This window comes from Streptopelia decaocto (assembly GCF_964273445.1).
Source record: "Streptopelia decaocto genome assembly, chromosome: 1".
Taxonomy (NCBI): domain Eukaryota; kingdom Metazoa; phylum Chordata; class Aves; order Columbiformes; family Columbidae; genus Streptopelia; species Streptopelia decaocto.
Window position 1 is genome coordinate 43638749 of NC_138663.1, and position 117345 is coordinate 43756093.

General features: G+C 39.7%; 2 protein-coding genes across 4 annotated transcripts; both read right to left on the bottom strand.

The window, feature by feature from the left end:
- Positions 1–35328: 35328 nt before the first annotated feature.
- On the bottom strand, positions 35329–54086 carry GAS2L3 (growth arrest specific 2 like 3). Of its 2 annotated transcripts, none has more exons than XM_082064299.1 (11): positions 54055–54086; positions 51086–51140; positions 50219–50347; positions 49543–49590; positions 48431–48599; positions 47944–48062; positions 46387–46528; positions 42402–42465; positions 41613–41751; positions 40559–40666; positions 35329–39837 (listed from the first exon to the last, which is right to left on the bottom strand). In XM_082064299.1, the coding sequence occupies exons 4-11, from the start codon at positions 49570–49572 to the stop codon at positions 38455–38457; spliced, it is 2154 nt and encodes a 717-aa protein (XP_081920425.1). In that variant the 5' UTR covers positions 49573–49590; positions 50219–50347; positions 51086–51140; positions 54055–54086; the 3' UTR covers positions 35329–38454. The 2 variants fall into 2 exon arrangements, with proteins under 2 accessions (XP_081920425.1, XP_081920426.1); XM_082064300.1 differs by having other exon boundaries at positions 51079–51140.
- Positions 54087–56021: 1935 nt separating this feature from the next.
- On the bottom strand, positions 56022–91683 carry NR1H4 (nuclear receptor subfamily 1 group H member 4; the record flags this gene model as incomplete). Of its 2 annotated transcripts, none has more annotated exons than XM_082044980.1 (9): positions 56022–56260; positions 57585–57698; positions 66682–66828; positions 68318–68417; positions 69512–69610; positions 70134–70267; positions 73843–73983; positions 79832–80194; positions 91599–91683. In XM_082044980.1, 9 exons carry the CDS (start codon positions 91681–91683, stop codon positions 56022–56024), a joined length of 1422 nt encoding a protein of 473 aa, XP_081901106.1. The 2 variants fall into 2 exon arrangements, with proteins under 2 accessions (XP_081901106.1, XP_081901105.1); XM_082044979.1 differs by having other exon boundaries at positions 73831–73983.
- Positions 91684–117345: the final 25662 nt, after the last annotated feature.

Genomic DNA, 117345 nt, shown 5'->3' on the forward strand with positions numbered 1-117345 from the left:
AGTTTAAAGGAGTTTTTCTTCTGTAGCAATATTTTAAGTGCATCTTAGTAATAGGATTATTTTTAAGTGTTCTCCCGGAAAGGGAAGCTATTTATTAAGCTAACTTATTACCTATTTAACTGGTCCATTATTTCAGCTTGTTCAGAAGCAGACCATTTAAACTGGCTCCATGATTGGACTTTCAACCTTTGAAATGTTAGGAATGCAACAGACATTAACTAACTACAAAGACTCATGATTTACTTGAGTTTTCTGACTTTTAATGGATTTTTAATGTAAGAAAAATAAATGTTAGAAATGTCACTGTTAATAATCCTGTTGGATCTCTGTAATACCAAAACCAAGAGGAAATGAAAAGAGAAATCCTGAAGTAGTTTATATGGTTGGATCTATATTATAAATGCATCATTCCAGGCCTCATTCATAAATACTGCCAGCCACCAACAACAGTATTTCAAAACAACATTTTAATAGTAGCTCACACCCCCTTGTAAAAGATCTTTTGAAAAGAGCTCAAAAGAACTGGCTCCCCACCAAGAAATAAACGGTATAACAGGTCATTTAAGATCTAACGTAATTGACAAAATGTAACAATGTAACAAAATGAGTATCTGTTTGTGACAAACTCAGTACTGTGTGTGTATTTACTGATAATCACCTCTGTCTATACTACAGTGACACATAAAAATGTGTAAGCTAAAATACACAAGTTCATATTTTTAGACCATTGGTGATTCTCCAGTGTAGAAAGAAAGCAGCAGCAAAGCAAGAGCCTGAAGTTGTCAACACAACAGTTTCTTCAGCTCGGCAGGTAAACCGAAGAGTTGGGGGGGGAAGGAAAGAAAGGTTTTCTACAATATTTGTACAGGTTCTTCTAGCTTAGTAAGTCAATCACCTTTACAGGACAAAGCTATTTTGACTGAAGCAGACAGAAGTGCTTTAATTAGTTCTTGTTTTACGAAACGCTTTAATTTAGATGTTGCGGGGTTTTTTTATGTGAAAAAAACCACACATTCTGAATAAAAAAAAAAAAAAGGTGTTTGACAACTGGTTTTCAGAGTTTCAAAATATATTTTTGGAAGAGAGCCCTTGAAAAATAATGTTTGCAGTGTAAGACTGTGCTCTGCTTGTTCACCTTCAGCACATATCCTGGGAAATTAATAACATCAGGGCGCTGAGAAGCCAAATGTGCAGGGCAGCAGGTTCTGCACCTAATCATAGAGCTGCTGCTCAGACACACAGCACCAGTCAGGAAAGCCTGGGGAGATCTGTCACCTGCCTAAAATGTTAATCTAAGGAAAAAAAGCACCCCAAATATCAACATTTTAGAAAATATCAATATTTCCCAAGTGAAACACCCTCATCTGAAAACATCAAAAGCAAAAAGGCCCTGACATTGCTACAGTTCTGCTTGAATAAGATTATTTACTAAATTCCACCTGTATTCACTGTTTAGTTCCCATTTCCTGCCTCCTGCACATCCAAACCTCTTCTGGTGGTGAACCTATAGTTTATTATTTTCTTATTATTTTCATTGTAACTGCTTTTATATTTAATTTTTAAACATTTCACCCACTCTAGAGTGCCTTCTCATTTATAGCAAGGGAAAGGAAGCAGTTCAGGCTTGGACACTTGCTGGGAACATGGAAGACAGCTACACATTGATATCCCATACCTGGAAGATGGTAAAAATACCAAGTCCTACACAGTTCAACAAAAAGAGTCAGGAAGAAAATCCAGATGTAGCCCAACAGGCCCACTCCTGTAACTGACTAAAATTAATTGATGTTGATACCTGGAATTAATGTTGCTTTAGGTCTTAAGCCTGAGAAACCAATAAATCATATGCAAGGAAAGAAGATTCAAGGGGTATGAATACCCTTGGTGGAAAAAGCTGTTGTGTTTGAAAACTGCTGTTATTATGTGAAACTAAGACTGGGTGGAAAGACTGCTGACTTAAGTGCTGATTACTCTGCTGTTAAAGCATCATGCACGCAGCAGTGTCCAGCCGACACTAACAATACGCTGCAACACTCCATCTGTGGCTCCTCATGTGCACACTGTGGGGGGAATGTCCTGTGCAAGGTACAGGAGATAATTGGGCAACAGAAATAACAAACCAAACTTACACACTTTTTGCTTATCGTGATCCACCCTCAGCTTCCCCAACACCACTAAAGACTGATTAATGACCAGTGCACACTTGGAAGTATTAGCTGCCATTTGCACTTATATTTTTTCAGCTTTAATATTACTATAATCTGAAATAAAACACTACCTGAAGACAGTCCTGAAAGCAGGAAGTGGTTTTGTATCCAGACATGCTCTGGCTCTCTTTTCCTGAGAAAGGTTCTTTAAAACCCACAGATTCCCCCAACCAACTTTTTGACACACTCCACACTTCCTAAAGCCACAGACTCCGAACAATTTTGCTATTTTGCCTCATTTTTATACTGTTCAGTTCTGCATTTGAAGTGCTAGTGTGGCCGTGGAAGATGTAATTGCTTTGTTATTCAGATTAATGGCCATTTCCACACTAAACAAAGACCATCAGGAAGCAAGTGACGTAAGAAAAAATTATCACCATAAGTAGCTGTATAGAAAAAAAAAAATAATGATAAACCAGAATAAAGATAATTTTTCACCTATACATATGGAAAACCAAATGAGACTCTGATCAATTGGTTACAATCATCTATGACATGTAGAAAATAAATCAAACATGATTAATATCAACTCTTACGATGAAACTTTTTTTTTTAATTCCTTTCACCTTCCTCACATTTCATTGATATTGTTGCCTGGGGCTCAGAAAGGAAGATTCTATTGGATTACCATAAAGCAGTAGAACAGTTAGTCTCATAGTCATCAACCCAGAAAAACTCATTACTAATCTTAAAGGTAGTCAGACTCAGTATATAGTTAAAGTCAGAAAAGCAGCTTACATTCACACTTTCATGCGTCTCCAAGACGACGTGTGGTCATGCTGTCCTGATCCCTGCTGTTACAGAGCTGGCTGGAGGAGAGTGAGATGGGTTTTGCTCCCTGGTGTCTTCAAAATTTCCACTGGTTTCCATTTTGGAGTTGCTAGTTCAGGTGATAAATTCTGGACCAGAGAAACACCTCCATTTTCAAATCTCAGCCTGAATTTGACCCAAGCAATTACAAAACTTCCCTACATCAGTTAAGTTGGGTCGATGCTCCCAGCTACCCTGCTTCAGGTTATTTATTCAATAAATTCAGATATTAAGCACAAAAGGACATACAGAGCAGCAGAACCCTTACACACAGTCATCCCCCCAAGGACAGAGGCAGGCTGAACCCAACACTCACGTTCGCTCTTTTGGCTGAGCTGAGCTCTTCTGCCCCTTAAACACACTTGTGTTTAATGGTGCATTTTTGGTATCTCTGTCTAGGCAGACATGTCAGTTTGCTGAAGGAGGTTGCCATGGATCTACCCACAGGTTCAGCTCTGGCCAGGGCACAAGTCTCCTTGCAAAGTACTGCTGCTTCTCCTCCCGTGTGGCAGGTCCTGCTGTGCCTGCCCTGCAGGCACCCTGGCCCTGTTGAGGGAGAAAGGGGCTGGAAGCCACAAACCCCACTGAAGAGACTGCAACACCAGTTCCAGGACAGCACAGGTATCTCCTCGGCACAAAAATCTAAGCCTCTGAACAGCCCGGCATGGAAGCAAAGCCATTTCATCTTCTATAACACCTGTTCTCAAACATGGCATGAGGTGGCCAAAGCAGGACTGACCTGTTTTTTCCACCACCTCTGCTTGTGAGGACACACTCATCCGTGCCAGATGGGAAAGTTTCTCCCTGTACCTTGGCCTCTCATGACTCCAGTCCTTAAAATGCCCTTGCAGCTTGCCAGAAGGCATCCATCCCCTCCTCCTACACTTCCCAAGTGGCTGCCTGTACATACTCACTGTAATTGAAGGAGTAACATACATTAAGTTTGCCAGCTTCTTTGGGATTCCTTTTTAATAACAAGACTGAAAAGGTGAAAGCAGTACAAATTTATTCTGTCAGAGCCAAAGGCTTCTTCTTGATGATAAAGTTGCAGAGGAGAACAAAGAACCAAAACTGGTTTTATAAGATGACAGAGCCTTCCCTAAGCTGTCACTTGAAACTCCTGAAGCACCTTTTTTTTTGTTCTAGGGAAGGAAAAAAAATAGGGCTGCTGCATCCCTCCAGAGCTGAGCCCTAAAGGCTACCCTGGGGCCAGTGCACCAAACCACTTGCCTCCTGCCCAGGCAAAGCCTCTCAGTTCTCATACCTGCATTTATGCACAGCTTCCTGAGTTTCTGTTGTTGCTGGTCTCACCTGCATTCTTAACAAGCAGCAAAGCCACTCCTGACATCGCATCCTTCTTCAACAACCAGGGCTACCATTTTCCAAGCCTGAGATATAAAAGCATGGCGGTGAGACCTCTCCTGTTCCTAAGCCCCTCTGATCACACATTGCCATCATGTTCTCTGCTATGTTTCTCCAAGCTTAGGCAAATTTTCAGGTGGTTGCAGGGCCCTCAGGACCATCCCACTTTTTCACGAATAAAAAAACCATCCAGAATGTTTGTCATATGCTTACCATTTCCATTTTGCTTTCAGCACACCACAGTGACCAAACACACTGCAGAATGAAAATGTAGAGGATAGGTCTCGCATGCAAAAGGAGCCTTCCAGCTGTCCCACTGAATCAGAAATTGGTTTTCTTGCACAGGCTAACTTCCACAGTTTCTCAGCTGCAAGCTGTTATTGAATAAAATGAGGAAGGAAAAGCCTTCTGAAGTCTGAAAGTAGAAGTCAGTCCTCAGAAGACTTCAGGATTTTTAAATATCTGCAAGTGTTTCTGCAGGCACCCAACATTACAGAATGTCAAACTTCCTTAGGAATAAATACATTTTGAGACTATTAAGTCCAAGCTCTTGGCAAAAAGTTGTAGCACCAGTAAAGGACTTTGTTTCTATTTCAATGCAGACCAGATTCTTCCTTTACTCGAGCTACCAAAATAGTTCATGTAAGTAAAAGCTGCCAAAACAGTTTTTGTAAGTAAAACCTCCCAGAAGTCTCCTACTGACTAGTTTTCCTGCAACCAGCAAAGATGCAATTGGAGGTCATGTACTCTCATTGGAGAGGCATCAACCAAGATACTGAGCATTCCAGACCAAATCAATCAAAACATTTTAACATTAATCCTAAAGCACATGAGAGCACCACTGAAGTAAAAAGATTACTCACATGCAAAAAACCACACTTTAGCTAAAATATTTTGCTAGATCATCCATGATGGTCCCAACAGTATTTCTGATTAATTGGCTTGTTTATCTAAGAAAATTAAGGGCCTCTTCAGAGGAATGAACGTAAGGTCTAGATCTTAAATATGCATATGTTTTAATTTGGTTAGAAAAGAAAAAACAATTATCCTAATAACTTTAAATACTGTAAACATGAATAATCAGATATTAGTATTTTCAGACTGGTTTACTGACACATTTACACTGATTAAATATTTACTTTTCCAAAAGTGCTCTGCATAAAGACATGTATTAATATAGAAAATTAGCCTAGCTTATTAAATTAATACATTTGTCACCATCATAGAAAATTCTAAATTTGTTAAGCAAATGCACTGTGGAAAGCAAGAGTACCTTTGCTTTGTATAAGGAATGAACAGATCAAAGGAAGGTGAGGAATTTTACACAAAGGTAAGTGTCTTAAATGCCAGAAAACTCTTAAAGACGACTATTGCATACAGAGCTGGAGAGTTGGGGATTTTTTACTTAGTTTTTTAAAGACAGCCATGCACATGATCTTCGCAGTCAAATGAATACTGAAATGGGTGTAAACACATTTTTAAATGAAATATAAAAATCTACAAATAATCATGCATGCCATCTATTTCTAGACAACTGGCATGCTTGAAGTGTCATGTCTCTTTAAATTACTTCAGAATGAAACCTAAATTAGTGTAAAATAATTTAAGACTAAAATACATCTATTAAGTCTTGCAAGATTCTATGTCATGCGTCCTCAGTGGCCAATGAGAATTCTAAACTCTATTCCTGAAAACAAAAAATGAAGCTTTTTTCTCTGAGTCAAACCTTCCTCCATATATGCCTGAGACTCATATAGATATTTTAATGAATTATGATACAAGGTACTATAGTCTTTCACCAAAAAAAGGATTCTATCAATAAAAAATAAAAACATTTTTGATTACTCTTGAACTAGAGGTCACTGGGGGCAATTTATTCTACAGGATCTCAGCAGACCCTGCCAACTTCAAAAGAATAGTGTGGCAAAATACTACAGTACTTTCCACAGCTAAAGAAGGAAGACGTGACTCTAAATGCACACACGAAGTAGCGAAAGAAGACGGTGTCCTTGTCAGCAATATGTCTTGTGAGGAGTGGTTGAGGGAGCTGGGGCTGTTTAGCCTGGAGAAAAGGAGGCTGAGGGGAGACGTTATTGCTCTCTACAACTACCTGAAAGGAGGTTGTAGCATGGAGGGTGTTGGTCTCTTCTCCCAAGTAGCAAGTGAGAGGACAAGGGGAAATGGCCTCAAGTTGTGCCAGGGGAGGTTTAGATTGGATATTAGGAAAAATTTTCTTCACGGAACAGGTTGTCAGGCATTGGAACAGCGGTGGAGTCACCGTCCCTGGATATGTTTAAAAGGCATTTAGACAAGGTTCTTGGGGACGTGGCTTAGTGCTAGAAATAAGTTATGGTTGGACTCAATGATCCTGAGGGCCTTTTCCAACCAAAATGATTCTATGATTCAGTAATATTATCATCTAATCAGGAAACACTATACTACAAAGTATTGTCCTAAAATTATTCTAAGATATAGACGCAATAAACATTGATAAAGCATTTATTGATAACAATTCCTTATTTAAAGAAAAACATGTATATTGCCAGTCAAGTTTACTTGCATTAAAATTTTCATTTACATTTTTTCAGAGTTAGATTTACTATTACTTTAATATTCAGTTAGTAAGTTGCTCTAAATAAGAGTGAACGGTGTGTTCATGATCCAAAAGCAAAACCACTGCCTCATGAAACTGCCAGCAATGGAGAAACTGCATCCTAAAATATGCATTGAAACTACCTCAGCCCTATATCAGTTCTCCTATATGCATCAGCCCATTAAATAAGAGTTTCAGGGGCCCATTCCTGTGAAGATAACCTTATCTGACATTATTTGGAAGTGTCTCAGAAGCTGTTTCACTGAAGCTGACATCAGTCGATCCCCAGATTTTTTACATAGAGCCATCTTCATTCAGCCATTGATAGTTCTTCCAGTTCAGTTTTCAATTATTTACTGCCTGATTCATATACCTGAGCTCAGAAAAATATTGACTGACAGAGTTTCAATAATATGTTTAATAAAAACGTCTAACATACCATAAGATTCAGGGTTGGCAAGTTATACAAAGATAATGTTTCTGGACTAAGAGCCCATGTGCGGACACGCATGAATAACTTCACTAAGACCAGGAGATGCTGTGCTTGATGCCTGGCTGTTTACAAATGCAGAGGCATTTTTTCTGCAAATGGCCAGTTTCAGCCACTGTTTTATTGACAGAATTTTCCACATAATCTTTGAAGTAATTGGCCTTTAAACTTGATACATGTCCAAAGAGTTGTTAGGCACTGAATTCCTTTGCTATAACTTCCATTCATGCATTCTAACCTTACATAAAAAGCTTGTTTCAGCAAAATCCTTATTTTGCCAAAATAAGGATTTTACTGTACTTTAGAGACAAATCTCTATATTTTGCAGTTTCTTGCTTTCTATTACCCAAAATGTAAAATATAGAGCAGAAAAGGTAGTGGAAGAATTAGAAAAAATATCATGGCTCTTTATTGTAATCAGAACTCAGTATAAAGTATTACTAGATATATAACCTTTTCATCAAAAGCCTGATTTCCACAGTGACCAGCACATCCTCTGCTGTTGTTTTGTTTTTTAAAGACCTTGTTCTTCAGTGTCACCTGTCCCCACAATTAGGATCCAAAATAAGCTCAGAGAAATGTGTTGGTTTTTTTTTTCCTCCATAATCTAAATCAAGTGGTAGGCTTAGGTGCTAACACAACATCAGCATAATGCATGTTGTTTTTTAGCTAAAGCAGTGTGATCTGATTATCAAAACTCACCCACCCAACAGAATAACTGGTAGGTACTCTACTTTGGTGAACATGTTCATCAAAGAATTCTTTAAGTCATCTGGATGACAGTGACAAGACAGAAAACCACTGTTTGAGCTTATCATGCTCCAGCTTTAAATTATTTGTGAATATAACCTAAAATTTGATGTGTTGGGTTGCCACAGTACCAATTGTAACGGTACACAGAGTTCCCAGATTATTTCAGTTTTCAAGAAGTTTTTACAACAACTAAAATCACCAGTAACCCCTAATTACTGTGAGTTTATGTAGCATTCAAAATTTATATAGTATAGACATAGCCCACTTCTCGTAGCAAATTGCATCCTCTATTCAGCTGCCCAGCACATTCAACATCTAATTCAAATCCACATCCTATTTTTAACAATGACTCATTTAATTTCATCCTCTTGTGGTCTCAGTTCAAGGCTGTTATATAACTCAACCTGGCAAAACATATAGCTAAAATTTTTTACTGTTACAGGTTCATTGCTTGCTCATAATTTATGGAAAATGTTTACGAATATGGGTTCTAATCTATTAGCTCTACTAATAACAGAAGGAGTAATATTTTGTTTAGTCTGCTGTCCTGAGGATCACCTAGAGGGGTCTGATTTCTGCTCTTACTCCATCAAACACTGCCCTTGTGACCTTGCAGAATAGTTGGATAATGGCTCCACCTTTCTTCTTCTTTCTCCCTCTCCTACTATCCACAGAATGGCACAGTGTAATATCTGCCTAAGAAGGAGAAAAAAAAAACCAACACCTGTTTTGAACAAGATTTAGGTGCAGCATCTTCTTATCTTTATGATGCTCTCCCTTCCTCCATAAACTTCATGTCCAATAACTTATTTTCAATCTGCAGTATTTTCACCTTAAAGACTGAAGTTTTTCAAGGATGTGAATGACAGTATTTTTGGCAAGGGAGAAAGAAGCACCCAGGGGAAGTACTTAAAATAAATAAGAAAGAAGCATGTAGGTATTTGTGCATGAGGTGTGTTTGCAGTTTTTAGTCCTGATGTACAAAAGATGACTGGGCTTTGAGAACTTGTCATTTGCAAAGCAGCAATTGTTCTGTAATCCCAGAGTGGTATCTGGTATGTGCATATCTTTTCTTCCTATGCAGACAACAAGCAGTAAGAGTCCATTTCAGGGGATTTCTGCAGCTTTATTTCCAGGATAGAAGGGAAACAAGAGGGTAGGAAACAACAGACAAAAGGAAGCAGAGAGAGCATGCAGAAAGAGCAGTTATGTGACAGCAAAATAGGCTTGTTCTATGAACACAGTAATACCAAAGGCAAACACAGGAACTGACAGAAGGCAGCGGGGGGTGCTTCTAAAATATATGTAAACAAGTTATGCTATATTTGAGTATCAGTTTTGTTCATCCTAGGTTAGATTACCTTATACTGCAACACCCATGGGTCTTTCCATTGGTTCCAACAGAGTTTAAACAAAGTCCTGAATTTCAAACTAAAACGTAAGGGAGCTCCTGCACTCTGTTAATTAGGATTCAACTACAAGCACATCAGCAGACTTGGGAATTCTGTCCGAGGTTATTTGCCCCCCACAATAAATGCTTCTTGGTCTCATCCAAAAGACACTGCTTAGACATAAATGCCATGGAAATATTAAGACCTATCAGAGGCTAGCACAAAGCAGCAGATAAATCTACTGGACAGTAGGTCAGCAAGTGCCAAATAAGCCCCTTCTTACCCATTATAGAACCAGAGGCTCACAGCTGGTAGCCAGCCACAGACCAGCTCTCTGGAGCATGGTGATCTGCTCTCACCTCAGCCTTCGCTGGCCAGTTCAGCAGCCTGACACCTCCATGGGCCCATGGACATCCGTCCTGACCTAGGGAGAGCCACAGGCAACACTGTGGTTTGCTCTCCTTATTGGTGTCAGCTTTAACCTTTGAGTTTCCTGAAGCCACAAGTCAAGCAAAGCACCGTGCCCATGAGCCAGGGGGTGGGAAAACACTTCTCCTGCAGCAGCCAGCACGAGAGGAAAAGCTACATGGAGCTTCCTCCAGCTACCTCCTCCTCCTCAGAGCCAGGCAGAAGCAAGCTGAGGGCAGAGATACACAGCTGGAAGTGCTTCTTTCCTGGAAAAAAGTATAAATGAGGAAGGGAAAATAATAGGTAGGAAAGGGAGGACAGATGCATGGACACAGAAGAGCTGGGCAAAAAAGAGAAGGAAAACAGCACGAGATTTTCAGAGGTACGTGATGAATATTAGGGGAATGACTAAAGAATAAAAAATAAAAAAACACATGGAAAAATTAGCAAAGAGAAGGAAATACAGTCGGTGAAAAAGCAGACAGCATAGCGTTTTTCAAACTGGCATCTTTTCTCTGGAAACTGATTATCCTTCTTTTAATGGGGGCGTGATGGGAAACAAAATAAGTTAACTTAAAGTAAGCTTTAAAGACAGAGAAAGAAAATAAATGAGGGCTTATTGGAGCTACTGTGCATAGTTCATTCCATTTTAATGATATGGCTCTTGCTCTCTGTCTTAGTCTTGTACTGCAGTGCTACACATGAATGCTTCCTACTTGACATTTGAAACTCTGACACGTGTCCTCTCTCTTTCAAAGGACCAGGACTTCATTATCCATATCAAATTGAAAAAGCTTATTTAAAAAAAAAAAAAAAAAAAAAAAAAAAAAAAAAAAAAGGTGTTTTCTTATTAGCCTTTTTTTTTTTCTTTTCTTTTTTTCTGGTTCACTCCCTTTAACATAACTATCAAAATGAGATTTATTAGAAGGTTCTTTTTTTAAAACAGGTTTTTCCAGCACAACGATATATCAGTTACAGATACAATACATCAAGGTTTAACCATGCTATATTCTCTAATGAGCAACAAAATAAAAAGTACTCTATTTGCAGACATTCAGTTTCTCTGGAGATAAAGAGATGAAGTTGGGAAATGTCCCATTTTGATTCTGTAAAAGTTAACAAAAAGATATTCAATAATAATTTTATGCATGCCTTTTACTATACACTAGTATTTTGGTTATAAAATACGTAAGATAGGTACACCTTTCACAAAGAAAGGTATGTCATTGACAGACGAGTGAAACAGATGGCTGTTTTGCACAGAATCATTAAACCCCTATTAGATTTGAAGAGCTAATGAAACATTTCCTTCTTGCAGTAAGTCTTAAAGATTCTTGAGCATCAGAAGGCTGCGATTGGAAGAGTGGTACAGAGACACACCCTTACGTAAAAAAACTGTTCTTCTGTTACTGACCAGAACTCCATCCTAACCCTTTTCTGCATTAACTGACTAGCATACAAAACTAGAATATTGCCCAGAGAAAAAAAGTCTCCATGAAATCTGACATTGAAATCAATTCTTGTTGCAGCAGTAGTGATCGATGGATATTGCAGAAATGTATTCAAGACAGAACAAGGCAACCAAAACGCAGAAAAACTTATAAATCCAAGTCTGTGTTAGCTAAGTAGCAATTCAAGAAGACTGTGTATTACAGACCATCTGAGTTTACAAAGCACCAGCCATGAGCAAAAGGTGAGAGCATCAGATTCCAGTTTAAATTTATGCAACAATGCATCAACCTCAGATCAGCAAAAAAAGCCAAATAGCCACATTCTAGATAAAAAAAAAAACAGGAAAAAAAAAAAAAAAAAGCCAGGCCTTGTAGTTCATTTCAAAGAGATGTTAGCAGAAAGAGAAGGCTGGAGAGTAAATGCACTTCTAGCTCTCAAGATGCTCTCTAAGGACAAGCACACCGATATAGCATTACAGGAGGCGTGTATTAGCATTGCCGGTGTTAAATACCTGCAACTGACAGAGCATGTTCCGTGCTGGTTACCATTTCTAAACACATATTACAACAGGAAATAAGGGCTCATTGTGCTTGGACAAATTTTGGTTTCTCATTGGTATGAGGTAAGAACCATTAGAGAATTAGATAAATTGATTTAAGTGATTTCAGGTCCAAAATTAAGTATACAATTAATTGTTTTGTTGGATCAGAACCAGGCAGCTCAGCAGCTTCTGGCCTTGATCCTATAATATAGTCAGAAATTTCACAATGTTTATTTCCTTCCTTTTAAATGTGAGTTTTTTAGAATGATGTGTGCATTTAATGTAAGCCAGAAATTTAGCCAGAGCCTTGAAATTGGTTAAGTATCTGTTTTTAGATCTCTGGAAGGATAGACTCAATGACACTTTCTGTCCCAAGAGTCAGCAAGGACACTAATGTTACTAAAATACTCAATATTCTTTTTAAGATCGTAATTAATACATCATACTTATTGAATGCATTATGCTTTTTAGCCATTTCAGGTTTAGACTTAAACACATCTAGTCTCATTTAATTCAGGGGAAAAAATGCATACGCTGCATTTCAGGAGCAAAAGATGACACAGTGCTGCATGAAAGGCATTCCATAACAATGTGCACTCCCTCTAAATTTGATAAAAATAGTTAGTAGTTGTCATTCGTAACACTGAGAGAATCTGCTGGTGGCTGAGTGAAAGAATTGAGAGAAACCTCTCCTCTTCATGGCCACACTGATCAATGAACAGAGACACGATACCTGTGTTAGCAGACAGGACAGGAGCCAAGGCAGGCTCTAGGCACTCAGAGCACTGAGATGAACCCAGGCAGTTGCCAACTGGGCTGCATCGTTTCTTGGGTTCAGCTGACTTCAGAGGTCCCAAGTAACATTTCTGCAAATGATATTTTTACTTTCCATAAACATCACTAGGAGCTCTCTATTAGACAATCTCTATTCCACTCGCTTGTAAGACACTGTACGGAGAATACCAAACAAACCTCCCCAAACAGTCTCTGCCTCAATGTAAACATAGAAAGAATACAGGCAGAGAAGCACAGGCAGTCAGTAACACTGCAGGTACAGCAGAATTTGCCCTTGGCAGTTAATGAGCATGAAAATTCAAGTGAGGATTCTAATCAGAGATAACACATGTGTTTTCTTTTCACTTCTCAATTTCATAATTTCATCTATCCCTTCTTAGCTGAAAGCCAAGTAAAATGAGCATACAACCTCAGAAATAACCATCACCTTTCCAATTCCCTTCTTTCTGTCTTCACTTTCTCTCTAACATACAGACTGTGTAGTAGAACTCCTCAACAAAAATCAGTGCATTACTACAAACTGTAGAGCAAACTGAGCCACTGACTTTACTACTCGTTTACAGGTTAATACGCACTGAGCTCCGTGGAAATTCTGTCTCGTTGCGCCCAGGACACCGCATGTTGCTCTGCATCTTTGATAATGATTTCGACCGTGGTAAGGAGTGTCAGCACCACCTTGTGGCTTTTGTACGCAGGCCCCAAGAGTTACGCTCTTTATGAGCCCTTCAAATTAAGATTTGCAACTGGGACCTGTTAACTCTAAGTGCTAACACCAGTAGTTGTGTCTTCAGCGTTGCTTAGTAGTTTCTTCATACTCTGAAGATTGCTGGCTAGGAATGGATCAGATGCCTGTTCTTCAGAACCAGCTATTTCCCAACATTTATAAACATTCAATTATTAAATAAACAGAAACTGAAATCTACGATCTTGGTTTTTCTTTTTTTTCAAACTGCTTTTTACCAGTCTAAACATTTTTTACTCTCCTCTTATAAGATGAGCTCTGCTCTCCTACATTGTTCTGGCAGTTCTTCTTTGCTTAGGCTCCAGTATGTCTCTATACTTTTTGAAAATAAGTAGTCAATTCAGCTAAACAACTTTAATCTCTTGCTCTGTGGCCCATATCTCACCTGAGATATGCCAAGCTTCCATTTGCTTTTTCACAGCTGCAGCACAATTCTGATTAGTAGCTGGTTTTATCTTCCTCTACCATTTCCAGCTGAGGACTCATAGCTCACAGGAGAAAAAAAAAAAAATCCTGTTATACATAGCCTTGGAACCTGCACTATTATATTTGATCACTTTTCCTTTATTCTGTCACTAAAAGACATCCATTTCTTCCTACCTGACATTCAGATTCTCCTCTGTATTGATGATGTCTCCCAGCTTCCACTCAGCAGCATATCTCACCAATGCACTTCTCCTTCCCAGGCAGAAGCAATTCATAACAATATTAACCTTGTTTCCCAACCAATACTGAGAAAACTCCACTATCAATCTTCCTCTGATTCAGTACTTTCCCTCCCAAGACTGCTGTCATGTCCCCCTCAATCATCTGCTTGTTCATGTCTTCTTAGTCTCATTTTTCTCCAGGTGAACAAATAACTACCTACACAGCCCAACACTATTCTTTTTACAAAATTCAGATAACATTAGATCTATTGCACTCAATTCTTTTTCATCTAGCTTATCAAATAAATTTAACTGGAGTACTACACCATATTAAAAAGTAATCAGTGTCACAAATTATTTCTTTATATAGCTTTTTAATGTTATTGTGTGATATAAAACAAGCCTTGAAAGCTCTGTTGAAAAACATATGGAAGCTGCAGAATTAAAGAATTCATTTAAGTATGCATTTAAGTGTGCAGTTACATAAAAATCGAGAAACATATAATAAATTAATTTGACTTTTTCTACATTAAATATAGCATTCACAGCAGGTAACAATATTTTGCAATGTAGAAACAAAGGGAAAAGGTTTGAAGCTGTGATTACACCAACAAAACAAAATGAAGAGGTCACAGGAATTTATGTAAACAAAACAGGGCACTCAAGCTGTAGACAGATTTCCAACAGATTTGAGCAATCAAGCTGGAACACTCTTTCAGATTTTTGTATGTTTGCAGAAAGTTGTGTACCACAATTGTAAGAATACTATTATATTTTTTCCAGAAGTGTGTGGTTCTGACCAACTACAAGGCAGGCCCAGGTGCATCCCTGGATAGGGTCCAGCTGACTTGAGTCCTCTGCATTTTCCCTGTCTCCACTGGGAGTACAAGTTCTCCTGAAATAGCTCTGTTCCATACATTCACACGTCAGGGATCAGGCACAGACACGTAGATGCCTACTTCACATTTCTGTTGTCTCCCTGGAATTTAGGAACCTAAATACATTTTAAGGAAGACTCCATCCAAGTAAGGGTGGAGTAAGGTCCTGTAACAGTGGAGAAGGGCAAATAAAGTACTTCAGGTGATTACAGCCTAGTCAGCCTGACATCAATATCTGAAAAGAGCTGGTGACAAATTACTAAGCAAGCAATAAATCAAGTGGTCTTTAAGCACCCTGAAGAAAACAAGATGGTAACAAAGAACCATCAGCTTTGTCAGGAACAATTCATGGCAAGTAAATATAATTACTTTCAAAACAGCTGATCTAGCATACAAGGGGAGAGGTCACTGTGATGAACAAACAACAGAAATATAGTCTAGATGAAAGTGCACTAATTTCAGGTTAGAATTGGTTGAAAGAAAATATTCTGGTTATTTTTAGTAAAAATGGGATTCCATTTCAAGAAGACACAGAGGTCTTATTATACTTTCATGAATTATGATATTTTGAGTTTCTTTAAAATTTGCAGATGACACAAACTTGACAGGTATTTTTCATCTTCTGACTCATTTCTTTCTAGCACAAATCTATTCCTCTCAATCCAGCAAAGTGTTATGGATATTCTGAGATATATTGTTCAGTGTAATTAAGCATTGGATAATGATCATGAAAAGAGACAAAGTTAATCAACAGGAACACTTCAGGACTCAGTTAAAAAACTGATATGTAGTTATGAAATAGTTATCAAAATCTTGTTCCTCTCTGTTACTCCCTCACTAGATGTCCAGGTTAGGAAATCAGTACATAATAATTCCTTGTGTTTTGTACAATCCTCTCAAAAAAAAAACCCATTATTTCAAATAACTGATGTCAAAAGTTCAAGAATTCCCTTCCAGAGTACATGAAATTGATTGATTCTGATGTTCATTATACTCCTGTATCCAAGGATAAAATTTGACACTATTCTGTAAATTATCTAGCATTGCAGAATGCTGCGAAGAAACAAAAGCACTAAAGTGAGATTAATGTTTCAAGCAGGATGCAAACCACTCACTAAAACCTGCTCCCCAAATACTGTTAGCTGCAGTTCTATCACTTTTATACTGTGTGTTCTAATACAGAGTCTTATTGTGGCGATACCTTATTTTCCACATCACTATCTTGTTGCTTTGAACATTGAAATTCAGCTCAGACATCCCCCAAGCACAACTTATTACAAGGCCCTGAACGTGCCCTGCTTGTGAGAAAGGAGCCAGAATTTTCCCACTAAAAAGAGTTCTTTTGAAACTACAATGTATATATTGTAGGGTTTATATACTAGTGATTTAGTATAGTTCAGATTTTTTAAGAAGTTGTTATTAAAATGTTATAGAGAGCTTGGTGTAAATTCACGAGAGAAGTAGCACAGCAAGCTTGTAGCATGGTATTCTTTTACACATCAGGTTCCCATAAATGAGCTGATCAGGTAGTCCCAAACATAAATGAGCCTGGATATAATTTTGAGATATACCCTACCTCATTAATCAATCTGTAAGTCACCCTCTGTCTTTTTGAAAATTCCCCCATTTTAGCTGATGCAGCAGTCTTGCCTGGGCTCCCACAGACGTGCTGTACGCTGCTGAGCAGCTGTTCCCTTTGCTGCAAACAAGCTTTCCAATCATAGCTAGATAGTCTCTGAAAACTGATAAAGTTTAAAGAAAACTTGAGGAATCTTTGCATTAGAAGCATTATAATAAGGCCCAGTGATATGGATCATCACTGCTGTTGCAGACATCCCATCACTCAGAGAAGCTGCTGACATAACACCCTTCTACCGCTACGCAACAGGGTAAAGCACTTCTGATCAGTATAACATATATATGAAATATTTCACCCTGCTTACATGCAGTACCCTCTCCTCTGCTGAAGGAGACACTTAAGTATGAAATAATTGCATGGATCATCAATTGTTTCATTGGATATAGAAATTAGGACGTTAACTCTTCAGGATGAACATTGCATCTTCTTGTGTCATGAGTGCCTCCCCACCCTGTTGGAAATGGACATTACTGATATGCTGACCTGTCAACACACTGCTGTGCTGTTCTTCGGTGCCATACTTTCAAAAACATCTCACAGTGAACTCTACAGAGACCCTGTAGCTTCTTAAATGAAGATCAAAATTAGGGTATTTGTATTTGACTTGCTAATATATTATCATACTGGCATCTTTGGCTATATGCATACTACTTTAGGACTGAAAAGCTGTTGCTGCAGTGCTAGCAGTTCCTTATCAAGTTTTATTACAGTTTTGTTACACTACTACTGCTTCAACTGACATTTCTCACCTTCTCCACATCACCTCTAGGTGGCAGGTGCCTGTGAGCCTTACAGTGAGGCTCACTTGCCACCTTACTGTCCAAAAACAGCTTCACAAAGAAAACTGGAGTTGTCACTCGTCATATGGGCAAAAATTAAGTATCTCTCAGGAGATACAGTATTTCTATCACTAAAATAGGTGATTAAATAAACTATGATACAAATTAAGCTTCCAGGGTATAGTCGCAGAGTTCATACAAATAACACTGGATTGTGAGCAGGAGGTGTAGATTTACACTGCTTTTAATTGGAAGCAGAAAAACAGATAAATGAAAGTCATAACATTTAACCTTGCCTGCATTGTTTAGCATTTGCCCTAACACTCCTGCTGTGTAAATGTCCCCATCAGAGGAGGCATTAGGAATGGTACTTGAAGTGTTGGAGCTGGGATTTTCAGCTTCCATAAGCATCCAGCCAGCTGCAGAGGATAAGCCAAGAGATCAGAAGGTTCTGGGAAGGAGAAGTCAGTTTTGTTTGGATTTCAGAACCACTACAGAGCTTCAGGCCCATTACTTTTTGGCAACACGCAGTAATGACTACAATAGTCACACTGAATTACATTAACGTACTACAATACTTAGAGTGAAAAAAGTAGTCATACAAACAACAACAATATCCATATTTTATTACAATTTTTCCTGCAGATTACATTCAGCCACTGTTGTTAGCAATTATTACAGACATTTTAAGAATTAGGTCAGCACTAGGTATTTAGACCAGCCCTTTTCCAGCATTACCCCTTTCAACACTGGATCCACTAAGACTCCCCTCTCCATATATACCTTTCTGCTACCTGGCACCTAGGCAGAACCTTGCTAACTCCTCCCACCTAACAACACACAAAAGGCAGAATCAATTACAATCCTATTTATAGGAGTTCAGTTAAGAAGCATGTAGATCAGGGACTCATTCACCAGCCAGAAAAATTCACTGAATTCATGACCCACTTCCTATCATCATTGTGATAAAAACCTCTTAGATACAAATGGGAGCAAACTATGGGTCAAGTGATTTGTCGTAACAGCACAACCCTTTATCAGTCGTCATCTATCCTGCAGACCCTGAGAGACCTCCACACCCCGATCTGGAAGCACCTCATCACTGACCAGCATGTTGCTGTCTCTTATAGCTTCTGGTAGACATAAGCCTTTTAAGCCAGTGGGAGCACAAGTGCATTTCCATTAATGTAATCATATGCTCCTTGTACATCCTATTTTCTGATCAGCCAGGTGCTCATTGCATTTGGATATATGATGGACATTTCTTCATGTAAAGTTTTATGAAAGGCACAGAAGAAAGGATATTGTCCTCAAATGCCTCCATATGCTACCATGGATCCACCCTCAACAAAGAGTTGATCTACCAGTTTTAAAGTAAACATACTTTATTTGTATTATTGTGGCTGAGAACCTGATGCTCTTTGTTTCTGAAAGCAGTCTGGCAGCAGAAAAAGCTAATTAACAGCTAATTAACTCGATCACTACGATTGCTGATTTCACTAAGCTCTGACATGTAAAAAAGAAATAACCACTTACCTGTAGAGTCTTGACTCAAAGTTTCTTGACTGCTACTGGTGTAAGAAGGCACTGGAGTGATAGAAAGCGAAGCTGGGCAGGATAATGGATATGAGATGTCACTTTGTGTAGCAAAACAGGGAAATACAGGAACACAGGCATCTTCAGAGAAGGTGAGAGGGAGGTGAGGGTTCCCATACATGTATGGATTTTTCCATCGAAGCAGTCCTACTGCAAGAGGGCCAACAGCATCAGAACCTGACAACAAACATCAGGAGTCAAATGTGTGCCCTTGTATTGTAGCAGTTTATAAGTTTGGAGAAGGAAGATATAATCATAGAATCCAAGAATCATTTGGTTGGAAAAGACCCGCAAGTTCATCGAGTCCAACCATAACTCTAGCACTAAACCATATCCCTAAGAACCTCATCTCCACATCTGTTAAACCCCTCCAGGGATGGTGACTCCACCACTGCCCTGGGCAGCCTGTTCCAATGCCTGACAACCCTTTCTGCGAATAAATTGTTCTCAATATCCAACCTAAACATTTCCTGGTGCAACTTGAGGCCGTAACAAGGTAATATCAATTCTCGTTTTGATCATCAAATCAGCCTGCCCCTTGGAAAAGAATACCATATTTCATTCTAGCCTACTATACTGTAAAAAGGTGGTGTAACTCTGAAAGTTACCACAAGACTCTGAAGGAGAGCTGGCCTGTAGAGATCATTCAGCTGCTAATTGTATCACCTCCAAAGTGTCACTCCCCCGCAAAAAACCCGTAGAAAAAAAGCAGGTAACACCTCAACACCTTTCGAGTGTTGCTGTGTAAATTAATTAGAACTGCAAAATACGGGGACATCTGTAGGTCTCTCCTACAAGTATTATTTTATTTTTAATAGATTCTTTGTAAGGAAAACACATACAATCTTATTTTAACTCTGAGGTTCATGATATCTGCAAGACTGGGAGCATCTGAATACAAAATGTCCCATCCACAAAACTGGGCTCTCAAATGCAGACAAATGCTTCAAACCTGTGATGGTGTTATAGGCACCCTCAGGTAACTGTGGCAACACTCACTTGAGAGTGCAAGTGCTACTGCATCAAGCACCGAAATATGGTGCAACAACTCAGAATTTAGACATGATCATTTAATGACATGATCTATTTAACAGTAGAGCATGCCTGAATGGAACTGGTAAGCCATACTACTGGCTCATAACTTCTGCAAGAGCAATAAGGGAGTATCTAATGTAATATTGCATTTTAGTTGCTCCAAACACAATTCTGTCAGGTACTGTAACTAAGCATTAAACAAACGCATGAAATGTGGCAGTTGTCTAAATGTAGATCCCTTAAAAAGGAGGAACAGAACAGAAATTGTTGATCAGATCTTTCAGAAGAGGAGCCACTAGGAGTTAGAAAATAAACTTCTATAAATAAAAGTGTGTGTACCAAGAGTCATTTGAGCTACCCAGTAGACAGACAGATACATACCTCATGGACTCTGAAGTGTGTCCACTCCAGAGGAAGAGCTGGGTGGCACTGCAGAAAGTTCAGTGAACTATAGTAAAATGTTATTCAACACTAACCAATATTGCAGTAGTCATCATGTTTAACAACAAGCCCACATCCTCCCTGCTTTCATAATTTTATTTATAAATACTTCAGTTCATGCTTTTTTGGAAACATAAAATTGATGGGGGTTTTTATGGAGTTAGGTGACAATACATTATTATATTTCTGTTGCAAACATTCAACACATTTGAGCCTATTGATAGTACTGACCAGGGAACTAGCAACACGTGTCTTTGTCAGGCTTTACCTAAAAGGATGCAGCTTTTTCCTCGGCTTTCCTAGCTGTAATTTGGTTTTCTTTCTATATAAATACCCACGAAGTAGAGACTACAGTTATCCCATACTGCCTGACCACTTTATCCTGAATGCTCAGGAGAATGAGAGAATTAATATATACCTATGTATATAGGATATGAAATTTATGTCTGTTTTTAACTGTTGATATAGTCATGAAAAATCCACAAGCACTTCTAGCATCCTACTTTGTGTTCAGATTTTTAAATATGCTTGCAGTCACTCTTTTCTCCATTATCATTTGAGCAGACATTGATTTTCACTTATGAATAAAAAGCAATTCTATAAAGTCATCTGAAAGTATAAGGAACTGATAATTTCTGAATTAAAAACAAAAAAACCCCAAACAAACAACAAAAAAAACACACCACAGATACATCGTATCAAAGAGACTATTAGTTGTCTTATTTATCAGTTCACCAGTGCAAGGCTATTTTGCATGTACTAAAACCTCCAGCTTCACTTTCAGTTTTGTCTGCAAGGCACCATATGCTGCAGCTGTAAGCATGTAACGTACAGACTCTGAGACTGAAGAACTAAGCTAAACTATGAAAAGTTTATAAATAAAACTACTCAGAACTCTTGAGCGAAGGCAAGCTCTCCAAGTTTTTGACTGTGTTTAACCTCATTAGTCCCATCAGTTAATGGCAACTTTCACCATAACTACTTCTTGTAGCCACATGAAAGTGTCTTATGAAATTAATAAATACAGAAATGCATATATATTGATTATACATATAAGGGTACCTAGATATGAAAAAATATATATACATATGCACACATACCCATGAAAGCACAAGACTGTCTGTGTACGAGAAGCTGGGACACTCAAAGTGAATGTAATAGTTTTAAATTATTACATTGCAAAGTGATAACTAGTTTATATTGTGCTTGGTGAAGTTGCAGAAAGCTTTTTTTTTTAAGAAAAAAATGGCCCTGAAGATGTTTCACTTAAAAAAGCAAAAGCCACTTTAAAAAATGTCAGAGTTCAAAAACATATATTTCAAGGTATGCACGACACCATGGGTCATTGCAAAAGGCAAGGAATGGGCTAAACCTGCAGTAGTACAGAAGTACAGACAGACGCGCTTGACTGCACGATACAAGCACAGACTGTTTCTGCCTGCTTTGCTTCCCCAGCTGACAGCAAACCAACAGCTGAAACACAAGAAAGTATCCAAAGAAGGAACTTCTGCAGCAATAACATGTGTTTTAAGTTGTGCCAAGAGTTTCACAATTATAACAGCAAAGGAAATCAACGTCTAGCTCTCAATGCAGCTTTGCAAAAGCAAGGCAGGGAAAGCGTTGCTGAGGCTTGCTGAATAGAATTTGTGGTTGGAAACACAGGGACAGTTACGAATCTGCAGACAATGTTCCTGCTGCAAGCTTAATGCCATTACCAGGTGTTTAGATACAACCACACTTCACAAAAAAAAACAAGTACATGCAGCCTTTATTAGCAATATAGAAACTAAATTGCATATCCTGGAATTGTTTTTCCCAGTGAAGAGGACTAAAAGGGGATTGACAGTCCCTCAGAGCTCTGCAGATGTAATGTCCCTAGGAGTAAATCTTAAAGCTTGAAAATGGATAAAAACCTGGCAAACCCAATATCTCTGGTTCTTCTATCAGACAACCATTTTTTATGCACCCCCTTGACTGTTAGAGATGGTTCCCTTTCTCTCTGCAGCTTTCTGTGAAGTGGTTGATTTACAACCCTGAGTTTTCTCTGCTGTGCCTGGAGTGCTCCCAGGTTTATTCTCTCACAGATGCCACCATGTCCACAAATTGTCCCTGAAAACCTAACATTTTGTGTATCCTCCTGAAGCAGTAATCCTTAAGAACAATCTCTAATATTCCTTCCCCCCATGAATGCAGCAATGTCATTACTGCAACCACATAACTGAATAAACTCCTGCCTCTGCTCCATAACATGATGAGACAAAACTATCTAAGAGAGACCCAAAATTATGCGTACCCTGCACGGTCCATGCACCCACCCTACCTGGGCTCCAGGCTGAGTTTGCTGCAGAGTGACAACGGATCATGAGTTGTGCCCTGTGCACCTGCAGACCCCTCCTGTTTGCTGATGCCCAAGAATCTCCCATCCTGAAATGTCTCTTCTCTCCTCTGCTGCTGCCCAGCCAGAGCCTCTTGCCTGTGCTCCTCCTGCCTCCTGAAGCCTGTATGGCACACGCTGGCCACATGCTATGAGCTCAGTCTTGATATTTAAAGCTTTTTTTTTTTTTTTTCCTTTTTTTCTCTCCCCTCCCTCCTCTCACATCTCCAGCAAGTCCTGATCCGAGCAATCAGGCACACCGTTCTCCTACTGCAGCCAAGGTGGAGCATGAGCTGCTAGCTCTTCACATGGTGCATGTGGCTGCTGCTCCAACCAGGCTGCCCCACAGGGAACAAAACTCCCTCAGGAGTATGTGGTGGAGAAAAGCTTAGATGTGCTTATTAGGATTTGCAGGTAAACACATGTTTATTCAGCTAACACATTCTTAGTGCAAAACCCTCCCTGAGTAATGATGGTAAAGGATAACCAGACACAGCTGCCTTACATGGAGGCATGGGGCTTCTGCAGGATGGGCCAAATACATCCACATGAAAGACAGTACATTAAAAATAAGTGTCTATATGGAGAGCAAGGCCCCACAATGTACATTCTGCAACAAAATAAACCTGAGCCCAAGAGACTTGGGTGACAAGTTTCAGGGCTACATTACCAATTGATATGCTCTCCCACCTCACCTCCTGCTCAGGGTAGGATGCAGAAAGACCTGGGACTGATCATAAGTGCCCATGACAGTGGGCAGGGACAGGCTTAGGCCCCAGCCAGATTATCTCCTCTGCTGAGGCCACAGGAAGGAGACCATGGCCACCTGAGATGCATACCATGTTGCTTTTCTCCAGAGGCTGAGGCCCAGCTGTGGATGCCTGGCTTGAGGCTTGCTGGAAACTCCTTAAATCCTTTCCCAGACCATCCCACTGAAGCCCTCTAATGGAGTAGCCTTCTGAGACACCTCAACATACTGGGGGGGGACTGCCACTGCTGGTCACAAATGGACCACGCAAGGCAGGACACCCCTTGTTTTCTGAGGCAAAACTCCTCCAGTTGTAGTGACAGCTGTGCGTCTGTCCCAGGAGGCTAATTAAAAGCTCTGCAATGCAGGGAGTTGGGCAGCACAGGAGCAGGACCATGCTTGGGATCAGAGCTTGCCTTGCTGCGTGCTCAGCTTGCTCACAAACCTGACCTGAAGTACTTCCTAGGGGTATCTACTCCAGAAAATTTTCTCTATATTCTCTGATGCTTCTATGCAGTTAAAGGGGTTGAGACACCTAATTTCCAAATTTAGTTTCCTTCTTAGAAATAATTTGTTCTGAATAAACCTTTGCGTTTCTTTCCACTGGAGAGATACATTTTGGAAGCAGATAACATATAGGTAATATGACAACAAAAATCATAATAACAGACCAACAATACCAGCCTTTAAACAACAACAATGAAAACCTCATGAGGCTATATCAGCATTTTTAGTCTTGCATATTTCTGGAATGTACATAGATATATTTAGCCAAATGGGATGACAATAGTTACTTTCAAGAAATTCTGTTCCAGCTAAGCATATTTGACATTCACACACAGCATAAAACTTAAAGTGCGTACGTGGGATTTTTTCAGTTTGGATTAAGCAGATAAGCAGCTTTTAGCTTTATACTATCTATCTATCTCCCACTTCTAGCTTTTGAGCTTCACATCTCCTTGCCCAGCTTTTAAACGCTAGTGTTAGCTTATAGACTGGCTAACACCTAAACAGATACAAAGAGCAACTTGATATGACTGGTTCATTTTCCATCTTGACAATCACTCTATCCTTTCCTCTTCGTGGAAAGGGTTTTATCCTTTCACTGCCTCTCATTAGGATAGATACTCTCAAGGGAAATTCAGATTTCCCATGGTTGTTATTAATTGCTTCACACCTAGACTAGACAAGAACTGACATTCATGCAAACTTTTGGTAGAAAATAAACACAACAATTCACATTTCCTCTACTAAATATCTAAGTGTCATCTATGCACATATTTAAGAAAAAAAAAGTATAGTTGTATACCCTGGCCACATTTCACCTCTTGACATGTGAGTAATTTCCTGTGGTTCGTGTCAAGACAACCCATGCACATCGAAGAAGAGAGTTTTGGATTCAGCCACAGAAAGACACACAACAGACCGTATGGCATATAGCAGAAGGGCATATGCTCACTGCCTACTTCAGTTACCTGTGTTAGATGGCTGGTCTCCATAACTTTCTCTAGCAAATAGAAAGAGTGAGGATCAGCTCAAGATTAATTTGCAGCAAGATCATGATTGTGGTCTGTGAATCATTCTCAGTAAGAGCTTTTCTCTGTCTCCATTAAGTACAGATACAGCACAAAGGAACTAACTACTTCACTCAGCTGGCTATATTAGGTTCCTGCAGGTGGGCAGTGTAAACAGTCACCCCAAGTATCCATTTTGTGATTCAGTCTCCTTCCAATTTTTGCTAAATTTAATAAGCACTGAAGAGGTTATTGTGAAGAGGTGATTCCACAAGTGCATTTCCCAGTTCTGCTGGAGAGAGCAGCACCAGCCACCATCATCACAGACTGGTCTTCCTCTACACAGGGGATGCACCAAGATCAGACAGAGAGCAAATCATAAGCAGATGATGGAGATCATGCTGGCCATCTATACAGCTCAAGGCAAAACAGGAAATCAAGGGCAAGGTGGTGTTTCCCCAGGTCTCCTTGCAGAGCAGTTGGCAGAACACCTGGCAGAGTGAGAACAGCCAAAGGGTTCAAAAACTGGGGGAAAAAAAAAAAAAGTTCCTTGTCTTCTTACCTAAATATTTTCAGACTGCTTCCCATGGAAGGAAAGAGTTAAAGTGGCAGTTTTGGAAACACCTAAAAGAAAATAACAAGAAAAATTTTGCTCTGCTTACACACAGAAGGGTCTCTGTCAGTAACAAAAGCCTTGGTCTTCACCTGATCAACTCAGGCTTGTGTTTGTATGTCAGATGACTTCAACTTGATTGAGAGCCCTTGGTGAGTCTTTTCATGTTAGTGCAATAGAGTAAACTGTTATGAATGTCCACTGTATGAGTGGTGGGGTTCACAGGATGGATTTTTTTTATGGTCCTTTTAGCTACATACGACGTAGGAGTGCTGCAGATCCCTGTTATAGACATACCATAGTAGAGTGCTTGGGGAGAGTTCGAGCATACAGCATGGGAAAAAGATTTATTTTACAATAATAATTTATATCTGCATTAGGGACTTCATTAAAAATCCCCAATGCAGAAAAAGCCCAGGAGGACAACCATTACAAACATCCTCTCTGAAAATGCTTAATGCACAGCCTAATGGAGTTCTTCTTACTCATGTCCTTCACATCTCACTGAAATAGCTAACTCGTTGTCTAAGAGCCATTTACTCCTCTCCTATGCTGGAACTAAAATCCACTTAAGTCTCCAGCACTGCAGGCAGTCTAAAATAATCTCTGACTCCTGCTTCCTCCCAAGTACTTTTCCCCTTGCCGACCTAGAGTCCCAAGTACAAACCCAGGTATTTTGCTAGAGCCGGGCAGCAACAGAGCTTTTAATTCTTTGTCTGGTCATTACTCCACCTGTAGTTTAATGGCTTTTTCAAGCATTTAACAGTAAAAAGCATTCTGCTAATTTTATTATAATTTTCTCTTGTTCATGTTCTTACACGTGGCACATATTTGCCAGGTGCATTCAAGTAAGGCCAAAGCACTGAAGGACAAGTTCTAGCAGGAAGTATTCAGAGTCTGGAACTTTGATGACTCAAGAAGAGGAGTTATTAATCATCCTCTTTCCCAGTAGTGGCCTATAAATATTTAAGTAATTTGTATCAATTAAAAAAAATATTTTATTAGTAATACATATTAGCATTTTAATGAAAAGACTAGTAATTCAAAAAGACACCAGCTTGTTGCATTCTGTATCCAACAAAGGAAGAAACTTTTAAATGCTTTGACATCTAACAGTACCAAAATGCACAGGCTTTTCTTCCCATCAGTAACTCTGATATTCTAGCTGAATAAAAGTTAAATCCTAGAATATTTACTTTTTACTGTGGAAGTGGAGAATAAAAGACTAGATTTCACAGCAGCATGAAATTCACCCAGGTCCTCTCTTTAACTAAGTTTTCATATCTAGAAAAAGAAGAACTGTGTTCAGAAAACAGCCTTGTTGCAAGTGCTGACAGATGGATAACATGGCGCTTGCTATAGACCTTGACAAAAAAGAAATGAGGACATCAATCAAAATCTATTTGGGAAATCTCACTGTGGATTAGATGCAAGTAATGAATACACCTCCCTAATTCATCTAACCCTTCATTGCTGTTAGATGCAGAATGCCAGCTGCCTGTAATATATGACCTAACATCATCACATATTATTTAAATATGAGTTTAAAGTTAACTTTTTACTTAAAAATAAAAAATCTACCTTGGCATAAATTCTTGTTTACTTTGAGCAATTATCTTCAACTTTTTTCCCTCTGGCCCCTTTTCATTGCAATCTGCTCCCCCTTCATACTTTTAGCCCACTACTGATATCCCCAAGTGTTTATAAATAATACATAAATAAAGAGGAAAGGTTTAGAAAGTAATCAGACCTGTTTAAGCAATGCTAGATACAAATGTTAACTTTATCTGCCTGTACAAATGGCTGAGTGTCATCATATCCTGCTTGAAAGGAAGACTTCTCTTTTTCCTCCCTCAGCTCCTGAAATACAGTCAGCTGCTTGTGCATCATCCTCTTCCCTGTATCTTTGTCCCCTTTCACTTACTCCACACTTCAGAATCTTCCACATCCCTATGGTGTTTCAGAGTTTTCCCCACATGGGTCCTGGCCCCAGGAGCCTTGGCACCATAGATCTGACCTGGAAGTGAGCACATCCAGAGACACAGAGAGGCTTTGAATTGCACAGCAAGGTCTCCTTGTAGAAGACAGAAGACTGAAGGACAAGCCAACCCTTTAAAGAGACACCACTTTGGTCTGCCAGTGAGACAGACTAAAGTAAAGCCTTCCCATCATCTGATGTAGAACAGGTCCTCTCTTCAGCTGAGCAACTTTTACCAGTTTCCTGGATTGCAACAGACTCTGGGCAGATCTCTACGAGCTCCTAAGAAAAGTCTCTGTTGCCTCCAAAGGTTTGAGTAGGTCTGCTCCACACCACAGACCATGCCATTTGAACATAGGGTCATCTTCCTTGCTCCTCTGCAAGAGGAGCATCATCTGCATGCAGCAGGTTCCATAAGGTTTGTCAAGCTAAAATGAACAATTTCATAGGTGGCAAATGGAGCAGCTTTTCTTTGTAATTGGGTAACATAGTCTTAGTGGAAATTTCATCCAAATTTGAATGACTATTCTGTTTTTCTGAATCTTCTTCTGATCTCAGCACACACACAGCCTCCTGACATTTTTACTTCTATCCCAAAACACACACTTCCATCCTCTTATTCCGTATTTTTAGCCCTAAGTTACTGAGTCTTCATTGTTAAACAAAAAAAAAAAGGGGCGGGGGGATTGTTTTCTAGCTCTTATTTCAGCTTAAAACTCTCATTTGTTGTTACTGACTTGCACCTGTTGAATTTAATGGCAAGCCTACATTTTTACTACAATTTATTGCACAGGCATCACTCTTAGGCAAAAGATAAAAGGAGGGCTGACTCATTTGGCAGATTGCTCGCTAAGGTACATTCTTGCAACCTCTTGAGCATGATCTTAGCTTCATGCATGAAAGGATCCTGCTGGCCCAAACACAGTTTGAGAATTCCTCCTGCGTAGGAATGAAGCATGTAGACAAAGAGCCTGAACCTTGTTGACAAATAGCCTATCAAACCACCACCACATATTGAGCTCCACTTAAAACATTGGGTTTACCTAGCATCAGGAGACATCTTTACATCTCATGTTTGTCTTATACTTTATGAATTGCAGAAATCTGCAAGAACTCAGGGAGTGTACCACCACATGCCCTTGAACTTTCATTAGTCTGTCTGTGCAGAATCTGATTTTAGAGAGGGCAGTACTTGTTCAGCTAAAACCAAATGCTTTATTGTCACAATACTGCTTCATTTGCTTTTACAGACACTGCAGTATTTTCCAAAACCCAGATTTCTAATGTATTTTTAAACTTCCTTTGTGTTTATCTGTGTGTCAAGTGAAAGGCAAGCTAAGCCAAATGCTACCCTAATTCATTACCTACTAGAACATTTGTTGATGAACATTTCCAAAGAAGAGCCTTCCCAGCTGCATGAATGCTCTGATATTGGTGACTTTCAGCCTTGATTTTATTTCTCTTTAATGAGATAAGCTGTTTGACTTTACACCTCAAGAAACATTCAGGTGCTGGTGATGAGATCCTGAAAGGACTCATATGACAATGAATCATTGTCTTCAGCACAGAACATTAGGCAAGAGGCCACATGCTAAAGTACAGGGAAAATCCCCAATACTGAACAACTACTCACACAGTCAGAGCTACCTCTTCTACATGCTGTGTGAAACAGCATTCTGATAAACTCATAATTTAAAGCGAAAATGTATGCCAAAATGCATGCTTGCACGCGAGTGAAATGGTTGCACCAACTATCTGAATTATAACATTTTCTAAACTGTGAATGTTTGACTTCACAGTCCTAACACAGTTTTACATTCCAATGTAAATGTACTGTGACCTAAGGACCCAAGACCTGGGGGAAACTAGAGGGGTTTTAAGCAGGAAATTACAAAAAAGTTGCCAATATTTTTCTTTATACACTAAAACCAGGCATAATCTAGAAAGAAGTTCCTACGATGATTTTCATATAGATCACTGAATGCCAAAAATGCTTCTTCATGTATACGTTTGTAAGTAATTTGACATAGCTGAATATCCTGCTATAGCTGAGGATACAGACTGTACAACCATGTATTTGCGAAACCCTCTCAAATCTAATGTAATGTGCAGGAGCCTAATTCCAGGACTATAGACCCAAAGCATGTATATTTAGTTTGATTTTTAAATAAACTTATTCTGCTGTTCTTTTCCTTGAATGCAGCAATAAATAACGTCAAGATGCTGCAAGGGTCAATGCTGCAGTGTGTATACAATAAAAGTAATTTATTATGGGCTTGCTTCACAGGTGTCTAAAGAATCGTATACTCAGCAAGAAAAAAAAAAGCTATGAAGAAGCATACCGTTCATCAGAATGACACACCATGGTAATTATTTATGTTCTTTTGGGAATGTAGGTTCCAGTACAAGGAACTCTCTGTTACAGCAGTCTCGCTTCAGAAAAGTAAAAAATAATAATGCTTATATAAAAGATCAGCAGATTACAAGATTCTAAACCTGAATTTCAACAATTACTTTAATTTTTAAATGCAAGAGAGGTAAAGCATATACTTTCACACTGTAAATATACATGTAACTGATCTTAATACGGTTCTTATAAGATGCCATGTTTGAGTACTTTGACAAACACTAACACTTCTTTATTTTCCTGTGTGAATGTTAACATGGTCAGTTTTTTGAAGAAACTTGCAAGTTTGGTTATGTTTTGTAGGACCTCAGCTTTGCAAAGTACTTTCTGACTCAGCACTAAAAGCCAATTTGATATCTAAACTGTATGCTGCAATCTTACCACTTAAAAACTCTTAGCACAACTAATTTGTTGATATTTTTTGCCTAGCTACATTCCTTAGAGAAATGTCCAGCTGCTCTCATCCTGTAAGGTTTTTCTTCCATCTGGAATGCAATACATTGCACCAAGTGCAGGAACAGCATTGCTTCAGACAGCATCAGTTCCCTTCTCCAACTAGAAAGCCATCTGCTGCTGGCATTCCCACCAGTAACACACCTGAAAGTTCATTTCTGAGTTAATGGGGATTTCTGGCTGTCTAGATCTGTACTGTGAGCAGATTTCACCTCTCAAATATTTTAATGTTTTTCTTAAGATGTCTGAAATGTATAAAAGTGTCGAGCTTATTTACACTTCACACGATTTATTTTTCAAAACTTTTAGTGAGGAAGTGATCTTTAATCTTTGCTCTTCAAAAAAAGAAAATAATGTAAAGGAGGTTTTCAAAAAAAATGTATTTGCATGAAATGAAAGGGTCTTACAAAATTAAACGTCTTGTGCATTATTTATTGTATGCCATGTCTGGATTTTGCTAGCTAAAAGGTTTAATTTGAATGAAAGAGAAAGGCTTTTCCTGTGGATTTTAAGAGAAGTTAAAGGTCTTACACTGGTGGAGTAGCCTCTATTGAATTCAGAGACACCAGGTGGCCCCACAGCACTCAGCTAACAAACAGATTTCAGTTTCCCACTAGGGAAATAGAGAAAGAGCTTTATACTTTGATGTCCTGGGTTATGGCTGCTTGAAGTTTTTAAAAGGAAAACTGCCTTGAATTTTATCAGATTTATATATGCGTGTATGTGTGGGTGTATATATATATACACATATATATACATATATATATATATAAACAGTAACATAGTATATAGTGTGTATATATATGTATATATATATATATGAAATTACCAAACCATAACTGAAGTTCTTTGCACTGCATATCTATTTTACTGTGCATTCATACATGTGTATTTCACCAATCCAAACTCAGGAGTTTTCTAAATGTGAATAGGTATATGGTGCTCATGTTTTCAAGTTTCTTCTATGTCAGATACTGGTATAGAAAGGAGAATGAGGTTCTGAGGTGTTACAGAGAAGCTCAGTACTGCAAGGCCCTTGTATTAGCCACAACAAAATCTAAGGTGGCTACAGTTTACAGTGACTTGCCTACCGTTTCTTGAGCTTTTTGCTGTCAGTCCTAAGGTACATTTTAGCCATTTCAAGGCATCTTCTCCTAGGGCCCAAGATCTGTTTGGGTGACCTTCACCTTTTGTTGATTTCATTCTGAATGGAAATTGCCTACAGGATGCTCCAGTTGGCTTTGTCTAAGTGAAACAACCATTAGTAGTACAGCCAGATTTGACGATGTGAAATATGAAGGGCTTTGGGAAAAAAAACTAGAAAGATTGATGGGTATCTTCACAAGAACTTTTTTTGCACACTTAGATATGGCTCTGGAACATGCCCTCAGGCTACCTGATCCAGTTCATACATTTGTAATGGGTGATAGACCGTTGGCTACCAAAGGACTGTGATAGCAATGACATCAAATAAAGCAATTCTACTGATTCAGACAAGGGACATACACAAGCTGAAAAAACTAGGCTGAGGTGACTAGATGGGAACCTTCAGCATGAGTATGTGCAGACTCCCTCAAGTTTTAGTACAAAAAAAATCACTCCTAGGTACACTTTGATCAACATGAAAAAAAGGATTTAACCCAGCTTGTCATTCCAGAAGCAAATATTAACAGAGTATTGCAAGGATTTCTCCTCGTACCAAAGGGAATCTGGTCTATCTAAAGCATATCATAACCTTTATTTACCTAGCTCACACTTTATGAAGCAATGACAAGCAGGATCGCTCTATGCAGCACTCCTGCAGCTCAAACACTAGCAAGTAAAAGGAGTGCAGGTGCAACTTCAAGCATCCTTCTTTCTCTTCAGAACAGCAGATCCACAAAGAGATTTAAGGGCTGCAGTTAGATATACAAAACCCATAAGGTATAGAGGATCCAGACTCCAAAAAGCCAGAGAGGGATCATGAGAAAAAGAGGGAGAAAAGGAGTGTGTCCTGCTGACTGAAAAGCTGAACTTTCGTTGACTACATGCAGTGAATTGTCACTATACAAAAAATTGTGCTTTTCTGATAGCCAGATTTACAGTATCTTAATGAGGAGTAGATAATTTTGGTGACTACTGTAGAAAATCACTTAGGTACAAAAGAATATAGCAAACATGCAATTGCTAGAAAAGTATGTATAACTTTGTGAAGAGCAGGACAGTTACACTGAGCAATATACTTCGGGCAAATGAAATGGAAATGTGGTTTGCAGGTCATTTTGTTGGGAAGTTGCACATTGTCAGCACAAGGTAAAGTGCAGAAAAGCCTGGCTTCCCCAGGTTAGGAACTCCATGTGGGAGTAGTAGCCAAAGCCTTAAGTTAAGCACCTAGAATGCACTAGAGAGGCTGTTCTGACTTTGAAGCACACATAGTTTTAGTGGAGAATTGGCATTTCTCATTGACTAGTTGTGAGCAGGATGACAACCTGAAATTACTCTTCAATGTAGTTTGAGGAACAAGAGCTTAAGTCTTCATGAATACCTCTCCACTGAGTCAGAAGAATGGCTTCAGACTGTAAATACTAGAAGTAAGCCCTTTTTTTTTTTTTCAAAAAAAGCAAATAGTAGTCCTGTATACCTAGCTGTAAAAAGTGTGAGTGATCCCATCTTTTCCATTAATGCCTAAAGGCTAGAAAGCTAATGCATGAAAGAGGAGACATCACTCATTCAGAATAAAATATTCAATTTCATCAGAATGTGTAATACCTACCTGCAGTGGAGGCTGCTTTGCCCTGGGAGGAAAAACTATCTTCTGTATCTCCTTTTAAAGGTTTACTAGTGGATGGCATGTGATTTAAGATTCACTGTGATAAGGAGGCATGACGTAGTCTGATGGTTAAGATACTTACCTGAGAGAGTCTTGGGCTGTCATTGTATATTATTGGCCAGCTGTAATGCCACTATCTCTTAAAGAAAGCTGTAACTAACATCTCTGCAGAGCTTGGTCCTGTAGAAATGAGTATCGTAGATGTCGCAAGAATGCACTTACTCTAGTAAGACAAAGCTGAAGTGGAAGGATAAGTATATCTACATGATTAGGCAGCAGCAGCAGACTGGCAGGAACTTAAGCCACTTTGAAACAGGCAGAAAACTGCAGGTATTGGAACTATTTTTTTTAAAACCAAAAACGTTAATTAGGTGACTCCAGTGAGGAGACCTAATTGTTCTCTCAATAAAACCAATGAAGTTTCTGTTATTGATGGCAACAGAAGAGATGGGGCTAAAGTTTTTTGACAAGCTGTAAGCATGGAAAATACTGGCACACAAGTTCTTTGTATTTCAAATAGAGCTGCAAAAATAAAACTCTCAGAGGTATATGCGTTCTGAAACTACCCAGGTACATTGTCAACTAAGAAAGAATAGGAAGCCCCTTCTACTCAACTACTAGTACTGAAACCAGGATCACAGTACAGAGGTCTTGAACTCCAAACAAAACACTGGACTAGAAGATGAGGAACTAGCTCGATGCTCTCACCCAGAGAGCAGTGGTCAATGGCACAATGTCTGGATGGGCACCAAGTGACAAGTGGTGTCCCTCAGGGGCCCAGTATTGTTTAACATCCTCATAAATGAAACAGTGGAATCAAGTGCATCCTCAGCAAGTTCACAGATGACATCAAGCTGAGTGGTGCAGTTGACACGCCTGAGGGATGGGATGCCCTCCAAAGGGACCTGGACAAACTCAAGAAGAGGGCCCATGCAAACTTCATGAGGTTCAACAAGGTCAAGTGCAAGGTCCTGCACCTGGGTTGGGGCAACCCCAGGATCAATACAGGCTGAGGGATGAAGGATTGAGAGCAGTCCTGCAGAGAAGGACTTGGGGGTAGCGGTGGATGAAAGATTGTACATGACCCAGCAATGTGCACTTGCAGCCCAGAAAGCCAATCGTACTTTGGGCTGCATCAAAAGGAGAGTGGCCAGCAGGTCGAGGGAGGTGATTCTGCCCCTCTGCTCTGCTCTGGTGAGACCTCATCTGGAGTCCTGTGTCCAGCTCTGGAGCCCTCGGTACAGGAAAGACATGGACCTGTTGGACAGGGGCCAGAGGAGGCCACAGAAATGATCAGAGGGATGGAACAGCTCTGCTGTGAGGACAGGCTGAGAGAATTGGGGTTGTTTAGCCTGGAAAAAGCTCCATGGAGACCTTATTGCAACCTTTCAGTACTTAAAAGAGCCTATAAGAAAGATGAGAACAGACTTTTTAGTAAGGCATAATCACAACAGGACAAGGGGTAATGTTTTTAAACTAAAAGAGGGGAGATTCGGGCTGGACATGTGGAAGAAATTTTTTACAATGAGGGTGGTGAAACACTGGCACAGGTTGCCCAGAGAGGTGGTAGATGCCCCATCCCTGCAAACATTCCAGGCCAGGCTGGACGGGGCTCTGAGCAACCTGATCTAGTTGAAGATGTCCCCGCTCATTGCAGGGGGCTTGGACTAGATGACCATTGAAGGTCCCTTCCAACCCAAACTATTCTATGATTCTATGATTAGAAGCAGCAATTTATGTCTTTATAATAGCCTAAGATGGACGCTACTATTTATCTGGTGGCAGAGCAAAAACATAAGCATTCTGAAAAACATTCTCCTTCCCTCCCCACAAAAAGATGACAGTAGAAAAAAAAAAAATATGTGCAGTAATATTTATTTTAAATAAGTATTGATACAGAAGGACATTGATAACACAGGGAGAATTCAGTCAGATTCTTACTCCAAGTTATCTTTCCCTCAGTAATGCAAGCTGAAGATTAGACTTGCTATTTGGCAACGTAAACATAGCAAAAAGAATATGCATTTCCATTAGGAGGTACTTTGTTACATTTTAATTCTTGGCTCACCTCATGTTACATGACATCCATAGTTAGAATATGACTATCAAGTTGGAGCAATATTCACAAAAGTTGGACCATTCTCAAATATACTATTTTTTGTAATAAAACCAAACCAAGCCTACTCATGTGTGAGTGAACCATCTTTAGATTACCTGATTAAGGTTTCAACTGTGAAAGGAATTATTTTGCCCTTTCCAGTGCCAGTTTCCCAGCTTACGCTTTTTATTTCATTTTGAACCATAAAATTCAGTCTATTACATGAAATAATGGATCACAAAGATGGAGCCATCCACCTCATTTTCTCTGAACTTACAGTTCAAAAAGGTAGCTGCTGAGATACCATTATACCAAGATCCAAGAGTCTCGGTGTTTAAATTACTACTAAAAAACTTGTAAAAGGTTCAAAAAGTGTTGTGGGTTGGTCAGCAGCTAAACACACGCAGCTGCTCACTCACTCTCCCCTCCATCCCCAGCAGGACAGGTGAGAGAAGAAGGGCAAAAGCAGAAAAACTCACAGGTTGCGATACAGGCAGTTTAATAAGTGAAAGGAAGAGGGGAAAATAAACCAGCGAGTGATACCAAGGCAATCACTCACTACCTCCCACAGGCAGGCTGATGCCCAGACAGTCTGCAAACAACAGCCACCTTGGAAACCAAAGCCTCCCCACACCCTCCTCTTCTACCCCATTTTTATTAAAGAGCACAATGTCATCTGATCTGAAATAGCCCTTTGGCCAGTTTGGGTTGGCTGTCCCAGCTGTGTCCTTCCCAAACTCTTGCCCAGTCCCAGCCTACTTCCTGTGAGGGCAAAGCAGGAAAAAGATAAAAGCCTTGACTCTGTGCAAGCACTGCTCAGCCACAGCAGAAACACTGCTGTGCTATCATCACTGGCTTAGTCACAAATCCGAAACACAGCACCACACAGGATGCTGTGAAGAACGCTAACTCCATTTCTTCCAGACTCAATACAGCAAGAAACCCCCAGAATTCAGTTGTAATCTGCATGAGATATGTCACATCATAGCTCACTATATAAAAGCCCCAAATCAAAAGCAAGTAATATACTGGAAAATGCTTTCAGCATATGGAACAGTTCCAAATTTATCAAACCTGAAAGCAGTCCACTACAATTAATACTATTCTTAATACTTGCAGTCAAGGCTTTGACCAGTGTATTCATAAAACAAGTAAGCAGTAAGGCATTATCCAAACATACAACTTCATACATAAGCTTGTAGAGCTAGTGTCCATGTTATAAAAAATGACCTGTTTTCCTCCTACAGTTTAGATATTGTTATTTACTGCTTACTCCCAGCAGGTTGTAAGCAGTATTATACAGTAGATATGCATAAATAGAATAATAAATTAAAAAGCTAACAAGGTGCTCAGAAAGGCAGCTCAATGACTTTGCCACTGCTCAAGAAAATTTGTTATTAGTTTATGATGGTTGCTTACTCTAGTTCCAGAGGGAAAAAAAAAAATTAAATATACAACATCACAAGCTGCAGTTTCCATGCATCTCTTCTCCTGCCCATAAGTAAATGTCTTGAAAGCAGAAGTGATGGTCTGTGGAAGTCAGCTAAGTCTCTTCACAGAACCTGAGAGCTCCTCGGTGTTTGTAGAAATAACTGTTCATCATACCCAAAATATCTCAAGTAAGGCCCAAAGACCTCAAAAGTAGTGTTTATTCTTCTACCATGAAACTCACTTCTATTAAGGGTAAAGGTGTTGAGCACCACAGATTTTTAACCCACTGAAAGCCTTCAGGAGTTGAAAGCATAGACAGTGCATAGCTTTCTGGCACTTTCAGATGTTTAAAGGCAAATGTAGTCCTTCATTACCTCTTCAGGAAACTACTCCTTACCTCCAGAAAGTAACACAGGAGAGCCAGTAAGAATGTTTCCATAAATAAAACAAAAAAGGCCACTGCAGATTAAGATTGCCCACAAAAATGAACCTGTAGCACTAAAAAGTATTTAGCAGTAGAACAGTAGGCTCTTCTGGTGCTTACAGTTCTGTACTACTGGAGCAGGAGCCACTTTGGGGCTCCATCCCAGGGGCAAGTGTCCACCCACCAACTCAGGCGCTTGTCTTCATGCGGCAAGAGCTTTCTGAGGAAATTGGGCTCACTTATAATTAGATTTGAACATGAACTAAGCAAGGTTATCTGCCCAGGGTTTTAAAAGCAGCATTGCTCTCTAAAGAGATCTGTCATGAATTTGAGATGCTAAGGCACAACAAGAGCGAGCAATCAAGGCCATGATTTTCCACATCCAACTTAACATGAACCAAGACAGCTCCATTTCCAAGTGAACTGACATCACTTTAAGGCATATAGGGGGCACAGTGAACACTGATAACATCAGCTGTCAAATCTAAACATTACTAGAGATCTCTTTCTCCTAATACATGCAAAAGACCCAAATTTGGGTTCTGGGACACTGATGAACTAAAAAATATAGTTTTGTTTGAGGTATTAGAAATTTTACAGCTTGTGCACAGCTCTACTGCTTGCCACAGGCCTCAATGTAGATCTACCAGAACCATCAGTATCGCTCAGGCTCTGCCCCAGGTAGACATTTCTCATGCAGGCTTCGCTCCTTTGAAAACGAGCAGCAGCAAAAGCAGCAGCCCCAGCTCCCCTTTGCTCTCTCCCGCCTTCCCTGCAGCAGGTCAGGCCAGCAGCACACAGGGACATTCTCTGTTCCATGGTGACACACAGCATGCAAGCTCACTTCTAAATATATGCAAATAGAAGTTTCTAAACCACAAAATAAATGCAGTTTTTACTCTAAGTTATGCGGAAAAAATGTAGGTTATACCTAATATTTGTGGTAAATGTAGTATTATTTAACTTTTTTCCTTGTTCTCAGTGCAGCAGATACACAAGGCCCATTTGAACAAAATTTAGACTTCTACAGAAAATAACGAATTAGCTTACTTTCTGGGTTTTTTACTCCCTGTCATAACAAAATAGTTATCATCTTGCCTGCTCTTCGTAAGAGGACCTTTTGATACACCAGATGTTCCCCTGTTACCCGCTGTTGCTGATTTTCCCTTAGGGAGAGGCTTCTTGGCTGCTGGGGCCAAGCTTTCCTTTGCTTGCAAGTTTTTGGTGGAAGGCTGAGCTTTTGTGGAAGGCTGCGCTGGCTTTCTGGTCAATGCCGCTTTGGCTGAAGTTTGAGGAAGCCGTACAACAGATAAAGGAGTGCGTTCAGGAGGTTTGGATGAAGTGGGTCCAACCTGAGGGGGTTTACTGACATTTGGCTTCTTATTGACAGCTGATGATACATTTTTGCTTGTAGATACCAGTGTAGGTGGTGACTTTGACGCTTTGCCAACTGCAAGGGAAGGTGCAGAAGCTGAGTGTTTCAGGACTGAAGCACTTTTCAGGTTCCTTGCCAGGTCAGAAGCTGTCTGTTGAGCTTTCTGAGGATGCTGAGACCCAGTTCCTGAGGTCTGAATAGCATTTTCAGAAGGAGGTTTTGCAAGGAGCTGCTGAGAACATGCAAACTTGGCAACAGCATGCAGATTTGTAACAGGTGACTGAGCAGCCTTCGGAGCAACTGAATTCGCTTTGGTTTTAGTGACAGATACTGGTTTGCATTTAGCAGGGACACGCTTCTGTTCTGAAGCCAGTGTTTTGGCTGTCCCAGGCAAGGGAGATGGCTGGTTTTTGGGGGACAAGAGGGCAGGATGCTGTGCTGGCGCTGGGGAGCCCTCAGGAAGGGCAAACTTCACCTTGGGAGCATCGGGGGACCGAATACGTTTGCGCAGTGTTTCAGAGTGAACAAGAGCAGTTCTCATTCCTGCAGATGAAGAACTTTTGCTTACAGGCTGTAAAGGAGCAGAAGCTGGTGAGTTGTGTGCAGGAGACTCCAGTTTCTTTGAGGTGCCAGCTAATGGTTTGAAACGAGACTGCATTCCTGTCACTGAAGACCCATGTAACTTGGACCTGACTGTTAATGACTTGGCTGCAGAGGATGGGGGCACTCTTGGTGAGGCCAGAGCAGGGGACTGAGGACATTTTGGTAAAGCCTTCTTGGCACTAGCCCCAAGAGCTGAAACAGGAGTAGAGGGTTTTGATGGCTGCTTTTGAAACATATTGACAGCTGACATGGGATTCATAACAGGTGGCTCCTGTATTCTAGCTGATGAGCTGGGGACACTGTCACCGGTGACCCCTTTTTGAAATGCCAGGATTTTTTGTTCCAGAGTTGCAAACTGAAGCACTCGGCATGGGTCATACTTAAGCAGAAAACCCTGAAGAGTGTCCCAGCCTCCACCAACACGTACCATCACATGCTTGCCATGTAGCATCTGAGAATGAAGGAAGAAGAGGGGTGGGAGCAGAAGATCAAGATAAATTTCTGCCTTGTTTTATGCCACATTATGTTCTCATGTTATACTAACATCTATTGAAACTGACTAAAAATAGGAGCTCCTTTCTTACAGAGAAACATTTTTTTGAAAAGGGAGATTATGTGATAAATAAAGTGTATGCTTCACAATTCTTTATTGGATAGTTTCTCCTGCAGAGGCAGTCATTATATGTTGGGAAATAATGAAAGTATATATACAGAAGACATTTTAACCATTCTGTCATTATCTTTATTTTGTATACAGTTTTGGATACAGATTGAGTTTACATTATGGATGTCCTCATAACACAAACTCTTATGCCTGCTGAATAGAGTACTCAACTATCCTGCAAATTATAAACCCCAAGTGCCCAGATTTCAAACAAGCAATATTCTCAGGATGTTCCACAGCATTATTTTTATTTATATTGTAAGTTGTTACTGAAATTTTAGAAACACCACAGGAAAGTATTAACTTACTTAGTTTAGTGTGGTTGTAAAATCAATGGTTGTAAGATCTAAGTAGCTACATCTACTTTGAATAGGTGATTGGATGACCTAGTGTCCCAGACTAAATCATTCTCTAATTCTAAAACAATACTGTTAAAATGACCTAGTCCGCTTAAAAGCATTTCTCTCCCCATTATGAATATAAATTGGAATTCTGAGAAACTACTTACTCGTATGAAGAGTATTTTATCTCCCAGTCTATAACGTCCCTCTGATAAGTATTCAATTGAAAATCGATGGGAGCAACTGCAGGGAGGATCTTCTGCTATGTGCTTAACCTAGTTATTAACATTGAAAGTATTTGTTAGTATTTTGACAGAGGCGTGTGTTTAGCAGTTTACTGAGGTATTTAATACAATAAAATATACTGATATCTTTATCCCATAATCTAAGAAAACACTAGAATTCTATTGCCTCGCAAGAAAATCTCAGCTACGTAGAGCTTCAAAACCTAGAATAAAAGATTAAAAGAAAGAACAAACTGTATGTACAAATATTTCAAGTTGTTCCAATCCAGTTTACATGATTCCTTCAATTTTAAGTTATCTCTACTTTTGTTTTGAAGATTTGCCCATAACACTATGCATAGTAGCATCAATTCTAACCATGACCTTGTGAAGCAGAAGTTTTACATTACAACACAGAGGACCTTTAAAATAAATGAATTTCAAAGCCTCAACATGTGTTTTTAAACAAAATCGGAAAGTTGTTCATCATTCCTTTTGGACCAATTCACAAGATGTACAAACAATTTCCTTTTCTGCATACATATTCATTTCCAATTGGTACAGCCGCACAGGTTTTATTTCAAGACTTTCTCAAAAGAGTTTCATCAAAGTCTACTTAAACTTTTGATGAAGTTTTATGAAAACACCAAATTGAAGAGAAGCGTATGTTACAGTCATAGAATATTGACACACCAGATAAATTGAATGAGAGGATTTCTTTTACTCAAAGAAGCAATGAAAGGGGGGAAGAGGTGTGGAAATCAATGCAAATTATATGCACTGAGGCATTAACTCCAAACCACATAGGACAGCATTTTGCTTACAGTATTAAAAAAAAAAAAAAAAGTTGTTCAAAAACAGGTGCATACCCTGTTTTCTATTTAAGGAGGCTCAAAAATATAAGAATAAGAACAGACTATGCTTACTGAGACAGATCATACAAGTACTAAACTTAGAGTTTGATTTAAAGCCTATATCACAATAAATAAGTACTTACTGCCTCATGTAGCTCCCCATGTTGACAACATGACTTTGCTGTGCTAACAGGTGATGGTGGTCCAGAGGTCATCAGCAGCGTTTCTTCTAGCTCAATTTCTTCCTCTAGTTTTACCAGTACAGGAGGTTCAACTCCATACCTAAACACAAACGTAAAGAGTTTAATTGCTAAAGAAAACAAAAAGAAACTGATAACAAACATGCAAAATTCTGAGTAGCTTGACTGACAGGGAACAGCACTACATCAGTCAGAGGAATAACTGCCTTGATAATGCAAAGAGAAGGAGCAACCTGAATTTCTAGTAGATGTTCTTCCAAATGTAGTCTTGGAGCTACCAGAGAAGGCAGTAAAAATACTGTCAAAGCTACACAACTTAGGTCACACCCAATTTAGATAAACTATCTTAAAGCTTCCAGCTCTGCACCAGAAATAGATTAAAAATCTAAATTTAGAGAATGATAAGGAGATATCTTCCAAAAAGCTTAAAAATAAAGACCTTAAAACTGTATTTAACATTCAGTGAGTTCTTCCAAGATACCTATATGCTGAATGAAGTATTTAAATACACAGCTATAAAAAAAATATGGATTAGCACTTCTCCATGAAAAGAGTTGGATAAATATTTGAAGAACAACTCATATTGTACGGTGGTCCTAGAAAAATTCTGCACAGAATTAACATCTACAGCATTGCACATTATGATCACAGATTGTCTTAGCTTTGTCTTAGCTTTTACTTAATAGAATATGTTCTTCAGTTTCTTGTTAAGAGTGTGTATGGATCACATACCTGGATACAATGCGTCCAATTTCCAACAAACAAAGATACACTTGTCTTGGATCCTTGTGCAAAACTAAAAGGGAAGAGAATAAAAGGGACTTACAGTTCATTTTTACTGTGGGGAGGCCTTCCCATTAGGTACAGAGTAGGGAAGATAAGGAATAGATTACTATAACTTCGTCATCATTCTACCCAGAGGCAAACTACATTATCATGGCTAAAGCACTATATACTTTCCAACTCTAATTTTCTACTCCATAAAGTGTTTTAAGCCATCCTGGCACACCTGAAATCAAACTCTTCTCCACTTCCTAAGAGAAATACACTTTATTTGATTTTATGCTGTTCTTTCTTGATGTGAACTGGAAAGAAAGAGATCCGAGAGCTTTCCTTTCCCTATCCCCAAATATATTATAGCAGTCTTAAAGACGAAAAGCATTCAACAACTGCAAATAGGAAAATATACTCCATCTGTTCATGCTTGTGCATACAGACACAAAGAGGCACACACACTCTACAGGTGAACAACTGTAGGAGAAGACACTGCAAGGGATCCAGCTGATAAGTGGGTGGCTCTGCAGCCAGTCAGCCTAAGTGGTTTAAACCCTTGGATGTGAAATAATAACCCACAGAATCACAGAAAGGGTTGGGGTTGGAAGTGACCTCTGGAGATCATCTAGTCCAACCCACCTGCTAAAGCAGGTTCACCTAGAGTAGATTTCACAGGAATGTGTCCAGGCAGGTTTTGAATGTCTCCAGAGGAGACTCCACAACCTCTCTGGGCAGCCTGTTCCAGTGCTCTGACGCCCATAAAGTAAAGAAGTTTCTCCTCATATTCAGATGGAACCTTCTATGCTTCAGCCTGTGCCCGTTGCCCTTCATCCTATCATTGGGTGATTGTTACCATTTCAGTAAGCAACAGATTATTTTTCTTCCCACTTTAAAAGTTCTGGGTGCTGGGAGGATCCAACCACCTGGCCTGTTCACCCAGTTGCACTAGCAGATACCACTTTGCCAGCGGCAGCTCCCCTGCCCCACACTATACCCTCGTTTCACCCCTCCCCATCAGCCCCCACCTCCTGCCCCATCCACCCAAAGGTTTTCTTCAGAATTTGGTATATTCGTGAGGCGCTATCTGAGAAAGAGGGTCAAAACCCGACTGTAGAAAGGAGGTGAGAATGACATTGGTTTAAGAGGCAAACACTCAGATGCAAACACCAGACACTGGCTGTAATCACAGAAAAGATGCAACACTATTTTGGATATGTGAGAGGCACTGCTCAGTTCAGAGTAGCCCTGACAGCTGCCTTCACTCGGCTGCATAGACACACTAAATCATAATCAGGAGAGCTGAAGAATGAGATGAAAGAGTGGAATGATAGCCAAATGGTGTGTAGGTGACCATGGCAGTTCTTCTGGGTTTTCTTAACAACTTTGACATGAAAACATTCAATTACTTTTACTGCTGCACTGAAGAATAGAAGAGGCTAAAGAAAAGCAATGCCTGTTTTGGCTTCTTGCAACTTCCATCTTTAGTGCACAAGAAAAATGAAAAACAAACCAGGGCCATGAACAGAGTAGGAAAATAGTTAAAAAACTTCACACACAAGTAACTACTTCCTCCCTTGCCCCCATTTAAGCCTCAAAATCAAGATGCTTTCAACACATTCTAAGAACATAGTTGTATGAATGCTCTAGAAAACAAGCTATCTCTGTGCTTTCTTAGCCAGCTAGATATACTGCCTAATAACTCAGAAACCAAAGGCCAAGTGAAAGGTCACTCAGCTCTCCTCCACCCACACAGCACCATTCATTCCCCCACCACCAACTATAAGAAATGTGAAAAGCCGTAGATACAATTTTCATATGGTGTAACATTTATATGAACAAGTCGGACTTTCTTCACACTGCGCAGTAAAAATATTCAGTGGAAACTGGAATTTACTCTGAAGAGAAGTCTAATGAGGCAGCTCTGTATTTACAGATGAAATCTAACATCTTTCTGATGTTCAATTTGATATTTAAAATCACTTTGCTTTACATAAGATTGAAGTGTTTCCTAAAGTATGAACCGAGTATGAAGTCAGATGTCCTTGTTTACATCATCTGCTCCAGTTTGTAAGACTACTTTTAAAAAGGTCTGATTATGATGGGTAAATCTAGAAAATAAAGTTGGCACAGCCATAATCTAGAAGGTACTAGAGGTCATTTCATTGCGTTTTTTTGTTTGGTTGTTGTTGTTTTTCCATAAGTGTTTTTGTCAGCCATAATAGAAGCGGCATAATTTGACTGAATCCAGAAGAGAAAAATCCCCAGCAGAGATCAAGACATTTGGCTTGATGTCAGAGGGCATCCCATGGCGGCTACTCTCACTTTCTGCTGTCTAAGGACCACTCAGTTTATTTCCTTCACAGCCATCCACACTTTGCAGGAAGTGTCGCTATATGTATCTGATGGGAAAAGGACAATTGCCGAATTTCTTTCCCCAATTTCATTCATAAAGAATGACTTGAAAGTTTGATGGAGAACATCAGTGGAAAGAATGTTCCATCGAGGAGGCTGCAAGTCTCCTCATTTCAACTGCCAAAAAGGCTCACAAAATATATTTATGCCGCAAAGCAGGCTCGTGTCAAGAGTTATAATCAGACTTCAAAACACTTCTTGGCTATGAGTGAAAGCCACAGCATTGGGAAATACTGTCTGCTTATCTCAGGGAGGCTAAACAGGTTCTAGTTACCCATCCACTTACAGGTACTAAGATGTTTAAGCAATGCGATTCATACAAGTTGTACTGAAAAAAATATTAAAGCTGATTTTCTTACAGCTCATTTCTCCTACTCATCTGTATTTCATGGCACTGAAAAAAGATGCACTCCTTAGTTAAATCAGAACAAGACAGATGCAAATGAAGATATTTTCTCAGCTATTTAAAATGACTTATCCAGTAGAGAAGGCATGGGCAGCCCAGCTAGCAGGGAGGAGAGCTTAAAAGAAAAGCAGTTAATGAAGATAGTGCCTTGCATTTAAATGGCATTAAATGGCACAAAGACTTCAAGAAAATCTAGTAAATATTGTAACAAATTCATTTGATTATTGGAAACAAAGCTACTTTTCAATTTTTTGCTATTCAGCTTGACAGGCAGATATTTTGCCTTTTTGGAAAACAAACCAACAAGTAAACAAACAGTATTTGGCTTGCCACAGAAAGGTTTGTATTAATTAATTTTAACTGACATAATAGCTGGTAGAAGAGCATTTCATTATTTACCATGCGATGAAAGCACAGTTCCTCTTAATTAACAGTCAAAAAAATTGTATTCCATCTGGAAGTATTAGTCTAGAAGCTGTTTGTCATAAGGGACAGGCTGTGTACTGGGGCAGGCATACACACAGTTGGCAATACTTATTTTCATAACTATCTTATTAAATAGGAAAATACAAATGGTTTAGAGACATGTCAAGCAGGTCCTGAAGTAAATGTTAATTACCAACAGACTGTTGTCACTTCAGGCACAACGCTCTCATGGAGTTACCAAATTAAGCAGTCAGGAATGCATTATTCTGAGGGCTTTCTGCAACAAGAATGAGCTTTAATACCAAATAAATGATCTTATTGTGAGTTGACTGCATGGCCCTGTCATCTTCCCACACAGGGAAAGCGAAATCAGACTTTTCTCCTCAGTTTCTCAGTGGGCATTTTTACTGAAAGAAAACATGCAAGCTTGCTGCACAGCTGTTACTGCCCCCTTCATCCCACATGGTAACTTTTAGTAGTTTGGAAAAGCATCGTGCAAGTTAGAGCAGTCACAGAACGGATTTTTTTAAGGCTTTTACTTGAACACTGCCTTAAAATAAATAAAAGCATTAATAGCTTGCACAAGACAGGCACAGTCATGACAAAGGCTTCAGAAGACTATACACAAGACGACATCTCCCTGACCAGGCAGTTATCCACATACAGATCAAAGCAAATCTTACAAAAAGGTAGATTTACCTAAACCTTCAGATTCAAAGAGATAAGTCTCATCAACTCCAATGGCCCTACACCAGTTAAGAAAGTTGGCTGTATTATCTCTGGCAAAAAAAGATCCTGATGGAGCATCCTTCTTACATGGAACTTTTCTCATAGGAAAATTCTGGCAAAGGAAGAAAACAAAAAGTACATTGTGCACATCAACATTGCCAACAGATTTCAAAGCATATTTGCAAAGTAAAATAAGCCCTAAATTCAGAGTAACTATTTTGTGTTCAACCCACCACATATTCTATTAAAAAAGCTACACTAATGTAGAAGGCATTCCTCTTTATCGTTGTGAACAGTCACTGAGTGAAAGATGCTTTGCTCTGCAGCCTCTCCCAAAGCTGCCCATGCAGTTGCTTTCCCATTTCCCCACATGCTGGGGTAGAATCATACTGGTGGTTTCACAGATGTGAATAATTATTCCCCTTTCCCAAGCTCTGTTCACAGCAGCAAAATGAGCACAGCTAGAGAACATACTTAGGTACCAGATCTCAACATTTTAGAGCCTGTTCTAGAAAGTGAAGGGAACTGGAAGGAAGCAAGGGGCTTTTTGCTTCAAAGCAATTCAGTACTTGTTTTTAAATTGGTATCTTCAAAACTAAAAAAGCAGTTCAAAGATACACAAGTTGTGCATCTTGTCCTCCCTAAAAAACCCTCAGGATTTGTAGCATTCACATGGGTCTTGTATAAATACCGTTAGGCATCCTAAGACTGCTTTCTTGTCCCCCTCTATTAATAGCAATTCCAATATTAGTAATTATATTACTTACTAGTAAATATCCATTATTTAAAACTATAGTTTTACTACATAAAACAGTAAAAGTTGAACACACAAAAAATGGTCTGGATACGGTGAAAGAGTTCTTCCTACCCCCACGGCAAACACTGCCCATCAGAGCACATTAGCTGGTGTCCTACTGTTCGACAAATCCAAGCACTGCTGTGGCTATATGGGGTACCTGTACACTGAACATATGCTACCGTCACCAGTGTTACATGGTTTTATATTCCAAAGTGACAGAGCAGTATTTTTCACTGTATGAACACAGACTGGAAGTTACTTGAGATTCATCTTTCAACTCAGCTTTGGTTCCTAACAAAAACACTGAAGCCCATCTCCAGGTACATCTCAGTTTGGATATTTTTGTGGCTGATCAATATACTAGAGTTTAGCCACCAGTTTCTGGCATAAAACATGCCCCCAAGTGCCAATGAATATCTTGTTACCAACCCACACTGATGTCAGTGGAACAAACTCCAGACTTGGACTAGATCTTCCTCTGGCAAGACCTCTACTGAAATCAAACTAAAAAACTAGTAAGAACCTTAGGATTTGATTAACAAAGCAAATAAGTAATTTGCTGCACAAGGCCAGTTTATTCATCTCTAAAGCCACACTGTTGTTAATCAGTCTTTGGCTATGGAGCACCCAGAACACTACTTACAGAAGCCTCACTCACCTGCTTTCCTTTTACCACTACTTACAATTAAAGAGTTTTTATATGTTTTAAGAATCATAATATGACTCACCCTTAAATTACTCGAGCTACAACATTTTTTAATTGTGTTTTGAAGAACACCAACCAATTGGCAGAGTAGTACCCCATTATCAAGTTCTTCTAGCAGTTGTTCTGCTTTGACTTCCATTCCTAAAAGAAAACAAGGTCAATATTAGAGTTACTCCACAGAAGGTAAAGAAGTTTCATATGAACTTGGAGGCAATTCAAATAGCATTCCAGTGAAAAAGACTGAAAAGCAGTAGAAATATGTAAGTAAACTAAAATCAAATATCCACTTAATTAGATTTTAATTAGACTTACAAGGTCCAGAAATATAAATTAGAACAATTAATCATCCTACCTTCAAAAGGTAGGATGATTTTAACACAATTCTTCTAGCCATTCAGGCTCAAATACACTAGATCTCATTAGCACTATAGATATTAAGTGTCAACATTGACTGGAATACTGGAAAGCGCTTCGAAATTTATTAGGCAGTGATTTATTTATAGCCTCACCCAGCAAGCCAGACAGCCAGATCGACAGGTCTTCTTGCATAGGCACCAAAGTTGCTTCATGCCGCACAGATATCCATTGGTCATACAGGCACACATCTGCCAAACCTGGCCCGTGTCTGGGGGTCAGAGGACTTCGGGGACTCAAGGGAAGGTCATCGCCAAACCACACCTGCAGTAGATTTTAATAAGCTGAAGAGGGTGGGATCTCATATTTGCAATCAGATGATGAAAAATTACAGGTCTGAATTATGCTAAAGATCTATTATTGAAAGAATAATCGTTCATTCCCCTTCAGACAGATGCACAAAACCAACATGACAGTAATCACGAATGGTGCAGCTCTCATTAGTAACTCCTGTATCAAAAGTACTACTACATTCATTATCTTGAATTTAAAATTACATACTTTCCTGAATACTAAATAAAGAAAACATGCATTAAATTGGTGGCATTTTTTTTCCTCAGCATATTTTAATTATTAAAATCTGCAGTTTATCAAGTAATTTACTATAGATTTCCGATTTCTGTGATCAAACATTTCAGAGGCATTATGTGTTTAAATTATTAAAATGCTGTTATTAAAAGAAGAAACATATTCCCATGCAAGAACATAATACACTTATTCAACATGAATCCTTCCTTCTCTAAAGGATTGCATATTCTCAAGCTGAGAGGTACCTTCACATTTCAAGAAAAGTACCACACTGAAATTTCATGTACAGAATTCCCAAAGACAAAGAGTTCTTTTGGTATTCTTAACTTCATTTCAGTGTGTGTATAAAATATATTTATTTATATTTAAGTGATTAACTAGAATATAGGGGTTTTAAAAACACTTATTAATCATTAAGCAAGTTTTTAAACAATCTCAGCCTTTGGCTTCAAAACCTTCTTACATAACAGCATTTAGGAAGAGAAAGGATCACCCATCTGATAGAACACTGGGTTATCTATCTTGTCATATTGTGCCATTTGTAAAATGAGAAAATTACTACTTATTTTAAAGAAAATAGAGAAAACTCTGGTGATTCTAGCATTTCATGTGCTTCAGGGTAGAACTTAGAATTAAAGAAGGTATTATACAGAATTCAAACATTATAAAAGGCATTTACCTGAACTGCATTCTGCATGGTCGTCTGCATTTACATTAGTTTCTCCCCCTGGGGAAAGAGAAGAGAATTGTTAATATATTCCCTCCTGATTTCATGAAAATCCCAAGAAAAACCCATCAGTCAGTGCTGTTTTGGCAAAACACAAGCGAGTCTAATCAGGAATGGAGTGGGGGGGAGAGGAAGAAGGAAGTATCTCAGCAGCTAAAGTTTTGATCCAGTATTCAACTTCAGTTCTCTGCCTGTGAGTGAAGCACCAACTTCAAAATGTACCTGTTTGTGTCTTGGTACCAGTCAAAAGCAACTTTCTTGCCCTATTAATAGCTGCAATAAAACTTCATCTTACTGGTTAGGCTGGAAACCAGATTGCAGACAGTCAGACAATATTAACTCATCTGTTTTCCTTTAAAAATGAGTAACTCCCCTCTCCTGTCCCAGATGTTTAAGCTTTATACATAGACAGTATTCTTCTCTCCTCCTCCATCTGGTGCACAACCTCACCTTCCTGTGGCAAAAGGCTGAATACCCCATCATAGAAGACACAATTCTCTTAAGAATTCTCCCCCTTCCTCTTACCCAGAAAGCAGAACAGTGTTGTTTCCTCCTCATTTTTCCCTCCCACTGCCTTGAACTTCACACGCTACATAGGACCACACGTCAGGCATTTCAAACAACTTACCTCTACAAACAGCGAACAAGCAACCCGTTTGTTTTCAGACTGAAGCCACTTCCTTGCATCAGGACCGCCAGCACTTCTCAAACTTTATCAGAGATACTTCAGCTGATATCTTTCCCCCTCCTTTTATCTCTAGGCAAGAGGGGAAAAAAAAGAAAGACATCCTCTCCTTGATGTCATTTTTCCTTCTATGAATGAACAAGGGAAGGGCAGTGTATATACCAAGCATTACTAATGAGCATGTTATGCTTCCCACAGCTTTGTCCAGGGGAATACGTTTTTCTTTAGCATAAGAAAGCTATTGTCCCAAGAGAGTCGCAGTGAGAGGCTTCATTGATTGAAAAAAATAAATAAAACAACAGCGGAACAGCCAGTAGAGAAGTTGGTCTCATTAAAGTAAGGAGCTCCATATAGGCTAACAAGAGCTCCAGCATGCTAACTGCCAAGGGAAAACAAAAGGCAGCCTAATTCACAAGGAGCACTCAAAACATGAACAAAGCAAACACACAACAGCTATCAAAAGAATGCTCAGCATCTGCAGTTTCGTGGCACGCCTAACAAAAACTAGTCTAAAAAAAAAAAAGGAGATTGAGGAAAACTGTTGCACCTGAACTTCGAGGGCCTGCTCTTCTAAAACAAGCTATTTTGTAAGCCCATATGTCAAAGGGTGCTCTATAAAGTCAGAAGGCTTCACTTATTATCCAGGCATCTGAATAACACTTAAAAAAAAAATCCCTCTGATGATACAGTCTACCCTGCAAGAATTTTGAGTTGAAAAATTAATATAGTAACAATTACCCATTTTCAGATCCTAATCAGTCTAGCTCTGAGATTGCAGAGAATACAGATTAACGTAGTCTTACCACTTACAGGGAGAGGCATGTGATGAGAAGACCCAGAAGTCTGCCACCTTCAAGTAGTCAGCCTGCAAAGGTGCAGAAGGTGCTGTGGTGAGGCAAATATTGCAGTACCAGGTAGAGTCATAACCAAATCTGGCTTCTAAAACCAGTTGGGTTCCCTGGATCAAAAAGCTGTACATAATGAATGAAGCAAGTATTTGATATTGAATGCAGGTAGCTCCAGCTAGAATTGTATCAGTTTCTAGGCACGCCAGTTTTATCAACTTAACCTTCATTCAACAGGCATTTGGTGTTCAGGGATCACATTTGTGAAAGAAAAGACCCCAGAATGAAAATGTACTGTATCATGTCCAAAGCACAGATAGCTTCAGGCCATGCCATTCCCATCTCTAGACCAGCTGATATCCCCAATGTCCCTGGAAGGACCCTCTACCTGCTTCACTCCTTAAAACAACGGAAGTGCCAGAAACCTGAAAGAGCTTTCCAGCCAGCGGGGCAACCAGCCCAGCTCCAAGCTCAGCAAATGCAGGAGTCCCTCACCACCAGCAGCAGTCTCAGAAACACCTCATTCTTGATGGCGCTTCTGCTGCCAACAGGCTCTGTGGGATGGGAGGAGAGGACAAACGCCACGCAGTAGCACATTACAGCTGGATCAATACAGTGACACTGATTTATTGTGAGATGGGTGGTCAGCCCCAAATTATGCATTTGGGAAGGCAGGAACTGCCTTCTGCTGGCTGACTGCCAAACCTCCAATAAAGGATCAACATTAGGAAAGAGAGATGAGAAAAATGTACCTGTCTACTGACATGTGGCATAGGGACAGGCATTTGTCAGGAAAGTGGTTGCAGACACACCCCAGACATGACCCGCACAGGACAGCCTCGCAAGACCATAGCCTACTTTTCAAGGAGATGCCTGCCACTTTGCCCCTAGGCAATCTGACAAACAGCAAAGTCAGCAAATACTTCAGCACTTTACGCAAATACTTCAGGGTGCTAAATACATGCTCTTAGATGCTATACATGATAGCCTGCTTAGTATCAGTTGTATCAGGTTTTATAGATCATTCACTGGGGCCCAACTAGCAAGACATACTACACTAATTACAAGCTATTCTGTAGCGCAAGATGGATTGAGTCCAAGTCCCATTTTACCTGACTGCATAGCTTACAAAAAAACAACAAGAAAAATAAATCTGCAACTCCACAGATACCTAAAATACAGATGAAGCAGCCACTGCCCTAGCTTAAGTGGAACCTAAAGGGATTCACAGACTCATTAAAAAGCCTTATGTTCACAGACTCATTAAAAAACCTTTGGGTAAAAACACTTTTACATCCTCACCCTATATTTAAGATATATAACACGTCATCTTCCATTCCATCAACAGCCAAAGGCAGTCACAACAGCCTAACCCAGAGCAGCTGGAAACTGTAGATTAGTCTTGACAGTACCTACTGAAACCCACAGTTTAAAACACTCTGAAATGAAAGAAGCTGTCAAGTCGGTATCTGTTGAAACCTAACCAACATTTTTTTTGGTACACATATCCTAACATGCAGAAGAAAAGAGGTAGGTACAACAATAGACATCCATGGAGTGCTACTCTTTCCATCACTACAGCAATTACAGTTCCCTTTTGTTGCGTTACTGAGTCAGCAGGAGCTCTGCTTCCCTGGGGAAGCCTCAGAGGCACCAAAGAGAAAGAACCAGACTAGTAAGTCCAAGGTGAAGGGCTTTAAGGTGGCAAACAACTCCTTACATTAAGGCATGCTGACCGCCCTTCTCAGGGACCGCCTTTCTGCACCTTTTGGTGACAGCACATAGGCACATGGCAGCGAGGCTGCTCTTCCCTTCCAAAGGGCAGTGAAGCCCCTGGATTCACCTGTCAGGACAGAGAAACCCACTTGAAACCAGGGAGGACCACTTCGTCTAAACAGCTGGCATCTCCCCAGAAGACGTGCAGACAGCTTCTTTACCTCAAGAGCATCCAGCCTGGGGAGAGGCTGGGTGCCCCTGCCACTCGCTCAACTTCACAAACTCTTCTCCCTCCCATTTCCACCCCATACTTCTTCCAGCAAAGCAACACTGAGGGGAGCATCATTTGATGTCCACGCAGCAGGCTGCAGGCTGGCCATAGTCAGGAGGCATTTATTATGACTTAAATATAAAATCCTGTCTCACTATGAAAGATTCACCCAGTACATTTAGAATTACAAACACATAGGCCAGCTGTGCCTTATAGGTCCTAAAGGTATACATGTACTTTTGCCCATGTCTTGATCTGATAACTATGCCAAAGGTGACACACAGCATCCCTGCAATACAGCCAGCTTTTGGGCAAAGAAAGGAGCCAGACGTTTTTCAGCTTACTAAGCAATATGAATGAGTATTTTAGCCAAGAGCACCAGGGCAAATGTCCTACAAAAACAGCTCTGCATCCTCAAACGCTACGTGAGGCACAGGAGAGACTGGTTTGAAGGGTGTTACGCAAAACCCCTCCCCTCTCCCTTCCCCAGGGTAAGTTTCGCGGCACTTCAACTATGTCAGAGAAGCGAACTCGGCCGGACAGGAGCTGCTGCTCCTGGCAGGGTGACCGAGCCCATCCCTGTGACAGCCTTAGCCCAGTACCGGGGTCTGTCCCCGCCGCACTGGTCTCCCCGGGACCTGTGATGCTCAGCACGTTTTCAGCGCTGCCCCAACAGACAGGCGTAACCGACCAAATGTTACCGCTCCGGAGCTGCGCGCCGCAAGCGGGACCCCGCAGCAGCACCCCGGTACCCACGCGGCACTCAGACCGAACCCGCCACCGATAAGACCCTCCACACCTTATCCGCGGGCCGGGTCCGGGGTATCGCCACCCCCGGCCACGCCCCGGTGCGGAGGGAGCTGCCTACCGCCGCGCTGCTGTTGCCGCCGTCGTCCTCCGCACCCGTCCCGTTGCCACCGCCCCGCAACCCCCGCCGCGCCACTCACCGGCAGCTGCGGTCGCCCCGCCGCGCTGCGCTGCGCTGCGCTGCGCTCCCCCCGCGCCGAGCACCAGCGCACCCCCACCCGCCCCGCGCCGGCCGCTCCGTTCGAAAGGGCCAATCAGCGCCCGCGGGGCGGGGCCGTGTCCACAGCACCTGGCCCGAGCCCGCGGCACCGCCCAGCGCTCAGCCCCGGGACGGCTCCAGGCAGCCGCCGCGGCCCCGCGGCCGTGCTCGGCTCTCGGCTGTGCTCGGTTTACCAGGGGCAGCCTGGGCGGTTCCGGCTGTCCCCGGGGACGCGGCCTTTGAGGCGATGCAGGGCGCTGGGACCGGGCCCCCGCCAGGCCTCCCCGCAGGCCGGGTCAGGGCTCAGTGTGGCACCCGCTGCTCGCTCGGGCGCTGCGGCAGATGGTGCTCCCGCCCCCAGGCAGCTTGGGCTGTCATGAGAGCGGCGGCCTCAGCGTCCCCACCCCCGCAGTTCTGCTTCCCGGGACAGCGGGTGGCGGGTTTGGCCCTCGGCGGTGGGGGCCGGGTCCTGGCTGCACGGCGGGCGGGGAAGTGCCGGCCCGAGAAGGCACTTATACACACAGGCGCCTTTTTCACAGCATCACAGAATGGCTGGCGTTGGAAGGGACCTCTGGAGATCATCGAGCCCGGGGGTGTCAAACTCATTTTCACTGGGGGCCACGTCAGCCTCGCAGTTGCCTCCAAAAGGCCGAATGTAATTTTAGGACGGTATAAATGTAACTACTTCTATATGCAGTTCTTAAATAGTTCTGATCTAGTCCAACCCACCTGCTAAAGCAGGTTCACCTAGACCAGAGAGGACAGGAGTGTGTCCAGGTGGGTTTTTAATGTCTCCAGAGGAGACTCCACAGCCTCTCTGGGCAGCCTGTTCCAGAGTTCTGTCACCCTCAAAGTGAAGAAGTTTCTCCTCATATTCAGATGGAACCTCCTATGCTACAGTCTGTGCCTGTTGCTCCTCATCCTGCTGTTGGGCACCAATGAAAAGAGCCTGGTCCTATCCTCTTGACATATGGGCAGCCAGGCAAAGAGCCCTTTCTACACCCAGTTTCTTCCTCGCTGCCAGTGGTGCTGGGCCGCGGTTTGCAGGACAGCACGGTCAGCACATCGGTGTCCCAGGTGTCTGGCTTCACGTTGCTCAGAGCAGACCCAGGCACAAGGAAACCACCGACCCTGCCTGCAGCCCCTGGTAGCATCAGGGAGCCCGCACCGCCTCGCCACAGCGTTTGAACACACTTACCTGATGCAGAGATGTTGCTGATGGTGTGTTTTCAGAGCTGCTACGCCCCAGCAATCAAAAGTTTTAAAGTAAAACAACCTGTGATGCACTTCCACAAAGCATAGATACTGTATAATTTTTACTTTGAAATAATAATGCAAATGAAGTTACATGTTTATATCATGAGAAGTTGTGTGTGTGTGTGGCATCTCTCCATTACATAATTTTTCATCTTCTGAAGAAATAAGAGCTTGTACATCTTACATGAACACATTTCACAGCTGAACAGCAAATGACTACAGCACTGATCATTTCAGCTGCTTTATTACCATAAATATCTGGAATATATTCTTTAACGAAGGCCAAGCACAAAAACACTGCAATGAAAAAAATGTGAATGGAAACCTGCATTTCCCCATTTGTCAAGAGAAACTGTAACTGCAATCAGCTTAATTGCAGCAGGAATTAACAGGGTTCCTCTGGGGAGCTGGTGGACTCTTTCTGATCAGCAAATATAAATACAGAGACAATTATACTCACTTGTGAAAAATCTGATAGCTATACAATATTGTGTGTATAGTGAATAAAATTACTTTTATGAACCCATGGCATGTTTCTATAAAAATGCAGTAAAGAACATTTAATATACTGTGGGGTATTTTTCTATGAAAATAAATGCTATGAGGTCCTTTAAAAAGATATTTTTCCTAAAATAAAGTAAAAAGTATCCATCACTGCACATCCCAGATCTCACAGAGAAGAGGTGTGAATTTGTGATCATTCACTCTCCATGACATCAGCATCTCTGCGTGATGATGGTTAAATGTCCGTAATTCTGTAAGACGGCCCAGAAGACACGCAAAGTGTTGAGGGTTATCTGGGTGGTGAAGTTTGCAGAATTTTTGTAGAATATCCAGTAGTGGTTCTTGAAGCCTCTCCACAGACTCTCTGTCCTTTATATATTGTCGATCTGGTTATGGTTTTAAAAGAAAAGAGGTAATTAGTAAGTATATGCTCTGATACAATGTAAATATGCACACTCATAAAGGGACATAAAAATATTCAAATCTTTACACTGGGCACTGATGTTCACACATAGCAAGAATATTTCTTTACAAATTGAGGGGAAATAAAAGTGCTCTAATATTGTATTTTTGGTTTGGGGTTTTCATGTAAGCTTCCCGCTTCTAGCTAGGGAAAACTTTCAACTTTTTCAAAAATGGAAGAGTTTTAACTCAGAAATGTTTCTCTGGGGTTGAAGCATAGTCTCCCAATGCAGTTCTGCTCCTGAGTACATCCCGAGATACATTGTGCCAGCTGAGCCACACAGCATAAGGTCTTGCAGAGGTAGCACAACCAGGGAATTTGACCAGCAGAGAATAGTGTGCATGCAGGTCACCAGAGGGAAATCGAACATCTTCATCCTCAGATGAAATTTCTTTGTTAGAAAATACTAGTATTTTATTTTATTCATATGGAGAAAGTATGTGTTTGGAGAGGGAGGAAAAATGGAGGGTGGGGTTTTTTGTTACTGAAATTTTTGGTGCAAAAAAATTTTCTGAGCCACACTGACTCAAGGAGCTATGGAGCTGCTTCATCTTGCCATCTTCCTGATTTGGAAACCTCAGTGTCTGTCTTCTGTTCTGAAGCATCAGGCTTCTCTTCTGTCATTCCTATGATGGCACTTTGCAATGTCTGCATATGTTGTAGGTAGAGCTGGTTACTTTTGTGTTGTCAAAGAATTAGTTTTTACAGCAAAGCCTGTAATCAGGGTTGAGACACTATTATCCTGATACTTCTGAAAGGTCAGTTTCCAACACCTGCCCTCATAGTTGAGAGAGAAACTTACTGTCCTTCTGCTCTTGCCAGCTGGTGTTTGTTCATAAAGGCTGAAGACTCTCATTGCCATTCTCTGTTCTAAGTTATAGGGCTTCCCAATTTCCCTCTAAAAAATGTGACATTCCACAATGGCCTGTGGTGATATGCATGTAAGCACATCTGGGATTTTCTGAAAGGAAGAAGCCTGTTACATTAAGCAGTTTAGAGATACCAGTAATTTTTTAAAAAACAGGGTATTTAAGCACTTTTTTCTTTGTATGCAAAACCAGATGGTGTAGCAGGACATTTGGAGTCTGGATTTGTGTGCTTGTTTTCTTGTTTAACAGCTGAATATCCTGAATATGCATGCATACTCGTTTACTCTATGTAGAATGTAAGTTTTTACAAGTCTTAGGTCACGCTTCTCATACTTTCTTTCCAATACCACTAATATTTAATTCTGGATTAGCAGTTACCTGGAGACAGGATAACTATGGCTGTGAGCAGTGCATATTCTTCCTGTGTCATCTTCAGCTCTCCAATGCTTTTATAAAAATTAAACATGGGAGTTATGAATTCATCTGAGATACCTAGGAGGGAAAAAAAGTTATAATTTTTTAAATTATTGAAATAATCTGTTTTATTGCCACAGAGCAATTATTTAGAATTTGAAGCCTTGACTGTCTTGGTGGGAGAAATTTACTACACAGATCAGGCCTGATGCAAGACAGTTACAAAAGTGCAAGCACATCCCCCTTTTGTTTTCCAGATCATGGTAGAAACAGGCAAGTGCTGGTAATTTCACATGGTTTCAGAGTTTTTCTTTCAAGCAACTCCTTTTCCTCTACAGGTTTGTCCAGCTAGCTCCTCAAGACAAGTTTCATACATGGTTTTCTCACTATCTGCTGATATGCTAACTGTCTTCTGATTCCAGTATGCACAGCTTGCGTAACAGTCTCCATGTTCCCTATCTTTACATTAGTTATATAGAAACATCTGAGGATGTATGGTTTATTTCTAGCCCAACTCTACAGCTAACTGCCTTGGGCAGTTGCTTCAGTTGTCTCCATAAAGAGTCTTAATTGCTCCTTTTATGTAGCCTGAAACTTTAGCTAGATCTAGGATTACCTGTAGTCCAGGGTAAACTTGCTTGCAACTTCTACTACCTTAAAGCACAGATTAGTGTATTATAAAGTACAGAGCCATAAATAATTTAAATCCATCTCAGTTTAAGAACGGGATCATGCAATTCTCTCATCTTTGGGGTTACCAAACTGGGGCATGCTGACTGGGCTTCCCCTTACTGACTTTGTCATCAGGTCACAATGTTCTTACTTAGCCTTAAATTACAGATGTACTCCATTCTGCTTTTTGGTGTAAAAGAGAAGTAGGTTCTGTGACATCAAATTCATTTTTTTTTAAACTGGTGAGTCACTCAGCGTAGCCACTTGACTGTTGACAATGGCTGCTTGCAACTCCAAAGCTGTGGCACCAACGAGGTACAAAGATCTAAGCCAGTGGTTTTGCAGCAAGAACCCTTTTGGTCTTCCTTGGCTGAAAGGATGGAAACTTCCTCTGTTCCCACAGAGGAGGATCATAAGATTTCGTGTCATTTTATACATAACTTTGAGCTGTTCTGGGAGAATACTTAACAACTTGGTGTGGAAACTGCAGGAAAGAAGTCTGAAGTCCAGGACTGTTAAGGTTTGGAGTGCCTCCAACAGGGGAAATTAAAAATGAAACTCAGCAGGTGGAACTCAAAGAAAGGTGACATGAAGTCATTTGACTTAACTATGAACAAGTCACATTTTGCTATGACTGTGAGAACTTATTCATTGTAATAGTTATGCACCCCAACACAGTGAAAGTATGGTCTTGTAGGATGTGGTTTGTTTCATGGCTGGATGGTGTGTTTAAACATGTGACATGAACAACCTGTGTTCACTTCAGATTACAAGCCACAAATCTTGGTTTTGTAACAAGTCCAACACTGTTGAGAAGAGTCTAAGTCAGTTAAGTTGATACATCTGATGTGGGTCAGCTCATCCTGTGGAAGTTAGTAACACAGCTGGAGCTTTATACCAAGCAAAGAATTGTCATCACATCTAACGTTTTGTGAGGTTTATGTCATTAGTCATCGGTGTTAACTATTTAAAATTTGGAACACTTCTTATTGCTAACTTTTGGGGAACTGCCTGGTTCTCTCTTGGGTAATTTTAAATGCCAAAGTTCCTTGCAATATGGCATATGTAAGGAACACACACATGTGACACACCCAAGTCTTAAAGTTCATGTGAATCTAGAAACAGGAAAAATAAGTCTAGCTGAGCCATAGAGCAGAGCAAATGAATGCCTTTCGTGAAAGTGAATAGCTCAGCAATGACATGAAAAAAGTCCAAGACAATTGGATATTTTTAGAAATCTCTGTGCAAGGTATTGCGCCCCTGGGCACGATCATCTTGGCAGCAAACAGGAGATGGGAGGAAGTGGGCTGTGACTAAGTCTCCCATCATTTGTTTCTCATACTCACAATTTGATTTTTTTTCTCCTTTTTTTTTATTGGTCAGGTTAGTTTTCAGCTGGATGAATTCATTGTTTTGCTGACCACAAAGCCCCTCAAGGCCTGGTGTCAATATAGCAAAACTGAGATGAAAATGATGCTGATGAACAGGGTGTGGAGTAACTAATTCAGGTTCTCACTGGTCAAGGTACTGATAAGTGTGCAGTAAAACAAACCTTGCCCCAGAAGGCTTATAATCTCACATTAAGAAACTAAAGCATGGATGGGTGAATTAAAAAAATAGTATAGATGTACTCCAAACAGAAAATAGAAGTGGTGGCAGTAAAAAGGGATGTTTCAGCAACACAACTCTTATCCTGCTTTTACTAAAGAGAATGGAACTTTAGAATCTTTAAACAGATATGTGTCACAGACAGTTATGAATGCAAAACGAGCAATTTGGAGACTAGGATCATTTTTGCTTGGTTACTACTTTTGCCCTCATCCCATCCGTGCTGGAATTTCCTTTATTTCATCACCCTGTATACACTCTACAGAACCACTGTTCTGTCACAAGAGGGGGCTGTTTTCTAATGTGATTGAAAATGCTTCAGTTTGGATTTAATAAGCTCCACCAGAAGGCAGAAAAGCAGGAAAGAGATGTTTATAGTTCTTGCCTTTTTTTTTTTTTTTTCTTCTTATCTACTGTACAAGAAGTTGTCGCTTCAATTCAGGTTATCAGAAAAAGAATTAAATGTGATTTGGTGCTTGTAACTGGAAAGGCTAGAGGAGAAAGGAATTATCTGACTTTTCAGATGACATTTTTACAAACCACACTCCAGAAGTGAAAAAACCCCAAATCAATAAAGTTATATTTCTGTCTTCATTGAGAATAGAAAAGTTAGCTCCTCTTTATTTAGATCATACAAGAGCTTTGCCCAGTACGTGTCAGGTAGGAAGAGCTTCCTGGCCCATGTTAATGGTCCTTCTTAACATTTTTTTTTTCAGAAAGGTTTCCCAAACTTAGTTTCACAGCAATAAGAAGATGCCCCTCCTTCATCTTGCACTGTGAGCCATTCTGAATAACATGGATTTCTGCCTAACCGCCAGCCTAATTCTATAATCTGTGGGAGATACTGCAATTAATTTGACTGATTTTGCTGTGTTAATGGATGACTGGCTGTGAACCCCAGGGCAGGCAATGGGAAGTACTAGCTTTACTGAATACAGACTTGCAGCATTAGACTGGAGCAGATTTAAACCCGTGAGCATTATTCATTCAGTACTCCTTACTTCTTGCACAACTTATTTCTATCCATAGCTTGAGACAAAGCATGGTTTTAGACCTGGCCTTTTTATAGTTTTGATCCTATGATTTCTCTCTGAAAGTAAAATGACTGATACTTTCATAAGGTTTGCAGTGTCAGCCCATAAATAATTATCTGGTTAACATAATCCTGGAATATATGTTTTTACTGTGGTATCAAGTCAGTATTGCCAGGTTTTTGAGACCAGTATTCTCTCATCTATTTTGGCTGTTGATTAAAACTGCATAGATTAGTCTATTGCAAGAACAAAGCCTGAGAGTAAGTACTAATTAACAGTAAATAGCACTGTGTGATTAATGCGGATAAAGAGATTTTTTTCTTGATAAACATGGAAGTGCCAGTGAATATTAAACCAAGGGCATATTAGTAGCTGTTTTATGAAAATTAAATATATCAATTACTTGCAAAATTACATATTCTCTTTCACTGTCTTTCATCTACCGGAACTGTTTTATATGCTGCATATGAGCTCTGCCTTCTAACCTGTTCAAATGCATCAGCAACCTTTTAAACACTGACCAAATTCACCGTGTTGATGATGAGAGCTGAGAACGGGAAAATCTAGCCAGTAGAGAAGATACACCAGAGCATGTTCATGTGACCTCTGCTCTGTCATCACCTTGTAGAGGCTAAATGGCCAGCTTAGATGAGAGGTTAGCATGTGCCAAGGAGAACTCACCACCAAGACAGAAAAAAAAAAAGCAACAACATCTTCTCAAAAGTGATCTATGGGGCCGCTGTGAAGCCATCATTTTCAGCAAGGAAACCTTAGTTAAAAACAAACTAGCAAACAAACCAAACCTGCAAGGAGGTTGCAAATGACATTGCCACATACCATCCTTTGGCAGTGGCCTGAGTACCGGCAGTCGGGAGGGAAGCGCGGTTTGGCACACGTCAGCAGCATCTGCGCTGCCTTGGGCTCGGCCACATAGGCTGAGCCTATTTAAATAACTTTTTGGCCTGGGGAAGCACACTTATACAGAAGAAAGAGGTTGGGTCCTCTGACATCTGGTCTTGTTTTCATGCGTATAAATTAACTCTGTAAATAAGTTTTAAACACTTTTATCAGTTTTATTTGTAATTCAGGAACACGGCACTGGCTAATTCAGTGTGGTAGATTGTGCAGTACCATGTATGAACAGAAAAGCACTTTCCTACACTGTAATTTAAAGTGGTCCTAATTTCCAAATATTTTGGGCAGTGTGCCAGTTTTGGGTCGAGTCACAGGATAGTAGATGACTCTTTCTGTATGGATGCATATGACCATTTGGAGCATTAGACCCTTATGATTAGCAGGTACGTTTAGAAAGAAGGGGCAAGATACTGGCCAGGGTGCTTTCTCTTAGATTATTTGGACTCAGCAGTGAAGATCATTTCATTTTTTTTCTTTGCATAATCCCCAACACAATGAGGTTTTGAAGGAATACAGTTACTCAGTACTAATAATCAAACAATAGAAGCCAAAGGCAGCACGATTAAGTATCCATTGTTCCAGTGCCAAATTTTGGCCTTGGTTGCAGAAGTCTCTTGTCCAAATCAATGGGGACTTTATATCCACATTCAAGGGCAAAAGGTGGCATCTTGCCAATACTTTGAAATTGTGGCTATTTCTTTTTTTTCCCTTGTATCTTGTTGTACTTCAGCACCTGTAACCCATCCAGGCAGACAGCAATATATTTCACAATGTCAGGTGTCCTGCTGCAAACTGAAAATTTGGGTCCAGATTCTTCCATTTCTGTTCATATCAGACAGCATCTTATGCCCTGATACTGAAATTAGTAGGACTGCTCTGTAGAATAAAATGATGGAATAAAAATCTGAGGCTTTTCATGACCACTGAAAGCAGTCGTCCTTAGGAAAACAAGCTAAAAATGCTCATTGAAAAAACGTTCAGTATTTCAGCTCTGTTTTTAAAAATACTGTACTGCTAGATAATGGGGAAAGTTTGCTTTCAAAAAAACAGAAAGAAAATAAACTTTAAATTACTAGGATGTCAGCCTTTCACAGAATGAATCAATCACAACTGGTGTATGCATTGTGAAGCATCAAATAAGATTAGTAAGTTGCACGAGCTCTTATTACCATTAAATAAAATGCCTACATTTCTCATTAAGTCTCAATATTAGACTGAGTAGGAGAGGATTTCAGTCTCAGGAGCAGTTAATGAAAGAATTTCCATAACACCTTATAGAGAAAGACCATAAGGACACAAACAAAGGCAGTCACTGAGATGCACCAGGACTCAAACAATATGTTCAAGCTAAGAAATAAAAATACACCTCATCAGCATGAGAATAAAAGCAAAGGCTGCTAATGCTCAAAGGTCATCACCACCAGATCTCTGGCTTTTTATCAGGAAAAAAAAATTCATTCTGTACAGACTAGGGAAGGCATAAATATTAATAGGTGAGAGCAGCTTCCAAGCAGACATGGTGGCAGGTGACAGAAGTCTGGACAGCTTGTGACTTTTAGGCAGAATCCCCACCCCTGATTTTAGGAATACAGACATTAAGGCTTCACAATAGGATTTAAGTGACATTCAGACAATTGTCTGCACCTAAAAATATGTGGACAGAAGTTCTGACTAACAGCAATAATTTATGGCTGATGGCCTGACAGTGTTTAGGACTTTTCTGGGAGCCGTGAATAATCCTGATGCTTCTTCTCCATTTGTTACACATAAATTTAATTTCTAAACTCTCAACTCAGCAGAGTGTTTTTTCTGCATTTAGTCTTGTTTTTCAGTGAGGTGTATGCAAACAAACAAACAAACAAAAAAGTCCCTATCTCCAAATTCATGTGTAATTCTCTTGGGTATTCTCCTTTATTTGCCTTGGGTTTAATCTGTTCCATCCATTTTATCTCTTGGACTGGTCTATGACATGATAATGGCCAGATGCAGTTTCTAGTAGTATATATTCTTACTGGTTAAGATTGGAAGAGGATGCTTAAGTTTCTAACCTAATATCACATTTAGTACAGAATGTTATTCAACCCAGATTCCCTGGTAAGGAGCCCTGCGACATGCAGGGGTGCGAACTGCATATTTAATATTTTTGAAACCTGTATGTGTAAGCAATGATAACAGAAGAATTTGGATGCCTTTATTTCATTTTGTTTCATTTTGTTTAAGCTCGGGACACCTGAAAATTACTATGATTTAAACCACAAAAATAAAGATGTTTCAGTAGCAGCTATTTTCCAACAATTATTCAATTTGCCTAAATGTGTAATTCTGGAATTTATCACAAACTAAAACAAAACATGCAGCCAAATTTCACCAATGTGAGCTTTTAAAGTCAAACAAAAATAAAAACCTCTGGTAACTTCTGTGATGACAAGCAAGGATTCCTATGAAGATTCAGTGAACACTAAGAAATACACTGGGCAAGCATGCAAGAGTCAAACCTACCTATTAAAAATCCTTCCTCTTATAGACCAATTTGCTTGCATTTTTGATGCAAAGGAAGTGATACAACTAACTGAGAGGCAGTTACCAGTACTGAAAACATAGGCAGAGAGGGATTTGAAAAACAAAGTTAAGCTTTTTATGCAGGGGACATTGCCAGGTTGGCAGATACACTCTAGCATGCATCAATGTCAGTCCAAAATGAAAGACTCTGGACTTTCTGAGTGACTTCTAGGTCTGTACCATAGCACTAACAGTTAAATAGCACCAGTAGCAGCGCTTAAGTTAACACTGCTACAGATGCAAAGATTTACAAGCTGCTTTTGTTGTTTACTGTCACAGCCCCATTAAGTGCACCCAAGGAAAATGTGTTTAAATAGACTTGAATTTGTAGAGAGTGGAGAAATAAAAGCGATGGAAAAGGATATTTTGTCCTGTATTCTGTCTGTTAATGGAAGGAAATAATGCAGCCAGCAGCAAGTAACCTGGATAATACAGGGAGGGAGCAATTCTTCCAGCACTATTTCCTCTTACATTGCCGACTTGAGGAAAAATATTTTTGAGAGCCTTTTCCAAGCACAGTAAGATATATATGTGTGTGTATATATACACATACACACGTCAAAAGTTATCATGATTCATTTCTTGCAAACTATTTAGCCCAGGTTTTGTTCTGATCCAGAGCTCCTTTGTCATTTACCTTGGTCTTCCCCCCCTCCGCCCCCCCCCCCAGTAAAAAACAATTGCAGGAAAACCTTATGCGGAATAAATAATACCACGTTTGAAATCATTACTATCTATAGGTCTAGTAATAGTTTGCAAAAAATGATGTTGCATCTCATCTGGACTCCACAGTTGCAGAGAATGACACTATTTTAAAAGTATGAGTAAGGAAAAAATAATTGCTATGACATAATAGCTTATGTAGTATTCTGGATCAAAGTATTTCCTGCTTCTGCTTTTTATTAACAGTTGACACTGTACAAATTAGAGGAGCAGAAGCTTCCTGTAACCATGTATTCATGGGGATTCATTTCTCTAAGACCTATTTTAATTAAAAAATTAGGTTATCTTCTAGTAGAAAAATCTCTTAATGAAGGTATTTGGATACATGACAACTCATTACAGTTGCCAGGAAATATTTCTGGCCTTCTTGGCATACTTCTCTGCCCATAGAATCTGGACCAGAGGCCATCCATATCACTCTCAAAGTCGCCATTTCCAGTCTGTCAAACAGCAGCCTCTTATAATAAGTCAAAATGAAAAACAAACAAACAAACAAACAAACCCTACAAAATCTAAACCTAGAATTGAGTGCACTAAGCCAAACTAAATACACACCTTCAGAGAGTTATTCTCATGTTTCCTATCTTCTTTTCAGGATTTCAAATATATGTGTCTAATTATGCTTATGTCAATAGTACCTTCATATTACTGATTTAAAGTTTCAGAACTGAGTTCAAGCCAATTTCTATTACTATTATTGAGGTAAAATATTATCATATCTCTTCTTCTTCTGACCATTAAAAAGGAAGGCCAGAACTCAGAGTCAAAGCAGTCTCTCTGATTGTAGACAGACACTTTGATTCGGAATTTTTGTTACCTTTGAATTTTGAATGATAGGTAGCTGAGGGGTAGATAAAGTTTGCCAGTCAGTACAGAAAAGGGTAAAACATTCAGTATTGCATTACTGGGGCACAAAGGATATGTAACAAGCAAAACACAACTTTTCATGCTTTAAGGAACAAACAATATCCAGCCCTTGACGATTTTCTCTAATTATTAAGATTAATGTCTAGAACCAGTAGAATTTGTCATAGCCACTGAGCCTTTGATGGACCTTAAGAAGTAGAAAACATACTGAGAACATGCCATGTTTATATTTCTATGCACCTCGTGCAGCGTGATTCAGTTTTACCAAACTGACGCTAACATTATGCGTTTCCGTACAGTCATCTCCAGCAACATCCTAAAATCTTTTATTGTTTGTTTCTTTCTCATAGTAATTGCATTTGAAAGCATAAATGTTGATGTTTTATATGAATAATTTGAAATGGTGGCACTTCATTGTTCTTGAACGCTTATAATTTGAGACTTGCACTGGGTTTATTTGGTACTGCGTCATCAAAATACTCTCAATGTATTTATAAAGAAACCTTTATCTTATGACCTTTAGACTTAAAGCTGAGTAACATTTGTCCTAGTTAATATAAGAATGTTCAGACAAACCTGTTTCAATGCTAATAAACACTTTTACTAGCTTTTCAAGGGCAAAATACTGACACTGAAGTGCAATTGTGTGGTTTGGTTTTTTCCTCTTTAAACAAGACACTTACCACTATTACGAATTCTTTCTTCTAAAAGAACAGTATGTCCTGTAGGAAGTTTCCTACTGAAGATCTCAGCTGAACGGAGGAACATAGCTTCTACTGCTGAGCCCTTCAGCAAAGCAATCTGGTCTTCATGATCAAGGGTTTGGAAGCCTGGGGGGACATTAGAGATAAGTAAGGCAGCAACAGAAAAGTCCCCTCTACTTCCTCTCCTAAAGTTTTGGCACGTGAGGTGCTACATATCTGATTAACCTTGATGCTGGTGTTAGCAGGGGTGACAAGTGCCGTGGAAATTGAAACCCAGATTCCAGAAAATAACTGAAGTTTATGAGAATTAGACTTGTGTTTCAGCATTCATGGTACTTTAAGAGGAACAGGATAAGCAAAATTCAGTGGTATAGCACAACCAAAAGTGGAGATTTTGTCTGCCTGATGGCATTGCCTAACACCTTCTGCTATGTTTCAACCAGGGCTCTCTATCTGACTCTGCCTCTGCCATTCTGCTTTCAGCCCTTTCTGTGTGATGGCAGAAATCGGCATTTGAAGCATCTAATTTAGTATATTTCATGTTGCCTTTGGACTAAGGTACTAGTTTACATGCAGGCTTCCTCCTGTGTTTTAAATATGTGTTTCTCTTTTTGGAGGGGAAGGACTCTAAAACTCACTGAAGAAATCAGAAGGCGTTTATTAACTTGTGTGAATACAGAGCTGTTCCTCTGAAGAAGGACAAGGACCTAAAGATCATGGGAAACTCTTCTTGTACTTGCCAGTACAGGTACCCACCTTATACCCACCCTCTGATTCTGTAAGGAAGCACAGAATAAGATAAAGAATGAAACAAAACAGTGATAAATCCTGCCATATGTGCTCTAAGTCAACAATGAAGACAGGAGATTATTCAGTTACAAAGCTCCTTCCTTCTTCACTCCCTGTGAGCCAGTATCCCAGTTAGCATAGAAAAATACATTTATGACTGCAGTGCTAGGCTTTGGAGCAAGCCTGAAACACACAGAGAAAGGGTCAATATGATGGGAATGTCAGGAAAATAATATTTTCATACAGCTAAACATTACAGTTCACCTTCCTTAATAACAAGGAACCTGTACCATACCCAGTATTTGCTCTTGAGGTAACATCAACTAATGATAAACTCAGGTTTTCAGTGCTTGTCCATAACACACCCTGCAAGGACCACAAATATTGGTGCCAGAAACTAGTGACATTTCTCTGTTAGGACTCACAGTTCAGTGGGTGCCATGACCTAGAGGTTTTGCTAAGAAAGGCAGCAAAACCAGTGAAGCAGAGTCTGGCAAGAGTTAGTGGTAATTTAGAAGCAGACTATTTGGCCTTGCAGTGATATATGAAAATAAAATCTCTCTAAAGACACAATCCCTTCTCTGACTGTTTTGTTTGTTAATAGATAAAGAGTGCCACATCTCAGAATGGCAGAGTTTGAATTATGGAACGTATTATTCCTCAGCACAAGCTCCTCTGCTTTAGACATTGTCTGAAGAATGCATATATGTCAGAGGAGGAGGCATTTTTATATAGTCTTCAAAATATACACAACAATCTCCAAATGGGAACTGAAAGGCACGTAAGCTATGCAAAAACAAAATTTTCCCCAACACACTGGATATACCTGGTAGTTTTTTAGTGAATTCCACAAGAACCTGCACGTGACTGGTGGCCATTTCTGTTAAAATCAGAAAATTTCCTTCAGCACTGAATTCCTCGTGTAACTGTTAAAAATCAAACAAAAAAAAAATCTATTAATATTCATTGTCACTTCACATTTAAGAACACAAAATACAAGAATTATTAGACTGGATAAGGCGAGAAGTACATCTAACCCTGTAATTTTTCTCCAGTGGTTGTCAAAAACAGGTATTTGGGGAGGCAACGTAAGAAGTAAAAGAAGTAGACAGTGTCTTTTCCTGTCTCACTTTCACTGCCATGTCTTGCAAGTGATGATTTAGGCATTTCCTGAACTAGCAGTTCGATGCATACGGTAGTATTTTAAAAAAAACCTTGCTATCCATGAATTTGTCCATTTCTTTTTTTTTAATATATTTTGGGGTTTGACCTCCTCAACCTTCCATGGAAATACATTCCACAAGTTAGTTACGGATTATTCGACGCTGCCTCTGCAACTGTCTTCCTTTCAGTTTTCAAAGTTGCCAACTTAGGAAATAGTTTTCTACACTGTTTTGTTTGGGTTTGTTTGTTTGTTTGTTTGTTTTTAAGATTGAACTTGACAAAACAAAACAAAACGAAACTGTCTTTTAAAAACTTTTTTCCTTTCCTCCCTGTTTCCCAACCTTTTTCCATCCTACCATGAAAACTTAAAAGAGAAAACTTAAAGAGAAAAAGGAATTTCTAAAAGGTAGAGAAGAAAAGGGAAGAAGAGGGGATGAAACAAAAACTCAAACCTGGAAAATTTGGGGAATTTGGGTTCAAAAAATGAAATATTTTCAAGCTTCCAGGCTGGTATTTTTATAGAAACAAAGGCTGGCTGCAGGTCAAACTCAAATCACTGCCTATACTGACAATGCAAAAAACAAGCTCCAATCGTAAAAGTTAGATTTGAGCATGGAAGTACGTTTCCAGAGTTGAAAGCTTTTTCTTAGCATTTTAGTTTGATAAATAAAGATGTGATCTAACTGCTGACTGAATGGGAGAGATTCTGCCCCCTTGCAGCATGTTTTAACTGTAAGCTTTTACCCATATTTTTCTCTATTTACTACACCTACTTTTGCTAAATACAAACATTTTCTGCTGTGTAATCCCCAGCTTCATCATCAGCATCTCAAAACGAATTCTTCAATGTACTTACTAGTTTTTTTGACACCTCCTGTGGTATTTGCTGTTTACTGTATGAATCCATGATGTAATCAAGAAGGTTCTGCTGTTCTGGGGTAAATTCTACTTTCTCCTATACTGGCAAAAAAAAAGAGCCCATCATGAAATATAGTCATAGAACTGACCTAGCATCCCTCACTTTAGGCAAAAGCTACACATCTATTTCTCACACTTGGAGACCAAGCAGACAGGAGGTTTGCTTGTCACTGAGATTTCTATAAAAGGGTACAGAAGAGACGTGTATAATGCTTCTAAACTGCATGAGTTCATGTGGTTAATTATTTGAAATAAGGAAATGTTTAGCAAATAACTGGTATGCTCAAACTTTAATAGCACACCTCACCATATGTGATATATACCTGACATATATGACAGAAAAAGTACTTTATGGATTTTATGGATGCGTCACTGAGTTTTGACTAAAAATATCAGAACTACTTCTATACTCAAGGTATTTCCTTGACTTGATGTGAGATGGAGCTCTATTTAATACAGGCAGCTCCAGGCAGTTCACAAGTGCTCTGTATTCACTGTACGAGCCACGTTTAATTCAAACACCACCAGTACCCTACGAACTATTACAAGAATTTTCTTACCCTGTATATTTTAGTTGTAGATGTCACTTGTTTCATGTCATGGCCTTCATTATCTTCATTGACTGTCTGATCTGGGGGCTGTTTCACATTTTTCCGTAGCCTTTTTGACTTGCATTGTATTTCTGTTAACAGACCTAGAACACATAATACAACAGATAGCAATTGGATTTATATATGCCTCAGGCACTGAATGGGTACATAAACATGCCCATGAATGCCCTTTACACTAATGAACCTGCTTACCTGAGCAGATCATTTCCTGGACATATCATTATCTTTGGATGTGAATCTAATGAGACATACTAAGTGTACAGTAATGAGTAGTCTAACACAGCAGAAGCCCATCTGCAGAGCAAAATGGTTCTGGTGACCCAGCATCCACATGTGTGCATGTCAGGGATCGTGCTTTGGACCAGCTCTAATCTGGTCTTAAAGACAGAAAACCCATTAGGGATGGGGATGCACTGGAGTGTGTCTTTGGTTCAGTTTCATCCAAAAGAAAATCCCTTCATGTGCTCCAACACCCAAACCCAAATGGGGTCAATCGGAGGACTGTCTTGAAAAGTGTGTTCCTCATCTGATCCAAAGTAGTAATCGAGCTGCAGCTGCACTTACGCAAAGGGCACTGGATGTTTTCAGTAATCTTCAAGCAATATTGTGGCTGTAGTGCAGAACCTTCCTGCTGAAAGCCCTTTCAGAAGAGAGGACTCCAGGGCTTTAACCATCACTGTACAGACAGACCAACAGATGAAAATGTAGGCTCAAAACTAACTCATGCTGGCAAATGTACCTGTAAAATGTATTTATTTAAAATGTCACCCAGTTGGTCTTGCTATTTTGCATTTCATTGTATTAGACGGTTGAATAAAGCCCTGGTTTTAATATAGAGTTTCACTTGCTCTAGTGAAAGGATTTTTGCATTTGTGGGTTTTTTTGGTTCTAGACTACATTTCAGCACCTTGAACCAGGGAGTGTCCTTGTGTGGCTGTTTTAAAAACTAGCAATTTGCTTGTGCTAACAAAAGAAAGGGAAAATAGGTACCCTACACAAGCTGTGGAAGACAGCCAGAAAGCACAAATGAAAAAGTAAATAGCTAAGTATTAATCTAAAAATAAACCTATCAGCACAGGACCTTTTTTTCCCCCCTTTCTTTCTTTTTTTTGAGCTTCTTTCAAGTATCCTTCCCATTCTTCACTTTTGAAAATGCAGAGCAGGAAAAGAGGTCATTATATGATGGTGGAGGAAGATACCATGAAAACAGTGAATTTCGTTGTGAATGTTTTTAATTTCCTGTTTGAGCACTATATAAAATAACCTACCTGAACCACTGAGAGAAGAGGAAATTTACATGATTAAAATAAGACCTGCAAATAATACCTTGAAAGGGGGGAATGGGAATGATGGAGATAATTGGTATCGAGACATGTAATTCTTGCTGCTGCACAACATCACAGATTTCTTTTTCTAAATTATTCACCGCATTCTTTGGCAGTGGTAATGGGCTCATACTGTTTTCTACCAGCTTAGGATCTGGTCTACTACCTTTCTAGGGAAAATTTGGTTTAAGTTTCCCTCAAACAGCAAGACAGATTTTTCTCATGCTTCCTGCTACTGAGTAGTACCTTGACATCTTATTCTGGCTACATTTAAGTTAGCTGGAAAACTCATGTGAGAGACAAGACTTGACTTTTTACCTCAAAGACAGATAGGTTTCAATGGGTATTAGATGGGTATTAAATAAGTATTAAATGGCTATTACCTTCCTAGGAAGAATGGCAGAACCTGAGTCTTTTCTAGGTAGACATTTCACCCAAGAAACTTGCAGTTTCAAAATGGCAGGAAATGACTGAAATTGATGCTTAGTAATTTCAATCTATCTGTGGTTTGTGTCTAAAGGGCAGGACTAGGATTGTTGAGTAGCTGTGCCATAAATGTTTATAAGACATTACCTCCTTGTTCAGAGGGAAAAAAGAATCCACAGATCTTGCAATTACAGTCCTACAAAATGAGTAAGTGAAACAAAGTTCAAGGCAACCTTTTATTTCTTAGTCATTTTTTTCAAATAAATGCTCTATACTACTAGAACCTTCATGTTTTACTATCCTGGATTGCCTTGAACTAAAAGCAATTACACAGCACACTCCTCCTTAAAAGCCATTACATTGTACCTTGCCAAACATCCTCATTGCAGTGCATTAGAGTATGCTTATGGTTAAGTCATGAGCATCACGAGATATCCAGTGTTTCCATTGCAGGGAGTCGGATGGCAGTGGCACTTGCTGGCTTTTGTTTCCCGTGTGCCAGTTTGTGAAAATGATAGGCCAGTTTAAAACTTTCATGTGGGCCCCGTCAGTATTGTTTACACTGACCTGTTTTTTGTCAGTGATGGGTTGTTTATTGTCATACTGAGCTACTCAGACTATTCTGAAGCCTCAAAATTTTGGAACAATGGATCTGGGGTCAGTACCACAGGGGAATTATTTTCCCCTGACACTTAGGGACACATCGAGTCCTGTATTCACAACGGTTGTGTCTGCTCATATATTTACGTATTGCCTGAAAATATGTCATATCTCAGGATCATTGTAGCCTGTTCAATTTGCAGAATGAAAGATTAATTACATTATGCTGGCAATGCATTCCAAATGTTGATGGAGTTTATTGTTTCTCACAAAACCAACAGTTAATATAGCATCTTCTGATCAGATTGACGGATAGAAGTATATTAAAAATTCCAAGTAGATTAATTTCCTGTATGAACCTAAATTGTTTTCACACATACGTGTATGCTAAAATGATTGGAGCTATCAAGGAAAATAAATTGCAGCCTTGTTCATGGAAGGCAGAAGAGCAGACGTTTATAGACTGTTTTCAGTAGGAAGCTTGCAAAAATAATTGATTGGCCAAAATTTACTCAAAATGGAGTTTTAAAGAAGTTTAAAGTTGCACTCCAATATCCTTGTTGTGCTAAATTATTCAGAGTGAAGCTCAAGTTCATAAGCTGCCAGTCTGAATAGAATATTCACTTTAATATGAAACATTATTAAAGTCTATCACCTTCCTTTCTGGAGACGGTTCTACCTATGTACCTATATGCAAGGCAGGGAAGTCTATAGTGCCATGAGAAAAGCTAATGAGACTATAAAAAAGGGCTAGCCCTTAGCAAGCTTTGCCTGATTGCCGGGTGAAGTCTGGGAACATACACTTCACAAGTCCACAGAAACTTCCTGCTAGTGGCAATCCTCCTCTTTTCTCCAGAATGGCATTGTATGAATGCCAGAATCTGGATTTGGCTAGCAAGAACTTGACAGGGAGAGCCCCAGGTGGATTAGCAAAGGGAAGCACCAGGACTTGTCTGCTCTGGCTTCCACAGCACCTTGAACTCCTCACTCCCGTGGAGTCTCCTGTAGACTTGCTTCCCCTGGCTGCTTTCCCTTCCCACTCAAAGGCTTTCATCTAGTGTAGGATAGCCTTTCCTTCACCGTTTGCTCAGCTCTTATACGCTGTGTCCTGGACCACCGACTAAATGCTGTTGCATATAAACACAATTGTTTCTTTCAACAGGATTTGATGAACAGGTGCAGCTTTTCACCCGCCAGACAGCATCTTTTATAGCTTTATTATTAAAACAAGCCCAATTAAACAAATACAGTATTTGATGTGTTCTCCACACACCCCGATTGTATTATGCAAATACCTGTATACATACATTCAGCCAACATGCCCATTTGCTTGCATTTCCTTAGACGGCACTCCTGGCATTTTCTCCTCATGTACATGTCCATCTCACAGTTGCCTCCATTTTTGCACTTGTATACTGCATTTTTTGTGATGCTTCGTCTGAAGAACCCTGCACAACACAGCAGTGACACAGGTAAAAGAAAACACTCAAAGAAGCAAAGGAGTCAAGCTGAAAAGCAACTTCAACTCCAATAGGTTTCTGAATGACACCTGTTCTGCTGCACCACAAGTTTCTTTCAGTGCCTGGATGACTGTATTCTTGCTGTTTGTATTGAGAATAGTATCAGAGGCTTATAATTTAATAACATGATAAATCACATGCCCAAATATTAGATATTAGTCCAAAGTAAGGCTCTGGAACTGTGAATGTTGGGAAAATTTAGACCCGAATCTGAAACCTACCAGGGACAAGTTGAGCACCAGCACTGGAGCTGCAGTTTGTTACCATACAAATAGCCAGAGAAAAACAATATGCATCTGTTAAGTCTCTTGAGGTACAGGATGGGCAGAAAGAGAGTTGAGTAACTCATCCCTGCAGAAGGTCCCCGTACTGTTCTGCTTACACACCCCCCAAGTTTAATGAGGAAGCTGCACTGTATCTGCCTTTTGTACACGTGTTCTCCTCCCCTGTTTACAAGCTACTGCAGTCTCATTCACTAATTATTGTCCAGCTGATGAGTTAAGCAGTCACTTAATTTCACCTGTGCAGGCAGTTCTACTGGTATCGTCACTGAATTTGCTCCAAAATTGTGCAGTGGTAACTGCAAACAGCAACCGACCCAAGAAATCAAGAGGACCTTTCCTCAGTTTGTACAAATCTCTGATTTGACCACTGCCTAGCACATCTCTGAGGGTGGAAACATGGGAAAAATGAGGAGTGCTCAAGATATTAAACGTAATTGACTAAAAGAGTCATCACAAAATGAGAGTCGTTGCTGCCAATCATGACTTGAACATTTCCTGAATTTATAGTTTAGCTCAATCTTTTTACATCATCCTTTGTATGGCAGAGATTATTGAGTATCAACTACAGAGGGAATTAACTCTCTCTGGTGTAGAACAGAAGCTTAGTTTTCCTCCCCATCTGAGGGCAGGTTTATGAAATAGACTCCTGGGAGCTTCACTGATTTACAGTGCACTTCAAACTAGAGCTCTGCGTAAATTTACATTACCCAGAGCTATTCACAAAGCTTTTGCTTTCTTGTTGCGACTGGATGACACAATAAAACCACCATCATTTTCCAACCTGGCACTTCAATGCACTAAGAGAGGCAGCAGATAAGACCCAGGCTCCCATATTCAAATTATAGTGAAAATTCACATGTGAATCTGAATTATTTTCCAATGCAGGTTTTGTCTGTGTTTTTCAGAATGCACTGAGCTAAGATACTGTCCTGCTAAATCTAGGGAAGATAGCAGATGATGCAATGATTTTGCCATTGTCAGATGACAATTTCCCAACTTTTGCACATGTTTTTATAATTGCATAATCTCTTCCAAGCACCACTGTGTAGCTACCAGTAAAACAATTCCGCTATCTGGTCACAAAAAAAAACAGGTACTTCTCTGAATCTGCTGTATTGCCTGTTTGAAATCTATTCCATGCACTCTGTTTTATTGGCTTCTTTTCAGATAAATACGCTTGACTGGCATCAGTCTCTTTTGAAATGCAGATTGCTTAGAACCTCCAGCAGCCCCAGGCATTATTTTTATTCATCATTCACGTGGTGGTTAATACCTTACCATTTACCGGCCAGGAAAGGGAGAGAAAGCCCTGGGTTTAAGCTGTAGGTTCTCAGTGCCAGTTAAAGGCAACTGCATCTGCTTTACATAATTTATGAGTTTTATTTGTTAAATTTAAATCCTGTAATTCATGACACATTAATTAGTAGTAAATGTGGAAAAGCTCTGCACAAATATTTATGACATTCTAGGTCTGACTGATGACTTTATCACTCACCTTGTCCACAAGGTGTTGCTCACTTTTTCATGGAGGAGCAAAGAAAAAGAGCTTCAGTAAATTTTTTTTATTATTATTATTATTTTTTTTTAAAGTATGTATGAATGTGAAAGAAGAATGTGAAACTACAGATTCAAAAAGCTAGGAACCAATATGATTCAAGCAGTCAAATATTTTCTCTTGAAAACAAAGTTTTTCAAAAAGTTAAATGAAAAGTGAAAAAATTTTTTGGCAAAAAGTATTCTAACCATACTCTTGCTTTAGTTTTATCATGAAGTGACTCTGAAATTATATTATTGAACAGAAACCATAATTAATTTTGAAATTAGCTTTTTTGTACAAGTCAAATTTCCAGATACGCCCTTTACTAATAATTCAAAATTAACTTAAACTGCCTGCAATATTTAATGTATAACTTTCTATATTAGGAGGGCTTTTACAAAAATGCAGATACAATCAGAAATGGCATCTGTTGGAATAATGAAGGGACAGCCTCAAAAGCTGAAGGTTTTTCTGGCACAGTCTAAATTTTATCTGATCTTACCAAATGACAAAAAGCTCATGTTGGCTGGAAATGTTGAATTTGCTTTGTTCTCTTAGCTAGTCATGAATATGATTAATTATAGCTAGAGCTGCTCCAATGTTACTGATGCTAATTTTTCTTATGGAAATTATGAAAGCTGAAGGAGGACAGCTGTTAAAAATGTACATGAAAGTTTTGTAAGTATCTCAGTTTGCCATCGTGATGGCCAACTGCTTTGGGTTTTTTCAATTTAAAAGTTTTTGCGGTTTACAATTGCTAACAAAGCACCTGCTCGGCTCTGTCAAGACGTGCCACAGCATTCCTTCCACCCATGCCCACGTGGCAGGTGTTAGCGTGAGGAGATTAAAGCGAGACCCTTCACTGCAGGAAGTATTCCCAGTCTGGTGCGAGACACACCAAGCATTATGAGGGGCAGTTTGAAAATTACAAAAACCCTTACCAACAGCCTGTGCAGAGGGAATTCATGACTGGCTTTTCTCTCAGCAGAACTTACTCAGTGGCTTTACTGAACAAGCAAAATTCTATGTTGCACTTGTTCTGCAACATCTGAAAATGGTCCATAAAACCCAGTATCACAATGAAGACTAAAGCTATACCAAAAAGTCTCTGACTTTCTGCAAAGTTTGTCTCAGAAATTATGTCGACAGCAGCAGGCTCTAAAGCACTGCATATTCATCACTATGTTGTAGCAATGCCTGTGAACTGCCTCATCCTTTACGTACCACAACTGTGATGCTATTATTGTTAACCAAGGTAGCATTTTCTGAAGTGATATATTTGAAGTGGGAAAAAACTCAAGGAGGCCTTTTTTTATTTTGGTAAACCACAGGCAGATCTTGTATGAGAGCAAATGTTCTGTTTAATCTGCCTTTACATAATATGTAAAATGTTAATTAAATAGTTAATACTTATTTTTTAATGGATGGCAAAGTATTAAAATATATGTATATACGTGTATACTCCTGCCCATATGTTTAGATAAATGTTCATATGTAGGATGATAAATAGGATCTTAATATTGTTTCTTCTGCCCAAGAACAAAAACCAAAAAGCATGGAGGGTGTTGCTGAATGCATTACCCAAGAAAGAAATGAAAAAAGAATTAAAATAACATGTTCATCACAGAGGACTGAATCCCATCAAAATATGCACAATGCCTCCCACTTTGAATAAGAATGTCTGCGACATCAATGGAGCAGGGGTGCTTCAAAGTGAGCACCAATCCTGCAGAAAGGGATCTGCATATTATATTGGACACACATTGATCATGAATTAACAGACTCGTTACCAAAAAGAAGGGCTAATTGCATACTTGGAAGCAAGATGTGAGGTAGTTCTTCTACTGCACTGATAAGAGCACAACTGAAGTACTGACCCCAGTTTTGGTCACCATGCTTTGAGGGTAATGTATAGCCATGTGAAAAATTCCACAGATACACAAGAATGATCAGAGATCTAGAAAACATAGCAACCTCTTCACCTTGTCGAACAGAATTACTATCCTCAGCACATCTTTCTACTGAATCAGCTGGTACTTGAGTAATCTCAAAAGTTTATTGCAGAAAAAGAACACTTTATCTTTAAATAATTCAACTTTTACTATGTTTGAACAAGGGTACTATTCTTTGTAAATGATGTTGCAGTCATGAAACAGAGTGAAAACATAAAATAAATTATCCCAATAAAGCAGTAAAATTATGGTTACATAGAGTGATTCAAACTGAATCAGTAGAGAGATGAAAGCCTATTTCCTCTCACAATGGGTTCTAGTCTGAGTATGCACCTGGTGGATTTAACGTTTATCCTAGAAGCATTCTTTACAAATTCCATAGTTTGTAGTTGTGAGTTGTTGAAAAATGACTAAGTTATTTAATAATGAAATTAATAAACAGTAAGAATAGCTAACTAACAAAGTAAATGTATCAATACTTGGAATCCTCACATTAAAATTAAGGTTAATCTGGTTTATAATGACAGCATTCCTATAAGTCAATTAATATTTTTTGACTTTGAGATTATTCACATGGACACCATAAAGAAACTAATTTCTTGTTTATTGGAATTACTGAGACTAACTATATGACCCTTGACTGTGTTCGTTTTTAGAGTGGTTGACCAGCGTGGTCTGTTGTACCCTCAGAAATTATTTTGTAGTAGATAAAGCAAAACCACCAAATCAATTCAAAGTTCACTCTCAGTGACAGTGAACTCCACATTAAGATATTTTAGTGCTTCAGTAATGTCCATGCTTTAGCCTTTATCTGTAGAACAGATATAGTAATGAGATATTTATTCACAGAACAGAATGAAAAACTGGGGCATTATTTTTCTTTCTATAACGTACTTCAGCCCTGTCACAGAGTAACTGTCTTTAGGTGTAATAGTTATTCCATTAGCATAACCTTTTTGTCCCTCTCTGCTCAAATACCTGGCAATCATGTTTCTAATAATCCTAACAATTTTCTATGTGCCATTTATCCTGACACCAACTTGGGAATATTGTGAATATTCTAAGAAGCAAGATATTTATCAGATGCCACCTCTGTCCTGAAGAAGCTCTCTCCCTAAGAATAGGCGTTATCCCTTCAAGCAAGCCTAGAATTAGAAAACCTTTTGTTTCACAAATCTGAAGACACTCACTATATCCTTTGTGAGCTGAGGGAAAGAAATTCTCTGGGAACAGTCTATAGGTGGGAGGTGACAGCTTTCATTTCTTTTCAACACACACCACAGGAAGCATTTGGGATGGGTTTGCAGCTGATTTCTAAGGCAACCTCGCACTGAACTCGCAGGAACCTCCATGGGTTTGGTTCCTTCCAAGGTAGAGACCATAGAACAGTTTGGGTTGGAAGGGACCTTCAAAGGTCATCTAGTCCAACCCCCTGCAATGAGCATAGGCATCTTCAACTTGATCAGATTGCTCAGAGCCCCATCCAGCCTGGCCGTGAATATTTCCAGGGATGGGGCATCTACCACCTCTCTGGGCAACCTGTTCCAGTATTTTACTACCCTCACTGTAAAAAATTTCTTCCTGATGTCTAGCCTGAATCTCCCCTCCTTTAATTTAAAACCATGACCCCTTGTCCTACCACAACAGGCCCTGCTAAAAAGTCTGTGCCCATCTATCTTATAGGCCCCTTTTAAGGACTGAAAGATTAGCATCAATAGCTGCCAAGGCAGCAGAGCCAGCCTGCCAGGCCCCTACATGGAAGCTGTTCCTCAGTTTACCAGGACGGCTTAAGAGCAGTAGGTTGGCCAGCTGTGCTCTATATTCATCAGACAATGGTCGAAGACACTGCTAATCTGTCTTGGAGAAAATACAGAATAGTATCCACCAGATCCAAAATGACGGATCACTCAGATGTAATTAACAAGAAAAACAAAACAAAACAAAAAATCAGAAAATGCTGTGCTTATTAGCTGAATTGTGTTCTGTAATTGATTTCATCTTACCTTTGCATCCTTCACAAGTAAGAGCATTATAGTGGTACCCAGAGGCTTTGTCACCACAGACCACACAGAGCTCTTCTCCTTTCACTCTTCCTGTGGAGTGACCCAGTCTAGGCTTTTTGGCTGCAGGGATATCCATTATTTCTGTCTCCCTTGTGAAAAAGGTGTCTGAGGGTATTCTCCTGAGCTCATACATCCCAGGGGAATACCATTCCTCATGCTGTGGAGGATAGAAGCCTAGGTTGGAGTAATAAGGTGGTGATGAAATCTGAGGCTGAACTTGGGGAAACGGCACGCTGTTGTACTGTGTGTAAGGTGACACATCTGCCTCTTGCACTGGAGAACTCATTGGCTCTGAAAGAACACCTGGAAAATAATAGTGCAAAAATGATTTCTATTATTACTCTGAAACTGCAGTTGTTGGAGAAGTTTCTGCTTCCAGACATCCAATTCAAAGACAAGGCATCATCATGAAGATTGCATTATCTGAGCTCAGATTTGCTGTGTATCTTGCAAATACATTGCAAGATATTTTAAAAGTAACTTAGCTATTCTTAGCCACTCCTTTACTATTGGTGGAAATGTCCAGCACTGGCCCTTACATAAAGTAATCTCTAAAAATACCATGCAGCTGACTGTGTAAATGTACAGTTTACAAGAAAGGACAATCCACACCAAAGAGAAGCTAGCAACCCACATTAGGTGTCACAGCAGAAGACAAGAAATCCAAACAAAAGCCAAAAATCCTATGGCATTGGTGAAAGTTAGGTCAAGACTCAAACTTCATGTTAATTTCTGTTTAATGGTGAACGAATACATCATGATAGAGAAAAATGGCACTGGGGAAAGAGAACAAGAGTGAGGCTTAATTAGAAGACTAAGAACTTGAAAGAAACCTTCTGAGGTTTCCATGAAGGAGCAGGGAAAATATTCTGAATATAAGTGGCGAAATCCAACCTTCTCACCATCCACCCTCCAGTGACCACCAAGGCAGCCTCTGCACCTGGTCCACAGCCCCTACAAGCCAGTACCAGTCAGTGCAGTTGTACAGTTCTCAGATGCAGCACCTCTGAGCCAGCAACAAACCTGGCAGTTGCAAGCTTTCCTGTCAGGTTCCACACAGTGTCTGGGGGCTACCTTAACTTTGCACGTTAAATAGCAGGTTTAAAAATGAAAACAACATATAGTAGTCCTTAGTGTAATGAAAATCAAGCCCACGCCAAGCAGCTGAAAAAAGTGTTTTAAAAGTTGGTTGCAAACTACTTCATATTTTCTGTTGGAGAAGCCCACATCTTGCTGTTTCATGAAAACACTGACACAATTCCTTCATTAGTTCCAATGAGAGAATCTGAGAAAAATAGTACGTATTTCCAGGAAGATGCATGAGCCGGGTTAGCTGAAATAGAGGTAAATTTCCATGCAGTTAGAATGTTTTATTCTTAGTAGCTAGCACAGTATTTTGTTTTGGATTTAGTTTGAGAATAATGAGATAGCACCCTGGGATAAAGTTAATATTTGCTTCCAGTAGCTTTCCAGTGTTTGCAATTTGGAACAAAAAGAACGTAAGAACTCACTGATACCTTGGCTGTTGACAAACGGACGAAGGACTTTTCAACTGCCCAGCTGCAGATGCAGGATAGCAGCTGGGACGGAGCATAATGAGACAGCAGTGTCTTCCAGATGGATCAGTGAAATATTCCATACCATGAACGTCACGCTGCGTAAGTGGGAAGTTGCTGGGGACTGGCCTTGTTATTTGACTGGAATCATCTGTGAGGGTTCCTGCTCCTGTTGCCTGATCTGTGACTTTCCTACACCTGCTGTGATCTCTGCATTGTACTGGGCTCTCTGTGCTCACGGTGTCCGCCCTCTGGCATTCATTGCTGGGAGCGCGTGTCCTAGCAGCAAGTATTGCTCTGTATATTTGCATAGCTTTATATATCCTACAATATTGACATTATTGACTCTTATTTTATTATTATTCTAGTAAATTTGTTTCCATTTCAACCCACGAGTCTTTCCTCCTTTTCTTTTCCTTCCCTCAGGGAAGGAAAGGCGAGAGCGGCTGTCTGCCATTTAGCTGCTGCCCAGGGTTAAACGGTAACAATGCTGAGTCCCACTTTTATTGGAGTCAACAGCAGTATTTACAAGGAAATCATAGATTAATGTTCATTGGTGACCACTATTAAACAGTGCTTCAGAAGCACTCCAAAAATCTTATTTGCTGACATAAAGTCAATTCCCTGGCAAGCCTCCTTCACTTCTGAGGAATCAGAAGCAATGAAAAAATGCCAACAATTGAGGGAGCATCTGTAATGATAACAAAGAATAAAAATCTGTAGTAGGGGATTCTTTCCTCTCCTTTGTCTCACTTCAGTTAGTACCAGAAACTAAACTTTTCATTTCAACTACTTTTTTCACTTTCAAGGTCTCAGGCTCTTGCTCTGCAGCCTGCTGCCCTTCCCACTTTACCGTGCTGCAGAAGCCCTACAAGTGGTTTGGATTTATGTGATTTCTGTACTGTCCACAGCACATCTTTGCCAATAGCAAGTGCTGAGGTCCCAGTTCAAAAATAAGCAGCAAGATGTATGTCAGGAAAAATGTGACACACAACCAAATGAGAACAATGGTGACATTTATTATATAGCAATTAGTTTAATTATGGTTGCATTTAGTTGCTCCATAAGAGGCCAGGGCCCCCAGTACTGCAGTAGTAGAAGCAGAATAGCAGGAGGCACTCCCCAAACCCAAATTTATGCCCTTTATAATAAATAAAAAGCATAGACCTATGGAGACCTGAGACAAAAGACAGGGGGGCCTCTATGGAAGAGCCCGGAGGTGAAGTTACAGCTTCATGCATCAAATGTAAACTGGCACTGATAACTATCAGCTGCAGTGGTGACAAAACAAGTACAGGGTGAGGACAGCAATGGGTTTAATGATTGGAGGTCTGTCTTTAATTATATTGACCATTTGTTGAGGCTTCTGCTCATTAAGACTGGTCAAGGTACTTCAGGTACAAAAACTGGTGATGTGAGATACACAATTGTTATAAAAATCATTCAGTTTCTCTTTGGAAAGGAATCTGTTCACCATGGAAACTTAAGTTGTCACTTGATGGTAGTTACTTAGTTGATTGAGTTTGGTAAAGGAAAGTGGGATGATCCCAAAATAAAAAGAAACCGTTGATTTTTAACTTTATGCCATCCACAGGACATTCCACAAAAGCTCTGTGCCAGCCTCCTGAACTGCTTAAGCCTCTGAAAGAGCAAGAAAAGGCTGAAACACTATTTCCACAGGGAAAAAAAAAAAATATATATATATATATAAAAAAAAATATATATATATATTTCTCAGGACTTGTTAAAAAAAAAAAAATTGAGACTGCTAAAGAACTGCAGTACATGCTGAAACAATATTGGATGTTTATTTAAAGAACTATAGATCCATTTGGGTTACAGATATGTTTAGAATAACCTTCCCAATCATTAATTCTGCTCTGCTTCTGTAGGAAACAAAAAATCTGAGTCTTAATGCATGAAGTTAAATACAGGGGAGAAAAAAAAAACAACAACCCAAAACACAACAAAACACAGTCATCCTGTATCTCCTTTTTTTCCTTATGTGTCAAGTACAGGGTTAAACGATTCATCTGCATTGAGTCCATGCTCAGTGCATTGGAAGGGAAAGGGAGGATAGGCAGCTTCATGCACGGTATTGTTTTATATAAAACAGGTTTATACCAAAAATTCTGGGAAGTGCTCGGATACCACAGTTATGGAGACCAGGCTGATTTTTAAAGATAATTAGCTTTGTGGGTTTTTTGGGGGTTTTTGGTGTGGCGTTTTTTTGTTGTTGTTTGATTGTTTTTTTCAAGTAGACCTGTTTGAAGGGCTTGGTGGGTATCTGTATTTCATCCTTAGAAAGCAGCTGACTTGGGCTGACTCAATGAGACACCGTTCTCCACCCGAAACAGATCAAAAACAGTTGTGAATTTATTTTTTTTCCCCACAAAATTGTCAGTGAGTCTAGAATTAAACATTAAAAGAAACGACATGCTCCAAAACATTAGTGATCTAAAATAATTAATAAAAATAATTGTTTAAAACTGTGGAGGTGTTCCATACAGATGATTTCAAAATGAAATTGTTTCATTTTTTTAGTTTAAATGTTCTTTTATTTTGAAATATTGTCTTAAAAAGCTGAAACAAATGATGAGGTTGAAATAGAAACTAGGATTCTTGAAATTATTGGAACAATGTATTTCTATGACCTGATCCAAAAAGTGTGGTCTGGGCTGTGTTCTCCAACCTTCTGTGTGCATGAGGCTTCCAACAAAAGCTGAAGGAGTTCTGCTTGCAGAGGCACATGCTGCACTGCTCTGTCCTGCGTGACGTTTGAAAACCACACTGATTTTCAGAATTATGCTTTGCAAAGTACATGTGAGTCTAGAACAAGTAGCTTCTTATCGCAAGAGAAAACTAATCTTATCTTGCCAGACGGAATGTACATATGCTTTTATCCAAATACATATTAGTAGAAGTCTGAGACAGGCTGGTCTCCTGCCACTGTAAAGCATGAGCCAGCCCACTGAAATGGCTGGAGTTGCAGTAGCGTGAGCAATGAAAGTGAAATCAGAAACTAGCTCACTGGAATACAGCGATATTTTACATTTGTGTGGTCTTCACTATTTTGAAACGTTTATCTGTTTTTCCTTTTGGAAGCAAAACTTATACAAACCTTAAAGAAAGACTACCTAAGCACACACAAATGTCACGTTAGTTATAACTACACATCTTTTAGATTATGTTTAGCAAATAAAAAACATTTCACAGAAATCTAGAAAACCTACTAATATCAAAGAGAAAGCTTCACATAGCTGTGGTCAACATTTTACAAATATTTTTCCACATTACCCTCCTTAAGGTACCCAGTCCTCCTTGGCCCCTCTTTTGCTTTTTTTTTTTTCCTTTTTCTTTTTCCCCCTAAAGACTGCATATAAATAAAACTTTATTAACTGAAACTCATCACAGATTTTTGCTTTTGTTCCTTTAAATTTTAAATATTTTACAAAAGACTTGAAGAAATATTTGACATAGGCTTAAGCACTCGTAGAAATGAAATGGAATTTTCCTTGTAGGAACTAAAGAAAGTGTTTTCAGTTTGCAGAATTACACTGAAATTACGTGCAGATTGAAGGTGTTTATATCCAGCATATTACAGAAATTACGAGAGCACATTTTAATGTAAAAATTATTGTTCGACTAGTATAAAGCTAATTGAAGAGAAAAAAAAAAATCTAAGCAGGTTTGAAATATGAACTTCTGGCTCTCAGATTATTCATGAAGGATCGTAAATAAGAACAAGATTCAGGATTAAGTAATTTGGAAACCATAGCATAACCGTTAATGAAATCCTGATTTAATTCCAAACAATTTATTTCCAGATCTTTAGAGATGACTTGGTTTAAACAACCACTCAGCATCCTATAGTTTCAAGAAAATAAAACAATATCAGATGGCAAATATGTCCAAGCAAGAACACCACAATGTCCTACCTTAGGCTGTCTTCAGTCTGACCATTTCTTGAAGAAAAAGACTCTCCTTAAGTTACCCAATCCTCTTTGTCCTCTCTTTTTCTTTTTTTTTTCCCCCGCTAAAGACTATATATAAATAAAACTTTTTAATTCTGCTTTGTCTGTATCCTGTTGACTTCTTTACTGTGAGAATTTTTTAAGAGTAGCAAAGGAGTGACACAGGCCAGAGGTTATGTAGTTTACTGATTAACTTCATTACAGAGGAACTTGATTGTAAATGTCTGAAACAATAGCAATGCCCATTTCCAGGGTAGATTTACCTGCATAAAGTCTGGTTACCATTTAAGGGGATGCCTCCAAGTAGCCTAGCCATTGTAATTTTGTACCTATTGTGGTTTATTTACAACAAATTTTTTATCAATTAATATTTATTAATGTCAGGTGATTCTGTGCAATAGATTAACCACTTCAATATGACAAGAAGCATGTTTTAGCTGACTGGAGTAGCAAATGTTTTTTTAAACACAGAAATGTTGTATTTTCAAATAGAGGCCAAAGTGCTCAGGCCATGCTGGATACATCTGTGTGATAAGATAGAAGAGGGCCAGAGAGATGTTCTCAGTGCAAGACCAGAAGTCAAGAATCTATTTTCATCTGTGTAGCTTAAATTAATTCTAACTCTGTCTAGAGTGGGCAGGATGCATCTGTACTACATAAACTTTGTTGCTGACCTTACTCTTCTGGGCTCATGTAGCCTCCTTGTGGCTCTCAAATATTATTGTTCAATGATTGGGGTTGGAAGGGACCTTTGGAGATTATCTAGTCCAAGCCACCTGCTAAAGCAGGTTCACTTAGAGCAGATCGCAAAGGAATGTGTCCAGGCGGGCCATTTCAGTTGAGAGCACCTGTGACATTGTGAGGGCTGTGTTGGATACCACCACAGCACTACTGGGACAACATAAAGTCAGAAGATGGAGTTACTTGTCTTAGTTTTATGACAGATAAGGTATGAAGGCACAAACCCCGAGACAGTGTTAGAGGGCAGTGTAGGGCACAAGAAGACAAACCTACCGCAATCTTGACCATGCTGCCTTTTTGGAAACGGTACCTGGAGAAAGCCCATGTCTTAAAGGCACCTGCTAAAGCAATTTAGAGCCACAGAGCAAGCTAAAAGTTGAGTGGAGTCAAGATGGACAGTCAAGGGTGGTGAGCCTCTTTCATTCTTCAGGCTCTTTCATTCACCACTGTGGATGAGCCCACTGTACCCCAACCTCAGGTATGTGATGAGAACCATATGGAAGTAAATAAGCAGAGAATCAGGTCCCAGACTGCAAGATTCCTCGTATTTCACAAAATAATCTCTTTTCCAGGCTAAGATTCACAAATGACTCACACATGCACAAAAGGAAGCACCAAACAAATGCATTTTGGTTTTGCTTTGCTCTATGGTGCAACTCTCAGAGCCCCATTCATCTGCATTCCTTCTTTTTGTTGTTGTTTTTTCTTTTTTTTTTTTAACCCTCAGTTTGCCATTCTGTTTAGTTTGGCTCTCTTCATAATTATTATATATACATGATTTTCTGTTTTAATTTGTGTTGGTTTGTTTCCTTTTGATTTGGGGGTCTGTTATGTGCCTAATTATCTTCTTTGCAGGGATGAAGCCAGATGTTGCATCATCTGCCAGGTGGTGCTAAAACCAAGTAGTTATTTAACATATCTAATGATTCTGAAGCTGTTTAATCAGTTTGGACACTTGATCTACTATTTTTTTTAAAGCATAACCAGAATAAGTACGTATTATTTTAAAGGGAATCAGACTTTTAAGCTCATCTTAGGGTACTGTTCTATGCCTACAACAATTTTCAATGTCACCTCATTGTTCTTACATTGTCAAATACGTAAGACAAGTTTAGATGTATTGCTTTCTTTTCTCCTTTGCTAGGTTTCATTTTTTGTGTATTCTTCCTTGTCCATTTGAATTCAGCTTTTTAGATTGCTCATTCACCGCAAAAAACTTCTTTCTCAGATAGGAACATGCACAATGAGGGTAGCATTTCATGTCTTCTTGTATTCTTCTGTTACATTACAAGAAAACATTGTCAGGCCATCAAAAATACTTAAGAGAGGTCTTTAGTCAAATTAAACATGTAATAGTACTGATCTATCTTTCCAGATTCTCAGGAAAAAAAAAAATCTCTGATAGCTAAAATTTCACACTTCATGTCGTGAATATTAATAACTCCTATATAAGGTGCTTTTACAGAAAATTGAATAGGGATATTATTTTAAAGGCCTGGTACTTACCATGCAACTGACAGTTTCAGTGAAATGTTTTATGTATTTCAGATGCCATACAAATGCAGAAGCTTACATTCCATGTTTAAAATATGAAGACATTTTTGGTTTCTGAAAATTAGTTCAGTCCCTTGTAAAAAGGGCAAGTCATAACCATTGGAAGAAATTTGAACAATGGAGATATGGGTATTTAACAGATGTATTGTCCATAATATGAAAAGCTTTCAAAGACAATTGGAAGATCTTATCAAATATCTTTTTCCAACAGTCTTGCTGTCCCAGCTGAATTGCCTTATTGCCTTAGAGCAGGGCTTGTCAGCTTCAGCATAGGGCTCTGCTAACACACCTCAGTGTCTTCTAGCTTGTGTCCAGCCAATTTGGCGCAAAGTGGAGGAGCTCAGATCAGTCTATGTCTATCATGGTGGAAGTTTCCACAGGACGAATTCGTGGCTCTAAAGTGAGCTGCAAAGCTCCCAGTAAAGTAGATCAGGACTTCAATCCTAGATTACAGGGGTCAAAAATGCAGTTTGATAGGTGTGACACTTTATTTTAGCTCAGGATATAAAATCAGACCAGTCTTCAGCTAGATGGCCCTGTTCAATTCAATGGGTCTTGTGAAATAAAAACAGGCTCTGACTGAAGAAGGGAAATAACAGAAGAGAACAGGTCCCATGGAGACCCCTTATGCCTCTGGGATTTCTTGTCATGGTGAGTCCCTTTCCCTCACTGGAAAAAACAGAGCTGCAAGAAAGAAAAAGTTGATCTTGCAGACAGATGCTACAGAGGATGCATTTTACCTATCTGGTTTTGACCACTTCTTCAAAAACCTGTTTTCTGTGAGAAGATCTAGGATGTTTCTAAATCAACTGAGTAGTAAAGTAGAAAAATAAAAGCAGTTTTCCAGGAAGACCGGGTGGAAGGGAAGGACCCTGACTTCTGCTCGGTTAAAGATCCTTCCTCATTTGCATTTTGAGGCTCTTCTTCTAAGGACTATAACTACTGAAGTGAAAAACTGCAGTTAAAACACATTAACTCCAAAACCAAAAAGAGATACTTATCTCAGAAAAATACTGTTAAAATACCAACATACATTTCCAACTACTGAAAGGAAGAAAATGTCTCTTGTCTTTAAGCTCTTCTGAAACCTGCTGCAACTAGAAATCCTGAGGGTGAGTACTTAAAGTGCCCTGGAATCACCATGGTGATGAGGCTCGCAGCACAATCAACTCATGATTGACATTTCTTTTGAGAGACCTGAACCTGGTGCTAATGTTTGGAGATGCACTTAGATTTGGTTTTGAAGGGCTAAGAACACTCTCCTCATAAACTGAGTGAAGCATAATAAAAGGATAATATATTTCCAAGGTTTTTACAGAGTTTTAGTTTGCATCTTTGTAAAAGGAGACTGTTTTTTATAAAGGCTGATGTTTGTAAGCCAGCAATTTCTTTCTTACATTATATTAGAGCTGCAATGTGTGATAAAGCCTGGGACAAATATATATTCTAAGGGACGTTTAAAGAAAAGCTTTCGCCCTGCTTCCATGGGCTCACAAGCCTCTACCAGCCAAAAATGAACGTCAAAAAATGCAAGTAGTTCAAAAATATAAAATTGAGAGGCAAAATCATTTCCTAAGAGCATCTTGAAGAGACGGAGTAATATTTTCCAAAATGAGTAACTCTTTCTATGGACTCAGTTGCATACTATTTCTGATTTTTTTTTTCCAGCTATGAAAGCAGAAGACACCAAATTTTTAAAGAATTTACTTCTGAGATTTGAGTGACATCTGGCAAAACAGGACCAAGTGGCCATAAAAAACAGAAGTCAGCTTAAATGAAACACAGCACGAGTGCTAAGACTCCTTCCTAGTGGGACCCCTGATTCTTTCTGTTACAGAAATGTCAGTTTGAATTAAATCTCCATTATGCTAGGCTCTGAATAGCTATAATGGGAGACACAATCCCTCTTCTGAAGACCTCACAGCTTCTGAGTAACATTTCAGTGTGGAGCGAAAATATTTCACATTGACATCCTTCCTTGTATTTTGAAGCTACCTGATCATTACTCTTTAAAAATATGAAATAATTAGTGAAAAAGTAGACATCAGGGGAAAAAATGTTCTGGGAAAAAGTCCACCCTAGATTTGAACATCCTTCTCTTTCTATATCATGGCCTGACATTGGAGTTAACAGGTAGCAAGGAAGTGTTTTGGCTGTTTACGTATACTTTTTCAACAACTGCAAAAACTATTTCTTCCACCAAAAACCAACACATTTACAGGAAAAAAAACAAACAAACAAAAAAAAAAACAACAACAAAAAAAAAAAAAACAACAACAAAAAACCCACAATAATACACAGTAACGTGATGGGTTTTGCTTGTCTTTAGTGACAGTACTTTAGTTTCACTATATGGATCCAGGACACTGGAACTGGTTGGATTTGGAGAGATGCTCCTGACTTCTAATAGCTCTGTATTAGAAGAGGGGTGGTTAGTAGGTCAAGAGAGATTTTCCTTCCCCTCTACTCTGCCCTGTTGAGACCACATCTGGAATATGGTGTCCAGTTCTGGGCCCCTCAGTTCCAGAAGGACAGGGAACTGCTGGAGAGAGTCCAGTGCAGGGCAACGAAGATGATTAAGGGAGTGGAGCACCTCCCTTATGAGGAAAGGCTGAGGGAGCTGGGGCTCTTTAATTTGGAGGAGACTGAGGGGTGACCTTATTAATGTTTACAAATATATAAAGGGTGAGTGGGGCCAGGCTCTTCTCGGTGACAACCAATGCTAAGACAAGGGGTAATGGGTTCAAACTGGAACACAGGAGGTTCCACTTTAATTTGAGAAGAAACTTCTTCTCAGTGAGGGTGACAGAACACTGGAACAGGCTGCCCAGGGGGGTTGTGGAGTCTCGTACTCTGGAGACATTCAAAACCCGCCTGGACACCTTCCTGTGTAGCCTCATCGAGGTGTTCCTGCTCTGGCAGGGGGATTGGACTGGATGATCTTTGAGGTCCCTTCCAATCCCTAACATTCTGTGATTCTGTGCAGCAGGAATGGCTCTGCATGTCAGAGTCCCTCCATGCCTGAGCCACTATTCTTGTTTCGGACAGATGAAACTGAAATGTTTTCAATTTTTCCAGCACTCAAAAAGACAGACTTCTTGTCTTATTTGGACAGGAAACTTCTGAAGTATTAGAGCTTTCTGTGGGGATCTGTATTGTGTGTGAGGCCCTGAATGTATCATGTTACTCAAGTAAGTTCCCCCTCTGCTGCCAAAAGAAAGGCTAAAAAAATGTATTATTCTTTTTTTTTTTTTTTTCTGAGCAATACATGTAACAGAAGACAGCTTCCCCATGCTTATAAAATATTGATCAAGAATTCTTCATTCATTAACAAACCCATGTTCAGCCTTGAAAAATTCAGTGGAACTGGAGCAAGGAGAATTTTCCAGCCCGCGTTATAAATTTTCCTGTGCATTGAAATTAATAATATAAGTTTTTAGTGGTCTCAGTAAGACAATAGTTTTAATTTAGGTAAAATTACTTTCAAAAATCTGCATAATATGGCAATGCGAGTACATTGCAGCATAATTTTATTACAAATTAACTGAAAATCTATCTGCTTAGTTTGATTTAAATGGCTCACATGAAGATAACATCCAGTCTACATTCAAAGGTCTGTCTTTGCTGAGTGGTTTCAGGTATTAGAATAGTGTTATAAAAACAACCTACAAGCTCTGCTATGAGCAGTGATGAGAGCAATAATGAACAGGATTAACACCACAGACCCATTATTTGTTATTCCTTCCATAGGTATTGAAGACTCAAGAAGCTGGGCACATTAATACCACACATCCTTGACTTGAGATTTCAGTGAATTTTCTTCTAGGTTTCTGAGTAAAGGAAAAGGATAGTTTGCTATTTTAAGCTAATTTGGTGACTTACCAAACAAATGAGGACCTTCAGCAAGAGAAAATCCATCAGTAGTGGCTAGCTGATGATGTCCTATTAAATTCATTTCAGATCCCATTTATTCTTCAGTTCAGGATTAATATGCTAATTAAGAAACAGGTTGAAAGGAGATCCTGTAAGGTATATTAATTTTTAAAAAAGTATATTTAAAACAAGATAACTCATTTCTGTGTTCCTACTGTAAGGCAGGATATTGTTTCAATATTTACTGTAACAAACATTGGCTTGAAGCTACAATACCTAATTCAGCCTTTACATACGATTCTGCATCTAGTTTGTTTGTTTTTTCCTTGCTGTGGTATATTCTATTTGCCAACCTTCTGCTGTTCATTTAAAACTAAAGGCCGTTTATGCTCAAACATATTAAAATATTAACAGAGTGAAGCACTGACCTGACCTGCTGAGGGTATGCTTCCAGGGAATACCAGGTATTTACATTATTTTTTCCATCACCCTTTCAATTTTTTATTTTTTTTTTCTTACTGAAAAAGTGCAATTTATAGTTAGGTCAGAAGAGCCAAGCCAGGAAACTTGAGTTTAATTTCCAGTGACTGCCCTTTATCTTGCCTTCAGTAATTACTGTCTGAAGAAGACAAATGATGGCAAAATCAGAAAGCAAAGCCTTGGTCTAATAACCAAGCTAGCCCACCCGTTTCCTTTGGCATCTGAAGCAGCTGTACAAGTCTCTTGCTTGGGGAGGTTGGGAGATGCTTGTTGCTGCTCACCAGCATATTTCCCATCCAGTCCGATGGAGCGGCTTTCATCACCTGAGGCTGACAGCAGCACTGTACCTAGGTCTTCTCCTCCTTGCTCCAACTGCTAGGCTATTAAACAAGAGGCAAGAGACTGGCCATTGCCTCCTACTTGAGCAGAGGCTACAGCTAGAGCAGCACTGCATCCAGGAGAAAAGCCAGCAAAAGGCTCCTTTGTCCAGGTCTGGCACATGTGGGTGGGATGGGGCAACTCAAGGTTGCATCTAGGTTAGGACCATCAGCTACAGGACAACATACAGCTCCGACAAGATGTCTCAAGGCTTTATGCAGACACCAGGATTCTGCAACAAGTTAACAGAAATCTGTTTTGCTTTGATTTATATTCTTAATTCTTTATTGGGTTTTATTCCCATGGGACTGTCCCTGGGACTGTGTTTCCACTCACTGAAGGTTTTTCAGAGTTATAGCCCAGTCTGCTTCCCAGTGAGGGCTCAGCATGTTTCTCAAGCAGAAGTGAAGTCATCTGACAAAAACTTGAAGGCAGCAGGAGGCCCCAGTGCTAAGCAGACTGAGAAGTAGCTTGTGAGAGCAGCAAGCACGCTGTGTAATTATATTCAGATTTGCCCATAAGGATTCATTAAGTTCTTTCTTAACATAAACAAAGGCCCTCTAATTAGACAGTTGCATTTTAAATGTCTGCCGACAGATAATTTAAACAGTTTACTCAGAAATGTCAAAAGCTACTTGTATCACAGACCAGATAGGGTTCTTGTGGAAAATAACATGTAAACACACAGTCTCAAATCTAGCACAGAAATGCAGTTTTGCAACTGCAAAAAAATCCACATATCTTGGGATGGGCTTTGGGGAGCAGCCCAGCCACCCCCATAGACCTAAGTTTGCTCCCAAACATTTTACTGCCTTGCCACCACATTTGCTGGGGAAGGTATCTGCTGCGCTCAGGAGGTGGACATGCCCATATGGCTTCAAAGGTCTTACAATTCCTGACAGCCAGTTTTCTCATGAACTGCCCATGACAGACCCTTGGAAGTGGGTTTATCTTACAGCCCATGGGTTCTGCCATGAGAGAAGACAGCAGCACAGTCTGGACCCTTATAGTGGTCATTAAGAGAAATGTCAAAATGATGCACCTTCAGAGGGCTTCTGAATGTTTATCTGGATTTTCTCAATGAATACCAGAGAACAGAGCCCATCTCCACCCTCTCCGCAAGTGCAAGCTCTTCAATAGCTTTCTTGCAGCCCACGGGCATGCAACCCTTGTAGTTCCATGCAGGATTAGCTCTCCCTGCAGCCAGACTTGAAGACTACATTCCATCACTACTAGTACTTCTCATGTCTCCTCCACAGACTTTATATGAGGACCTAACACTGCAACAGCTAAAATGTTGGCATTGGAATTGTGGATTCTGTATGTTCATACAGAGCCCTGAGTTTATCTTCTTAGGGAATTCTGGATGTCATATCAGAATATTTTAAAGACAGTCCAAAGAAGACATCCATTCCTAAGTATTTTGATATACAGTCAGACTTTTTATGCATAGCTTCTTAGCTTGTAAGGTATACATCCTACACCTGTGTAGTCTGTACTTCAAATAGGGAGGAAGAAAGCAACCTGTATTTTTAAACACCAAGATAGTGTTTGCAGTTTTACAGTCTCATTGTATAGTATATAAATTTGTTTCTTGTTGCTTTGAGGCTATTCCATTTAACATGTCATTAGATAATGTCACTCTTTAACCTCAGGATAGATTTCTTAGAATCTGTTATACTTTACATACACACAAAACCCCCATGGTGTTATAAAAACTGCCTTGTTTATGTCAAGAAACTTGAGAATATATTTGTCACAACCTGTGAGTATGCTAGGACATTACAAGTTTTGTAACTCTCTCTCTCCTGTCACATCAATTTTGATCTGCATAGATTCAGTCTGAGTCAAATGTTCATTATGATTTTACAGTTACCACCTTTTTTTAATACTTCATTTTCTTTAATGTATTCAGCTGATGTAGACCATTTACTGGATTTCATGGAAGGAATTAATTCTGTCTTCTGGGGATACCTGCAAGGCACAAGACATGATCACCATTAAAAAGGAAGGAAATATATATTCCATTACATGTAGCTTTTCTGCTGTAAATTTTCCTGAACACTAAACTCTTCATTTAATGCTCATTGACATTTTGTGTTGATTCTTCCTCTTTCCAGCCTACTGTGAGCTGTCTATCATATATTACATTTATCTAGTTAATTTTACCAGTATTTAAAAGCAGCAGCTACTGATTTCCAAATTTCAGAACGACAGCAGGTACACAATATAGAGCATTTAAGCACTACTTATTCGACACTGTGTTCAAGTCTGGGAAATCGTATAGACCACCATAAGACAGTGTCATAAGGCATCACAGACCCAGAGGCAGACTCCACTTTCAGAGATCTGTTTCCACAATGCACACCCTATCATTAGCCTCTTCTCAGCCTCCTAGGCTGCTGCTGTGTGTTAAACAACCGTGGTAACAGCTGCCTGCAGCTCCCATGGAGCAACTCCAGAAGCATTGCTCTGACCAGTGGGATAGCCACAGTAGACATACAGAGGGACCCAACCTGCCAGCAACACAGCCAGGTGACCAAGGGGACCATCTGCACCACCTACCCACAGGACCTCTCAGCAGAGGTTTCTTTCCAAAGACAGAGTTCGGATTTGGGTTTTTTTCGCTGGCGACATAAAGCTAAGTCATCTCAGCTTCCAGCATAAGTTCATCTATATGAACTGAGATCAGTACTCACTCTCTTAATTCTGATTTCATTATCCACCAAAATCACATAATACTGGAGTGCTTCTTGATATTCACAGGCATCTTTGGTATGACTAAACTTTCATAAGTATTTCTACCTCATGCTTGCTTCCTCACATGAAGTATATCTTTCAACTACTTCTATCAAGACAAATATAGACTATCTTAGCCAACTTGAGTGATACTCCATCCTGAGGTGTAATGAAGAAATGCATCAGATAGGTAAAAGCTGAAATAAAGGCAGTAGGTGCACAGGAAATCATTATTGCCCTCCAAAATAACACCAAAGAAAAAGATCAGTATGTATGAAGTAAAGTATATGCCAAATTGCTTGAGATTATTTTCATCAATTGCATTTTAGGAACTCTGAATTCCATAAAATTTTATTACATGTATCTTTCAGCATACCTCAGAAGTCAATAAATGCATGTTTATGTATTTTATGTTTAAATGAGAAAAATGAAATTTATATTATTATATACGTGGCTTGTTCTTTCACTGTATGTATATGTATACATGTTTATTCCGCTTTCTTATGGATATTTGTTCATAGGTGTATACAAATCTATATGTATACAAATACGCGTGTCTGTGTGAGTTTCAGATTTATCATGGATTCTTATCAGTGGACTACCTCTGACCCTTCTATGGTCAATAGTAAAGCTTCCCCTGACTTCTGTGTAAGCAAAGCCAAGCCTCTTACTGAAAAATCATAGTTAAAATGAACTGGATTCAGTGAAAGACAAAAGTATTTTAGCCCCATACTTTCAGTTAAGGTAAAAATAGGTTTGATCATCAGGAAAGCTCCGTGATAGTCTAATTGTGTTTTACCTTCAGAAGAATGACTGAATCTCTTTCAATTACTCAGTAAAGGAAAATATATTGAAGCACTGGCAAAATTGTTCATAAATATTAGTGAGGTACATTTCTCTCCTTCTGTCCTGTCTGCCAACTGCTCAAAGAGAAATTTCAGTAACATCACTAATCTATGGTTCGATCCAAACACTGTTAACATCACTGGGAAGATTCCCATCTAGTTCACGGGCTTTTGATCTGGCCTCATAGCCTTTTTTTGTAAAATATTTAATGTAGTGCCTCACTTATGTGAGCGGTGCTTTTTTTATTTGCTTGCTTGTTTGTTTTAAACTGCATCAAAGAGACATGAAAGCATTAAGAACATTTGTACTCCTTGTTTCTAGCCTTTTGCTGCCAGATCATTTTGACATGCATGGCACCACAGGCAGCTACACAGCAACTGACGCAAAAATACAAGCAACAATATGGGCAAGTTTGAGAATCAGAGGCAGCACCAGCATTACTGTGTTTGTTTGAAATTTACTGGTTAGTTTTTTTAAATGCAATATTAAAAATCAGAGGAGCAAAGAGACGGAGGAGACAAAAAATATAGGGTATTCTTACAGCTTATTCTGAAGGGAAAACTTGTATCTTTAAGTCAGTCACAGGTAGAACTGAAAACTCTACCAAAAGTCTCAGTGACATTTCTGTAGGTAGGCAAGTAAATGCAAAGAGTGAGGCCAGCTTCTGGCTGTCTCTGGGATGACCTGTGGAACACCATTTCTGTTTTCCTTTCTCCAGCATCTTTTTCCTGTCTCACCTGATAAAACTGCAAACCCTCCTCTTTTTTTAAACCTGCTTTTGGACTCCCATCTAGCCTAGTGGGATCTCAGTCTAGTTTGGGATCTCTAAGTTATCCATAACACAAGCCATAAAGTTAACAAATAATAAACATAAATGAACAAAGCAATAAAAATATCAAAACCAAAGGTGTCCCACTGTGATTATAGCTCTCTGAAGATTAAATGGCTAGCAGGAACACTCAGAATAAATGGAAATTTTCTTAAAAAATGTCAAGGGATTCTAATATTAATCACTTGAAATATTAAACCCTTTCATGCTTGTTCTAGTTACATGAAATAAGTGAAGTCCTGGACTTCAAAAGATGCACCTGGAATATGTACACAAAACTACCAAACAAAGAAATTACATAAAACAAATATAACTGTTCTATTCTAGATTGTCCTCTGATCTCCCAATAATCACATTTGAAATATTTTCTCTTCCTAAAAGGATAAAAAAATTAACAGGCTGATGCACAAAATTAACTAGATAGTCTTATTACAGAAAAGACTTGGTATCAAAATTACGCTTTCTTTTCCAGAGACATAGAGACACAGAAGTCAGCTTTCTAAAGACAAATTCCAACACTGTCATTATTTTTTATGACCTTAACATTTTTCCCAAGGGGAATTCCTGCTGTTGTGCCAGTTTTATAGAGGAAATTACTACTTCGTATATTATTCTTCAATAAAATACTAGCTTAATAAAAAAATTCTTTTTTCTTTTTTATGGTCAAAAATCCATTAACATCCACTAAATAACTTCGGTGAAAAAAATTGCTTTTATACCATACAACAGCAAAACCTATCAATTTAAAGAATCATTACTTACTGTCCTTTTCTGGAAGACTGCGGATGGCAGGATGTAAGACAGTTCTGCATTCAGTTCAGTATCCTAACGATTCTCACACAGGAACATTTTTGTTTTGTTATATTTTTTTTTAGGTTTAGCAGAAGCCTGTAGTGATAACACAATGAATCAAAGCTTGGGCTCATTGGCTCAGTGCCCTAGTGGACAAGGATTACTCATTAACAATTCTTTCTTTGCGAAACTCTCCAAACACAGGCTGCATTAAAGTGTTGCAAATCCCAGCTTGTCCCTCAGCACAGAGATTTGAGGTGCTCATTAATACTCTCTCTGGGTACAAGGCGGAAGTTGGCTAAAAAAGTGCATTGAGAGTACCTTGTTGCTGATTATAACACTTTTGGTATACATTTTTACAACAATGTCTGTCCCACCCAAGGAGCCCAGATATCATTCCAAGACATATACTTGACTTCTAAGTATTGCTGTTGTTCTTTAGAATTTTGAGGGGAACTGAGCATCACAATGAGTGCTGAAGAAGCAAAAAGAGCTATAAATTTTTATACAGCATCATAGGGATTTGGGGACATTAAAGTTCAATTCCTGGATCTGCCACACACTCTAGCGAATGGCATCATTTTGATTTGGGCTCATTCCATAAAGATTTAGGCATGAAACTGTGAGGCCCTTAACTTTAAACCTAGTGTACTCATGCACTTTTTGTGCACAAGGGGAAGAAATTGGTACCTGTAGATGGTGAATTACACCTTTGGTAGGCTGCAGGGCATCTGAAAATGCTGATCTCTTGCCACTGACAGAAAGGAAGGCTTGAAGCACTACATTCCTTCTTAGCCAGTACAGGAATTTGAAGTAAAGTGAAATGAATCCAGGGTGTTCTGTTTCAACATCCCACCTACAAGCAAAGGTAATCATTTCCTCGTTTGCATTGCTAAACACATCCAGTGGGGATGAGGTGATCTGGCAGTGGTATTGAGGCAAATTCCAGCCACAGGGGACAGCTGGCAGCATCACTCATGGTAAATGAGTTCACATCTCCCACATAGTATATGCTCTCCGTCCTTCTCTACATATTTACACTGTCTGATTAAGAATGAATACACAGAGGCACGAGCTGGACCTCCTACTCCAGAAAAGAGAGCATTGGACAGCAAATACAGTCCTCTCTAGGAGAAAGGTGACAGCTACTGGCCTTGAAGTTATCAAGAGTTAAATTCCCTCTTTTCACGAGTTTAAGAGAAAAAAAAAAAAAAAGAAAAAAATTAAAGGCTATACTCATCCTCAAGCTTATATGAAGGAAACTGAAACTGTCTTTCTCTTTAAACTGTAATTAATAAAGGGTCTTTCTCAAGTGTTCTTTCCCTTGCAAATTCACCTGGTAGCCAGCCAAACACACCTGGTATGACAGGTTTCTGAAGAGATCAATGATGCCGTAAAGCTGACACTGGACATTAGCGCTCCCAAGGGAGTACTGTTTTCAGAGATTTTTGCCTACAGTTCATTCCAACAGGCACTGGCCATACAATAAGTACATTTAGATCCAAGGTCCTCATTTCTGACTATCTGAAAGCCGTCACTTCTGTAAATGATGAGATTTCTGTTTTACAAATTCATATTTAGCAAAACTGCCAAAGTACTTTTAAGCAAGAGAATTCTTACAAAACAAGCCTACCCAGAAGAGACAGGTGATTTCCACAACTCAAAACGTGCCAACATCACATCTGACACTTTCCAGTAAACATCCACTCCAGTGGTGCCTAGGAAACCCATGCTAAAAAAAGTCCTCTCTCTTCACAGAATGCTCGCAGAATCACAGAATGTTAGGGATTGGAAGGGACCTCAAACATCTAGGAACACCTAGATGAGTCTACACAGGAAGGTGTCCAGGCAGGTTTTGAATGTCCCCAGAGTACGAGACTCCACAACCCCCCTGGGCAGCCTGTTCCAGTGCTCTGTTACCCTCACTGAGATGAAGTTTCTTCTCAAATTTAAGTGGAACCTCTTGTGTTCCAGTTTGAACCCATTACCCCTTGTCTTAGCATTGGTTGTTACAGAGAAGAGCCTGGCTCCATCCTCATGACACTCACCCTTTATATATTTGGAAACATTAATAAGGTCACCCCTCAGTCTCCTCTTCTCCAAATTAAAGAGACCCAGCTCCTTCAGCCTTTACTTATAAGGGAGATGCTCCACTCTCTTAATCATCTTTGTTGCCCTGCTCCGGACTGTGTCCAGCAGTTCCCTGTCCTTGAACTGAGGGGCCCAGAACTGGACACAATATTCCAGGTGTGGTCTCACCAGGGCAGAGTAGAGGGGGAGGAGAACCTCTCTCGACCTACTAACCACCCCCCTTCTAATACACCCCAGGATGCCATTGGCCTTCCTGGCCACAAGGGCACAGTGCTGGCTCATGGTCATCCTGCTGTCCAACAGGTCCCCCAGGTCCCTTTCCCCTACACTGCTCTCTAACAGGTCATTCCCCAACTTATACCGGAACCTGGGGCTGTTTTCACCCAGATGCAAGACTCTACACTTGCCCTTGCTATATTTCACTAAATTTTTCCCCACCCAACTCTCAGCCTGTCCAGGTCTCGCTGGATGGCAGCACGGCCTTCTGGCGTGTCCACCACTCCTCCCAGCTTGGTGTCATCAGCATACTTGCTGACAGTGCACTCTATTCCCTTATCCAAGTCATTGGTGAATATATTGAGTAATACTGGCCCCAGTACTGACCCTTGAGACACTCCACTAGATACAGGCCAGTCATCCTGAAGCCAGTGATGGGATTTGTCCCTTACCAGCTGAAGAAGTAGAGGCCAAGTAGAGCCAATAAGTCCAACAAATGTCATATTATGTCTCATGGAGCTTTCTATCTCTTGACTACTTCTGAAGATCTTAAATCCCTCTTTCATCATTCAGCCTCCTGCAGCATTGGTCCTAGGCAGTTGGTGACACAGAGCAGTTGTGTTTTAGAAGTGCCCAGAGACCAGTCTGCAGTAAAGGTTCTTCCTTCCTCCAAAAGTATTTTCCTCTGTGTGGATGCTGTGTGTCAGACAGTAAAGAGCTCATTACAAAAGAAGCAGAATTTAATACCCTCATTCACTAACAAATTTATTACAATAAAATACTTTTCCTTTTTCTACAATATTAAAGAGGCAAGTGGCAAAGTTGTGCTTTGTCTTCTAATCAATACTTTCAAGACATTGGTAAAAGCAAAGAAAGAATCCACATGATCGAAAGAGGGGATGTTGCCTGTAGCAACGACATGTGGCATTATGAGTTCAAGCCAGGTGTTCATATTTTATTGTGTCTGATGTGCAAATGAAAATTGAACAGAAAGGAATTAGAGCAAATCGAATATATCTTCTGTAGTATTACAAGAGACTACCTACACAGCATCTAAGGGAGAGAAGAGGAAAAGATGCAAATACAGTTACTTATAAATAGAATGTCTTTTCTAAAATAGCATTACAAGCTGTAATTTTTAAGATTTCAGAAACTTAATTGACATCCTAAGACTTCTCAGGAAAATACTTATGTTACTTCTGTAACTGACAAATAGCACGTTCTAAAATACATCCATGCCATTATCAGTGCAAATACATGTTCAGTTACAAAAATAGGGACATAGACAACATTCAGGGCTAGAAATCTGTCTGCCTAGAAAATACTGCTTCATACAGTCCATGAAAGAATCGGAAGGTTTGTCATAGCTCCCATTTACTCTTTCTCCTGCTCCTCTGCCTTTTTTCCACACTTGCACTGACAAGTTAGCTCCTTGGCCTCAGCCATGGAAAGGCAAGACATATCCTGGCAACAGAAAAGTTTGTAATCAGAAGTGTGGATGGGAAAATCTAGCACAAAGGGAGACAGGAGGAAAGGAAGAAAAGGTAGGTTGGTCATTTGTCTTCAACATTTCCTTCTCTTCACACCTCCACATTAAAAAAAAAAAAAAAAAAAAAAAAAGAAAGAAAAAGATACACCTACAAGTGAACAGTACCTTCTCTTTGCATAGAAAATCTTGTCAACATCTGTGCAACTTTCACCTGCAGCTTTTCTTTCATCTCTGTATCACCCCTTATTCATCATTGCTACACAGAGGACACCCATCATCTACACCACTTTGGGTGATGGTCTGTCTCTGCAGACCAACCATTTCTTTCTCTTAGTCACTCTCAGAAAAATCACTATTTACCTCTAATGAGTAAAGGAAGCTTTGCATTTCTTGAAGGATGACCAAAATTATCACCAGCTTACAATAAATTTTATCATATGAAGATAATTAAGTAATCTTAATAGATAAGGCTATTTCTGTACCAGCTAAAAAAATAAGAAAGGAATGTACTGCAAAGTTTCAGTGAGTGAGCTCCAGTAGCTGTTCATATTATTTTTCTTCTGCATTTCAAAAGTAGAGGAATACCTCCACTTTTAAGATTAGTTTATCCTATTCAATAAGTCTTTCATTAATCAGAGCTGTTTTGCTATAGGTTGCTGTCTAATCATTCAGTTTCTGAACAGGGTAAAATTTGCTCAACAATCCTATGCTGTGCCCTGATGAAATCCAACAGTCTGTCTTTATCACTTGCATATATAAAATGGAGTGTCATTAAGTGTAAAATCACCATGAAACAATCTGTCCTAAGAGGGGTAATTCCCCCCTGATGTCAGGCAGTTAATAGTTAGCCAACATGCTCTAGCAAGAACACATATGTTATTAACAAGATACCATCTTGTAGCTGCCTGGGTGCGAGAGCTGAGCATATGTGGAATCAGCCATAGTATCAGATACTAAACTTCACTATGGGGAACTTGGTCTACCTCCCTCTAGCTGACTTCAACTGAAATTCAGAATGTGTTTTTCTATAAATAAATTCTGCTTAGTCCACATTAGAATTCTCTCATTATTTTACATGTTAATTAAGGCACTGATATTATATGCTCTCTTTTTTTTTTTTTCTTCCTGCTAGGGGTTAAAAGTTTAAAAGTTCCTAGAGGAATCACAGGTTTAAGTTAAATACATTAGTACAGTATTAGCTGATAAGAAGTTATCCTAGAGGCCTCAGAGTAAACATATACTTATTCTTCCCATTTTTTTTTTCTCTTGACATTTTGATGTTATACAGTATAATAGTGATTGAGTTCAATAAGGGTTCGGCTTCATTTGTATAAATATTTGGAGAGATAAAAATATCATGAAATGTTGATCTATTCCAGTAAATGGATGCACTGTCCTTTCATTAATAAGTAGTTCTTTTAAACTAAATGTCAAAGGTGACAAGGGAAACATTATTAAAAAATAAATATTGGGATAATTTTAGATGGGCTTTTGAATTGCTAAAATATTCACACTAAGTAAATTCATTCTGCAAACTTTTAAGCCTCTGCTTGATTCTCATACTGTGTCTAGTGTCAAGAAAAAAAAAGTACATTTAAAAGGACCAGTTCAGTAGCTAACAAAACCATTTATTTCAGTAGGGGAGAGGAAAAGTAGTCTAGTCATCATAAGAACAGACAGCATAAGCCATTGGAGGTGCAGGAGGAGCCTCTGTAATGCCATTTGGCAAGCCAGAGTCACTGTCAGCCTTTTAAATCCTCCAGTTTTGACTTTATTGTTCTAGAGGAGGCTCTACCATGCTCTGAAGCATTGCAGGCAGATGACTGCTCTCATTCCTTATCAAGTGGAAGGGCTGCAAATCAGGCATCAGACCCCAGACAAGTACTCAGAGGAAAGTCCAGGGGAACTACCCCATCCTGCCCCAAGAGGTCCATGACCACGCAGGGAACTGGGGGACATTACACAGCAGCTGATGGAAAGGTCATTGCACCTACCTATCCATCCAGGAGGAGGAACATCAGATTTGGCCACAAGGAATCATGCAGGACTCAGTGTAGAAGAACCTGCCTTCTTCGTTCTACAAGGAAGACAGTTGTGCATCAGGAAGGAGCTGGAGCAGGGTTGCTCCATGAGGAAGCTAAGCCAGGAGCTGAGGACAACCCCACTATAATGGCATAGCCCCACAGTGTCTAAGTGGGGCCAGAGTGCTGATAGCAACATGCCCAGAGGAGGCAAGGAGGCCATCCAGGGTTCAGCTGAGAGGAGCAGGAAGAGGTAGGGCCAGAGGCAGGACTGGAGACAGACTACCTGTCAAATCAGCCTGAGATCCACCCAAGAGGCAGAGCAGAGACGGGACTGGAGATAACACAGGCTACAGCTTATACCTGCAGTCCACCTGTGAGAAATCTACCAGTAAGCCAGGACATAAGGAGGCAGCACCAAACATACCTCTCTCTTTTTGCTGCTAAGGGCTAGAGGTCCAGGCTTGAGCTTAAATAGTATCCTGAGCCCATGGGCAGTGTGTGTGGGTGGCCCCAGGTGAGGCTGATCAGGACTGTTAAAGCTTATTAGTGTCCTTGGGACCCTAATGTAGAGCAGCTCTCAAGGATTTTGTTGACTCTTTCTTCTTCCCTATCCAGAATTTGGACAAATGGTGAACACACTTATGGTTGCTTGTGGAAGGCAAGTGGAGCAGCAGCAGGACTAGAACCTTAATGTCCAACTTAAATTGGAAAGGCTGAGATATCAAAAAGGCAATGTCACAAGTTCAGATGAAGAGTACTCATGACTCCACACAGCCAAGGAAAACTGAAAGGGGCTGGAAATTAGATAATGTTGGGTCCTGGACATAGATATTACTAAATTCAAAAAAGCGAGAAAATATATCATATTATCTTTCAGTTACTCCCACCCTAATTCCAACAAAGTCAGCCATGACTGTGTTGGTGGAGCCCTTCCCAAATCATTGTGGAAGATATCAGTAGGATAACTGGTGCACAACTCCTAGGCATGTTACATCAAAGAGCTCTGAAAATGACCCCAGTTCTCCTGGGACAATTGTCTCCTTAGCTATAGAGGTGCAAAAAAACCATGAGGTACTTACTGCCGTAATTAACAGTAACAAGTGAGCAGGCAGTGCCCCTGTAGGGGGCTAAGAAACACAGGGGTGAAATGGAAGAGAGTGGGGAAGACCACAGACAACTGGGCAGAGGATCCTTATTTCAGGTACTAGGGCCCAGGTCAGTCAGATCATCATCTTGGTTTCCACCTAGGAAACAGTTGGTGCTGAGGATGAAAAGAGATCTGAAGACCAAAGAGAAGTGGGGTGGTTGAAGGGGAAGCAAGGGATGTTATACAATAGCTCTTGAGAAAATTAAAGGATTTTGCTTCTTTTGCTTTCTTTCCTGATGTCCAGGTTACATCATTGCATTCTGAAAACAAATTCCTCCCCTTTTTGGAGGAAATAATTAAATGCAATATAAAGTTCATGAAATTCAAATATTACAAATCAAGAAATGCAGAGGTTACTCATCTCATTGAATTATTAACTTGGGCTCACTCTTAAGAAAAGCTTCATTTATCAAAACCTAATCTGATTACCCTCTTTGTCCAAAACTGGGTCATATCCCAAAATATGAATCATTTGCATTGGCAGATGCCTCATTCATCTCAAATCTCACTTGGCAGATACATTTGTGTTCCCATCTCACCCCACAACAGAAAAGGTATAACAAAAACAGGTTATCTAGAGAATAGTGATAAGGTAGATTACATGCATGGGAAATTTGTCTAGTTCTGCTTCTTGTCTTTAGTGACACCTTCTACTAACCCTTCACAAGGTAGAGGGTCTTACAAATTCATGGATTTTATGCTTTAACTCCTTCTTTAAATAGGTGTGTAGGATGAAACAATTTATGTGAAAAGGGGCAAAAATCAATTCAACGCGTGACAGTTCACCTACTCAGCAGCGTAAGCTGTTGTTCCTCTCTCTGCACTGGCTCCTCACAAGTATGGAGCCAAATTAGAGGCTTCTATTCTTTCCTTCAAGCTTTCCTCAAAGTTGCATCAAGCTAGTGGGAGACTGTGGCTATAACTCTCTGCATTTACAAAGCTTCCCCCAAAACTGATATTTCCCCTGAGCAATGGAGTTTCCCACCCAGAGGTAGAGCCATGTTCATACAGGAGACAGCCCTTTCTCAGCTGCTAACTAGTGGTGGAATGAGTTGTCAAGAGCCTGTGGGACCGTTCCCTGTGTTTCACCAGCCCATTTTAGCCATATTTGCATTTTGTAGACATAGAAGCTGATTACCAGCATGGCAAATGGGGAAAGGAAGATGTTACTGTTGCAGAAGCACCATCTAGGAAGTTCTTCAGAGCAAGGGCTGGACTGGGCAGCCAGCCCTGGCATTAACTCTTCTGTCTGGTAGGAACTAGGAGAGAAATGTGCTCCAGCAGGAATCAGGAGCCCTCAAAACAATCACTTTGATGTACAGCAAAAACATTTCCAGCCCACACCAGGCAGCCCCTGTGTAGTATGGAGAATGAAGCTCCAGTTTCTGATGTCTTAAATTTGAGTGAAAAATTAAAACAAAGTAGCAACAATGATTGGTAACTAAGGAGCTGCTGTTCTGGTTATTTTGTGGACAACAGCTGAGTCTTAGCTGCAGCAAAATTATACGTGACTTTTTTTTTGACTGAAACGTGTGTGTTTCTGTGCATAAATGTTGGTATTTGTACTCAAAGGAAGCAGAATCTGTGCATATGGTTAATGAAGAAATCAATGGCACTGACAACTGAGGGGCAAAAATCATGCCCTATTCTTTTTACCGTAGTCTTTCCCCTGTAAGGTCTGATGATGATAAACACAGCAGTAGAAGCTAATGGGAGCATCAAAGGTACCAAATAGAGGAGTAATAGCATGATTATTAGATATAACTGATGCTGTTCTAACATTATTAAAATGATGACTTCCCACATGTAATCCATGCTACTAGAAAATCATCTTCATGGAAACACAAGGGGATTCCTTCCTGTATGCATGGAAATTACTCAGATACTAACAGATGATTCTGTATTTCAGATTGTGTCTCATTAATGTTCAGCCAGTAACCACACATCCTGCCAAATAAAAGATAGATAGAGGAAAAAAAAGATGCATGTAGCAACATCAGTTTTGAAAAACAGAGAATATTTTTCTCCTGGGCATGTGATGTCAACCTGGAAATTTACATAAACCTTGGAACCACATTATTTTTTTCTGCACATCCAGTGCATTCCAGAGAGGGTCAAGGAAGGGTATATCTAGCTCTTACCACTTTCGATTTAGTCCAAGAAAGATAAGTCAAAATTAGAAAATGTGAGGGAACCGCTATTTAAGTAGGTGATCAACTGTAACCTTGAACTATGTAAGACATCAATGTCACTGCTGTAGCACGATAACCTCTATATTTAAAAATGTGTGCTTGAAGAAACATCAATTCTTAAATCTTTTAGGAAAATTTGAAAAAGCATAACCCAGTCATGTTCCGAAGTTTATCTAAAAAATAGATTTACCAAACATATAACTCTCCTGTGACATTAAAATTTATTTTAAAAATGCCTGAGAAAGATGAAAATCAATAAATATCAGACTGCAAATAAGCAGTAGAACAGACAAATATAACCAAAACTGCAAATCTTAGTACTTCAAATTACATACAAATCAGAGAACTAGATTTTATACTTCATACTTTCAAAATCTCTTTTAAAACTAGCATAGCTGTTACTCATTTTATCAGTTTAATCATTGACTTGTTGCTTAACCTGTCTTGTTACTTAGGTCTTTCAAAGTCAACAGATAACAATATGAAATAAATAAAACCTTTGTCACTTATTCCTACATCAAGTTTTACGTAACTCTCCTAAACATGAGTTGCAACAGAAACCTTTGAACAGCATTCCAATAAAATGGACTGTATTGCAAAGAAGCTGATAAAGTCTTCTTTGGAATATTGTCAATTTATTCCAAGAATTTAACTGTAAATAACCAGATAGTTTAGGTTTCTTGAATGTAATAAATCTCTCTTCTGTAAATATACTGCTCCTCATTTTTTCAAGTGGAAAAGCTCGTTCTATAATGGCCTGGATATGGTTCTTCTCTTTTTTGAGATTGCCAGTAAACATGGGCAAAGACACGATGTTTTCTGTAATAGGAGTGTCAGCCAACAGGTGCTAAAATGAAATGAGACCTTGACTGCCTTTACACCTGACCTTGGATTTTTTTCAAGGCCATAACTGAGGTGTGAAAAAGTACTGTTTCCCTGTACCCTCCCTTGGTCTCTCCGCTTAATATCACAATTTAACAGTATTTTATCACTATCTACTTCCTAGTGCAGAGTTTTAGAAATTAATTAAAAATTTAGGGTGCCTCCATTTTTTGCCTTTAGATGGTGGATACTGACTCACTTCCTGCTGAAAAATTACCTGCTCCCTAATGCAGCATAGGGCAGAAAATACAAGAAATTAGACATCTGTGTGCAATTGCAGGACTCTGATCTCATTGGGATCATGGAGTCACAGTGGGATAGTTCATACTACTGGAGTGCTGCCTTGGGTGGATATAGGCTCTTTAAGAAGGACAGACCAGGTCGGCAAGGAGGTGGAATTGCCCTGTACACAGGAGCAGCAGGGATGCATGGAGCTCTGCCTTGGGATGGAGTTTGAGCCAGCTGAGAGTTTACAGGTCAGGATTAGAGGCAGACGAACAAGGGCAATGTTGTGGTAGTTGTCTCCTACAAACTGTCTGAAGAGAAAGAAGTAGATGAGACCTTATTCAGACAACTGGACAAAGTCTCTTGTGTGCAGCCTGTGGTCCTCATGAGCAGCTTGAACCACTCCAATATCCGCTGGAGGGACAGCACAACAGGGACAAGCAGTCTGGATAGTTTCTGGAGGGCATTGTTGATAACTGGTAACTAACTATGGCTGATATCAAGTGACAAAGGAGCTGAAAAGAGGACATGCTCTGATGGATCTGAGTCTTTAAAACAAGGAAGAACTGCTTGGGAGTGTGAAGATCATGGGCAGCTTTGGTTGCAGTGACAATGAGATAGTGAAGTGTAAGATCTGAAGAGGCAGAAACAAGGCAAAAAGCAGGATTATAACCTTACATCAGGAGGGCGTACTTTGATATATTGAGAACTTGCTTGGGAGAATCTCATAGAATATGGTCCTGTAGAGGAGAAGAGCTGGGTTGCATTCAAAAATCACCTCCTTCAAGCTACAGAACAGTCCATTCTGAAAAGCAGGAAATTAAACAAAGGCATCAGGAGGCACACATGGATGATCAAGGAGTTCCCAACTAAAATCAAACAGAAAATAAGCATACAGGTGGTACATGCAGCATCAGATGACCCAGGAGGAATACAGAGCATGCAAAACATGACAAAAGCCAAAGCTTACCCTACATTGCATTTGGTAAGAGATGTGAAGGGCAACAAGAAAGGCTTCTTCAGGTGTACCAGCAGCAAAAAGAAAACTAGGGAAAATCTGGGCTTGCTGCTGAATGGGGCAGGGGACTGGCTGATGAAGGATATTAAGAAAGCCAAGGTGTTTGATGCCTCCTTTCCTCAGTCTTCTACCAGTGAGACCAGCCTCCAGGAAACCCAGGTCTCTGAGACCAGTATGAAAGTCCAGAGCAAGAAAGACCCATGGAAGAGAATCAACATAGGGAACATCTAAACAGATTGGACATGCACAAGTCCATGGGTCGTGATGAGATGTACCAAGACTGCTGAGGGAGCTGCTGGTGTCACTGTGAAGCCACTTTCAATGATCTTTAAAGGGTCATAGCAACTGGGAGAGGTTCCTCATGATGGGGAAAAATGCCAACATCACTTCTATATTTAAGAAGAAAGCAATGAACCTGATAGACTTCTACAACAAGAAGACCAGCTCAGTGAACAAGGAAGGATCTTTAGCAAGGCTTTCAGCCTTGTCTCCCATAACAACTTAATTGACAAAATGATGAAGTACATACCAGATAAGGACACAGTCAGCTGGATTTAAAACTGGCTAAACTGTTGATCTCAAAGTTTTGGGATTAGCAGCATGAAGCCCAGCTAGAGGCAATAACCTGTGGTATATCCCAGGGTTTAATAATGGAACCAATATACATTCCTTAATAACCTGCATGATGGGAGGGAGCACATTCTCAAAAGCTTTGCAAATAGTACAAAACTGGGAGGAGTGGTCGATACACCAGCTAGTTGTGCTGCCATTCAGAGGAACCTTAACAGGTTGGAGAAACAGCCTGACAGGTATCTCATGAACTTCTTCTAAGGGAAATTCAAGTCTTGCACCTGGGGAGGAATAATGCTTTGCATCGGTAGACACTGGTGGGCTGGAAAGCAGCTTAGCAGCGAAGGCCCTGGACGTCCTGGTGCACAACAAGTTGAACATGAGCCAGCAATCTGCCTTCAATGCAGCCCCTTGGGCTGTATTAGGAAGAGCATTGCCAACAGGTCAAGGGGAGTGATCCCTCCCCATTGCTCAGCCCTGGTGAGACCCCTCTGGACTTCTGGGTCCAGTTCTGGGCTCCCCAGTGCAAGGAGGATGTGGACTTACTGGAAAGAGCCATGAAACTGTTTAAGGAGTTGAAGCACCTGGCATCTGAGGAAAGGCTCAGAGAGCTGAGACTGTTCAGCCTGGAGAAGGCTCGAGGGGGATCTCATTGATGTGTATGAATATCTGATGGGGGGAAGAAAATGGACCCAGACTCTTCTCAATTACAGTACAAGAGGCAGCACACATTAATTGAAATACAGGAAACAACATCTAAACATAAGAAAAACTTTTTCCACTGTGAGAGTGGCCAAACACTGCACCAAGTTGCCCAGAGTGATTGTGTAGTCTCCACATTTGACAATATTCAAAATGTGGCTGGACACAGCTCTGGGCAAATGGCTCTAGCTGACCTTGCAGGGGGTTGGACTAGATGATCCCCAGAGGTCCCTTCCTACCTCAACTATTCTGTGATGCTGTAAGAAGTGATGTGTTGTGGAGTAACCAAATTAAACTGGGCACCTTTCACTAAGACACTACATACAGAAATCCAGCTCCCTGAAGGAAAAGTAGCATCAGAAAATAATTTAAAATGTTAAACCTACTCATGCTATGGGAAGCAAACCAGGTGCAGAAACTCAAACTATCCATAAATTTGACATATTTTAGTTGCTTATGTTTAGCTATTTCATACTTTCTTGAGGGAAGCACTAATGAAAATATTAATGAAGGAAATGCTATGCTTCCTAGAAGGATTCGTACCAAGCATTCCTGATGATGAAATCTGCATGTATAGTGCATTGGGTTGGAGGGTTTGCTGAGCTTCAGCTGCTGCAGTAATTTGATGGCTCAAGGAAACATCCTGTGATTTTTTCAAACTAACACGTGTCTGTATCCTCTAAAACCAATCCCAACCGTTGACACAAATCAGAGAACAGCCTGTTAGAAATCTTATCCTATATGCTTTTTTGAAGAGGCAGATTCTTTTGTTAAACTTTGAGGAAGTCTTTCCCAATACTTGGCACAAGTCATCATCATCTCTTCTCTGGAAGATATAAAATTGCCCAAGAACAACTTCTAGATAATCCTCCTGCCTGAACCATGGCATGAGAGAGCCAGCAGGTCAGTGGGCTTTGGGCCTGCCCTCACCCCTGCCCTCTGCACGCTGCAATTTTTGGAGACCCTGCAGTGTTAAGGAGGAGAAGAGCCACCAGAGCTGGCTCAAGTCATTCAACCTCCTGCATAGCAGGGGTTAAAAATATGTCCTTCCCTTCCACACATGGAGGGGGCTAGGTGCAGAGAGGTGCATGGGCCAAAGGTACAGCTCAAGAGTGCCAAAGGAGGGATGGACTGGGAGCACTGGGGTGAATGGGTGCTCAGCTTGGGACACAGTTTAGGAGACAGGAGGAATTAACTGTGAGCTGACCCTTGTCATAAGCAAATACAACAGCAGAGGTTGCCAGTCAGCAAGGGGCATTTTCAGTACTGCTCATAGCTTTTAATGAAATTGAGATAGAAGTGGTTCCTTGGAAATACTAAAACCGTGGATAAGGAATGCAGAAAACAACTTAGAAACACTGGTTGCTTCTCGTGTTCTGACAGTTCCTGTAACTGATGCAGTCAACAAGGATGAAGGACAGGGATCCTGACTGCAGTTTCCCTCCCAGCTTTGTCAGTGACTTTGCCCTCCAGCTCTGTCCAAGAGTGACATTTTCCCTTGTGCTCTGGTAGACCAGAGGGTGCAGAGCAGCCCAGTGTGGCCTTGACCTTTGGCCAGCCAGGGGAACACCTCAGATACCTGCCACAGCCCAGCTGCTGCAGCTGCTGCTATGACCAGGAACCTCGGCCCAAAACGTCCCTCTTTCTGGCCTGAATAAAAAAATAGGACATTTGCTGAAAAAACAAACCCTTGCTATTATTGACTCTGTGTTGCCTCAGGGTCTCGTGAACCATTCCGTGAGTTAGCAAGGGTCAGGAGAAGCCACATGTGAAAACAAGAAAATATAGATTAAAGATAAGGGTCCAGTGCAACTGCAGCTCTTTTCTGTACCATGCCCAAAGCACTGTAACAGGTAAAGCTGCAGCCAGTACAAAGCAATGGGAAACGGGAAGTGAAAAGTGCAGGACAGAAGATATTGCATTCCGGTGCTGAGGGAAAACTTACCTGCTGGGCTTGCTCCAATCTGGCCCTGCCTGCCCCATGTTATTCCACAGGAGTAACATTGCACCCATTCAGGTTAATTGTTGTTCACTTGTTTTTGTCCTTGATGTTAATGTCTTTCACTTCTAAATTCAGGTTACATGTTAGTATTATGATTTGCCTTTTCCCACCATGTATCAGCAGGGACACATAAGCTGCTACCAATCTCCCTGCAGACTTCTACCAGCATGAGCTGCAGAAATGAACACTGTCAGGGCGTACACTGGGACTCTCAAGACATACAGAAATCTTCTGATTCCGTGCATTGGGAGGGGACAGGGAGCAAGTGGATGGGATCAAAGTCCCCTCCCTAAAACAAGAGGAAGTCCCATTTCCCTTATCTTAATCAGCAAGTTTCTCTGACTAATTCCCTTGCTGTTCATTACAGCTATGCCCAGCAGAGAGAAAGTACCTGGCATGGTGCTTCTGGTGGTGACTGCCAGCTCCTGAAAACAGAGCTTTCATTATTTGGTATCTTAAATATTTCCTTGTTTACAAAAGTTTTTGTTTTCCTGAGGCCGGTGCTCCAAAGATTCATGAGACACCTCTGGGCAACCACAGCTACGATTTAACAGAGGTTTATTTTTAATTAGTTCCAGTGTTTTCCTAACACATATTTAATAAAACAGCCGTGGCCTGCTCAAAGGAGCTCTGAATTTATTGTGCAGGTAGAACTAAGCCTAAAACAAGGAGCAAAATAGATGCCAAAAGTTTGTACAGCAAGAGTCTGGGCACTGACTTCATTGAGCAGAAAAATGAGGTTATATATAAACAAATGTAGTCTGTTGGCTGCTGCAGATATGCAATACACTAATTAAATGAGGGCAAGAAAAAAGTTAAGTAAGTCAAGCTTTTTATTTGACAGAGACTTAAAATATCCAAATGATATGATCTTGGGGATATATGGGTTGGCTTTTATTACACTATTTTTAATGATAATTCAGCAGAAAGAAGTAGAATCTTACTACATTTCTTACATATTTTTTTTTCTTTACTTATGGAATTTTGCATATAGAAGAGCTGTAAAAATGATAAGCAGCATAAACACTAAAATCAAAAAATATTGAGATAAAAAAGGGACAATATTTCCTGTCACAGCTAAACACTGTTATCAAATGGAAGTTAAGAAATAACTGATATCAGTATGTGAGTAATTAAAAGCATTTTTACTAAGATGCTTACCAGACTGTCTTCTGCATGTACACATAGAGCTGCAGCAGTGTTAGTGGTGTTTTCTAACTAGTAGTGTTATTTAATCCAACATAAGAATTTGGGTTACATAAGAAAGTGGAGGTTTTCATCTCTGCATTTATTTATTCCTGATTTCATGAGAGTTAAGCTTTAAAATGAGACCTGAGTGAACTCCCTGAACCTTGGGATGATGCAGAATAACAGGTCTTGACCCATCTTGTAGGTTTTTAGCTCAAAAACCTAGAGAACTCCAAGTTCTGTTTCCAGGATTGGGAAGCTGATTTCTTGTCCATTCTCAGCCCTCTATCTGTATTGACTCTTATCTTCGACTTGCTTTTTCTTTTTCTCTTTTCCACTTTCTGTTCCTTTAACCACAAGAAGTACTCACTCCTCTCTCTAAAAAATATGAATAATTAAAAAGCAGTCTCACGTTTAGGTATTTAATAAAAAATAGGAAGGAAAATAAAATAACAGGTTTTTACAAAGTTTTCCTTTAAAAATCCTCAAAATAATGACCAAACTTAAAGATCTCTGTAACTATCTGAGAACAGGAGTCAATTAGAAACATTAATGTGAAACCATGACACATTTTGCTTGACTTTGAATTAATTTTTGCCTTGCTACTTTCAAAATAATTATGTTACACACATGAGACTCCTTCTGGCACTTTATTAACATCTGGATGCCCTTTTTTACCCAGAAGTCTGTATATTCTTTTGGACCAAGTGATTATTTCCTTGGATAAGTTTCTACTCAGGTGAATTCTCATTGTTTCTGTCATTAATTTTTCCTTTCTCACTACAAGGAAAATTTTGTTTGACTCTTACATAAATAAAAGAGGAGTATCAATTATGATTAAACTTCTGCTAGTAGTGCCTGGAAAACATCAGATGTCAAGGAAATAAAAGCTTCAGCTTTCTTTGTTAAGAAAAATCAATGAATAACAACACTGAACAACATACATCCAGGACTTACTGTCCTGCTTTTTCCCTTCTCAGACTTGACTTAATATTCTGTGGTCTGTCCTACCATTTCACATTATGGAGAGCTGACTCTTCCTCTAGCTTGCTTAAGATCTCTTTTCCAATATAAACCAAATTTTGCTTCCTTCTGCAGTAAGAAAGCCATTTGCAAGTCAAACTCTGAGTGTTTGAGCACTGCCTTATATTTGAAAATATGCAAAAGCTGTTTTGGACATGGAGACAGAAAAATATGCAAATAATATAATAAATGAAGTTTAATCAAGGTAATATTTCTCCTTAGAAAACATAACTTGAGTTATTGGCATTCACCATCATTATAGCTGTGACTTTTTTGAAGTTAGATCTGTGACTTTTTTGGAATCACATATGTGACTTTTTTGGAGGCAGGTTGGGACATGCCAGCTGTTTGCCTGATTGTTTAAATGTTTCAAATTATAATGTATTTTAAGAAAACGGTTTTATCAGAAGCACCTTCAGTGATTGTGTTGTCTTGGATCTCACAAGAAAAGGCTGTTGGAGCAGATTGCAGATAGATACATCCAGCAAAACTGGAGTTACAAAGCTTGCTTGATCAATAAAGTTGGCTTTATTTTTGGTCAGACAGCATTGTGGAAGCCACTGTGTAGATCAAAGAGTTGAGTAAGTAACAAAGATTTCCAGGAAAGGAAACTAAAACTAACTTCCGACCAGTGCTGATATTTACACTTCATGCAATGCGCCTGAACAGTTTTAAATAGATGAAAAGGAAAGGGAGAAAGCCCAAACACCTGAATGTGATTGCCTGGAAAAGCATTGTGGTCTGTGCATGGCTTCGTTTTGTCAGAGATTACATTCTGCCTCTGAAAGCAGTTAAATTTAGAAAAGGAAGTGCTTATTTAAATGCAAAAGCTCATCTAAATATTTTTGAAACATTTATTTCAGGGCATTAAATAATGCTCAAATATCCGTTGAAGTCCACCGTATCACGTGTCATTTGTGACAGCTGTGGCACACGTGTGTAACAGTAAGAAGCAGCAGCTACATTAACCACAGAGGCTGGCCATCTCCCAAACTTCCAGGATGTTTGTAGTTCTTTGTCATAACAACAACGTTCACTCCCTTTGTCTTCCTCTTAGTGAGACAGGAAAGTTATCCTTTATCATTACTGGAAAAGCGATGATTCTTCTCAGAAAACATTGCTGTTTCTGGAACAGTCTGTTGTCTGATCCTCTCTTTAGTAAGGCCAGCTGATTCTCTTACTCTTTCCCCTTTACCAGATTATATATACAGGAATTCTTAAATTAAGTCCTTTCATAATACAATTTTCCCTATTTTCTATAGTAACTACATGTGATTGGGGAGGGAGGAAGAAGCTGATTGATTTTTCCATATGCAAAGAAGTGGCCCTCTCTCTTCCAGAAACTGTGAACATTGCAAAATAATTTCACAGCAGCTGGTCCAGCTTTTTTGATAAACTGGTGAGAACATTTGACTCAGGCTTCTGCCACTTAAATCCCCAAATGTTGACTATAATCTGCAAGAAATAAGAAGTTTTCTTATACATGTTCTAAATGCCAGTAGTGAAATAAGCAAATCTAATCTAAACTGAAGTTTACATAAAAAAAAAAAAAAATCTGTCCTAACATAATAAAGTGATGATTTTTTTTGTGACTGGCTTATTAATAAACTGTATTAGTCGAGTTAGGATTAAGCTGTACCATAACAATACCCATATAATGAAATTATCTGCTGATTGATAGCAATTAAAAATCCTCATTGGAGTCAAACTATGCATGTATCCATTCACCTTACTTCTCATCCATATATAGTTGTAGGTTAGATTTTGCTAGGTAGAGAAGGAACCAGAGACGTGAAAAGAGAATGAGCTAACTTCCTGGTCTCCCTGTTTAATTACATTTATAGGGAAGATAAATCATCCATGGATTCAAACCAATGTACAAGTGTAACGCCACTCATGGTATTCAACTGCATTTCAACAAAATAGCAAAACATATTATAAATGTTCAAATCTCCTGTGCATCACAGTGGCTACATATGGTACCTGAGAATAATAATAGTGAAACATCACAAAGCACAACGTAGGCTAGGCTAGGTTTAAATTCACTTGAATTTAATTAGGCAGTAAACATAATGAAAGACAAATTAAATCACAGCTTACTGAAATTCTCTATTCTGAAAAGAGTGTTAATGCCACAACGAGTCTCTGAGTTGCAGCTGCTTGAGGTGATACAGCATGCTCCACTGTTTGATTCTAAAAATGGTAGAAAAAGGCTAAATCCACATTTTACTGTCAAACATTTAACAATGGCAAAAGAAAATTACTTTCAGACATAGGTGGTCTGTTAACTCTCAAATAGTACAGTACTTCATTTGTAGCAACAGCAAGACTTGAGGCATTGAAAAGTTACAGATCCAGAACTAAAGACTTTACTCCTGTAAGTAAGCTCATTTACCTAGATGAGGACTGTTGGTGTTGAGGCCAGTAACTCTATCTGTATAATACTAGAAAAATATATTTAAGTTACTTCACAATAATGAATTGAATGAGAAACTTAATCCTGACATGACTGATTTCCTTTCATAAGGATTAATAATATTGCATCACTAACGATGATTTTGTATTCAAAATTATTTCATGCCAGCACAAAATCTTTGTAGGGGAAGAAATCTCACAAGTATCCATTTTATTGCCTTATCCAGACTCTGTGGGCTACACATATAAAGCAGATTGTCAATCAGTTTGAAGGAACTGTTGAAGCAATACTGTGCCATCTCTGCTACATGTTCCTCTTCCTGTTGTTGAGTGACCACTAGTGATTAATTACAGCCTACTGCCATAAAACTACTTTTCTTTCAGCATAAGCTTACAATTTCACATGGGTTAAGAGGCTCAAAAGCCTAAAAAGGCAAAGCAAGGCCACTCAGGGCAGACTTTTCATGCCACTGGAGCCATCATAATAACACATATCACTGTGGCACCA

Excerpts from the sequence above, each read along its gene's own strand:
- GAS2L3 (XM_082064299.1), bottom strand. The coding sequence starts at position 49,572 with ATGCAGACGACCATGCAGAATGCAGTTCAG. Across the intron at positions 40,667-41,612 it reads ATGGGGAGCTACATGAGGCA|GTTAAGCACATAGCAGAAGA; the intron begins GTAAGTACTTAT and ends GTTAATAACTAG. Across the intron at positions 39,838-40,558 it reads ATAAAATACTCTTCATACGA|ATGCTACATGGCAAGCATGT; the intron begins GTAAGTAGTTTC and ends CTTCATTCTCAG.